This window comes from Vicugna pacos, chromosome 9 (genome assembly GCF_048564905.1).
Source record: "Vicugna pacos chromosome 9, VicPac4, whole genome shotgun sequence".
Lineage (NCBI taxonomy): Eukaryota > Metazoa > Chordata > Mammalia > Artiodactyla > Camelidae > Vicugna > Vicugna pacos.
The window spans coordinates 74,149,132-74,271,777 of NC_132995.1; the positions used below are offsets into that span (position 1 = coordinate 74,149,132).

Genomic DNA, 122,646 nt, shown 5'->3' on the forward strand with positions numbered 1-122,646 from the left:
ATTTCTTCCCCTCAGAGTGCATACTTCTATGTCATGGAGGAAAAGTAAAACAAACAACAGCAAACAAAACAAAATTAAACTAAGATGTGCTCCTGTCAGGTCTGCAACTAAAAGGAAAGCTGAGCCTGGAATATGTTGAAGCACCCCCCCACCCCACCCCGCGCCCCCGCCCATGTAGGAATGTGCTGATGTGCCTGCCTCAAATCCCAGATGAGCCCCCTTTACTGGGAGGAGGATTCAGCCAGATTCCAGCTACCACCAGCAAACAGGCAGTGCTGGTGTGAACGAAGTCAATGAAGATTTGAGGATCGTTAACTTCTAGGGGTGACACAGATTCCTGGTTGATCTGGACAAAAGCAGCATTTCAGCTCAGTCTGTTGGTTGCGTGTTTTTAGATTATTTGTGATTTCAGTCCTAGGTCTGTGGGCAGTTACAGCACATCGCTGATTTGACTGGGTCCTGAAGTGGGGCCTAAATGGTGACCTTGGGCCTACACATACCACATTCTTACAGGTGCATAGAAATGAAAAGACAATTCCTCTCATCAGTTATTGTTCCCCATAGAAAGTGGTTTAGTGACTTTTTAAATTGTCTGTCATGCTAGACTCTACACTTATGGATCAAGTTATATTTCATAAAACGTGTCCACATTCAAATTTCATACATTACGCTAATGTATGTAAGGTAAGAGATTATTAGCCTCATTTTATAGACGCAGAAATGGAAGCCCAAAGAAGTGAGGAGTTTCGCCCACAGAAACAGAACCAGTAAGTGACAGAACTGGACTCAAACCTCCACCTTCTCAGTCAAAATCAGGACCCCTTAAAATGGAAAGCCAACTGTTTTGCCTTTTTAAAATATCCCTTCCAGCATTTTTGCTAATCTTTCTCATTCTATTGGTATCATCTAAAGATAATGATTAATGGGAGTTTGGAGAGAGTGTTAGAAGAAGGTCAGAAGGCATGTTGGGTAACACCTCCATTTAAAGGACCAGCAGAGGAAGGGAAGCCAGTAAAGGGGTTGGTGGGGCGCTCTGGGAAGGGCGGAGGGCCGGAGGCCCCGGCTGCCTCCTCAGGCAAGGGCGGAGACAGGGAACCTCACGCTAGGGATAACAACCGACAAGGACCGCAGGCTTGGCGTCCAGGGAGGGACGGATGACCTCAGGGAGCGCAATCTCCCGGAACCAGAGTCTTGGGCTCCGTCAGCGCAAATACTCACCCCAACCCAGCAAAGCCCTGGCTGCCGGCTGCCTGCCCACGTCACTCCCGTGACCCTGAGCAGCGGCTCTTGCAGCGGCGTGGCTCTCCTGAATCACTTTCGTGTCTTAGGAGCTCACTCTTAAACAGTGCCTACTGCATGCTGAGCACTTTTTAAAGTACTAGGGCTGAGAGCCGTAAACAAAATGTGCCAACTCTCTGCACGCAGAAACGTCCCTTCTAATGGGGAGAAATACCTTAAACAAAACGAAGGGCGCTGACAGGTGGTAAGAAGTGCTAGGAAGAGAAGTCAAGCACGAGGTGATTGTGGGGAGGAAGTGGGATCATACCTTGAGTTAGACAGTCAGGGACGTTCTCTCTGATACAATGCTGTTTCGGAAAAGGCCCGAATGAAATGACTAAGCAACTAGGGGAAAGAGGTCTCAGGCAGAGAGTGCAAAGGCCCTGGGGCAAGGAACCGGGGAGGATGAGGCTAGGAGGTGAGAGCAGGGAGGGATGGAGGAGGGGGAATGTGCGTGCATTATGTAAGGCCCCGAGAATCATGCTAAGCTCTGTGTTACCCCGTTTTTTGTCCAGAGAAACTGAAAAATGAAGTTGACATGTACTGAGATGGGAAAGTCTGTGGGAGTTTTGAGGGCAGAGATCAGGTTTTGACATATTAGGTTTCACACGCTCATTAGCTACACATCCAGGAGGATTTGCTGACAAGGTGGTTGGAGTCTTCAGGAGGGAGGCCCAGGCTACCAGCGGATAGATGGTATGTAAAGCCACAGACCAAATGGGGTGCAGATGGAGCAAGGCTGAGGTCTGAGCCCCGGGCACTCTCCCATCTACAATTCAGGAAGCCATGGCATCCAATGAAGATCAAGACGGAGCAGCCAGGGAGGTTGGGCACCTGGAGAGAACGACGCCTCAGAAACGAATGGAGCAAGCGTTCAAAGGAGGGTGGGATCAGATTTGTACGATGCTAATAGATCGAGCAAAATGAGGGCTCAGAACTGGCCGCTGGATTTGGCAACATGGATTTCGTTGGTTATCTTGACATTGGAGTGAGACAAAAGTGGGGTGATGGGGAGAAAAGCCTGGCTGGAGTATGTTCAAGGGAAAATGAGGGAAGAGGAGGTGGAGATAGCAGCATGATAAATTTTTCAAGGAATTTTGTCATAATGAGCACCAGGGAAATGAGGCAGTAGCTGGAAGGGGACATGGGGTGAGAGGAAAGTGTTTGTTTGTTAAAGATGGGAGATATTCCAGCACATTCGCATATTTATCCAAATAAGCCAGTAGAGAGAGGGAAACTGATGATACAGGAGAGGAGACTAAGGCAAGAGCAAGGTGCTGCATGGAGGGAGCAGAAGAGAAGCAGGGCCCAGGGGAGCGCTGGCCTTGGAGAGGAACATGGACAATTTCAGGAGCCTTGCAGCAGGAGGGAAGTGGAATAGAAGGATGCAGACGCAGGCGCTGGATGGACTTACTGGTTCCTCTGTGGAAGATCTCTTACTATGCTTTTATTTTCTAGGTGAAATGAGAAGCAAGCCCAGCAGCTGAAATCGAGGCTTGAGGAGAGAGAACAATCAGTGGATACCAGTCTTTGGAGAATGGGGGAGTGAGCTGGCTGAGGACACCGGTGAGGCTTGCCAAGGCCGCAGAAGGTGTGAGGTCACTTAAGATGATGTGATTGTTGGGTCATTAAGTCTAAACCACCAAACGCCAGGTCTCCCTCTGCCCCCACCCCTCAAATGTGATCTCCTTTGAGACATACAGCATCTATTGTTTTATTTGATCTTCAAATATTCTTGTCACATTTAACCAAGTCCCAGGGGCACAGGTGAAGTCAGGGCACATTCTCTCCAGGGTCAGGCTCAGAGGTGGGTGGGGGGGAGAGAGAGGGGGAAGGGAAGGTTGATTCCACTGAGTCCTTTATCCCCAACCCCTAGAAACAGAGGGAGTCAATATTCTTTTAAGGTAGCAAGCTCCCTTCAGGAGGGAGGAAAGAAGCAGCCGGAGAACATGGCTTTGATTTGAGAACGAAAATAATGAGCTTTGATGTACTGAACCCAGAGTTAGACAGGCCTACCCAGCGAGGCCCGAGCTCCAGCAGACCATCACAGACCTCCCCAAGGGGCCCTGTGTGAAACTTACAGCATGGAGGAGAAAGGGAAGAGAACCAGTGACTCCTGGAAGCAGCTTGCAGCCAAGAAGGGAGGGAAAAGGACAGTGTCCCACGGGGTGCAGGTCTGATTTCTCCTCTTTCTACCCTGCAGTCTCCAGCACATACATCATGCTGTCTGGCGGGGACAGAGTGCGGGAGGGCGAGCGGGAGAGAAGGAGGCCAGGAGTGTGGCACTAATTCGTGTCCCCTACTCGGAAGAAGACAGCAGGTGTGGGGAAGCAGGGTTCCCTTCCTAACAGTCATGAACTGAAAGAAAGGTCTTGGACCAGAGAAGTCATGCATTCCCATGCCTGGACCGTGACGCTCCCTTCCACGCTGAAGCAAGCACCGGCTGGGTGAGAGGGAGTGAGAAACTTGAGGGTATAAACAAGGAGGTGATTACCACGTTGGCCTGTGTAACCCGAGCTAGCCACCAAGAGAAGTGCACAGTGAAAAGGAGGCAGAACTAACCAGCTGGAGGCCCGAGTGAGGTCAAAGAACGGCTGGCTGTGAGGGAATGTGTTGGAAAGCTTGCAGCCTTTAGCATAACCGGAAAATCACTACTATGAGCTTCTTGAGTCTTTTTGCTGGAATTGAGCGTACCCAGTTACTTCACGTCCTCACGTAAGCATGTTTCACATGTATTTATAAACGGCCTGATGGCTTTGTGCTGCGCGTGCTGCAGCTTGTTCCTTTGGAAGGGCGGCGCCTGGAGGCCTCGGTAAGACTCCATCCAGCGGGAGCAGGAGGGAGCCCGTCTCCCCAGCCACAGACGAACCCCCTCAACGGGCCCAGGGAGCCAGGGTCTCATTCCTCTTTTGGTGTTTCCGTCCCCCTGCTGACTCACCTTGAGCTCCCTGGCTACTACAATTCCCATGTCTTTTTTGTTCAAGTTCTGCTGCCAGGCGGGGGCTCGCCACCCGGCACCCGGCAGTTGGATATCTCTGGCCTCATGTGGTATATTTATCTATATTAAATAGCACAAGTTGGAGGAATGATTTATTTGTGGGTTATTCCAACTCTTAACTAAAATCCTTACTTAATGACATTTTTCATCCATTTCTTGATGGTTTACTATTAGTCTCAGGAGTTTGGGTGGTGAAGGGAAGTGTATAACTTATGTATATCTATTTATTCAGCAACCACAACTGTTTATGGAGAACTTCTGCGAGGTCAGCTCTGGGATACAGCAGGAGACAAAGCCTTCGTGGAGTGTGCCGTGTCAGATCAGAAGGTCCTTTCCTTTGGGTTTGTATTCTTCATAAGGGAGAGACCTCAGCTTACCTAGAGACCTGAACTTGTCTACTGGAGTTTCTTCTTCTCCCCTCTAGTTGTAACAGAGGAATTGTTCCTTATCCCTTCAAAAGCCAGGCTGTTTCTACTTTGGGCGTCATCGCCTCTCACCTACTTTCTCTCTCCTGCACCACCCATCTCTCTCTTTCTCCATTAGGTGAGTTCCTTCAGCACGTTCATCTCACCTTCAAAAACCCTTTCCTTGACATGTATTCCCCTCTCCAGCTACTGCTTTGTGTTCCTTTACAACAAAACATCTTGAAAAAAAGAAATTCCTCTACGTGTGGTGCCTCTGAAGCTGGAAGCAGCGTGGATGTGTTTGGAACGGCTGCGAGTGCCATGGCAGGGAGCTGATAAGGGAGGACGAGCACTTTCCAGAGCAGTCAGCACTGAGATCAAAGCCCTCTGCAAATATTTTGATGGGAGGTGGCTGTATCATAGCAGAGCAGGCAGTGACGCCCCTCAGAGCACCTGTGCTGAATCCTGGTTCTACCATTCCATAGCCGATGTGACCTTGATCAAGTTAGGTACCTTCTCTGAGCCTTAGTTTCCTCATCTATCAAATGGAAGGAGAGATATTGCTCTCCTAACATTGTTGTGACAATGAAATAGAACACATGAAAGCGTGAGACAAATGTTAGGAATCATTATCATACAGTAACATTTCTCCACTGCATTTAAAAAGAAGGCAGTTCATCCCAGCCTGGGCCTGGGTTCTTCCCAAACCAGAGCTGAGCCATACGCTTGCATGCATGACGCCCCTATTGTCCACTTGGGAATGCTGTCCTGGAGCAGGACTGGGAAGAGGAGGAGTGAGACAGGGAAAGAGAAGGGAAGGCTGGTACAAGTATGTGTTGGTCAGGGCTAGGTCTGTCCAGGCTGCGGGTGACTGGTCCTCGATCTCACACAACTTTCCAAGGAGCCTTATGAAATGCATCTCTGAACAGTCCCTTCAGGGGAACTAAAAGGGGGAGCACGTATCCAAAGACTTCCATCTCCGTTGATCAGGGGTGACCCACTGGGCATTGACCAGCCCCCATCTCTTCAGGGCTGCCTACATGTGAGTGCCAGGTGGACCCCAGGGGAGGAAGTGAATGTAGAAGTTGCAAGACGAGCAAAGGCCATGTCAGGCTGTACCTTTGAAACATACTCAAAATGGGTTCCTGCAGCAGTGGCTGGAGTAAGAGGTGGGATCAGGAGGATCTGAAATGGAGCGGAAGATACAGCCCCATCTGACAGAAGTGAGAGCAAAGATGACGATGACATAAATTGGCTTTAGTATTTACAGCAAGTATTTTAATACCATCTCTTTGTAGAACAAGAGGGTAGACTTTAGACATTAGTTTTCCATTCTATTTTTAGAGGAACAATGTGTTTCTGTAGAATTAAGAAAGTCAATCCCCAAATGCCCACCTGGCTTTTTATACCAAATTATAACCAGAGACAGCATGATCTAAATGGAAGCGACCCAGACCAAGACCTTGGATAAACTGCTTAATTTCACCAGTGAAGCAGGGAAAGGGATTATGGGGTAAACTGCTACCACCACCACCACCACTACTGTTACTACCACTACTGCCTGCTGCTACCACGACCATATTTTCTCCCTGTATTCTAGTGGGCTTTTTGTAGAGGAGGATGGGGGAGAAGGGAAATTTCTCTCTTATGGGACAGTAAATTGCTTCTAATTTTTTACTACTACAATGCTACAATGAACATCTGCATACATATGTGAATATTTTTAAGGAGAGAATCTTGGAAATAACTGCATAGGAACATTTTGACAGGTATTACCAAATAAACAACTTTAAAGGCTAGCAGTGTACACAATGATATATGATAATAATAGTCGACAATATAGGCAAACATCCTCTGACATAAATCTTAGCAATATTCTCCTAGGGCAGTCTACCCAGGCAATAGAAATAAAAGCAAAAATAAACAAACAGGACCTAATTAAACTTACAAGCTTGTGCACAGCAAAAGAAACCATAAGCAAAACAAAACAACCACCTACGAAATGGGAGAAAATATTTGCAAATAATGTTACTGACAAAGGTTTAACTTTCAGAATATATAAACAGCTCATATAACTTAATAACAACAACAACAACAACAAAAAACCGATCTAAAAATGTGCCAAAGACACAAACAAGCAATTCTCCAATGAAGGCATACAAATCGCCAATAGGTACATGAAAAAATGCTCAATATCGTTAATTATCAGAGAAATACAAATCAAGACTACAATGAGGTATCAGCTCACACCAGTCAGAGTGGCCATCATTAAAAAGTCCACAAATAATAAATGCTGAAGAGGGTATGGAAAAAAGGGAGCCCTCCTACACTGCTGGTGGGAATGTCATTTGGTGCAGCCATTATGGAAAACAGTATGGAGATTCCTCAAAAAACTAAAAATAGACTTACCACATGATCCAGCAGTCCCACTCCTGGGCATATATCCAGAGGAAAATCTAATTTGAAAAGATACATGCACCCCAACATTCATAGCAGCACTACATACAATAGCCAAGACATGGAAACAACCTAAATATCCACCGACAGATGACTGGATAAAGAAGACGTGCTATCTTTATACAATGGAATACTACTCAGCCATAAAAAAGAATAAAATAATGCCATTTACAGCAATATGGGTGGTCCTGGAGATCATCATTCTAAGTAATCCAGAAAAAGAAAGAAAAATGCTATATATCACTCATATGTGGAATCTAAAAAAAAAAGAAAGAAAAAGAGGACACTAATGAACTCATCTACAAAACAGAAACATACTTGCAAACATATTCAACAATCTTATGGTTACTGGGTAATAAGGAGTGGGAAGGGATAAATTTGGAATTTTGAGATTTGCAAATGTTAACCACTACATATAAAAATAGATAAAAAAACAAATTTCTTCTATATAGCACAGAGAACTATATATAATATCTTGTGGTAACCTTTAATGAAAAAGAATATGAAAATTAATATATGTGTGTATATATATATATATATATATATATGCATGACTGGGACATTATTCTGTACACCAGAAGTTGACACATTGTAACTGACTATACTTCAATAGTAAAAAAATATATATAGTCAATGATAGTCTATACTCAATTTGTCAATTGTTTGGTCTATTTCTTGATTTTAAGTCTTACTTTGTAAGGACTTTTCCATTATGAAAATCATAAACACTCTCCCATATTTCTGTTTAGTAATTTTATAATTTTGTTTTGTATTTAACACACAGATTTAAAAATCTATCCATTTTTTTTAATTGGTGAGAAGTGGAGATGGAACTTTATTTTTTTCCCACATGGATAGCCAATTTTTCCAACACCATTTGTTAAATAGTCTAACCTTTTCCAGGGTTTGGAAATGCTGCCTTTATCTTATCTTATATTCTTATCTGCAGTCACTGGTCTGTGCCATCGATGTATTACCTATTCCAGCAACAATTCCACATGATTTAATGATAGTAGCTTTATGGTTTATTTGATAACTGGGAGGGCAATATTGTTCTTTTTGTTTTTCTCCTTTTCTTAGTTATTATTGAGTACTTTTAGGACAACTTTTATAATTACTTTATGTTCCATTATAAAATCCCTTTAGGTTATTGGTCATGATTTACTTGTATTTTCTGTATGAAATCTTATTCAAAGTCATCCATTTACAGTAAAGCATGGAGGAGATAATCAGATGTTTGAGGAGAGTGAAGGTTTGAAATAATTGTTATGGAAAGTAGATGACCTGGCTTATTCAATTCTCCTGCAGTTGAGGAGGTAGCCAAGAATTTATAATAGCATCTATCTGCAGTTTGGGTGAGTTTTTCATCCATGCTCAGCTGCTTACAAGCAGGCATGAAGAATGATTTGACTCCCACAAACTTTTGGTCAACTAATCTTTGACAAAGGAGGTAAGAATATACAATGGAATAAAGACAGTCTCTTCAGCAAATGGTGTTGGGAAAACTGGACAGCAGCATGTAAAGCAATGAAGCTAGGACACTCCCTTACACCATACACAAAAATAAAGTCAAAATGGATCAAAGACTTAAATATAAGACAAGATACAATAAACCTCCTAGAAGAAAATATAGGCAAAACATAATCTGAATACATCTCAAAAATGTTCTCCTAGACCATTCTACCCAAGCAATAGAAATAAGAGCAAGAGTAAACAAATGGGACCTAATGAAACTTACAAGCTTCTGCACAGCAAAGGAAACCATAAGTAAAACAAAAAGACAACCGATGGAATGGGAGAAAATTTTTGCAAGTGAAACCTACAAAGGCTTGATCTCCAGAATATATAAGCAGCTCATATGACTCAATAAGGAAAAAACAAACAACCCAATCTAAAAATGGGCAGAAGACCTAAACAAGCAATTCTCCAAGGAAGAAATACAAATGATCAATAGGCACATGAAAAAATGCTCAATATCACTAATTATCAGAGAAATGCAAATCAAAACTACAATGAGGTATCACCTCACACCAGTCAGAATGGCCATCATTCAAAAATCCACAAATGACAAATGCTGGAGAGGCTGTGGAGAAAAGGGAACCCTCCTTCACTGCTGGTGGGAATGCAGTTTGGTGTAGCCACTGTGGAAAACAGTATGGAGAGTCCTCAAAAGACTAGGAATAGACTTACCATATGACCCAGGAATCCCACTCTTGGGCATATATCCAGAAGGAACCCTACTTCAAAATGACACCTGCACCCCAATGTTCATAGCAGCACTATTTGCAATAGCCAAGACATGGAAACAGCCTAAATGTCCATCAACAGATGACTGTATAAAAAAGAAATGGTATATTTATACAATGTTCATAGCAGCACTATTTGCAATAGCCAAGACATGGAAACAGCCTAAATGTCCATCAACAGATGACTGTATAAAAAAGAAATGGTATATTTATACAATGGAATACTATTCAGCCATGAAAACTGACAACATAATGCCATTTGCAGCAACATGGATGCTCCTGGAGAATGTCATTTTAAGTGAAGTAAGCTAGGAAGAGAAAGAAAAATACCATATGAGATCACTCATATGTGGAATCTAAAACAAAAAAACAAAAAGCAAAACATAAATACAAAACAGAAATAGACTCATAGACATAGAATACAAACTTGTGGTTGCCAAGGGGGTGGGGGGTGGGGAGGGATAGACTGAGATTTCAAAATGTAGAATAGATAAACAAGATTATACTGTATAGCACAGGGAAATATATACAAGATCTTACGGTAGCTCACAGAGAAAAAAAATGTGACAATTAATATATATATGTTCATGTATAACTGAAAAACTGTGCTCTACACTGGAATTTGACACAACATTGTAAAATGATTATAAATCAACACAAAATGTTTAAAAAAAAGAAAAAAAAGAATGATTTGACTGGGTTCACGCTGCGTTTGGGTGAGGGTAAGACAAGCATAATGGAGAGGGGGCAAAAGAAATATATTTTTGTCTCTGTCTTCCTTTCAGTAAAGATAGAATAAGCAGAATTGTGTTTTCTATTCACCAAATAGGAATACATGTGAATAAATGAAGAGAGGTGCAACTTTTTTGTTTTGTTGTTGTTTTAAACATCTTAATAAAATAAAAATGTTAACTTGACAAGAAACCTAAATTACAACTGATCTTTGTATTGCAAAAATAATTTATCATATATATATAGTCATGCTATCCACGAGATGCTTTCCTTGTAACAGGAGAGCACTTTTGGTGTGAACTCTTATTTTTCAAGTGTGTGTGTATTTCCCTAACGTTTTCTTTGGTACTAAGCATTCTCAAATGTGTCCCCAGGGGGATCTGGAAATGTTGGTACATATCCATTTGGCAGTTTATGGATTTGTTAGAGTGTGGGAAAATTCTGAGGTTATTTTCAGGTTATGATATCTGAATACTTCTTGGCAGGTCCAAAGAATTGTTTATTTTTAAAACTGTAAAGATACCTTAGTCTTGGTCCTCATTGGGAGGAGAAATTGCTGCTATCTTTGAAAAAATATCATTGAAAAGAAAATCTTGAATTAGAAAATTGAAGACCTAAAATCCAGATGAAATATAAAAATTTACTAGTATTTCAAATTGTTTGTTGGTTTATGATATTTTCTTTTACTTAGACAAGCAAAGACAAGCACTACAAAATAAGGCAGTCATAAGGGGAATGATCATGGATATGATGGATTCCCCGTGGATGTGATGGCTATCACCAAGGAGATCAGAAACCCACCTTTTTATATTGTCCCTCTCTGTGAACCTAGGCTTCATTCTTTGTCCCGCCCCAGGGAAAAAACTCAGAGTCTCTCCTTTGGGGCTTCCCAGACTATAGGAATGTTCCCCATTCCCATCACAGCTCTTTCAGCCTGACTGCCTTGTAAGTAGGGAAAGACTCAAAGAAGCGGTAGCAACCCCAGTGATACCCAGGTTCCAACTACTGCAAAAAGAGGACATGATACCCTGGAAGTTGCTCAGGAAATAATATCACCCAGAGGCGCTGGCTGCTGTTTTCATAGTTCCCATCAGCCTTCAGAATATTCTCCAGTCTTCAGTCATGGCAAGCTGGACTCATGCAATTCTAAGTTGTTGTTCCAGTCTAGACTCTCACTGAACCAAAATGTGGTCAGAAGGGGTGACTGCATTTTTCAAGAGTTGCCAGAAACCTCACATTCAACTGCTCCATTCATGTATCCTATGTATGGTCAATAATTTATTCCGTGAACTTTGAGGGAAGACAGTGAAAATAAACGTGAACCATCAGTGTATTCTTGGCAATTAGAAAATTCACATTTCAGATTCTGACTCCTCTTGACTCTGTCTATCGCCATCCAATTATAAACCCATTGAATTTTGCCTAAAAAACGTATCTCTTACACCCATCCCCCCCTATTGGCACTGCCAAGCTCTTGGTTCAAGTCTTCATCGCTTCTCATCTGGTCTGCTGTAAAAGCCAGCCTCTCTCATCGTCTGGAAATGTACATCTCCTCATAGTGCTTCTCTCTTTAACAATTTTCTGTGGCTTGTATGCCCAAATGGTTGATCTGAATTCCTTCAAGTTCTGGTCCATGCCTGTGTGTTTCCTGCCTCGTCTTCTGCCCTTCCCTCAATGATGTTCTGTGCTTCTACCACATAGAACTGCCGGTGCTTCCCCGTGCTGTTCCCCTTGCCCAGGGGTGAAATTCAAAATATTTAAAGAACAGGAACCCGTCAGTCAGAATGAACCACACGAACACGCAGAACTACTCTTTACGGCATCTGCTGAGTATCAGCCCTGGATACTCTTCCTAGCACCTTGACCATGATTCTCTTCCTGGGGAACTTCTGCAGATCTTTTACATGATCCACAGAAGACTAGCCACTAAACAGCAGCTGGAGGTAACGGCGAGCATCACTTAGAAAGGTTTACGAGCATGAAGACGGCATGATTGACGGGTCTAGTACCTGTGCAGAGACTGAAGTACCTGCACAGCAGGCACTATTTGCAGAACCTGAAATGACCCTTTATATTTTTTGAGATGTGCTCAAAAACCACTGCCTCGTCTCTGGATGCTTTGTAAATTGTTTTCCCTGCTTCTGTTTTTCAGAATTTAATCAGCAAGAGACATCTACCTCTCCCACAGGCCCAGCAGCAGATTACTTTTTGAAATAGGCTAGATCTTTTTATTTCCATGCTGACTAGGAAACATTATGTCCTGAACTGACCTAGAAGTACAAGGAAAAGTAACAGAATCTTCTCCAACAAGAAAGAAAATAATACATGTTTTTCTTCAATCCAAATAATGGCTGTGTGAACTAGGCATCATTAATCATATTTCCTACATCAGCATTGTTAAGAAATGATCATCAGGTCACTGCTCGATGCAAAACTCTACCCTAGCGTTGAGAGGAATTTAAAGAAGTGACCGGCATGAGCTACAGTCTGCTGTGGAGATAAGACGGTGAACAACCGAGGTCGTGATTTTCACCGAAGCAGTGCGTTATGTGTCGCCCTCGGATAACAAACACGGTGGCAGCTAAGGGGAAGGAGTGGCTTGCTCTCTTTTTCAGCCAGGTGAGGCTTTCTGGAAGAGCTGGGCCTTGAGCTGGGCATTGAATTGTGGGTATCGTTTCAATACTGTCCCAGCAGGAGAACCGGTACCTGCTACGGAAATAGATAACAGAGGGCAGGGTCAGGCAGGGCCTTGACCTTGAGATGAGGCTGGAGAAGTAAATGGGGTCGGACTGTGAGGAGGCCTGTGCCAGGAGGAGGCACTTGGGCTTTAGAGGAGGGGGAGACCTCTTCGAGTTTCATTAAACTGAAGCTTGACATAAAGCAGCGTTTAACAATGTTAATCGGATGAGTGTAGCTAGCAAGCAGCATGCCAGGATGTGGAGCAATGGCAAACAGCACGGGTTCTGGGGTCAAGTATTGGGTTGGAGTCTGGTTCTGACGCTTTCTAACTAGGTAGACTGGGACCAGTTACTTACCCTCCAAGTCTCCATTTAATCAGCAATAAAAATAGAGGTTATACCTCATTCTAAGGGTTATTATGAGAATAATAATATTTCACATTTATGTCTGTTGTCTCATTTAATTCTTACATCGCTGTATATTTTTTTGTGGTAAAATATGCATAATATAAAATTTACCATTTTCACCATTTTTAAGTGTATAGTTCAGCACCACTAAGTAAATTCACATTCCTGTGCACCCATCATCGCCATCCATCTCCAGAACTTCTTCCAAGCTCTCCAAAGGGAAACTCCGTACCCATTAAAAAATAACTCCCAGCTCCCAGCTTCCAGGCTCCAGTAACCACCCTTCTACTCTTCATCTCTGTGAGTTTGACTACTCTAGGTGCTTCACACAAGTGGAACCACACAGTGTTTGTCCTTTCGTGTCTGGCTTATTTTACTTAGCCCAGCGTCTTCAAGGTTCATCCATGTTGTGGCATGTGCCAGAGCTTCCTTCCCTTTTAAGGCTGAATACTGTTGCCCTGAGTGCCTTACATTGCTGTTTTATCACAAGAAAATAGGACTTAGCGAGGTTAACTTGTCTAAAGTAACACAGCTAGAAAAATAAAGAGGTAGGATTTGGACTGAAGCAGTCTGATTCTGCATCACATCCTCATTTTCCCTGTATATCCTCCCTTGTGCAGGTAGAAGACATGATCCAATAAATGCCTGGTTTTTGCTTTCAGGCCAATTAGAACTGAATTTCTGTAGCTTGCAAGAGAAAGAAACCTGACTAATACACTGAATCCAGTGGCCCTCCTGGGAATGGAAAGCAAGAAGCCAACAAGAAGCATTGTGAAGGTGTGTGGTGTAAGGAGAGGAGTCCTTCTGAGGTTTGGATACCTGGTGACCAAGGATATTTATGACTGAGTCGGTGGAAGAAGTTGCTATTTTGAGTATGAAAGAGAAACTTCCTGGTACTCCCAGGAGTCCTGCGTGCTAGCTAGCTTCCAAACGCAGCTTCCACATCATGTGTGATTGCTAACCACTTCATCGCCTTCCGAAATCCCTAACTCGTGTACGGTGTTCAAGGTCTGCTTGGGGTAGGGCTTTGGGGCTCTGACTTTAATCCTCCATCCCCACTTAGTCATCTAGGGTCAGTCTCCTTCCAGGTATAGTCCATTCACTGATCTGCTCATTCATTCATGTAGCACTCGCTTGCTGAGTGCTTACTGCATGTCAGGTGCCGAGCTGGGTGCTGAGGACATAGCGACGAGATAATAAACACGGTCCCCTCTCTTTAAAGAGGAGTGAAATCTAGTGGAGAAAACAGGCACAGAATGGACTTATCACACAAATAAATATAAGTAGAAATTATGTTAAGCACATAAGACATTGGTTGGGAAGATCTAATTTAGATGGAGGAGAGTGAGGGCACTAAAAGAAAATAACATTTAAGCTAAGTCCAGGCCAGGGTGAGAGGTCAACACTGAACTGGAAAGGAGAGGTGGGAAGCAGAAGGGTTAGCCTCGCTTACCCAGAAGAAACAAGTGATTCCCCGACCAGGAATGTGAGGCAGAAAGGCTTGAAACTGATTTCTTTGAAAGCTGCACAGGGACTGGCAAATCAATCAGCCACAGCAGGGACCCCGCTGCCTGTTGCTCTGTCACCTCTCAGTGACTCTGCTCATTCATTCGTTCTTTTACTTCCTCTTTTAAGAACTACTTATGGAGCACTCACAGGTCGGGGCCACTGTGCTACATGATGAGAGTTCTGGAGAAGGAAGACAGTCCCCAGTCTAGTTTGCAGCAAGAGGGCAGAAGCACAGGTGGGCCCTTCCTCAGACGATTCCAAGAGACACCCACGTCTTCCCCTTAGGGAACCATCAGACACAGGCTTGTGTGCCTGTTTGCTAAGCCCCCTCTCTCTAGGCACTCGCCCCCAGCAGACTTGTGCACTTTTATTGTTCCTCGGAGATTTCAATCTGGCCCTTGCAGCAGACGCAAAGCTCATTTACCCTCATAAAGCGAAGAAAGAGATCACGTGGGGAAACATGGCAGAATGACACCAAGCAGCGGGGCTGCCCGGCCCCTCAGATAAACATAAGGAAAGGTCATCCAAACACAGGAAGGCAGCTGTCCCCTTGCCTTTTCCTTTACCCCCTCCCCTTCCTCCCCTTGGCTCCCTTATCCCCAGAGGGTGGACCCAGCCTTTCCCAAAGTTTATTCTGAGAGCTCCAGGCTCCCACAGTGGAACGTGCTGTGGACATGGGAATACGACAGCCCAGCCAACAGGGAAAACCAAAAATATAAACGGAGAGGTTTAATAGATTCCTTTCGCTCTCTCCCTCAAAGTTGTAGCAGAAATGTTTGCTATTAGTGCTTTTACTGTTCTTCTTGATATGTCAGCCCTTCCAGGGAAGAGGCCTTCTCATGTTCGTTGTGTTTGTCAGCAAACACTTTGCACAGAAAAATGTTAAGGTCTTTCTTAGGATCTCAGTCCGCTGACTTGCTCCATTAAACAAATACAATAAAGCGTTCGGAAGCAAAGTCCTGAAAGCTTTGCATCTCAAACCCTGGCGATGAATTTAACAAGAGTAGGAATAACCCTAAAACTGCAGGAGAAAAATTATAAGGCTATATTCTCTTTAAACTCACTATTGGAATTTCATAAATAACTAGGACCCTTGAGCCTGTAAATAGGAAGTTGTTTTATCTTTTACTGGCATATTCTGATCAGAACAGTGGTGAGAATATTAGCTTTGGTTTTCATTCTTCACTTGGGAGAAAGAAGGTTAATACTGCAGGATTGTGTACCTCAATGATTATAAATCAGCATTTGTGATGAAATGTTCAGTACTAATTTCAAAACAAACACAGTGTTTGAAAGCAAAGCATAATGGTGACCTTTCTCATTAGCTGTTGCTCGAACAAAGATATGTTCCAGCAATATCCGATGCTTCCTTCCTGCCGGGGCCTCCGCCCTGTGCAATTTAGAACACTTGTGTTACATCCAAACCAGGGCTGAGGATGTGGTGGAGCTGAGTTTCAGCAGCATTGCGTGTATGGCTTATTATTATTTCCTAAAATTTTTAATGCTTTGTTCTCATAAATTTATTGTCATGAGTTGAATTTGCAAGATTAAATATGTGAAACCGCATAAATGAACACACTGTATACTTATTTACCCTTCTACTTCTTCATCTCTCTATTTTTTTGTGGCAAATAGTTCTTGACTATAAGGACAGACAATTATCTCATTTCTCTTTGATAAATGTTTTCATGAATACATAGCAGGCAAAAACCAAACAAAAACGAAAGTAAGTTTAAAGGACTATGCTTAACTTGTTTTGTGTAATATGCTATAAACACAAATCTAAGAGAATGTGAGAAAGAAACAGAGATTGAGGGGCTGCTTTCATACAAGTAATGCTTATGTCCATGATAACTGATGCTCCTAAACCAGGTAGTAAAAGTTGAAGCTCATCAAAATCAAGGTGACTTTTCCATGGAACAACAAGTAATGAAGAATTTGTCTTCTGGCCAAAGACCTGATGCTCAGTCTTTATAGAAATGACTGTGAACACTTAGTCCAATTACAAATGATAGAAGTTGTTTATATTTTCTACAATGGACATAATTTGATAATAGAAAAAAACTGAATACATATCATTTTAAAAGTAATTTTACTTCTTTATACTTACACAGTATAAATATTTCCAAAGTATATATACATAAGTCAGAGAGAGCTACACACTGATAAATCCCATGAAAGACCAGGGAGGTGGGTGACTCTGGTTAGCCTAAATCAGTCAGGGACTATTCCTGGATCTCAGAGTGGGATCCGTCATCCTTTAACATTTTTGCTAAGAATGGGGAGATCCTATTTCCCTCACAGAAAATCTGGGCACTGCTAGGAAAGGGGAAGGGCAACGGACAGTGAAGAGTCAACCAATGACCATCCAGTTCAGTGGTTCACAGGAGCTGTCATGAAGATGAAATAGTACTGTGGCTATAAGACAGTTTGCTAATACTCAATGCATGTAAGTGCTCAAGGGATGGGTTGAGACCTAAACAAGGTTAGTCTCAGTCCTTCCAGAAAATTTGGTCTACAGGTGTTGGAAGACTCTCTCTTCCTAAAGGAACATGAAATGTCAGTACGTGAGCTTAGAGCTGCCAGTAGCCGTCTTTCCATTTGGAGCCGTGTGGAGAAAGTCTGTCTGTTGCAAGAGAGAAAAAGGAATAGAAATCTGCAAGAAACCTAACGGGAGCGTGTCATCTGTTTCCTACTGACTGACACACTCTTCCTCTCTAATGAATTCTCTCATCAATGTATTAACACGTTCCAGTGTCCTAGCCTTACAAATCCTTAATCTTTACCTATTACCTACTTTTTCCATCCTACACTCTTGATCACACCCCAGATCTTGTCATCAACTGGAATTGTTCTATCTCTGAAATCTTAAACTTCATTATTTGAGCACCATCTCCTAACCTTATCAATGCATACTTAAAAATTGTACCAAAAGCACTAATCCCCTTCAAGCTCCTAAATCCCTCTGTATGTCAGTTTCCTCACCTGTGAAATGGGGATGATGTTAGTACTTGCCTCATAGTTTGTTGTGAGAATTAATTCATATAAAGTATGTAGAACTTTGTGCCTGACCCCAAAGTAAGCACTAAATAAATGTCAGGTCTAATGAATACTTAAAGAAAAAAAAAGAGCACCAAGCCCCTTGATTCCTCTACCCCACTTCCAATTTCTCAGTCTCATCTCATCCTCATTTCCTTCTCCAGGCAGTGTAGGAGACAAAGGTACATCCTTTTGGCCTCTCTTTTGCTTAATACTCTCAATTCCATTTCTCCTCATTCTTCTGCATATCCATCTGAAAAAATCCCAGTCCTGGGTCAATTCAACTAATCACTTTCTCCACCCTAAGCCTAACACTGGTGGAGAGGAACATGCATTGTACATTGGAGTCACCACTCTTTTAAGATCACCAGCTTCACCTCTGACCCTTCTACGTGTCCCTAGCCAACCACTTCTCTTTTTCACCTCAACAATACAATTTCAAACATTCTTAACCTGAAAGGAGGGGTCTATGCTTGCCATTTTACCTTTCTCACCCCTTTTCTCTCCTTAATTCACTCCAATAGCTTTTATTCTCTTACTGTCCACCGAAGTTGCTTTTCCCTTGGTCAGCAATGAATTCTAATTTCTCAATACAATTGAATTTTCAGTCTTTGCCTTATTTAGTCTCTTGAAGAAACCTGACACTGTTGTTGAATTCTTTCATGAAATTCTCTCCTGTCTTGTCTTCTGGGACAACATTGATGGTCTCTAAGTCTAGAGGTCAAATTTTGCTCGTAAGTTTTCACCGAATTGCTGAGACTTTTGACTGTATGTCTGATCAGCACCCAGAACTCAATATGTTATAAATCAAATGATTAATATTTCTCTCCCTGTTACAGACTGCTCAAGCTCTCCCTCTTTATTAAATGACATTGCTTTCCATTTCCTCAGTCACTGGAACCCAACTTTCTGCAATCATCTTTGACTCCTAATGCACCAAGTCTTCCTCATTCATTTGATCACCAAACCCTTGTTGATTCTATTTCTTTCTCAATAGTTCAGAAATCCTTTTGTCCTTGCTATTCTTTCTGACTTCTTTATTTCTTGTTTAGGGCGTTACAACAACCTCCTAACCAATCTCTATAATTTTAATCTTTCATATTCCATACCACCAAAAATTGGTCATTCTAGAACAAAAGTCTAATTATATTGCTTCCCTTCTCAGAACACTTCATTGGCTCTCCATTGTCTTGAGGGTAAATCCAGACACACTGTCATGATATAATAATCTAATAGTACAAATTAAATGCATCTGACTAAGTCAAGGAAAAAAGAGGCTGGTTCATTGAAACGGTATTGGAGAAGCCTGCGGAATTGGAGGAACTGAGCAACCAAGTGCCAGGAAGATTCTGAACCGGGGTTGCTCTGAGGTGGTCTGCAGCAGAAGTTTGAAAACCTTCACCAGCACTGCTACTCATAACTGTGCTGACTGTGCACTGTTTGTGGTGGCCCTTCTCTTTATGGAATTGTCATTAATGTGACTCAGCCTAAAGATTTCCAGGCTCTATTTCCCTTGCATTTAGTTTCAGAATTCCCAGGAATGATATCCTGATTGACCTAGCATGGATAAACCAGTTAATCTCCAGATTCTTGGAAGGAGCACTTGGCACACGTGTGGCCACTGGGGACTCCCGCCTGTGTCTAGGCATTCTCAGAGATCTGAGAATCACTGTGAGCTGAGTGTATCTAATGGTTGTCTGCTATACTCTGTACTTCTTCCTTTTCAATTTTCTTTCTCCATTATTCCTCAAATTGTACCTTATTTTTCAGCCGTAGTGTGTGTTAACGGTCTGAATGTTTGTGTCCTCTAAAAGTTCGTATGTTGAAGCTCCAGCCCCCAGTGTAGCTGTTAGAAAATAAATCACTGTTGTGTAAGTCACCTGGTCTATGCTGTTTTGTTTCGACGGCCTGAACTAAGACAGCGGGCTACCTGTTGTCTCCCGAAACAGATCATGCTCTTTCAGACTATCTTGTCGTTGTGACCTGCCTGGATTTTTCACCTGCTGTTCATTGGGGTAGGAATTAATTTCTCCTTTCTCCACCAGTACATCCCTTTTCCTTCCTCGTCCTGCAAATACTCATCTGTTAGGAATCAACTTAAGGACCACTTCCTCCAGAAAGTCTTCCCTGATTCTTCCAGGCTGATTTCATATTCCTCCTCTGTGTACCCACAGCTCCCTGAGCTTAACTTTACCACAGATCTTATTGTAATTCCCTGTTATTGAGTTTGTCTTTCCCACTAGCTTGTGAGATCTTTGAGACCAGGAGCTGTATTTCTTAAACTTGTCTATGCAGAGGCAAACATAGCACCCAACTCACTGTTGATACTCAGCATATATTTGCAGAAGGAATGAATGAAACTTGTGGCTTTTTAGTTCCACACTCAGTCTGCATTCAACAACATGCTCTCTCCAATCCTCTATTCATTGCCTTTGACACAGTTGGTTGCGAATGTGTGACTCTCACTCATGAACTTATGAATAGCTAGGAGACAATTATTTTTACCTTTTATTTTTGTATCACCTATGACATCTCACTTTCTACACATTAGATAGACAATACATTGTTAAAAAAAAAGTATGATTGACTGAAAAAAGCTAATACACTCTACACTATATTAAATGATGTTCGGCATCAAAAGGGTGTTTGTATTCCTAATGATTCTGATGTAGATCAGATCACATTTGAAGTATTGTGCTCAGTTCTGAGCAATAAATATGCATTCCTTCCTTCAACAAATATTTATGGAGTGCTGAAATTGTGCCAAGTAACTTTCTCCTATGCCCAGGGCTTGAAAATTAAATAGACTTAGGTTTGAATCCTAGTTTTGCCACTTGCTATGTGCATTGGTCAAGATAGGCTAGGTTTTGCTGCAGAAACAAACAATCCCAAAATATTAGTGGCTTGTTTCTCATTCTTGATATATTTCCATCATGGACTGAATGTGACTCCATTCCACCTAGTCTTCACTCCAGGACCCAGGATGCCTCCATCTGCAGCATTGCTGCTTTCATGGTAGAGAAAGAGAACATGATGGCCCATGAAAGCTTCTGTAAGAAATGACACACATCATTTCTGCTCCCATTTCATTGGCTGGAGCAAGTCATATGACCACATGTGGATTCACACAGAGATGGGCAAAAAAGGGTGAAAAATGCCCTTATTTGTGTGTATGGTCCCACATACCGTATTATGTGTCCTAACCTGTTCAAGTCCCTGTTTTGTCATTTGTAAAATAATCATCATCATCAACTCTTCCTCGACGACTGAGGTAAGGATGCAAAATAATGTATGTAAAGTGTTTGAACCTTGAAGTCTGTCAGGAAATGGTGGCTATTTCAGTTTAAAAGTTTCAAAATCCTGATACTCAGCTTAAGATATTTCATAAGTAAAGCTCTCCAAGCACTTCAGAATAAAGTAAATTAGTTCACTCTTCCTTTGAACTTTTTCTCTGAAGACCCCATTGAAACTGTCTGAACTATGTTTACAGCACTGGCTTGATGTTTTTTTCTATCAAGGTAATTTTTGCCGGAATCAAGATGATCTGTGAAGAAATAGGTTGGAGAATATTTCTATGCCTTATTTTTCATTTTTTCATGTTTAAGCTCTGTTTTCTAAACACGATTTAAAGCAACTGGGGTAAGACCAAGACTCATAACTTTTTGCATCTCTAGAAAATCCCACTCAGAAGATCTCTTGGTGCTGAAAAGGACATTTGGAAGTAGAATTGGGATTTTATGTTTTCATTTCAAAGCATCAGCTGATTTTTTTCTAAGTTTATAGTTACATTTTGGAGATAATTCTTTTCTAAAGCATTTTATTGATTTGTCAAATTTATACATTGTTTTCTACCAAATAATGTCAGAGCAAAGAGAATGGTTGTCTGATTTGGTTGAATTACACATATCCTGTTAAGATTGCTTCTGTATACACCCATTAAAAGTTAAGTGGGATAGTAATTTACCACTTTTCCATTACTCTTTCTATAGTGACTAAAACAAATTCTCTATATGTAGGGAGCAGAAAATTCTTTCCATGAAGTAACTGATTCTAGTTCTGTTAAATACTTGGTAACCACATGAATTATCAAATGTGATTTTTTAAAAATTGTGCAGATATGGCATTTGAAAGTGAGACTTGGAAACATATTATATGTCTTCTACTTCAACCTCTTAAGAGATCTCATTGGAAGTGAGAGACAGGAGTGATGTTCAGAAGTTTCATGGGTGGTACCTCTGCAGACTTCTCTAAACCACTCAGCTCTGTGACCCAGGTATGCCTGGCCACCAGGCTATCCCTCAGCAAGGTCATCTTGTGCAGAATATCCTTCATGACCATGCAGTGCTTTCAGAACAGAAGCAGCAGTACACAGGCTGCCATTCAAACCAATGGCCACCTGTTTGGGACAAAACCAGAGCCCATCATGTTTGTAATCTCATTAAAGTATGTTCAATAGTAACAAGAATCTTACAGAGTTGATTCCCATTGGAGTTTAACATAATGCTTTTATGTATTTTTTTTCCCTTAAGCTTAAAAAAATGTTGCTGAGCACAGTGTCTTTGCTGAACTTTTTAACTTGGTATTTGTAGCGCTCTAAATACTAGGGCCTACACTGTCAGGGGAGAGAAAAGTGAAGGAAAGACCATTTCGTCTTCAAAAGGGGAATGGATACATCCTCCCTTACTCATAGAAGGAGAAATACTGATTTCAACTGAACTTGAGTAGTTTTGACTCAGTCAGATGTTCCGTCATAATTGTTGCCTGGGGACAAACCGCACAGAGAGGAAAATACTTTCATACCTCACGCGTGGCCCCTTCTTGGGTCCTTTTTCTTTAGCATGAAGCTGCTCGTCACTCCCTAGGCTGCAAGGATTCCCCTCGCAACGTCCAGTAAATAAATAAAGGGCCATGGCCATTCACACAGCAGGGAAGAGCACTGGGGACCCTGAAGAGGGTTCAAATCCTGTTCCACCATCTTTCTTTTTCTCTTCTGTTTCATTCTTACCAAGCATTAGCAAAAATGGACCATCACCCAAACCAATGGTTCCCAAATCTGTTGGATTACAGAACCACCAATGGAACATTTTTTAAAAGACAGGGTTCTGGGCTCCAGCCCAAATCTTCCAAATCAGACTTTTTGGGTGGTAGGGCCTAGGAATCTGTGCTTTTAAAGAGTTCCTTGGTAATTGTGATTATCTGCCAACTTCAGGAAGAATTAAGAGGCTTGCCAAGCTGTGGGTTACTTTGGTCTCTGCCTTTGGTCAAAGACCTGTACCTGGGACCTGGATCATTTTGGCAACAGAGAGACCTGGTCAGAACCTTAGCCCTCCTAACTGCCTTTCTGTACTGCCCCCTCCCACACAAATGCCATGCTGTCACAGACGCTGAGGAGTGCAAACCTGTGGACCAGAGAGCAGTCCATGCAGGGGCCTCAGTCACTGTGTGTCCATTACCACGGCAGTCCTAAGCATGACACCCCCAGGGGGAAAAAATCCCCCAGCAGTGCTGCCAAAGCTGCACTCACAGCTCAGAATTGATTTTCACCAACCTTTGCTGCTCCCCATCCTACTGTTTACACTGTGTAGCGTTTGTAGGTAGCTGGTCACTAGTTGATTTTATCCAGAACCCCCTTTTCCTTGAGTGCTTGTAAGCAGCACATGCTGGAGGAACTCATTTAAAAAGAGAAGTCTTCATGCACATAATTCAAATTCTACAGTTCTCAGTGATAACACTATTAAGTGTGATTGCAACTCTCTAAATTCTTTCAGCTTATTTCCTGCCACCAGAGTGACGAATGCTGATACAGTCCTGAATTTCCGTGATGTGCTGCCATGAAGTCCTGTGGCTTGGCTCACTGATGGTATTGATCTCAGGGTTAGCTTTGAGTGCTGGGCTGTTTCTGGGAAGAGCAGCCTCTAGCGCACCTCCTGCCTTGTTTTTGCCTGGAGAGTTGTGATGGCACGGGGCCCCGATTCTTTCCCTATCATGCTGTTGTGACTGGCAAACATAAGGATTTAGTGTAATGTTTGAAAATTATAAATCCTTGTTTTAGAAAGTGACTTTAAATGTGTATACACATACATCGATGTGAATATTTTGTAAATGCATGTGTGGATGCATGTGTGCTACCTGGTGCATGTGTATACCAATATACTAGAAGACTCAAATTTTCCACTGTTTTTGTATTGCAAACAGCAATATTATGGGCAACTCTATATCTAATCATCAGAACAGGGCACAGTTGTCACCTGCGGAGATATAATTAACCCTTGAAGGGAGTTGAAATGTTTCTATGTCACTGGAAGTCATTATTCAAAGTTGGGAAGTGATGCCTAGAAATTCAGGATTGATGGAGGATGGAACGTAAGAGAATGGAAGAAAGAGGATCAGCCTTCTCTGCTTCCCCTGTCATCACACCACCTTGTAGGTAACCTGACAAATCCACCTCATCCTCTCAGTTAGGGACGAGGAATGGGTAATGCAACAGCTGCAGACTGGACTGCAGTCTGCAGGAAAGAATCAGGATAAGCTCTAGGCATTCCTCCTCTCCTTCCCCAAACAACTCTCCTTCCTGATGGTCGTGCCGTGCCTCCCACCGCAAGTTGTCTTCTTTTATTCTTTATTTCCCTGTTCTTTATTTTCCTAACTCCAGAGCGGAGCATTTCTTGTTTCTATTGGGATAAAATATAAACAACACAATAGTTATCATTTTAACCATTCGTAAGAACACAGATTCAGTGGCATTCAATTTCCGTACTTGACGGTGAATTGCATGAGTCTACCACGCTCGCCGTGGCCAGCCTACGTGGCCTGTGGGAGAGGTTAACAAGGGTGTACAAGCAAGAACCCTGGAAGCCTCCAGCCTCTCCATCTTCCTCTACACGTTCCTTAACGGCTTGCTCTATCTTTGAAAGATAGAAAGGTAAATTAGTGATTCTGGTAAGATCTGAAAGGTGCTCTCATAGAGGTTATGTGCTAAATGAACTGGTATAGAGTGGAAGGAGAGAGTCATGCCACCCTTCGTGGTCAGAAAAACCTCTTAGACAGATGACATTTAACCCTGATCTTTGAAGAATATTGTAGAAGCTTATCAGTCAGAGAAGAGGGGCAGGGCCCTCCGGGCAGAGGGTACAGCCAGACAAAACGGGGCACGAAACTGCATGGCAAGCAAACACTTCTTCACACTGCCAGCAGCTGCCCACGAATCTATGAAGAAATACTAAGACTGCGGGAGATTAACCAGCTGGAGGGCCCTCACAGCTGCTCTTTGAGAACCACCGCGTTAAAGGACAAAAGGAAACCACGAGAAATAGCAAACCTGGCCAAAACAATCAAAGACGCTCAAAAGCAGGACACTACAGTCTGACATTCATACGAAGACAGCTGGGTTAATCACAAGTTGCTAGTCACCCTGACTTGCTACAAATGTACATTGTAATTAGTCTACTTTGATTCCTTATAAGTGTAAATTGATCAATAGCACTGCCATCTTACTCTCCTGCACATCGGAAGTTAGCATTTTCCCTAATGCTCACAATTGTGCATTTGTTCAACAAGGCTGACTGCAGTCCTCATCACTCCACCTCCCCTGGGGCCTGTGACGGGTTGAAGCAGTCACGGGCGTGACACCAGGCCGGCAGCCCGAGCCACGGAGCTGCTAAGCATTTGCTCTTGTTTGTTGATCCAAAACCCATCTTTCCAGGTTGGCATGTCCACTTAGTAATTAAAGTGAGGCTTTTATATGGCTTAAACTATTTTAATGTGACTGTGCTTGAGGTCCCTCAGCAAAGGGTTTGGTTTAATAAATTTAATAACTAATTAAGACACCCTCAATTTCAACCTCCATTAGGTTAATTTTTTAATGAGTTTCAGAATGTTTCTCAGAACATTTCTTCCCCAGACGCAGTGAGAAACACACACACGTTTGCATACGCACCAGGCGTGGATTTTAGCCTTTGATGTACCAGGTTCTAGTGCGTAAACTTTGGAAAAATCACTGAACCTCCTTGGGCTGCTCTTTCCTTATCTATAAAGGGAAAGGTTTGCACAACGTATTCTAAGTTCCTTCCAGTTCTTTCCTTTTATTAAGGCAACAGCTGAATGGCTGCTCTTAGTACTTCAGCTTTAGGGAGGAAGAGGGTTGTAAACTGTACAAAATATACTCTCTGTACATTTTGTGTGTGTGTGCGTGGACATGCACAGACACACACACACACACAAACACACACACACATGCTGAAGTGAATATCAAGCCACCTGATGGCTTTGTGCGAGCAGGAGAATTAGGATTGGGTATGATGTCACTGTGCAGAAAGATTCCTTGAAAGATTTTATTAAATAACCGACGTACAGATGAAACTTGGAGACAATCTGTAGTTACCAAAATGTGTTTATTTTCCCCAAACTACTTAACCCTTCTGCTCCTGAGGGCTCGAATTGCTTTAGCTCCAGGAGCTACATCTGGGAAGACTCGCCGAGATGGAGCAGAATAGCTCTGATCAGCTTGCCTCCCCCCAGGAGGGAATCTTAGGGAAGAGTAAACCACCAGCCTGTCCTCTTCCCTTCCTTGTTCCTGTCACCAAGTCAGGCAGATCGTACATGGGGGAAGAAGAGAATTTCAGAGAAAGTGGAAGAGGAGAGTTCAAATATTAGCCATCTCATTGCTACAATGAAATCGTTCCTCTTCCCAAGTTGGGGAGTGTAATTCCTTATTTTTGCCTCTTCCATACTACGGCAAACTCACACATGCACGCGCACACACACACACACACAAGTTAGAATCAAGTGCTGAATTTGATCCACCTAGTGCCTACAAAAATAATTGTTACTAAAAAAAAAACACTATCTTACAATTTGTTTAAAATCATAGTCAAAATGAAGATTTCCTTTCACTTTGAGCAATAATTTAGAGGAACATGATATGAGGAAAAACAAGGTCTGAACTGTTTCATTCAGTACAGCCAAATGTTGATTATCCAAATCCATGACAAATCTGCCTTTCAATTTCATTGTGACATGACTCCCTCTCACTGCATATTTAACTCATCTTTAAGAATGAGAAGTTGGCCTGCTCTCCAATTTCTTCAGAGCTGGATCTTCCCAGAATGGCAACATTATTTTATTTAAAGTCCATTGAATTCCCAGAATTCTAGAAACATCCATATTCAAATGTTAGAATAAAAACACATTCCAAAGCAAGAGGAAAAACTGCACTGTGCTCCAAAGCATGGAAAATTAAGAGTTGAATGTTTGAGAAAGTTCCTGCTGTGTCAAAACCAGTTCAAAGCTTGTCCATTTTCATTTTTAGTATCAAAAAGGCCTCAGCAACAATTTGGAGGCCACAGCTATTGTAGTTAAGCTCCTTGGCTGATTAATGCTAAGACTCTTAAGACATAGTTATTCACTAAAGTTAGCTGGCCCCTTACAATGCTTAGAAGCTGGGTGACAAACACCACAAAAAAGGAACTGAGAAACATACAGGATGAGTATTTTTTCTAACATATCAGCAATAGGAACTACAATGACAATGGAGAACTGGGACTCATGAGTTTCTAATACCTATACTTTATTTATTTATTTTTAAATTAAAAAAAATTTTAGGGGGTAGATAATTAGGTTTATTTTATTTATTTGGTTCATTTTAACAGGGGTACTAGGGACTGAACCTAGGACTTCATGCATGCTAAGCATGCACTCTGCCACTGAGCCACACCCTCCCCGTCCTACTACCTATGTTCTATGTTTACAAATCTCCAAGGTCAACTCTATATATGAACAATTAGAGCCTAGTGTGATCATTTGGTGCCCTTGTAAGATTGTCGCTAACGGATCATCTTGCTCACGTGTCTACAGTGCAGCAAAGACCTCCTTCCCTACACGCTCTGCAGGGACACATGCAGTTTCTTACTGCCCGGGACGGCTCCCAGAAGTTTTTTCAGGTTGGAAATCCTCCTGCTTTGCTTGTGGCTCTGCTTCTACTCAAAGGTTCTAACTTAAAATAGAAGCAGAGAATCCCAGGTCTTTGGAGTACCAGAGAACCCCAAACTTCACAATTGGACTAACTCTTAAAGCGGAATCAGGAAAATGGAAAGTTGCTGCCACCCCAACATTTCTCTTCTCTCTCACTGCCTTCTGACACTCCCTTTGCTCTGTGTTCCTTCTCCTCTACCCTTTTCCTTTCCTTGCTTATAACTTTTGCCAGCTGGCACCCCATGACACTACAGGATATTAGTTTAAACCAATTCGAGTGCTAAGGAAAGTGCCAACCCCTGCCTGTCCAGAACCTGGAGGCAGGCAGAATCTTGCTAGCGCTCTGCCAGGCTTGATCCACACACAGCTGCTGCACTTGTGCTGCGTGAAGCATGCCTGAGGTGAGCATGCAGGCATGATCCACCCACCATTCACATTTTCGTTCTGTTACTTAACAAGGAGAAACTCCTGACCATTCTTCTGCATATTAGGGCAACTAAGTTGACTCCCACACTACAGCCTGTCACACAAATCCTTGTCCCTGGATGGCAGTGATGGGAAGGTAGAAATGATGGTAAACATTCCCCAAACCAGTTAGATTTTTCCTTCTTGGCAGGATGTTTGTAAATGTAGTCATGGCAATAAACACAGAAGAGCTGGCGGGAAAGGTTAATAGCAAATTTAGAAATCCTCCTGACCGGCAGTTTCCAAACATAGTTCACGCACATTAGAATCACTTGTGGCGTTTATTGAAAGGCTGGATTCTCAGACACTTAGCCAAGACCTTTAAATCACGGTCTCTGGGATAGGGCCCTAGGACTTTATTTCAAGTATCTCATAGACAGTCAGGTTTCACAAGCGCTGGCAGGCCAACCCGCAATTACCCATTTGCCCTTCATGCTATTCTTTGCGGGAGTTGACAACTGAGAGTGAGCACGAAGGCTTCTTCGAGGGTCCGGGTTCAAGGCAGCATTAAAGAAACGAAGATGCTTAAAAATAAACTAGTGATTTCTTTTACCTTCAGGTGACAATGTCAAGCCCCGGTGCTTGAGACATTCACACTCTAAAGAGCCTGAGGTTATAGAAGCTGAAGCCATGCTCCAGCTGTTTGATTCAAACAACTTTTGCTCCTGGAGAATGGAGCCGAGTGGTGGGAGCAGAGTTGGCCCTGGATCATTGTGCCCTTCTGCCGGAAGCCTCGATTCCCCAGGCCAGGTGAGTGGCCTTTCCTCTATGTTCCCTTGGGACCCCAATCGCCACCCCTATCATATGGCACTTGTCCAGTGTAGTACAATACTTGTCTATTTACTTGTCATTTTTTCCCACTGTAAATTTCATCTCAGGTATCTGTATGTCACTGTATCACCTAGCGGCGAGCACTCAGCTAGTATTTACTAAGTGAATGAGTTTGTATTTTCAATTCAACTTGGTTAGAATTCCCTCTGCAGGACTCCAGGTACATTTATTTTGAAAAGCAGCTAAAGTGCCTCACTATTTAAAACATTGTTTCACCTGAGAACAGGAAACAACATTCACAGAGACGAGCCCCCTCACCCCAGTCAAATCCAGATGGCCTGTTCTTTAAATAAAATCTTAAAAAAAAAAAAAAACAACACAGGTACACCCATTCATTTGCATTATCATTTATAGCGGTTTTCATGATGCAACAGAAGAGCTCAATGTTTGCAACAGAAAGACAGACGGCAGGGCCCACAAAGCCCACAAAATTGATGATCAGGCCCTTTACAAGAGGGCTGGCCAGCTCCTGGCTTGGAGTGGTGCAGATCCAACGTGTGACGCTGGACACGTTGCTTAGTCTCTCTTAATCTTGGTTTTTCTCATCTGGATACTGGGGGTGATAACAGCATTCTATCTTATAGGATTCTTGTTTGGAATGAATGGGACAATTCTTGTAAATGTGCACCTAGCAGGTGTTTAGTCAATATTAGCTGCCAAGTTCACAACTCCTAAAAACTTGCCTATATTCTTTCTTGCCCTTTTCCTGCTATTCCTCATCTGCTTTAAGCAGTTTTTAATAAAAATAAAGCCAGAGCATTCTCTAGCTTTAATGGAGGCATTGCCATTTGGAAGAACTTTGGATTCAACCACTTTCTTTTTGGGATAAACTACTCAGCTTCTGAGGAAAAAACTCTAAAAAATTATTTAATTCTATCAAAAAACATCCAAGGCAAGATCTTTCGGTGTTTCATAAACATGATTTGATCTGAGAGCTTTGTTTTGCATAACTTTGAGTCATAATAGACAGAAATGGGGCTTGGCTTTACCCACATTTATCCCCTGATCGGAGATCTGTCCGACATAGTATTCCATTGCCTCTGAAACCAAACAGCCACAGCACTTCTATTAACTATCTTGAAAAAAATGTGGAGGCAGGGGTGTAGTACTAAATATATCAAAGGATTTTTTTGTTTGCAATAAGTAAGTTCTGAGTGATAAATAAGGGACCAAGCCAAGAATCTCCAAAAGTACCTTTTATTTAACTTGTAACCCGCATTGCTGGAAAGCTTGCTGACCACTCTTATTAAAATAAATTGCTTACGTCCTTTAATTAGACAGATGTCCTGCAGAGTGGATTGTAGCACATGCAAAGGAGGACAACTCTCTGACTCATCTAACGTCTTGTTTATTAGATTTTCTTTCTGATCGTGAAGCTTGAATGGACTCTCAGTTTTTCCTTTAGCAGTCAAGACTTTCCCAGTCTCTGCATTGACCAAGACCCTGCCCCCTCCCACCCCCCACCCCGGAACTGGCACCAGAGGCCGCTCCCGCCTTGACTCCTTCTCGTCAGTGCTCACCCGCCACCTGAGGGGTTTCCTGCCTGGGCACTGTGTCTAACTGCCCATAGCAACAGGAATTTTATAGTTTTTGTTAATGTACAAATCTATGCTCTGAAAGTTGGACTCCAGTGTGGATTTGTATTTGGGATACTTACACATTGGATTGAAATTTATCTAAATTTAATAAATTTATTTTGGAATTTTACCCTGAACTCCAAGGGATAAGCTCACTGCTTTGTGTCAGTCCTGGTCAGGACCTAGAAGCAGCAGTCACTGAGAAGGAATCAGAGATGCCTGAGATCCACTGGGGCAAAGCCCAGGCAGGGATCAGGGTAAAGAGAGTGGGAGTGGGCAGGGGGCGCCTTCAGACTGTGACGCAGGTCTAAGGTGTGTGAAAAGAGCAGAGGAAGAAGAATTGGGGGAAGCAACCTCAGACTGCAACACAACTCCGAGGAGGTCTCATCCGGGCCCTTGGAGGTCCAGAACTAAGACTGGTCATCAGAGAGTTCCCGTGATTAGTGGAAATGGCCCAGCTCCTGTATCCCATCATCTCAGTCATTGGCTGGGGAGACTGTGGCCTCAGAGTGAACACCAGAGTGCATCCAGAGGTGCAGTGGCTGGAGGCTGCACTGCATTCCTTGCATCTGGTTCTCTGGAAGGAAGATCTGAGCAACCCACTTCCATGGTCACCATAGTCCACCCCTTGTGCCTCACAGGTCCACTTCCCCACATAAGGTCAAGGAGCAACTCCTCTATGGTTCCCATAGTCCTCTCTTCCTGAGGAAAAGCTTGGAAGAGGAGGCTAGTGGGACAAATTATAGTCCTATCTCTGCAGTTAGTCTTCAAGTCAAAACTGGCACTCATCCTCTCCCACCTCCATTATCCATCCTAAATCTCCCTCACCCTCAGCCTTCACTTTGGCAGGTGTTGGTGACTCTCCTGGCGGTTGACTCCAAACCCCATCCTTGAGGGGTGTTTATGTTCTTCCTGCACCAGGGCTGCTGTATTCGACTGTTTATAGTTGTAACTGGGTAACAGATTCCCAAGATTAGCAAGAAGTGCCCAAGTGGATAATCTGAGTTCTGCATGTGCCTATCCCTGCCCCCATTGTGTAAAAGCAGCCCCATTCCTCTTAATGATCAGGGTCAGTTATTCCTGGTTTTACTTTTCGCCTGCTGGTTTCTGGAGACAAGGGTTCCAAAGTGTCCAGGTGGGAGGTACAGCTTATAATTTCATGGGACTCCTTGCTCTGTCCCCTGGCAAAAGGGCATTTCCTTTGAGGAGCAATACTTCTAACCCTGCCGAGCCCAGAGTTACCAGGATGAGTCACTGGGAATGATGGTAAGTGAGACCACTCCTGCTTCTACTCTTCTTATTCTTTGTAGAGGGGATACGGTTTCATGAAGAGGTCTCTAAGAGCTGCTGTGTCCTGAACAAGGGCACCCCATCCTGCAGGGTACCTTCAGTCGGCCATTCCAATGTTCTAATGGGCAGTTGCTACCGGCCACTGCCCAGGAATCCATCATGGAAAGCAGCGTCTAAGATGGCACCTGATGGTCTCCACCTGCAGCGCGCATACCCTTGTGTAATTCCCTCCCCCGACTGTGGGCAGGACCTAGTGACCTACTTTTAACAAACAGAACACAGCAAAAGTAACGGGATGTCATTTCTAAGATTAGTTTCAAAAAGACTGACTTCCATCTTGCTTGCCTTCTCTTATTCTCTTGCTTTCTTACCCTCAGAGGAGCCAGCTGCCATGTGGTGAGTCACCCTCTAGAGAGGCCCAGATGGCAAGGAACTGAGCCAATCTTCAGGCCAACAGGTGACCAGGACCTGAGGCCCTCTGTCCAGCATCCTGTGAGAAACAGAGTCCTGTGAACAACTGCATGAGTGAGCATGGTTGCAGGTCCGCCGTCCGTCAAGCCTGGAGGTAACTCCGGCTTGGCTGAATCCTGGTTGTAGCCTTGTGAGAGACCCTAAGCCAGAGGATCCAGCCAAGCCACACCTGATTTCTAGCCCACAGAAAATGTGAGACATATCTTGTTTTAAGCTGCTAGGTTTTATGGTGATTTGTAACGCAGCAATAGATAACACATATACATTCGTACTGTGGACCACACCCCCTTGTTCACAAAGTAGATATTCAGGCATGCTGCTTGCCGCTCAGCCTCGTTTCTTTCTTCATGCTCTTTCAAGTCCATCCCTGAGGGTGGCTGCAACATAGCTGCTGTCCATTTTTGGCTTGCTCTCATATGTAAAGCCAACCCATCCATAACTCAATCGCAAGCTTTTTGCTTCTGTTTAAACTAGTCATACAGGGACCTCCCACTTAGGGCATAGGTAGGTGCAAGTGGAGAGGGAGATGCTGGTATCACTGTGGTGGGTGACATGGGAATCTGGACTGTCTGGTCAGGAAGTTTACTTTACCCTCTGGTACTGCTTCGCCTCAATCCAGGATGTACCAGCTTTTTCTTTTAATGGACTAGTGCTGGATCTGTCTGACTTTATGAGTTGGTGGGCCCAAAGTAACCCAACTCCTGAGTAGCTCTGAATACTTGGTGTCCCACAGTCAAGCATCCTGTCTCCCAGGGATCAGTAACACATCAAGAACTAGTTCTCAAAAGGTGCATAATGTTCAGCTGCAGATGGCATGACCACCTCCGGAACCCAGGGCCTGCCTTGTGATTCTCCCCCTGGGACTTCCATAAACTCCATTCCCCCACCACTGACTGCTTGACCAGCACAGGTCTGCTGGAACTCATGGCCCAGAACCCCAGCTGCGTGCATTAGACCTGCCACAGAGCCCTTTTCTGCTCTGGGTTCCACTCAAAGATAGTAGTCTTCCAGGACACCAGTGTATGGCTTGGCACAATATTCCTAGGAGTCGAATATGTTGCTTCTAGAACCCAAAAGGCTTATCGGGCACAGGGCTTCCTTCTTTGTAGTAGAGAACGTAAGATGCAGTCATGTGTCTCTTACTTTGGAGGCATCTTCCAGCACGCTCTTGACCACTGGACCCTGAAAATGTTACTGTTGTGGCAGGTCCCTGAATCTTCATAGGGTTTATCTCCTACTCTTTGGGGTGCATTTATCTTTCCAAGGTCTCCAGCATGCTAACCACTTCTTAGTGGTTTTTTTTTTTTGCCTAATCAAAATGATGTTATTAAGGCAATTATGTTCTGAGGGAAGTCCAGCTCTCTTTTTCAGACTATATTATAATAAGTAGGGTAGTTAACAAATCTTGGAGCAGAACTGTAACGTTGTTCATCCCCTTGACTTTCTCCAACTCCAGTTTCCATGTTTGTGGATCTCAATTGTACACTTGAGGACAAGAGAAGTGACCCCCATCTGCAACCGTGGGCCCAGTGGAACCACTGTGAACTGGGCTTCAGCTAGGACTCTAATTACAAACATCTACCTATTATTTATTCGTTTGTTTATTTTATGTCTCTACTATGTCTCTTGTTTATTCCAAAAAGAATATAAGCTCCTTAAGAGCCATGACTTTACAGGCTTTAGTCTCTGCTGTATCTCCAACACCTTCAACAGTGCCTGGCACACAGTAGGTGCTCAATAATTGAGTAACTCTGTTGCATTATGATTTTAATTTGCATTGCTTTAATTATGAGTAAGATTTATTTCTTTTTTTGGTCTTTTTTTATTATTGAGTTATAGTCAGTTTACAGTGCTGTATAAGATTGTATTTCTTATTCTGTAAACTGCCTTTTCCTCATGATCATATTATCATTAAAAATGTAATAATATTAGTAATAGTAATAATAGTAATAGATTTTGCTCCCTCTGTTCCTGGCCACAAGCAACTGCCATGTCAGAGCAGACAGAGGGGCTGATACAATCTCAAAAATCTGATCTCAAAAATCTGATTGTCTAAAGGTGAATTGGCAATGGTCTGGACCACTTAGAGACTGTGAACATGTCCTAATCTCTTGTGTTCCTTTGGCAACCTGTTGTCAGCTGTAAAGAGGCACTTACAATGTATTATTATTGCCTTTTTACTTGTCTGTTACTTCTCCTACATTATATTTCTTAAAGGAAGGAACTTTGTTCTTTCATCATTTATAACCAGGAGCTAGCCCAGTTCCTGACAAGCAGTGGGAGCTGAGAAGTGAACTAAATAAATGCTCATGAATAAATGAATCAAGTCAGCCTGACAGGGCAAAGCAGCAAGAAACAAATGTATTTTAGATAAAAACAGGTTCCTTCTGAGATTCACTCTAAAATGATGCTCCACATTCAAGCACCAACCTGGTTCAGCAGTCTAACGGATCTGGGCCAAAATGAGATTCAACTCCTTAAGTTTTGAAAAGGAACTTTTTCTGGACTTTCACCCCAGGGCATTCATTGCTCTGTGGGATATGTGAAGAAATATCTGTGTCTTTAGAAATAAACATTGCATCAAAATTGAAAAATGAAAAAAACAATTATACTCTGTTGACAGACTTAAAAGTTACTGCAGAAGTTGTCTTCTACATATGTATATACATGTGCATTTTTACGTGAATTATACATTTATATGTGTGTGCATATAGTCAAATATATGTACACATGCATACAGATATGAATAGTCATTGCCAAAGTTTAGTTTGGTTTAGCAGAAAAATATAAAAAGACAAATAGAAGTTAATGGCTCAGAGATTTGTCTTTACTTCTATTATGGAAGATAATCATTTGGTAGTTTAAGTAGATCCACTTTAATTAAATATGCCAGTATATTATTTAACAAACATTCGACTGGTATTAATTGACCACGTACTATACCCCAGGCACTAGTCTAGGCACTTGGGATATACTATTGAAAGAGAAAGATCGAGCCTCTCCACACATGGACAGATCCCATGTGGAAACATACAATAAACATAATGAAATTATACGGTATGTTAAATGGTGATAAGTGCTATGGAAAAGAAAACTGAGCAAGATAAGGTGGTTCAGGGGTGCCAGTGCGTGTGCTGGAGGGGCTAGCAGGAGTGGGGGAGGGTAAAAGCTTGCAGGATTAAATGGGGTGATCAGAGTAAGCCCCATTAGTAAGGTGAGATCTGACCAAAAACTTACAGGGGAAGAAGTTAGTAAAGTGGATATCGTTGAAAACAACGTATCAAATGTTTCCTACAGGTCTTGCCATTTAGTACAAATATTTTAATTTAAATAAGAGTTTCAATGGTTATATTCAAAATGAATATCTGAATTGACAGACATAACTATTAAACAGAACTATAATTCGTCAGACAAAGCCTACAATATTTGAAGCTTATGTGGTGTAAAAATAATTAAGAGAGCTACAGAAAGAGGGACAAGGTATCAGAACAAATATTAGCACTGCCAATATGCCCCCAAAATGCAATTGTTTCATCTAGTATCTTGACTATTCAGGCTCTTATTATATGGTGAAGATTGAGGTAGTTCAAAGGAATGCAATAATAGGAAATCATTATTTGAGGGGCATTTGTTATTGGCCACATACACCCATGGTTAAGTCCTTTTCATAGATTATTTTTATTTCAAATAATACTCATTTTGTAAATGAGAAAATCAAACTTTGGAGAGGATATGTAATTTACTCACACAGCTAGCAAGTGGCCAGGCCAGGGTGTGAACCCTGCTTTGCTTGACACCAGAACCCAGAACCTCTCTCCTTACGCTGTACTACCCTCGTCTGCATTCTGCCACGTTCATGTCTGTGATGGGAGGTAAAATGTCGGAGAGTTAAATCTCCACAAGAACAGGGAAGAAATGTACGTAGAATCTGATAACCGCATTCTTCTTTCACTTGGCCCCAGAATTTAAGAAAGGGTTGCTCAAGGGCTTTGCAGACATAACCCACATTCCAGCATGTGACGCCGCAGCCTTTGGGAACCAAGGCTGTAGAACTTTATCTTGAGTGAGATCACAGCAACAAGCACTTCTGGGGTTTGGGATTATTAAGACACCTGTTCGGGATCTAAGAGTCCCAAGATGCCCCGATTCTATACGTTAGCAGTCCATATTATTTTGAGGCTACATTGCAGAAAGCCAGAAAGAAAATGCTAAACAGGCAACTGGCCTATTTCTAAGCTATGGAAGTAATTTCAACTCAAGAGACAGTGTTGTGTTAGCCAAAGATGAACAAAGCTCTGAGGGAGGCATGATGGCATAATGAAAAGATTCCTGGACTGAAGACAGAAGACTTGAATTCTTGTCCTGGCTCTGCCATTAACTCATCTTGGGCAAGTCACGTCACCTCGGTGAGCCTTGGTTTCCTCATGCATACGATGCCCACTACTGTAAAGCTTAAAGAATGCCAGTGGGTGTACTTACTCCAAGAGCTGATGATTGGTTGTCACAAATAATTTATTTGTATGCGTGTCTCTGGAACCAGAAAGTTTGATTTTAAGAGCTTAGTGAGAACGGGAAACTCTAGGGCGGGAGTGGCGATGACTACTAAGAGATAAGCTACGATGAGTTTAGTTAGAATTGGCTAACAGCTACTCCACTGACCCTGAAGAGTCCTGTTTAGAACCAGAGTCATTTTACGGGAGTGAGTTGGTTCTCCCTGCCTCTCTCTGTGTTCTACATCCTGAACCCCATGATGCAGATGAAAAGAAGCAAAGGCCACAGCACTGATGTGGGGAAGAGACAAGGGAGGTAAGGAGATAGTGTTAGGTCTCAGGTGGGCACAGTCACCACAATACTCAGGAAAAGTTAGCCCCTCTCTAGATCACAAAGGGAGAGAGACTCAGAATGCTGTTCAAAGATCTAATCACTCCCCAGCATGGTCTGAAGGTGAGAGAATACGGGCTTCGCTGAGAGCAGTTTCTGGAGTAGCACGGGCCTCCGGGGTTCCCAGCCCTTGAGCAGGCGGGAGGGAGCCCAGGAATAAGCATCGTGCAGAAGGAGGGGAATGACAGTGGCCAGGGTCCATTTAGTGCCTGGCATTTGAGCCTGGCTGACTTGCTGCCCTGGAAGTGTCAGTTAATTTGCCTGACACCCCCACTTCCCTGCGAGCTCACCTTGGAAGGGCCAGCCCCTTCTTCCATTCTATTTCCGTGAGCTCTGAGTAGGTTTCGGTTTCTTTTAATCAAAAGCAGCTTGACCGGAAAGAATACCACCATGTGCCTTGCCTGCAGGCTCATAAAACAGGCCAGAAACAAGAACCGCGATTCTCCCAGTCTCCCCTCATCCACATTCCTGGTTCTGAGCCAAGTCTGTAACAGCTGTTACAGTGAATGGAGAGGACCAGACTCTCTTCCTGAATCTGGACTTTGGCTTCACAAACCGAGACCAAGAAACCAAGTCACCCTCTTGGTTTTGGTGTCCCCCCCTTACCTCTGATGAAATAGCCCTGGCCCTGCTGTACTCACTAAGGCAACCAGCCACCCCCACCCCTGAAGCAGGAGGATGCAGAGGGAAAAGTCACTGGGACGTGGGGAGCAGGCAGCAACAGCAAGGGGAAGAGATCCCAGCTGTGTGGTGAGAGCTCCCCAGGGACTGATGACGCGGACTTAGTGAGAACATCCCATGGGGGATGGCTGGGGCATTCCAGGCAACAACTGATGGCTTGTTTATCTTAGAGTTTCTTCAGATCTGAGTGGCTGCCCCAGTTTTCCACATTCCTTCCCAAGGCATGTCCCTGGAAAGGGAAGGTCTGAGTCTGAGCTGCTTAGGTTTGAGTTTTAGGCTTGAACTTCTCAAGAGAAAACTGCACTTGGAGGGGTTAAAATATCCTATCCACACAGCTTCTGGAGCAGGTCCAGAGCCAGGAAGGAGGCAGGGCCCTCAGGAATGCTAGGTCATCTCTGCCAGGGCAGCTTATGGATGCAGCTCACAGGGAAGCCAGACCCAGCCAGGAATGCCAAGACAGGAGGGGAGAGCCAAGCAGAAAACAAGGATGTCGTGCAGTGGGCCGGGGGCCAGGGGGAAGGTCAGCCAAGGTGCTGATGCCGGAGATGGACCTTAAGCAAATGGGGGGCAGGAAGGGCCAAATGGAAGTTGAGCAAGGAGTGGGATACATCTGAGGAGTGAAATAGGGTTTACTAAGATGAAACTGGCACCCTGCCACGCCCTTCAGTGCACATTTACTACACTCCCTCAACATCCTGAAGCAAGGCCTTGAAGTGCCAGTTCCTCACTGAACTTGCAGTGCAAGGCCAGGGCCTGCTGGAAACAGAGAAGAAGCCCTGAGCCAAAGTGAGAGGAACTTGCCAGGGTCAGGGGCAAAGCTAGGGCAGAGGTGGCAACTCAGAGGAAAGGATGGCATCAAGAGACCAAGAAAGTACAGAAAATACTGCCCCATTTCATCGATGCCAAGTCAAAGGGACAACCAACACAGGAGAGCAGTTTAAGGGAGTGGCCTCAGTGGCCTTCAGCAGAGACCGGGAGGGTTGTTAGGATGGAGGATTGTGGGGGGCAAAGCTAAATCTTCTAGGGAAGTCTATCCAATAGAATGTGGAGGAGACCAAGAGTGGCCCAGCCCCAGGAAACTGGGCAGGCAAGGGTAATTCAGGGGAGGCAGTCACCAGCTTCACAGTGGGGTGCAGGGTGGACGCCCCTGAGTGAGCTCAAAAGCCCAAGTGAAGCAAGTGGAGGGGGCTACAGAGGGACACTCGGGGCATTCAGGGAGAATCACTACCCAGGGACACCGGGTCCTGTGTTTCAGCTGGTGAACCAAAGACTACTCCACACCTCCACTGACTAGTGCTGCAAGGGCCACTGATGTTCTTCCCAAATGGAGCCTTCTCAGTCTTGGGATGGAAGGGGGAGCTTTGGATGTCTGGGTACCAATTACGAATGGTGGAGACGAGATAAGGATTAGTACAGAACCTGACAAAGGAAGACTCAGAGAGGAGCCAGCAAGAACTCTTGAGGCCCAGCGGGACTGATGCTAACACATGGAGAGAGAAATCAAGGGCTGCTGTGGTGGGGTGGCAATTCTGATATGTTGCTGCCAAGATTATGAATAGGTTTACTCTTTTTGGAGACCAGTTTGGCAACATGTAGAAGGACCCATAGAAACGTGCCTACCCTTTGACCAAAAACTCCACTTCTAGGGATCTAAGCGAAGGACTGACGTGGACTCAGCTTTCTGTACAAGGAGACTCACCATCGTGTCATTCATACCCAAGGAAAGTTGGAAGCAATACAAACATTCAAAGGCAGAGAACTGACCTGGTGAAAGTAAGGAACTTCTGGAAAGTGAACTCTTCTGTGGCCAGTGGCTGATACTAAATCATGCTTTTGAAGGACCCTAAAAGACATGGGAAAGTGCTTATATTATAAAATGCTAGGTGGAGAAAAGCAAAAACAAGTAAACAGAAGTAGAAAGTAGCATATATAGAATAGTTTCAATTTTGTGAAAATATTTAAATATATCAACACAAGAAAAAAAAGACTGAAAGGAGTTCTAAGGCATTAATAACCACCATCTTAGATAGTGATATTATAGATTATTTTAAAATCCTCACCAATTTTCTAAAATAACTTGTATTATTATAAATGGAAAACATAAACATATTATGTAATACCCAAAGGGAATTAAGGAATGGGTTGAAATTCACTGCATTGAGGAGTTCTGCCTCCCTATGTGACAAACTTCATAACTGTACCTCAAAATCACGTGTGTCCCCAGGGTCTGCAAACCCTCTGACATCTTTAGAGCACTGCTGTTTCTGATTGCAGACAGACCAGACACACAACACCACAAATCATTTACTTCTAAATTACTGAAATTTCGATGTCTATTGAGATGTAGTTATACTTGAGTCACGTGCATAACACAGGAAAACCAAATGAGGCTCAATCTTTTTGAAACAAACACGTGTTTATTATTTTATCATTAAGTGGGATCCGTTGTATCATAACCCATTGCCTTGATTTATAAAGCATGGCGGAGCTTTTGCAGCAAGAGAACTGGGAAAGGGAAGCAGCAGAGCTGGGGGAAGAAGGACTAGCCAGGCTAGAGTCATAGGCAGGCCAAGCGTCAGCATCGCACAGGGACCGGACACGCAGCATCACGGGCTGGCATCCAAGAATTCTAATCTGATGGAATTCGGCAGTGGCAGTTGGTGGTTTCTTGGCCTGGTTTTTTAACGTTTCAGAAATAGAAGCCCATTTACCCAGTTAATGGTGGGGGTGGGGGGGATGAGGCTTTGTTGTAGGGGGCGTAGGGTATAAGAAAGTCAGGGAGCGCACTTAACGGCTGTCCTCCGTCACGTGAGAACTACAAGTCGCCTTGAATACAGCGCAGCCTGGGTCACCCTGGGGGCCCCTGGGCACCACTCAGCCTGACTCTGACGCTCTGCAGTTTTTACAGTGACGCGGCTGCTCTAGGTCTTTGTTTCTAGTGTTCCTACCACTCACTGCCAACTGCTTGCTTTCTTCTTTTTGTCTTGGCTTCTGCTCACTGATGACATCTGCTGCCTCATTGTTTCTGCTTTCTGTGAATGTTTTTTTCTTTATGTGTCTTTTCAACTTCTGTCCCTACTATCAACAGCAGGGGCTCTCCCAAGGCCTCCTATTTAAACTCTCCGACATAGAAGTTCTCACTGGCTTTGTTGCTTGTCTTTTTCCTCGTTGGGTAGAGCTCACTTGCCAGATTGCTTCACGGAACACTGACAGGCCTACATTGGGCTGCCCTGGATGAGACATCCAAATTTAGTTGGATCAGCTGAGGTCAGGAGGTAGGCGTTGTGACTAGTTTCCTTCAGAAGGGGCAGTGGGCATTTCAGGAACTGAGAATATGAGAGGTTCCTCCCCAAAGCAGAGTCCATCCGATTTGAGGCAGACCCTGGCCAGAGGTTAGAGTGAGTTAGGGATTTTCCCTTAGAAAAATAAAAGCTGGTGATATTGTCAATATCATAGTCCCAGGAGGGAAACTGAGTCAGACACCAGTCAGATAAGCAGAGTGCAAATGGCAGCGAATGGGAAAAGACTACCACATAATGCACACTCCAATGCCTATGACTCACCCCAGCCGTATCGGATTTCAAGCTTAGGACGGTATGACTAATGGCAGTAGACTGGTAGAGGGATTCCCTATCGCAACCAGTCTTGGTCAGGATTAGCTCAGAATTGAGCCATATTGAATCAACATACTGGAGGCCTCTGATCCTCTGTAGAAATTCCACAGATGCTTTTGCATCATATACAGAGGGAACTTTTCCTCTCTGAAGAGTTTGTCTTTAACTAACAGTGGGTCAGGAAATACTTCTTGAACTTTTGACTTGTGAACTCTGAATTTAAATATTCAACACAGATTCCTTCTTTGCATCTTGAAAAGCATTACGGCATTCAATTTTTTCCTTTATGTATATTAGTTTCTTGTGGCTGCTGTAACAAATGACCACAAACTTAGATGGTTTAAAACAATAGAAATATATTCTCTCACAGTTCTGGAGGCCACAAGTCCAAAACCAAGGCACTGGCGGGCCCATGCTCCCTCTGAATGCCCTAGACAATAATCCTGCTTTGCCTCTGCCAGCTTCAGATGAGAGCCTGGAGTCCTTGGTGTTCCCTGGCTTACAGCTGCATTGCTCTGATTTCTACTTATCTTTATCTGACCACCATCCCTCCATGCAGGTCTCTGTGTCTCTTTCTCTTGTTATAAGGATTCCAGTCATCAAGTTAGGGTCCACCTTAATCCAGTATGACCTCATTTTGACTAACCACATCTGAAAAGACCTTATTTACAAATAAGGTCACATTCTGAAGTTTCAGGTAGATTTGAATTGGGGTAGGGGGGGCATTATTCAACCCAGTACAACATGTTAAACATTTCCCAATCTTTGGTCAAATTAATAATGGAAAGAAAATCCTATGCTTTTCTTAGTCTCCATTAGATGAGGTCTATTTGTTCCTTGTACCTCTAAAATGGATATGGGATACAGAGATGACTGGCGTTATGAAACCTTAAATCTTTGACCAACTGCCTAGCACCACCATAGATTCTCAAGGGATCTGAATAGAAGGGAGACCTGGGAAATTAACTCCGCTATGAAGAGGGACTTTGGCTCTAAACTCCCCTGGGGCCTCCCATTTCTAGAGATTTGGGCTGACCCACTGGACCTCTGGGCTAAAGCTCTGAATAAAAGCAAGAGAATGTCTTCCTGTAGACCGAGAGTCAAGACTATAATTTTCCATCATAACAAGAGATCAAAAAGAATTTACTCAAATGAAAAATGTCTGAAGGGAAAGAGAAAAGCTCATCTCTGTACCTTGGGAAGCAGCAGACACAGAGGATAACGATGTGGGCTTTGGAGTTAAGCTTGTCATGAGTTCAGATCCTGGTTTCATCACTTACTAGCTAGGTGACCTTGTTCATACTAATTAGTCTCCTTAAGTCTCAGTTTCCTCATTAGAACAATGAAGATAGTAATATCTTCCTCACAGAGCTACTGTGAAGAGTAAATGGGGTAATCCACGTAATGCGTGTGGTGCATGGGAAGTGCCAGCTATAATCATTACTAAGGCCAGTACAACTGGCTTAAGCTGCTCAAATATATCTCCTGACCTTGCACTGATTTCTACTGAAACTTCCTAGAGCAAGAAGGCCCTTCCATATGGGAGGCATCCTAAGATCCTCCGTCACCATCTACGTGAGAGACACGTTCTCCATAAAGGCAAAACGAAGAGCACTCTCAGATCAGCCAGAGGTTTTAACCTAGAACTTGCAAAACGCCAGTTCCCATGCCAGATCCTGCTCCTCATGAGTTTTCTCTGGTCTGAACGAAATTCTTTTAAATTTGGAATTTCTTGGCCACATTAAAAAAAAATCTATAAAGATTTTTTGAAACCCAAATTTCTGGCTTGAAAAGTCAAAAGACCAGGCAATACTAAACCTAAATTTTCCTATGACTAGAGTGCCCATATAGTGTATTGTACACATTGGCACACTTTTGAGAGTAAGGGGAGGCTTTGTAAATAACTGTGCCTGAACAACAAGCGTTAACTGAATCTGCCTGAGGCAAATCAGGATATGTGGTTGGTCACCTTACCCACGAACTCAGTGATCTGGAGCTAAATAAGAGTGAATGCCTTCCGTAGGGGGTCTGGCTCTCTCAGTTTGCCCCTACTTCTAGGGTTTTGAGTTTTCAACCTCTTATTTTAACACCTTTGCATATCACACATAATAATTGGTCCTCCAAAACCAGAATCTAACATCTCTGACCTGGGCTTCTATCATCTTCCTTCTCTGAGAAGGAAAGAGTGTGGGGTGAGTTATCAATCAGTGCATACGCTGGACTTCATTCAGATGCTATCATGGATTCTGCTAGAATTTCCAAAAGCATAGTAATACCTATGTAATGTCATTAACACCTTATCATCATCTGATGTCTTATTAATTAGTCCTTCTCTGCATCTGTAGAGCATTCATCTTTGGGCTGTGTCACACATTGTCACAATAATCATTTAGAGACATTGCAAGATTCTTGAAATGCCTTCTGAATCATGCAAGGATTGGATTGAGAGGAATATAAACCAATTCTTTGAAAATTTTTAATTTTCAAGGGGTTTCCTTCCAATGAATAAATTGTATTCCAAAAGTTTGCTTGTAAGTCTAGCATAAAGAATCAGAAGGCATATTCCTATAGAAATAATGTTGTTGCCTCCCCATGTCACACACATATACACACCCAAAATAAAATGCAGTATATGTATTATGAAATAAATACACTATAGAATATCTAAAGGTTAGTACTAGATCCTAATCTATCCCTGGGTATTAGTAGTTGAAACACTGTGTTTGTGTAAGAAAAAGCATCTTCTAAGTATTCTTTTTTTAAAATACTCATTCTTTAGGAATTCTGAACCAAGGTCAATGGCGGGAGAAGTAACTTCCTGAGGGGGTTTTAGGGACAGACTCCTCTTCTGCCCATTTGCAAAATGTTTATTCACGTAGTATTTTTAGGATAGGTACAAATGTGTATAAGAAATATCAAAACTCTTTATTACCTAGAATATTTGATGAGTACAGAAAATGTCATTTGTTGATCAAAGTGGATTATTTGAAAATTACAAAGTGGAATAGGACTATTTAGATCTGATGAGTGTATTGGAAGAATTACTGCTTGAGGATGGGTGACCTTGCTTTGAGTTCAGTCTCTACTATTAGCTTGTTATGCAACTTTGGATAAATAGCTTACTCTAACTAAAATACAACTTTCTTATCAGAAATCTGAATAAGAATGATGATAATAATTCATATTTCACAGACATTTTGAAGGTAAACTGAGATAATGTAGCTTTACACTATGAAATGCTATCGAACCAAAAATAATAGTGAAGTAAATTAATGCTTATCAAGCTCTTATTATGAGCCAAGCACTGTGATAAAATTACTATTATTAACTAGCAACCAATAATACCTGCTGTGGCAGAAACAGTGTCCTTAAAAGTGACAGTCTTAATTCTTCCTCTACTGGAACAAATGAAGAGACCAGGACATCCCTTCCACTCTGAGCAGAAACCAGTCAGCCTCCTCCCACTGAAAATGCTCACACAACACCAGGCCTGTAAACATCCTGCTTCTGATTTTAATAATAATGTTACAATGGATATGATGCTGCATCCTGGCCTACACCCCAGAGTAGGAGTGATATTGACTGACTCATTACAATTCGTGAGTATTATGAAGAAGGAATGGCCCACTTAAAGAGTTAGATAAAGGCAACTTTCAGCCAGACATGGGCTTGCTATTTCTATAGGGTAGAGGAAGGAAATGGTCTTGGGTCCAACTAGAATCCATTAATGGTATTCTTATTTGATTTCTAGAACTTAAATGGTGTTGTCTTATGTGTTAGTTTGTTATGGCCCCCATGACAACAACAACAACAACAAAAAAAACACAGACTGGGTGGCGTAAACAGAAATGTATCTTTTCACAATTCTGGAAACTGAAAGTCGGACATCATGGTTGGTTTCTTCTGAGGCTTCCCTTGGCTTGTAGGTGGCTATCTTTTCTGTGTCTTTGCATGGTCTAGACCTGGTCTCCCTATGTCATCCCATGGTCTGTGTCCTAATCTTCTCTTATAAAAATACCAGTCATATTGGCTTAGGACCTACACTAATAGCCTCATTTTAACTTAAATACCTCTTTAAAGGCCCTATCTCCAAATACAGTCACATTCTGAGGTATTGGGGTTTAGGACTTCAACATACAAATTTTGAGGGGACAAAATTCAGCCCATAATACTTTGCCTGATAAATCAGTGATCTACTTTGTTCTCTAGAAATTTTCCCAGCAGTCTTGTCTCCTTTATCTCTTCCTTCTCCCCATTGTCCTGCCCCAGCCCTACTACCAAAACCACCTACCACCTACAAAACTATGAAAAGCCCCTTCAGTTTTCACCGCACTTTAAACACCGATTCACAAGTACAACATTGCCATTGGCATTGGCGGCTCCATTCCACTGACTTGTTGGTGTCAAGCAAAGCTTGTGTAAATTAAAATATCAGTTTTTTGTGAAACATGTTCAAAGGGTCCTTCTAGACCCACTGTTCCTTGACCCCCATCCTATGCTTCTAATTTTTCAGTGCCTAAGTAAGTCCGAGGTTTATATCAAGACCTCTTATCTACTGGTCTACTCATTTCCTTAGATTCCAGTTTCTTGGTAAGCTTGTTCTATCTTTCAATATCTTTTCCAGAATGAAACTCTTGTTCTTTTTCTCTTGGTTCTTAGTTACTACTCAAAAGGAAGACTTTAGAAGTTGGTTTGATATTGTTCATTCTGACTAAGAGGACTGTCTTCATCTATTCCCAGGAGAGCTCTAGAGCAGGTGCCACCTCCCAGCCCAGCTCAGGCTAACTCCTAAGCAAGGCAACTGACTGCCTTCATGCCGTGCTTGCCATTCCATCTGTTCTCCACCCTGCGCATACTAAGCTGATGGTTTCAGTGATGTTACATAACAAGTATTTCATCAGTTTTTTGGCCAGTGGGATGTATGTTATGCTTGTGACTTCATATAGTCTAGTACCATGCAGCGCTCAGGAAAATTTAATTACCCTGATGGATGTCCTAAACTGAATATGCCATCAAGCACAGTAAGGATGTCTGTCCATCAAGGATAATCAGCCACTAGTTTTCTAGGTCTTTAACACAAAAGCTTACAGACATTTCAAAATGCAAATATTATAGGGTTATTAAATCATATAAATACTATTTTTTTCCTGTATTGTATTTCTTTTGATTTAAGTCCTACACTGTCAGCTATTGAGATAGTTTCAAAATAAAATCATTTAAATCCAGGTATCTAAATGACTGGGTAATAATAGTTCTTCTGATGATATGGGATATAATGTCCTCTTGAATAAATTTAAAAAGAGCCTTTGCTGAAACAGGTTTGTATAACTAAGTATTTTTCAACTTTTATAAGCAGTCCCTTCCCAATCCTCTGGCAAGTGTAGCACAGGCAGCCACCCCTATATAAATATGCAGTTAGAAAGATAAACACTCATTAAAGTCCCTAGTGGTTGCATTGTTTCTCAAGGTTCAGCAATATTTGTTCAGTGTGTAGATAAAGAAAGAGATTAGCAATGTTTCCACTGGGCTCTACTCTTGCCTAAAACCAGGCAGCCTTCTCCCTAGCAGAAAGGCCCTAATCTGTGCATGTGTTCCAGAATGCCTCAGGACACTTTCTACTTCAAGAGCAAACCAAGCTCCTCATCGGTTCCATGCGAAGCCAACCAATTTTTAAGGACCATTATTTTTTAGTAACTTAATAAGTTAGACCCCCAAAATAGTAGGAGTAAATTTGTAGAACAGATTTCATATTTAGACATGTTAGTATCACTTAAACATTTACACATTAAACTAAGACTGATTCAGGTAGCGGCTCTGATCTAATTTCATAGATTTATGGACATTTTAAAACTTTAATTTATCAGTTAGTGTAGAAAGAGCCCCATCTTGGTTCCAGTCTCATTAGGCCAATGTGTGATCTCTGGGAAAGCTGAGCTGGGCTTTTTTCTTTTTTTTAATAAAATAAAGGAGAATGGAGTAGAGGAGTTCTAACATCCCTCTGACTCTGAAAATTATGAGATTCTTTTGGGAGAAAGAGATCTCATCTTCCCCTCGCATAGAGGTCTGTGTGAGGGTCAGATGACGTGTACTCCCAAGCCCAGTGTCATCCAGTGAATAGAACATGCAGGTGAGGGCTAGCTGTGTTTGTTTTCTTATCTAGTCAGCGTTTGGTGGAATAGATGAAAGAAAAACAATAGCAGAAAATGTTTACCCTTCCACTTTAAAGAAGGAAGGAAATAATTTAAGATTCTAGAGTTATTTATGGTTATTTCAGACAAAGTCTAGGTAAAGTAATTAAACTTGGCACGTGTTAGTACGTTGGTCACAAGCAGCTAATGTAAAATCTTTGTCAAAGCAATATGGTTCTCTTATCTGATTAAAACTTTCAAAATGTTAAACTAATCTTTTTCAAAGATAAATCTAGTGTTTGGGCTGTACTGTTATTTTCTTTAAATTATTTTATTTACTGATTAATTCCAAGTACCTCCCCAGGGGCTGGAAATACAATGGTGAACAAAACAGGGAGAGTCCCTACCATCATGGCGCTTAAGACTTCCATACTGGCCAGAGGAAGTGAGAAACACACTGGTAAACTAATAACTTCACCAAGTCAGCAGAAGGATAAGTGCTATGGCATTCACAGCAGGGTAAAGAGGGTAGGAAGTAAAAAAAGTGGGGGATGCTGTTTTCTGTAGAGTGGTCAGGGGACATGTCAATGATATGGAACATTTGAAGGAAGCTTGTAAGGGAGCAAAGAGCAAGTCACATAGATCCAGGGGCAGGGAGTCCATTGCAGGCAGAGGGGTCAACAGAGGCAAGGGGGCCCTTGTGGGTATCAGAGGAACAGCAAAATGGCCAGAGAGGCAGCAGAAGAATAAGGGGAGTGATTCCCACCATCTTTTTCTAAGAGAAGTATGATCGATTATCTTCATCTTAACATCAATTTTCATTAAATCCAATAGAAACTCTTTATTGAACTTCTTTTGTTCTGAGCCTCAGTTTCTAACTTGTAAAATGGGGATGACAATAGTACCTCATAGGGTTGTTGTGAGGACTAAATGTTACTAAATACAAAGAATAATTAAGACAGTGCCTAGCACAGAGAATACCATGGAGGGCCTCTTAACCTTACCATCAGCATTATCATCTCTTTATTCACAACAGTATCAATAATTTAATTTTTCAGGCTAATGGCATAATTCAGCACCAAACATCAATTATCCAGAGAGCTTCCTTACACATTAGAACATGGGTTAGGGTCGTGGTACAGGGTGACTCAAGCATAGAGGTTTATGTCATTAAATGTCTTAGAGCTTAACATAACATAAACAAATTGGGGCTGGAAGCTTAATACCTTAATCTAGACATAAAATGAGTATGATATCATATCCATAGGCTCACTTGAGTTTTTATTTTTTTATGTCAGTCTTACTCAGTTCCCTCTCCTCATGACGACACAGAATTCTCAAATGTTTGCCATGTCGTACGCATTCATTTCCAGCGTGTGGTCTGAATTGATTCCTTGTTTCTCAGTTACAACCATCATGGAATCAAGATTAATAACCTGCTTGGTGAGTTTTGTCCACACTGGAATCTGGAGCGTTTGTACTCCCTACGGCTGTCGGGCTCTCTGCGGTTCTTTCTAAGTGCTCCGGCAGTCAGGGTCAAAGACAGCCTCAGTGACCGGGAGCTTGCCGGCCTTTGGGCCACCCTGCCTGCTTCCATTATCTTTTCCCCTCTCCCAGGCATTTAGCCAGGGTTGAAGAAGAGTCTGAAAGTGGATTTAAAGTTCACTAATATAACCCCTGTTCTGAGAACAATGTCTGGCACAATGGAGGTACTCAATAAATACTTGTGGAATGAATAAAGATGGAACAGGTCTGGTGGACGATGCTGGGCTCTCCTAAACAGGCTGGCACTGAAGCACGGCGGAGTGGAGGAGCACCTGTCCCCTGCACTCTCCTCCAGGCTGGGCTCCCACCCCCATCACTCACAGGGAACATCTGCCTGCATGATCAGCCCCTTCACATCCGGGCACAGGGTATCTGGAACCAGCTTTGCTTTAGGCATGTGGCTTTTTTCTGGCCATCGCTGTTGGTTTCACTAGTTTCAACATGTTGAACAGAGCTTATGGTAACAAAAGAAAAATTCATCCTGGAAGGATTTTCACTCCTGGGCCCACTGGTCAGTCCCTCAACATCCCTCCAGAAAATACTTAGTAGGGGCACTTTCTGTTAGGGACACAGACTCAGGTAAGACAACACTGTAGACGTTCATAATCTAATTAGTATAAATAAACACTAGTATTAGTATAAAACAAAAGACTGCAAGACAATCACAGGTGGCACAAGAATAAGATTCTGTGTACCGTACAGTGATAAATAGGGCAACTAATTTTCAGTGAGAAGAACAGGAAGGCTGCAGAGCAGAGGTTGTATTCTAGTATAGAAAGAATGGAGAACATTTCAAAAGGCAGAGAACATTTCAAGAGGCAAACAGCTATGTATTATTAATAAATATTGTAATTATAAGATAGCAATACTATACCATCTGTCATGTATGTTTCATTGCTGATCCAGCATCCAATTATGCCTCTGAATTTTGTTTGTTTGCCTCTGATGCTTCATCCTCCAAAACCATGACCCTGAGCCACTTTAACCAAGAAACATTTATAGGTAAAAAACAGTTGGCGTATCAGGGTAAGTGGTAGGATTTGGTGGCGGTATTGTCCTCTATTTCTTCTTTTCTTTACCAAACACATGAGCAACCTATCCCAGAAAACAGGTTGTTGATGTTCATTCACTCTTTCTCAGTTAATAACTGCATTTATTTTATTGCAAAAATGAATTACCATTTTTCTCTGAGAACGCTTTCAAATATATTTCTCCCAATTGATAAAGAAGAATGGAGACTATGGTGGACTATATATTTTGAAAAAGATTTAAGGGGAGGAGGAGGAGGTTGAAAAACCTTTCAAATTTCCTTCCCATAATTTTACTTATTTATTCAGCTAATGTTCACGAAGTGCCTGCTATGTCTCAGTGTAGATGACAGGAAGGGTATTCTTAGCAGAGTTAAGTGTTACTACAATATATTCTCTATTCAATAGAAACGTTGTACTTTTAAACAATTGTGGTGTGCGATCTAACCCCTAGATAAATGCTTTAATTTTGGTTGTTCATTTTTCCTACAGTGTCGATGAGTTCCATTAAATAAAGGATCATTTAATGGTAAGAACTGAGGAGCATGGTTGGGGGGACGTGCATTCTACAAATATTTACTGAGCAACTCCCATGAGCCAGGTACAGTACGTAATAGTTGATGATTTGAGTACTTCAGTTTTCCGAGAAAGACAGTCAGAGACAGAAAAGTCAGAGACAGTGTGGCAGGTTTAAAGTTAAGCGCAAAACGTATTTTTGTTCCTAAAGGGATAAGGAGGGTGTGGGAAGAGGGCGGACTAAACAAGTTGAAGACCAGATTCCTGCCTGGAAGGAATTCGAAGTGTCCACCTGAGAAATGTCCACTTAAACAACAAGGACCTGCTCCCTGCTGGAGGGTGCCAAAGGTGACTTAGGACAGTCCCTCCGCCTGGCCTGCCGCAAGCCGCGCGGGGCGGCCAGCACGGCTGCGACGCCCGGGACAGTCTGCGGGCTGAGGCACAGCTGACAGCCCGCGCCCGGCGCCCAGCCCGCGGCCGCCCGCGCAGGGCCCCGCCCCCCGGGCGCGCGGGCCAATGGGCTGGGCTGCAGGGGGCGGGCCGCGGCCGGGCGGGAGGCGCGAGGCCGGGGGCGGAGCGGCGGCGGCGGCGGCGGCCGGCGCGGTCGTGGCTGCAGCTGCAGGGGCGGCGGCGGAGGCTCGGCCGGGCGTCCGCGGGCCGTGGGGGATGGGGGCGGCGAGCTCCAGCCCTCGGCGGCGGCGGCGGCGGCCGTGAGTGTCGGGCGGGCGTCCGCGTCCAGGACGCGGGATGGAGCGCCGCGGTGAGTGTGGGGCGGCGGCGGCGGGGGCTGGGGTCACCCGCGGCGGCCACCCGCGCGTTGCCGTCCAGGGTCCGTGCGGCCCTGGCAGAGGCCGGGAGCGGGGGCGGCCACCGGCGGGCCGGGCCGGTGTTCCCGGGACCCCTGGTCCTCCGGGAAGTGTCCGACCGGGCGCGGCGGGAGCGGAGGAGCCGCGAGGGCAGAAGCGGGAGCTGCACGGAACCTGGGGACCCCAGTTAGGCGACGCCGCCCCGGCCTCAGGGAGAGGCTCGAGGGGCGGACTTTCCTCCTTTTCCAGGTCCCGCCGAGCGCCCTGCAGCCCTGTCTTCCTTTTCTAACCACACGCCCTCTTCATCCGCCTCTAAACGGAATTCAGGGATTCCTTTACTCCCCCCTTCCTTCCTCTCCACCCCCACTCTCAACTGGTTTCCTTCACAGGGTCTTCAAGTTCGTCTTCCTTACTTGGGATCTTTTTGTAAGTTTTTTGGTGGCTTTTTCTGAAATTTCAGTCTGACAAATGCAGAGATAAAATAACAGACAGCTCTTGTTCCCTTCTACCTTTTCTAATCATACTTCGCCTCACCTAGGCCCGACTGTTTATTTGGTGGGGGGGGGCGGGACATGAAAAGTAGAAAACACTTCCCCTCTCTTTCTACCCGAGTGCCCCGCTCTGGAGCGCCTGTCTCCTCATATCCCTCTCCCCTTCTCCCCTCTTCTGTCTCTCACCTCTGCAGCCGTCCCTTCACCTCCCACCCCAGCACCTCCACACTCCATCCACCTTGCCCCAGCTCGGTCCTAGGGCAAGTCCTGTGATTTACAGAATAGGAATTGACAGGTGGGGTTGCAGCTACTACAGGAGAGGAGAGCGTCTCCCTGTGAGTTTGCTTCCCTGGCTGTCCCAGGACCCCACGACGGAAGCCTCGGCTCCGGAACGGCCTTCCTCTGGCCAGAACACAGTAGCCAGGGACTCTCTGTCTTTGAGCCCCTCTGACGTTTCTACAGTCTATTTCTCTTTTTCATCACCACCCCTCTTTAAAGACAAGGGTGAGGTTTGTTTACCGCCCCCCCACCATTGGTTTTTTTTGTTTGTTTGTTTTGGTTTTGATCTTTGACATTTGACATCCTCTATCACCTTCTAAAGGTGGATCTCTGAGGGGCTGTTAGGAGGTGAAAGGTCCAAGACCGCGGTGGAGCTGAAATAGGCAAAGAACTTTTTGTTCCACATGTACCTTTTCTTTTTCTCTTCTTTTATGGGAATTGGCTTCTCTCCCTTGTTCAGGTTGAGGGATGGGGTTTCCTGTTCAAGAAAAAGAATTCATAATTAAATATGAAAATATCTAGAATGAGTAAAGAAATCACAACAAATTATGAGCCTTGGAGATTTAATCCCCTCCTTCAGAGATTTCTCTAGGCAGTTTGCCAGAAATGCGTACTTAGAAATGCTTCCTGATTGTAGGAACTGTGCAAGTCAGGAACCCGGACCCTTAAGCTTCATTAGCTTTATGGTACAAATAGCTTTAGTCTCCTGATTCTGAGAAAAGTTTTAAGACTGAATTTGAAGGGAAGTATGATAGGCCTGGGTGGAAAATGTTGCAGTCTCCAAATTGGCAGGAAATAAAACTCTGCCTGAGATGAAGAAAGCACTGTTCAGCGAATCTGTGGTGGCTGGTCATTCCTGCTCTGCTCACCTCCTTAAAATAGAACATCCACCTGAATTATCAGTGCCTTCACTTTCCAGCTGTAAAAGCCCTTGACCTAGGAATGTGGGCTTCTACAACCACTGCTGTTGTTCCCAGCAGTTATTGCTGTGTTGAACAAAGCTCATGCCCAGAAGGTACCCTGGAAATACTGTCATTGTTGTGCCATTAGTGATCACTCAGCATTCACTCAGAAATGTCGTGTGAGCCCACTCTATGTTAGACAAGGCCCTGTGGAGCCTCTCAATCTGTTGGGTAGAAGTAGACAATTCCGAATAAATAGAGCCTAAGGCATAGTATCTTGGGTTACGTGAGAGAAGTCTGTTGCATGTCCTATGGGAAAGTAAAGGGATGATGTATTTCCAGTGGAGGAAATGAAAAGGCTTCTTGGAAGTAGTGATGTTTTATATGAGATTGAAGTTAAGTAAGAGAATAATTGTAATCCGCGCAGAAAGCAGAAGGGGCCTCGTGAGCAGAACTGCTGGTTGTCTCTCGTGCATACCAGGAAGTCACCAACCAGCTTCCATGATGCTCCTCTGAGGGCTGTTGTGTCTATTTTAAATTTCCCCCCTCACCTCTAGTATAATGAGCCACAACACAGACACATTCACATGTTAAAAAAGGGGGGGGGTAGTTAAAAGGAAGGTTTCCTAACATGTTTTGATATGATGAAGATTTTTGCAGAGGGTTTGCACTTTTTTCTTTATTATTACTCTGATGAACAAAAGAGCCATTTGATGATACTGCCTCCTTAGTATAAAAATTGTTCCTTTTTCTTAAAAAACATTCCAGTATTTGTCACTGAGAAAGTTTTCAAATACAGTATTGTTCATTTTTAAGGAAGAAGATGGAAAATATTTCGAAAAGTATTAAGGGATGGAGGAAGTTGATGTTGAAGGATTAATTCAAACAGAGCCTCGCATAATTTTACTTATTTATCTAATATTCATTAAGCACTAAAATGATGACAGATTTTTGTACACTGTGAGTTTTGACAAATGTATACACCTATGTAGTCACCATAATCAAGATATAGAACATTTCTGTTACTCCAAAAAGTTCTCTCATGCTCATTTGGAGCTCCCCCCGACCTCCCACACCACAACCTCTGCCATTTTTACTAAAGATTAGGTTCATCTTTTCTAGAATTTCATGTAAAAGAAATCATACAGCGTATATTCTTTTGTGCCAGATTCCTTTCATTTAGCACGATGTTTTTGAGATTCGCGCATGGTTTTTGCTGTGTCCTGAATATTTATTGTTAAGTAGTATTCCATTGTAAGGCTATATCACAATTTGTTTATTCAATTATTTGTTGATGGACATTTGGGTTGTTTCCTGTTTTTGACTATCATGAAAAAAGTTGCTATGTACATTTGTGTTCAAGTTCCTGGATTAATGTATTTTTCATTTCTTTTGAGTATATAAAAGAGTAGAATTGCTGAGTTGTGTGGTAAATGTATGTTCAGTTGTATCAGAAACTGCCAGGCTGTTTTCCAGAGTGTAGCAGCAATGTGTGAGTTTTAGTTGCTCTACATCCTTCCTACCTCAAATTTGGTATTTCAGTCTAACTAAAATGAAGAATTCTAGTAGGTAGATAGTGGTATTTCATTGTGGCTTAAATTTGCATTTTCCTGACACTAATGATGTTGAGCCCTATTTCATGTGCTTATTGCCCAGTTGTGATCTGTTTTGAAGTGTGTGTTCAAATCTTTTACATATTAATTTATTGTGTTGTTTGTTTTATTACTGAGTTTTAAGAGTTATTGATGTAATTTGAATACAAGTCCTTTTTCAGATATTTTCTCCCAATTTGTGGGCTTGTATTTCATTTCTTAACAGTTGTCTTTCAAAGAGCAGAATTATTAAATTTTGATGAAGTCTAGTTTACCGATTTTTTAAAATGGTTCTTGCTTTTTAGGTCTGAGAAATTGTTCCCTAGATTTTCTCCCAAGATTTCTTTCAGAGCAGGCGTCCTCAAACATACTCTTAAAGGACCAGATCATAAATATTTTAGGCTTACAGGCTAAAGTACCTCAACGACTCAACTCTGCTGTTGTAGAGCAAAAACAGGTATTGACAATACATAAACAGTCGGGCATGGCTGTGTTCTCCCAGAACTTTTATTCAGAAAAACAGGCAGCCGCCTCTTCTGATTCCAGAATTTAAAAGACTGGTAGTTTTAGGTCTGTAATACATGTTGAGTTAATTTTAGGATATGCTGTAAAGTAAGGATCTAGGATCATTTTTTTTCTTATATGGATATCAAGATATTTCAGCACCATTTATTGAAAAGACTGTCTTTCCTCCTATTGAATTACTCTGGCACCTCTAGAAAATCAACAGATTATATATGTGGGTCTATTTCTAGACTCTGTACTGTTGGTCTGTGTCTCTCTTTATACCAATGTCACACTATCTTGACTACTGCAGCTCTATAGTAAATCTTAAAATCAGGCAGTGTGAGTCTTACAACTTTGTTCTTTTTCAAAAAATTTTGGCTGTTCAGATCTTTTACATATTTACATACTCTTTAGACTCAGCCTGTCAATTTCTACAAAAAAGCCAGGAGGGATTTTGTTTGGGATTGCTTGAAACTATAGATCACTTTGAGGGAAATTTAAGTCTTAACAGTATTGAGTCTTCCAATTCATGAACTTGATATACTTATAAATTTATTCAGTTCTTTAATTTCTTGCACTAGTGTTTTATAATTTTAAATTTAGGCTTTTGCACACGTTCTGTTAAATTTAGTCCTAAAAATATCTTGGGTTTTTTTTTTGATGTTATGATAATTGGTACTAGTTTCTAAAATGTCATTTTCCAATTGTTTGTTCCTAGTATATAGAAATTAAATTGATTATAGTACAGTGATCTTACATTCTGTGGCTTTGCTATATTTATTTATTAGTTGTAACAGCTTATAGGTTTCTTAGGATTTTTGAGGTACAGAAACATGTCAACTTGGAATAAAGTGTTTTACTTATTTTTCTCAGTCTGAATGTGTTTTATTTCTTTCTCTTGTTCTATTATACTGGCGAAGACCTTCAATAACAATATTGATCCTGATCTTAAGGGGAAAATACTGTCTTTCATCATTGACTTTGATGTTAGCTATAGCTTTTTTTGTAGATGACTTTTATCAAGTTGAAGATACTCTTTTCTACTCCTACTTTGCTGACTGCTTTAATCATGAAAGGTTGCAGAATTTTGTCAGATACTTTTTCTCCATCTATTGAGATGATCACATGATTTTTCTCTATTGAATATTAAGCTAAGCTTGATTCTTGGGACAAACCTTTCTTGGTCCTAATGTATTATTGTTTTTATACATTGTTCAATTTGACTTGCTAATACTGTGTTAAGAAATTTGAACTGTAATTTTCTTGTAATATCTTTGTCTGGTTTTGGTATCAGGGTAATGTCAACCTCATAAAATTAGTTGGGAAGTTTTCCTTCCTCCTATTTTCTGAAAGTTTTTGTAGGACTGTTTCATCTGATTCAATAGATTTCATTAGTGAGGCCATCTGATCTGAATCTGCAGTTTTTTTTGTGAGACATTTTGAATTATGAATCCAATTTCTTTACTACATAAAAGGCTATTCAGATTTTCTATTTCTTGTATTAGGTTTGGTTATTTTTGTCTTTCAAAAAAGGTTCCATTTCATAATGCGTTGTTGAATTTTTTGGCAAAGTTGTTTGTAACATTTCCTTGTTTCCCTTTTAATGATCTGTAGGGTCTGTACTGTTGTCCCTTCTTTCATTCATGATACTAGTAATTTGTGTTTTCTCACTTTATTTTGATCAGTTCAATGAGATATTTATTAATTTAATTGATCTTTTCAAAGAACTGACTTTTAGTTACATTGATTTTTCTTTGTTACCTGTTTTCTATATCATTGATTTTTTCACTTACCATTATTTCTTTCCATTTACTTATTTTGTGTTTCATTTGCTCTTCACTTTCTAGCTTCTTAAAGTGGAAGCTTAAATAATTGATTTTGGACCTTCTGTTCTTTTTAATAAAGCATCTAAACCTGTATAATTCTCTAACGACTTCTTTTACTATGTAACTTACACATTTTGAGATACTGTGTTTTCGTTTTTAATCAGTTCAAAATATTTTCAAATTTGCCTTGTGAAAATTTGACCAGTGAATTATTTAAAAATATATTTTCTTATTTCCAAATAGTTGGGGATTTCCCAATTATCCTACTGTTATTCCATATTTAATTTTTTGGGGTCAGAGAACATACACTGTATGACTTCAGTTCTCTTAAATTTATTGGAACTTGTTGTATGATCCTATATATGGGCTATCTTAGTGAATATTTTATGTGTATTTGAAAACAGTGTATATTCTGTTGTTGGGTAGTATTTTCTATAAATGTCTATCAGGTCAAGTTAGTTGATAGTATTGTTCAAATTTGCTATATCCTTCAGATTTTCTGTTATTTGTTCTATAACTAAATGAGAGAGGAGTTTTGAAATCTTAACTATCATTGAGATTTGTCTATTTTCCCTTATATTTCTGTCAGGTTTTACCTCATATGTTTTGGAGCTCTATTTTTAGGTGCATACACTTTTAAGATCATATCTTTATGATGGATTAACTCTGATCATTATAAAATGTTACTTTTTATCCTTGGTAAAACTCCTTGTCTGATATAATAGAGCTATTTCTGCTTTTCTATGATTAGTATTTGCATGGTATATCTTTTACTGTTGTTTTGCTTTCAATCTCTCTGTGTCTTTGTATTTCAAGTCTGTTACTTACAGACAGTATGTAGCTGAGTCTTTTTTATCTGATTTGACAATCTCTGCCTTTTTATAGGGGTGTTTAGAGTATTTATATTTAGTGTAATTACTGATGTGATTGGGTTTAAGTCTATCATCTTGCTGTTTGTCTTTAATTTGTTTTATCTGTTCCTTATTTTTTTCTTCTTGTTCTGCTTTCTTTTGGATTCATTAATTTTTTGAAATTCCATTTATGTCCACTATTGGCTAATTAACTCTACCTCTGAAGATTTTAATACACATTTTAACTTGATATAGCTTCAAATATTATGCTATTTCACATATAATGTAAGAAGCTTACTTGCATTTCCCTCCTCCCTTACTTTTTGCTGTTATTATACATTGTACTTCTGTATACGTTGTAAATGCCACTGTATACATTGTAAATGCCACACACACTGCTATTTCATTTTAAATATCAGGTTTTTTTTTTAAAGAAATGTACAAATTGAGGCTGATTTTGTGGCTTCGTTGGGGTGAGTCTAGAACACTACTTTATGAGAGCTGGGTCAGGTATACTACTAACACATGCCCTTCTGGGATCTCTCGTTGAGTATTCAACAGGTCTCTACTCTGGCTGATGAAAACTCAAAGGTCTCCCAACCCTGTGGGAGCCCTGGGAATTGTTCAGCCACAACCTGTGGAAATTCTTTGCCCATCCTTGTGGAGTTGCCCCCTGTTCACACTCTGCTTTGTATTCAGCAGGAAAATTAAGAAATTGCCTGTGCAAATTTCTGGAGCTCTTCCTTTGCCTACATTCTTCCTCTCTGGTACTCTGTCCTGCAGATTCCAGCTGCCCCAGTCTCCCTGAATTATGATCTCTTTCTCCTCAACTTAACAGGACTACCACTTTCTGTTTGGCTTCCCCCTTCCTGTGCCAAGGTCTAGAATGTGCCTCTAGGTAGAAAGTTGGGGTGATTGTAGGGATCACCTCATATGTTGGTTATTCCATCTCTCCATGATCAGGGTCCTATGCTGTTTCTAGTCTAATGTCTGAAAACAATATAGTGGAAGTCTGGTCTCATTTATTCCTGCACTTGATCTATTTAAAATATTAAATCCTTTTTAATCTAGAGATTTTCTTTCCATCGTTTTCTATGCAATTTATTTAAGAAACTGTTGTGTGCTGTATAAAATGACCTAGAGTCTAGATTTTGCTGGGTGCATCCTGTGATGTAATTTAACATGTTCCCCTGTCTTCTGTATTGCTTATAAAGTGGTCATTGGACCTAGAGCAGGGTTTCTCATCCTTGACAGTATGGACCGTTGGGGGCTGGGTAATTCTCAGTTAGGGGTGGAGGGGAGAGGGTTGGGGTGCTCTCCTGTGCAAGTGGGATGTTTAGCAGCATCCCTAGCCACTACCCACTAGGTGTCAGTACAACACCCTCCCAAGTTGTGACAACCAAAGATGTCTCCAGACATTGTAAAATGTTTTTAGAATCATTATGAAAAGTAGGGTATCTAAACTACAGAATCAACTTGAGGAATATGAAGATACTCACCTAGCAAAAATAATAATACTAACTATGTTAACACTGAAGAGAACACAGGAAAAAGATTTTAATAATTTGTAAGTTGAAGCTTTACAGAAAGACTGAAGAGCAACATTACAGAGGGTGTGAATTTCTGTTTTAGAAGGGAAAAATAGACAATAATAATGTAAAATGGTACAAACACAAATAGTTTCTCTTCACTTATGTTAATTCCGTAAATATTTTTCGGCAACTTTTTGAACATTTTAAGATGTTGGACTTCTACAATACATATACAGATGCTTTTACTTTTTCTTTTTTTTTTTGTTTTTAACCCTTTACTGTTTAATTAAAAGTCAAGAATTTTGGGCTTACAGAAAGATATTGTTGCAATAGTGTACTTTTTACACTTGAAACTTACTTATGTGATATAAATTTTCTTTAAACATGGTGCCAGTTAGGGGATTAATGAAATAACCCTTTTAATTTGAAAGTGAACTACTATTTTTGCTGATGTTTCAAACTTTCATATTCCTACTTAATAAGGAAAAACAGTGGAGAAAATGACAGACAATATATTTGATAAAAAGATTTAAAAGGAGGATTAGGATTGAAAGACTCCTCAAAATTTCCCTCAGATAGCCTGCCTTATAACCATCTAATACTCATTGAAGACCCACTGTGTGTCGGTTCTATAAACAATAATTGGCTCTTTTGAGATGGTTTATGGATAAACCTGATGGGAAGGGTCTTGAGATTAACCTAAAGTAAAGCCAAGGGGCAGACTTTCTTCCCTTGAGCTCCCTGAGGGTTGCTCTGGCTTTACCTTCCATGGCCTTTAGAATCCTTTCCTCTCTCCCCCATTGATGTCCTTCAGTTTAGTCATCAGTGGTTTCCATGGTGAGTGTCCACTGTGCATTTCTCCTCCAGTAGGGTTTGAAGGAACATGTGGCTGTTAGGTGAACCTAGCATTTCTAGTGCTTCTGATCTGGGCACAGTTAATGTTTAAAGTTTAATAGGTAAGTTTTAAAAACTTAAGTCTGCAAAATAAGAGTGGAGGCCAGGAAGTCAAGGAGCGTGGGTTCTCGTATTTATCTTTTGTAGGGGCCTCACTGGTTTCACTTACCCAGAATTATTTGTGTGTGAGAGGTGTCGCTCTTCCCTTTCTCTGTCAGTGGGTGGTCTCCCTATTTCTTTCTCTTTATCATCTCTCTTATCTTCCCTTTTCTGACTCCATCTTATTTTTTCTTTCTCTGCCTCCTCTTGTCTCTGCATCTTTCTTGATCTTCTTTCCCTCTCTGTCTTTCTCTCCTCTACACAGTTGTTTCTCACCCTCTCACATCTCATGGATTTTTCCTCTCCCTCCCTCCCTGGCACTCCTTTTTGTCTCTGTCACCTCACCACTTCTACCACAGATACCCTTTCTCCCCATGAGGACCTTGTTCAAGACATTGTCAGTTCAACTTTAATAAGGAACTCAATCCTCTTTATTAAGAAAACGGTGATAATGGAATAAGGTAGTACAAAATAATTAATATATTTGAAAATAGAATACAAGGGGGTATTTGAGGTTGAGTGACTTTCTTACATTTCTTTCCCAAAACCTTGCGTATGATTTAATAATTGTGCTAATTCAGTCCCCTTTTGTTTAGGGACCCCTGACCTCCCATTAGTTTGTTTCACTTCAGGGCATCATTAGTTTTTACGGTGAGAGTCTGTGGTGCATTGCTCTTTTTAAGTGTGGTTAGAAGGAAATTTCAGTTGAGGTTTCCAGAGTATCTTTAGCATGTCCTTGGTACGGCTGTGTTTGGGGTTTGAAGGGGTAAATTTGTGTAAGCTGAGTCTGAAAAATCCAGTATGGAGCGAAAGTAACTAAAAAGCTGAACATTTTTATATTTATCTTTTCCAGGCAGCACCTGAAGGGCCAAATTCGCTTCATTTCTCTAACATGGTTTTCACTGGAAGGGGTCAAAGATGTGAGAGATTTTCCTCTTCCCTTTCCAACGAGTATTTTCTCCCTCTCCTGTCACTTGGCTCTATCATAGTCACTTCCTTTTTCTGTCTCTCCTTTCTCTTTTGTCTCAGTATTTTGTCTTTCTGCCTTCACCTGTTGCTGCTTTCCTTGGCTTTGCCCCCCCCCCCGTGCCTGCAGCCCCCGTTTCTTCCTGCCCCTCGTCCTCACGTGGCCTGTGTTTCCCCTGCTTTCGCCCGTAGGCAGTGCGCCCTGCCTGCACCACCACCCCAGCACCCTCCTCCTGTGCCCTGTTCCTCCACCAGTTCTTTCTGACTGTCCCAGCACTGAGGAACGGACGTGGCTTGTTCTCGTGAGGAGTATGATATGGGAGCTTATGTACTTTCGGCCCCTGCTGGTTTTCCTTAATTATTCCGTCTTTTCCATTACCCTTTTCTCATTCCGAGCGACTCTGAGAGAGCAGCTGAAGTAGCACGGGTCTAAGTGGAAACTGCTACCCCGTGCAGGGGGCGGGGGAGTGCGCTGGCTCTGAGGTAGTTCGTTCTGGAAAGGAGCCAGGCCTGTGCTCCGCTTCACCTGAGTGGGGGCCTGTTTTTGTTTCTGTTTCCTTAAAGGAGTTGGAGAGGAACAAGGTGGTCCAAAGAAGTACCTCATGAGAAACGTAGGTTGCTCATCCGGTAAACTCCTGTTTGCCAGGTCTGGTCAGCAGGTGACTTAGGACGGTCCCTCCGCCTGGCCTGCCGCAAGCCGCGCGGGGCGGCCAGCACGGCCGCGACGCCCCGGACAGTCTGCGGGCTGAGGCACAGCTGACAGCCCGCGCCCGGCGCCCAGCCCGCGGCCGCCCCCACCTGCCGCCCGCGCAGGGCCCCGCCCCCCGGGCGCGCGGGCCAATGGGCTGGGCCGCAGGGGGCGGCCGCGGCCAGGCGGGAGGCGCGGGCCGGGGGCGGGGGCGGGGCGGCGGCGGCGGCCGGCGCGGTCGTGGCTGCAGCTGCAGGGGCGGCGGCGGAGGCTCGGCCGGGCGTCCGCGGGCCGTGGGGGATGGGGGCGGCGAGCTCCAGCCCTCGGCGGCGGCGGCGGCGGCGGCCGTGAGTGTCTGGCGGGCGTCCGCGTCCAGGACGCGGGATGGAGCGCCGCGGTGAGTGTGGGGCGGCGGCGGCGGGGGCTGGGGTCACCCGCGGCGGCCACCCGCGCGTTGCCGTCCAGGGTCCGCGCGGCCCTGGCGGCGGCCGGGAGCGGGGGCGGCCACAGGCTGCGCTAGCGGCGGGCCGGGCCGGTGTTCCCGGGACCCCTGGTCCTCCGGGAAGGGTCCGACCGGGAGCGGAGGAGCCGGGAGGGCGCGAGCAGTGGCCCTGGGCAGATGATGACGATAATAAAAGCGAACACTTAGCATATTCCAGGTCCGACGTACTGTTTTCTAAGAGTGCTCCTATTTTAACCTCACGACAGTTCCACGGTTATCTAACTTTTCACGCGGGAAAACAGGTTAAAACTGCGGGAACTCACAGACTAGTAATTGGCAGAGTGCGGTTTAAACTCAGGCAGCTTTGTCCCAAAATCAGTGCTCCCTGCCGCGGAGTCTGGTCTTGCTTCCGACCCGGTCCCCACCTGCCCCGACAGCAGCCCTCCCTTCAGCTGGGTCTCGTTCCTGAGATGTCTTAGGATATCCGCGGTACATCGTTCTCGTCTCTGTCTTTTGGGCTGAGGGAGGGGTATTTCGATCTAAGGCATCCTCAGTCTAATTTATTTTTCCCAATTCCGTTGTGGCCTTGCTTTTACTTTTTTTTTTTTAACTTTTCCCCCTTTTTTCTTTTTTATGGGTGATCTCAAGACTGAGCTAGAGTCCTGGTAGCTGACGATCCTCGAATCTCCATGTTCAACTTTTTGACTCTCTTTCTCAGGAAATTGGCGTCATATCTTTTCGGAGGGCAGGAGTATTAGTTGCTAAAGGCTGGAGTTGAGCGCCCTTCGCTTTCTCCAGCTGCTTCTGTGACGCTGTCTCTTGTTCATCGCGATCCATGCCTGCTGCCCCTTTGGGTTGCTCTATTTTCCCACTCTGTTTAAATCCAGGGATAGGGAACGTGCTCTTTGGCATTGGATAGTTTTTGGCTGGTCAAAGGAGAGCCCAGGAATGCGAGATATTCTGGAGGCGTGGGAGTTTGGGCAGCTTCATCTTTTTTAAACGTGCTGAGTTCTAACTGCACAGGAATGAAGTCTATGTGCTTTGCACGCACATAGAAATTAGTTATTTGCATATTGTTAACAAAACTTTTAACACACCCCTATTGTGTTTTTTTCTTGGGGAGTGCTTTTAAAAAATATAATCAAAGACTTCCAGAATGATTTTTTTTCTGATTTTTAATAAATATCTCTAAGTAGATTCTTGCCAATCAGAAATTGTCCTGAAATTTCAGATTCCTGAAATATATGGAGATTTTTCTGGGTAGAAATAGTAAGATGGGAACTATTGATATTTGGGGTTGTTTTAACTCTTCAGCTAGACAGCCTAGTGCCTAAAATGAAAATACTTATGTAATAATACATTTAGGGCGGAGGTACATGGAGCAGGGGACATTAGATTAACACAGGCTACTGAAGTCTTGGAAAAGCCACATTGCAAGGTACCGGGAAGTTAGCGTTCTCACTTCTAATAGATATATTATTTAGAATTTAGAACGTACAGAGAAAATACTTTTGCACAGTAATTTTCTTTTTGCTACAAAGTTCTTTGCAAAATGGATAAAATGGGTTTTTTTTTTAAGCTGATGATTTGGAGTTGGAAGAGATGCAAGAGAATTAGGAGAGTTTCACAAATACTTTGCTCAACAATCTGTTTGCACAGTTCAAACTTCACTTGGAAGCGATTTAGTAGGCTTCCACAAAGTCAAGTTTCTGAAATTGTTTCCAGTCCTATATATATATCTTGTTCACAATTTATATACTGTAGTGAGGCCACATTTTGTCTGTTACTTAAGTGTGTTAAAAAGCATCCTCCCACAGTAAAGCGCTGCTGGTGATAGTGGCGAACAGTTACTGAGGCTTCATGATGAACCAAACATTGTGCTAAGTGCCTTCCGTATTATTATATCATGTACTTAAATTGCCAGTTGAAATCTGTTAGTAACTACATTTTATGTTAGCACCAATAGAGGGTGTTCATTTGGGGACATGGGAAAGTAATGTGGATGGTCTAAGAACATATATGTCCTCCAAACTTTCTCATCATAGTCCAGATTTTATGAAAGCTTGAATTAACTTATGTTACTAACATTTTTTTCAACTTTTGTATTTCCTTTTTTCAGTGTGCAATATGAAAAGTAGTAAAGTGTCAATAACAAAAGCAGTGCCTTGCTCACTGCAATGCTGACTAGAGGTGGAGTATAACCCTTTTTAGTTCCTCTCTTCCCCACCATTTTTGTTTGTTTACAGATGTTCTTAATGTTGACTAAAAATATTCAAGCATTTTTAAAACACTTTTTACAACTTTGGGTTACTAATTTGACAGTTAAAGTGAATTATTTTTGCTGAGATAGGTGAATTGTTTTATTTGAGACTTGCGATATATGCTTTAGTTTTTAGAGCCATCTTTTTACCAGTGATGGTGACCAATTTTTTAATTTCTTAAACTAAAAGCCATCAAAATTGATCAGAGTGACTTTATTAAGTAAGCTGCAAAATTGATGAATTAAACTAATAGTCTTCTCAATTAGTGATTTGTAAAAGAGTTGCCCAAACAAGGCACTTGAGTGTTTTGTTTTTGTTGGAGGGGAGACTTAGGTATAATAATAGTGCCCTTAAAATTGTCCTGAATTCATTTTAGAAGTTATCTACATATTTAAGGATTAATGTTAGATAAGTTTGAAACCAGATAAAATGTAGAAACTACGTTTTTAGAAATAATTTGAGATCAACAGTATTGAATAAAGGAACTTTAAAAGCTGTTAGAGAGGTGTTGGGGTACCTATTTTGATAACCAGAAGTAGAGAAACAATATTAGAAATCCAGCTGTGAGTTCACTTTTGTATACCCCTGCCTTTACTGAACGTCATGTGCTTATTTTCTTAAAATACTATTTTAGAGATAGATTTTTAAAAAACATTTATATTTTCCATTCAAAACACTCCCAACAATCCAGAGTTAACCATTTTTATTTCTATAAAAATTAATTGAAACTCTACAAATTTAAAAGCTCGTTACTCACTCTGCAAATTCTTTACTCATGCTGCAGACAGTTTTAAGTTGCTCATCCCTCATATGCCAAGCACTGTGCTATAAGCAGAGAACACATGGTTAGCAGACAGACAGGGTCATGATTTCCTTGAGGTGATAGTCTAGATAGGGAGACATGAATCATCTATTTGAACTTCAGAAAGTGCAATGATGAAAAGTATAAGATGCTATAAAGCATCTAACAGGAGATTATTTTCTTGTTTGGTGGTGGTGGTGGTGGATATGGGGGTGAGGGAGGTCCAGGAAGATTTCTTTGAGGAAATAATCTTTGAGCTGAGATCAGAATGAGTAAACAAAGAAGGAATAGTCCAGGCAAATGGAACTGCAGATAGACAGGACCCCAAGTCCAGTAGTTGATGTTTTCCGAGTTTTAGGGACAGGACTCATTAAAAGTATGAGACCAATTTGGTGGATTGCAACCAGCATTTTACAAAACGAAATGGGAGAAGATAGAAAACATCTGCGTGTATCACCTGGCTCCTTAGCCAGAATCTGTTCTGTTTGTGCATTACCACACACACACTGCACACAAACGTTGACATACCTAATGTGTATACTGGCTCATGATGTAAAATTATTTCCTACTGTGGGTCGCAGTAAACAAGTAATTGTTGGAAGAACGAGAAAGAGGTGTGTGTGGCAGGAGTGTTGAGTAGGAATTGTGATTCCAGATGACATGGCAGAGATAAGTAGGAGCCGATCTCATGTTGACCCTTGTAGTTTAGAGTAGCTTTTCACTTGTCCTTTGGAAGACTTTTGAGCAGAGAAATGACATGAGGAGAGTCATGTTTTGAAAATGTACTCACTCACTACATTTGGAGTGGGACATGAATGGATATAGAGAGATCTTTAGGAAATTAGTAACAATAGCTCAGACAAGAAATGATGGTAATTCACATAGTGTGTAGTAGAGATAGAATTGGATAGATTAAAGAGCTGTAGATTAGGGAAAAAATCTAGAGTTGGGCGAGGTATAGGAAAGAATAGCTTATGTGTGACCCAGAAATAAATATTACAAAAACTATCTATTATAAATTTCACAGAAGTCCTTAGTAATTCTACCATTTTGAAATTATCTAAATATTCAAGACAAAACATTTGAAAACTGTTTTAATGATAATGCTTGAGCTAATTTAATGCCTCTGGTCATTTCCTTTTTGATTTCAAGAGATATAGACAAAATTAGGACTTTTAATTCTGGAAAGGTAAAATGAAAGGATGAAGCAGAAACAAACTAAGATTTTGTTGAGTTCCAACTATCTGCCAGGTTTAGGTGTTTTAATATATGAAGTCTTCTAATTTTATGTTCCCTTTTAATCTTCACACAGCCTGTAAGCAATTGTACAGGTCACACATTTAGAAAGTATTCAGCCAGGATTCAAATGTCTATCTTTCTTATAACAAAAGATTGTGTTTTTATTACACCATTCTGAAATTACCAAAAATATTGCTCCAGTAATCATACATTTATTTGTTCAACCAATCCAGGTGTTTCAGATTAGTGGACATCCTTAGAACTTGTTTTTAACAAAGAAATATTCTTGATGAAAGTTGATAACCCAGAATATGTGTGTGTATGAGTATGCATTATTGTTAAGAACAAACTGTAATTGGAACTTCTTTAATGTGTTGGGCACTTCTATACCATTGTCTCTTTTAATGCTTACAAAAGCTCATGATGTAGGTGTTGTCAGGATGTTATTCCCGTCTTACAAATGAGCATACCAAAGTGAATAGATGATTAACAGCTTGTCAGGTCACACGTAGTAAGCGATGGAGGGGGATTTTGAAAACAGGCCTTTCTTTTTTCAAAGCTCATATTTCATATGTATTTTTGAAGGTGATGCCATGGAGGGAGATTATGTCCTTCCACTAAGTGACATTTCAGAATAACTTACAGTTTAAAAAATTTTATACCCTAGGAGTTAAGAAGTTTATTAGGAGCATGAATTTTGATAACAAAGCAGATCAGGGTTCAAGTACCAGTTCATCATGTATCAGCTGAAAACTTAGGCACATCTTTTACCCTCCAAACCTCAGGTTCGTAACTTGTGAAATGAAGAGAATAGTAGCTTGCATATCATAGGGTTGTCAAGATTACTGGCACTTAATAAATGGAAGTTGCTATGTAAGTAGTACAGGATTTTTTTTAATAGAATGCTGAGGTGGGTTTTGGGCTGTTTGTAAAAACCTAGTAAATATCCCCTGGTTAATACAGCATTTGTGTTTCTCTCTTCTTTCTTTCTTGCCCCCTTAAGGATTTCAGTTTTTTTGACTGTTCCATGAAAGGATGATTGCTCACAAACAGAAAAAGACAAAGAAAAAACGTGTTTTGACATCAGGCCAGCTCTCTGCTGATGTGGCAGCTTCTGAAATGGGGCTCAAGTCCATAAATTCCAACTCCATTTTGGATCCTGATTACATCAAGGAGCTGGTGAATGACATCAGGAAGTTCTCCCATATGTTACTGTATTTGAAGGAAGCTATTCTTTCAGGTTTGTCAACTGTTTTCCCTTAGCATCCTTACTGGGTACTTTGTAAAATTTTAAATGCCATCCTAGCTACAGACAAGTGTGCACACAGTGGTGGGAACAGGGTAGTCTGCTTTAGTTATTTTACAGATTTTTGTCTTTGTCTTTGTTTTTGTTTTTGTTTTGCCAAATGTTTAATTTTTACAGAGTAAATTTTTTTTAATCAGATACAGTGCAATACATAATAGAAACTTTGTTAAGTGTGAGAACAAGAATGCAAAAAGTGAAGATCAGTCTTTGGTTTTTAGAAGTTGGACACATTTGACATAGGCAAATTTTAGAAATTTGGGATTTTAACCTCCTTGTTAATGTTAACACAGTGCATTGATTGGTCTTTAATAAGAAGAATAGGGTTTTAAATTTATATTGTTGATACTTCTGCCTGGATTCAATTTTCTATATTGTTCCTAAAACTTAATCTAAAATCACTGATTTGAGTGAATTTTTGTTCTCAAAAATCAAAATTATGTTCTGATGTTCTTTTCTTCAGTTAAGGGGTAAACACAGAATTTGTCCTCTGTCTGGTTAGAAGTGGATTAACGAGGCATGAGACTTGATTCTCCTGAAGTAAAGAGCTATATACATCTGTACTCCCTGACTTGATGTTAATACCCAAGTCTTTCAACTTTCTGTGCCTCTTTTATATCTAAATTTGATGGCAATGATAATTAATAACCATATACTCCCATTCTTTCATAGTAAGTAGCAGTTCAATCCATAGTTATAATGGTGTGTCTGGGTGCAGGAAATGAGGACTCCTAATGTTACTTAGATGAGACCTTCTGGGGCTTCATAGACGTTTATAAGATTTCAGTAAAGACTTTCTATGTGTGTAAATTAAATATTCACTTTCTGATATGTTCTGAAGAACAGAAACTAAAAGCATGTCTTGTATTTGTCCTAAACGCTCTTTTTAAGAGTTTATTTCTAACCTGACAATAATTTTCAAGTTGAAATGCCCTAGATAACTGGACTTGAATTGTAGCCTCAAAATTTTAGTATTTGAATTTTCCTTGAAATGACAGTCACATAAGTCATTCTTCTGAGACTATGTATATATTTTTAGAAAAGGATTTACCTACATTCCTGTTCATTTTAATAGCTTGATTTTGAAGTCTAATTATGAATAAGTAAATGGTAATAAAGTTATCTTGTTCTAAATACTGGTAACAAGTTTATTACTAAAATAACATCTGCCATTTATTTAAAGAAGCATACCTTTGTAATAAAGATTCGTCCTTAACTGGGTTAGTTGTTTTAAATTTGTTTTTTGACTTACATACAGTAAAATTTATTCTTTTTGATGTAACTGGGTTAATTTTGAATTTGAAATTTAAAATGATGTATCAGTTGACAAGTCATTTACTTCAACTTAGGGTAAAATCTGATTTTATTTAATGTATCAATTTAAATAAGTTTTTATTAATATAAATAAGGTTTAGTTAAGATGTTTATTTGTTTTTGTTTCCCACAGGAGATTTATATCATTTGGAAGGCTCATTTTGCATTTTTATCCCTTGTTTCACAGATTTAAAATGATGGTAATTTAAAACAAGTTGGACCCACTCCTTATCTCTACAGTTTTTTAATAATGAGTTTGTTTGTGAGTAGACAGTTCGTAGGTTAGGAAGGAAGAGAACTGAAAGCTGATCCTAAGTGAGAAAAGAGAAAATTGGTAATAAGATAGCAAAAGGAGACTACCCTTTGAGATAAAAGGATGTGTGTGGAAATGTATGTTTTACAAAAATGTAATATTAAAAATCTGTAAGAATGTTACACATTTAATAAGAAAACCAGTACTTCAAAATTTAAGTACTTGATTGTATTGCTAATAATAAAAAAGCACACCATTTATGGCTGATAAATTGATTTAAAAATGTAAAAACCATCTTTCGGATAACCAACTCTCATGAATAAGCAGTGGCCAGAGGATTTTCATTCATTTATCTTTGGATCGATTTTAATACTTGGTTCTTCAGTCAGGGTTAAAAGGACTTATGTATGCCATCTCAGAATAAGTCTTGGGTTTAACAAGAATTTGTTTTCTCTGTCTTTGGAACCTTGTTACCAAAATTTGGAAGTACACTCTTTAGTTTATTTGAATTGATAGAGCTTTTTTTGTTTGTTTTCCTAAAGGGAGTATATATGAACATATAAATTAACCTCATTATCAATGGTAAGAAATGCTGTATAATAATATGCTTGTTTATGTTTTTAGCTTGTTAAGAGTCTCATACTACACCTTATTTACTTAATAATTATTACAAAAATCACATGAGATATAATATTCAGAAAAATATGTAAAAAGTTTAAATTCTGTAACTATTTAAGGTGGTATTATTATATATGTTCCTGGACATAGACACAGGCCATGCTTTTGTCTTCTGGTATTGAGAAATATCCCGGGACTTCCGTTCTTTAGTACCACCATAGTTGTAAATGTGGCCAGATAGCAAAGAGCTGTTGCACTGTTTTTCTCTTGGAGTAAGGGACCTTTGTCAGTATTGTGTCCGTGGCCTTGCCAGTATTTTATCTTTTGCGTCCTTAAGAAAAAGGATGCCAATTTTTTGGTATTGTTTAAAAAGTTAGCTTTTAAGAATATAGACTGTGGGTATGCAGATCATCTTCAGTGTAATCTGAATACCATTTTCTTTATGTACTTTGCCTGTTGTGAGGCAATGAAGTACAAAATCTCTTGACTGTTGCTTCAAGTGGTCAATTGTGTTGTTGAGGCAAGGCTTAGATTAATAGCTTTGTGATAGGTTCATAGCCACATTTCCCTTTCCCTGAACTAGTGATAGAGATGACGTATAATTGTATATGGTGCTTTACATTTTACAGAGTACTTTTATATACAGGCAGTATTAATCACACAGTCCCCACAAAGGCAAGTTCTTTTAGCTCCATTTCACAGATGAGTTGTATGTGTAATTTAGATTATGTGATTTCATCAACCTCTTATTGTTGATGAATCGTGGTTTCCTTTGGAACCCAGGAGTCATGAATGCAGAATGGTGGGTTATTTTCAGCTGCTTCACATGGCAGTCACTCTAAAAACACTGCTCAGTTTTCATTATTTCATTAACCAGTTCTGTTTTCCGTGGAGATTATCTAGATCTGCACTGTCAATATGGTAGCCTCTAGACATGTGGCTATTTAAATTTAATTGAAATTTGAAATTCACTTTCTCAGTTGCAGTAGCCTCATTTCAGGGGTTTATTAGCCACCTCTGGTTAGTGGCTGCCATTTTGGATGGTGAAGATATAAAAATTCCCATCATTACAGAAATATCTGTAGAACAGTGGTGGTATAGACATTTGACTTTCATCAGTCTCAAGAATAATGAGATGAATTCTTAAGCTATAAATGTTTTTGATTTCTGTAGCATGAAAAGAAAACCTAGAAAATGTCATTGGAACAAATTTAAGACAGTTTTCCCTAGAAGTAGAAACTTTTGGAATCTATTTGGAATCCCCTTCTTTAAGTTGCCTTTGGAATGTGTAGGTTTCATGCAGTTCTTTGATTTGAACTAGCAGATCACTTTCTAGACATTTTACACAGTTTGGTGAAATTGGTAGTAGGGGGTTGCAGAGATTGCTCAGGAAAGAGAATCACACAGTATAGGTTCTAGGCCTACTTTTGCTGTTGACTAATTTTGGAATATGATTTGTCATTTTATAATTTGTTAAGAATGAGGTGCCTACACCAGAGACTACTGATTTTGTAATTCTGTGATTCCAAAATTGATTAGAGTTGGAAATTCTTCATTGTCCACAATAGTGACAGTTCAGAGCTGAAGAAGACAGCTAAGTATTTGTTTTCAAACTTCATAATGAATTTTAGAGGACATCCACCTCCTACCACTCTACAGGATTTTTTGTGAGTTTTATGATAACTGTCTTAAGTATGATGTTTATGGAAATTTCCCAAGTGAGAATGTGAAGCTCGTATTACAGTAGTTATTGAGAACTGATTAGCGAAAATTAGTGCCTGCCAAGGAACTCTGTGCCCTTAACAGAGTAAAGATATGTATGCGCTTCGTCTCTACTGTTTTTATTTACAAATAAAAATGGAGAGCTTAATGTGGGAGATCAGAGGACTGTGAAGACACTTACTTGTTTGACAGGATAAATGATAAGATTTTGTTGATTCTCTGTCCACTGCTTATTTCCAGGGGGAGGTTACCCTGTAGTCTTATATAAGTAGCAGATGTGGAATTCAAAGTTTTAGATCTCTATCCAGTGTCATTAAGGTGCATTATGAATAATTACAGGGGCAAATTTTGCATCTTATGTTAAAATGCTGAAGGCACGTGATTATGCATATGTCCTCTGTGTTTAAATATAATACTGCAGACTGTGTGCAGTCTAAGTACCAGTTCAGGTTTATTGTTGCTCCCGCCCAAGAAATAATGTGTTCTGAACACCAAAGAACACGTTTATAAATGTTCTTCTAGTTTATACAATAATCTTATACTCTGTCTTTGTGACATACCTTCCCATTCCCAGGTGGAACACCATTCAAGGAAGTTCAAACACTGGGAATTTGAAAAGTGCAGGGTTTTTATTGCAAATTGCTTAATTTGTCTGATACTCAATGCTTGGAAGTGTCCATTGCAGTTATAATATATATTTGAAGAAAAATAGACAATTAGTCTAATACTTCTTGTAGCTTTTTGATTATATAATACTATTTTCAAAATAGATTTTAATAAAAGTTTACTGTTGGGACAGTGGTGCAGTGGTGCCTTGTTTTTCTTTTTTGTTTTTTAAATAGGCTAGAAAGGAAGATAATACTTTATCATCAGTTTCAGATAAAATAGTTCTCTAATTTTCAAAAAATGATTTCCAGTTTAAGAGTGTATCACTTTTATTTTATAAGAATGTAACTAATCTCATAAATGATAGCTTTTGATGAATTCTGGGTCCTAAATTTGACAGAACTATAGTCAGAGTGGTATGTTAACTTTCCTAAAGCGAATTTTATTGAACAGAAGGAATGAAGTAAAAATTTTAATGCCATTAAATATTAGATTCTGTTGTAAGAGGAAAGTTCTGCATAAATTTTCAAAGTCTTAATTGAAATCCTGTGTTGTGGATTTATCCAGTTTTTTTCCAGAGTGAATATACAAGAGGATGTGTACATTTATTTCAGGCAAATTCCAATGAGAATTAATTTTATCATTGATGAATATTACTTAATTTTCAGCCTCTATAGTGTGCCAAGAAATTTTGTGAAATACTAGAACATCAAGTTGCTAGTCTCCAATATGTCCTCCTGCTGTGTTCTTTTAGCAGTAAACCTCTCTAGAAGTGATTTCTAATGGTTATCATTTAGGAAAAGCTAATGTGAATGTTCATGGGTTATGGCTTAGTGCCTAGGAGGTAAAAATGAATCTTTGAGGAATGAACTATAAAATTCAGGTAGCTCTTTTATTACACATGTGCCAGCTCTTAGGCGATTTCCTCTTCTGCACTTATCTAGAATGGTTTATGTAATGTAACATCATTTATGATAGTAACTGGCATGTTCAGTTGGAAGTTAAGGCCCCTTAAATGACACACAGGGTACCTGTCACTTAACTATAACTTCTTTAACCATGTGATACATCATGGTGACTAAGAGCATATATTCTAGAGCCAGAGCCCCAAGGTGGAATCCTTCACATTCTGCCACTGTTTGTGTGTAACCACAGACAAGTTACTTAATATTCGCTCCCTCAGTTTCTTTCTACAACTGCCAAAAGGAGGTAATAGTACCTACATCATTTGGTTGTTGTGAAAATTAAATGAGTTCATATATGTAAAGTGCTTAGAATTAAGTGTTTAAAATGTCAGCTATTATTATTTCTACAACACCTAAGTGGCTGGATAAAGAAAGCTGCTGTTCAGACTTCACTTTTATCCTGCAAATTCAGAAGTCATTACAGAAAAAAAGTGAGTTTCCAATGATAAGTTCTGAAACTTTTTTCTCTCCTTCTTGTTTTCATTGCTTTCCCAGAAGGGTTAAGCTGAATTAACTAGACTGATTTTAAAAATTATTGTCACTTTTTTTTTAAATCAAGGAAAACACCATGTTTTTTTTTTCATTTATTTACATAAGCATTTCCATGAAGTGTTTGCAGTGTAAACACTGTGGTATTGTGTTAACGCATGAGAACCAAAAAGTGGAACTGACTGATCTGTTCTTACTTGATAAGCTGAATGAAGCAGAAAGTAAATGGCACCAATGAATGAAACAGTAAATTAAAATGCATATTACAGGGATGGTAAATAAACAAGCCAACATTAGGATACAGGAGTTTTCTATATAACTAGTGTTAAGACTGGTTAAACATAGTATTTGTATATATATTACCTTTGTGGTATAAATTAAATTTCATTACATTTACATTATGGCCACTATAGAATTTTTAAATTATCTTATAGTTATATGACTAATAATTTAACTTGATAGGTATAGAAATATTTTTATAAAATATATTCTTAATTATTTTATTTCTAAGTAATTTACTAATTTAGATTTTATATGTAAATTGAAATTTAACTTTTAAAATTAAAAATTTTTTAATTGAAGTGTAGTCAGTTACAGTGTGTCAGTTTCTGATGTGCAGCACAGTGTCCCAATCATACATATATATGTACATACATTTGTTTTCATGTCCTTTTTCACTAAAGGTTATTAAAAGATATTGAATACTTTAGTGTCTCTTTTTCATTAGCCAGAATATTGTAGGACCATACTGTAAGTGTATTTGTTACTCCCAAAGAGTTTTTGTTAATGTGGGCTGTATCTCTTACTGTTCCCTGTGTTAGAAATTAATACTAAGAGCAGTGAAAGCCATATAAAAAACACATACAATAATTTTGAAATATATTTATTTCCACATAGTTAGTTTTCTGGACTCCAAGAAGACCAGAATTTATTACCTTGGTTTATTTAAGCATTTAAACCATTAGTGTTTTGTAGTTCTTGCTTAATATTCAGCACTAATTTTGAATATTGGTGGTGGTTGTTGACACACAAGAATCAAGCTCTTTTGTCTTGAGATCTCAAAGGTATTTTTACTTGGCATTCCCTGAGTGTACTGTCTGTAGCTTTTACTGCGAAACTTCAGAGTAGGGAATAGAAATGACTGGCTTTCCTTCCTCTTTTTTAAGACTAACATAGGTTAAGCTTCAGAAAGAGGACAGCACAAGTCTTCATGACACTAGGGAGGCATTCAGCCCTGATTTTGATAAGTGGGCAGAAGTATTACCATAAACTAGCTTTAGTTAGTTATATATATTATATATAAAATACATACAATAAAGAATAGACTTTGCACCGCAAAACTGGGGATGGATACAATTATGTTATTTCTTATAGCTATTCAGATTGTATTATTGTCCCAGAAGTTTCTTTTATTTCAAAGCTACTAGGTTCCATTTCAGCCGTAACCTATGTTATTAACCTGTTTCTGCATCTGTATAAACTAATGAAAACAGCTGCAAACATTTACAGAGGGATTATTATGTTCCAGCTACTCTTCTAAGTGCCTTTTGTTTTTTAACTCATTTAGTCCAACAACCCCATGACGTAGCTACCAGTGTCTTCTTTTTTATCGGTGAGGAAACTGAGGCACAGAGAGGTTAAGTAACTTGCCCAAGGTTTATCAGCCATGGAGGTGGAATTCAGATTCAAGCAGTTTGGTTCCAGAGACTGTGCTTTTAAGCAGCCCCTAAGCTACATGTCTCAGCTAAGTAAACCTACCAGACTAACCTGCACGGCTACAAAACAGACAGAGTAGGTAATAATCACTTAATGAAGATGATTCTTGAAATTACATGCTTACATTTCCCCTAGGAATTTTAAAAAGTTATAAATGAATTTTTAATTATAAAAGTAATATGTGTTTATGAGAAAAATTCCAACAGTACGTAAGTTTTTTAAAATCTTTTGCTCATTTCTATTTCATTTTTTAAATAGACTATTTTTAGAACAGTTTTAGATTTGCAGAAAAACTGAGAAGATGGTACAGAGTACCCAGACACCCGTATGCCTAGTTCCCATTATTAACATCTTACGTTAGTCTGTTCCATCTGTTAAGAGTTAATGAACCGATATTTGGTAATAATGATACCTTATTATTAATTGAAGCCCATAGTTTATGCAGATTTCCATAAATTGTTCCTGATGCCCTTTTTTCCTTCGAGGATCTTACCATACTACATTTAATCATCATGTCTCCTTAGGCTCTCCTTAGTCATGGCAGCTTCTCCAACTTTCCTCATTTTTGATGACCCTTTTAAGGAGAGCAAGTTGGGTATTTTGTAGGATGTGCCTTGATTAGAATTTGATGTTTTTCTCATGATTAGACTGGGGTTGTGGGACATGGAGAGGGAGATAACAGATATAAAGTGCCGTTTTCATTATGTCATGTCAAGAATACTTACTGTGAACATGAGTTATTACTGCTGATGGTGACCTTGATCACCTGCCTTGAGCGGTTGTCAGGTCTGTCTAGTGTAAATTTAGTCCTCTTGTCCCCCTTTCCATATTGTACTCTTTGGAAGAAAGGCACTATGCACATGCTTCATTCGCCTTGAGGACAAAATAATCGGTATAAATCGTTTGGAATTCTTTTATACAAGAGAGTTGTGCTTTCCTTTCATTTATTAATTTATTCAGTCATTTATTTGTATCAGCATGGATTCATGAATGTTTGCTTTATACTTTGGGTTATAATCCAGTACTACTTTACTTGCTGCTCACATTTTTCCTGCTTTGGCTTTGGGAGCTCTTGCAGTTGGTTCCTGTGCACTGTTGGCATACCCTCTTCAGTATGAAGGCTTGTTTTTTCAGCTCTTACTTTCTGGCATTACAGGATGCTCATAACTCACCTCGTGTATTTTTTGACCCAGTCCTAGAACCAGCCATTTCTCTGAGGAGCCCTGGTTCCTCTTACTGGAGAATGGTATTAGAAGCCAAGATCAGGGTGCTAATATGCTTGTTGCTACTGGGGCATCATTTCTTTTAGGCCCCCTCAGCTGACAGAGCAAAGAAATACATGTGTGTGTGCTAACCTGTGTGTACACACACGTCTATGAATATTTCTGTATGTAGTCCCCCTGTGTGTTAAGCTAAACATGAATTCTTACTGAAGTTTCCAAATCTAATCTGTCACTCCACGGATCATTATGGCCTCCTCTCCCTGCTTGTTTGTAAATTTCCATTCCAGCAGTGTGAGTCCTGGCTCGCAGTTGTTCACTTCCAGCATACACGTAGGGCAGTTACCAGCATTGTTAACCTAACCCCTCACTGGAAACACTTCATCAACTAGAGTACAGGGCGTGTGTGCATTTCCTTTGCCGTTGTCTTGTGGACACCACTCATCTCCAAAGCTGCTTAAGTCAGCACCAAATCTCCTGTGTTTCTTTTTCTGTTATTAAAATCTGTTGGATGAATGAGTTGGGTTTTTTCCTGAAGGCACGCTGTCCTCTTTGCTTTCATCTCTATCTGAAGTATCCTTCTTTGCCTCTTCCTGGAATACTCTTTGCCTTAATATACCCAGCTTCCTACTCTGCCTGCTCCTCTAATACTACACATTTCTCTCTTTTGGTAATGCCAGTAATAAGTGGAATATTTGATAGATGATGGTAGAATTTTTTGTTTTTATTTTTTATCCTGTAGACAGTTTTTCTTTCCAGTGATTATCTGTTAACATTTCTGAAAAAAGTTAATCACATAATTATAAAATGACACTTTAAAAATGTTTTTTCCTCATTTTTTAAGCTATTTCAAGAGGGAGAGAGGATAACATTAAGAGCCAAGCTTCTAGAATTACTCAGATTTTAAGTTCAAATTTTGATTTGGTGAATATAGGTGTGTCTCAGTTTTCTCATCTGTACAATGGAGATTTTTTAAATTATCTGCCTAATAGGATTGATGTGAAAGTTAAATGAGATAATATGCTTTATGTGCTTTTAACAGTGTCTAGCACATAGGAAGCACTTAACAAATGTGCTGTTGGTAAACACGAGTGCTATGTAAGGTTATAGAAAAGAACATTACATAAGAGTATTATATTTAAGGTACTTGTCTTTTCATGCTTTTGAGGATTACTTCAGGGTTTTAAAGGTTTGGGTGACTGTCCGGTTTGCCTGGGATGGTGATCTAGGAGCGTGCCTGTTGTGCTGGCATGATTATGGGTAGGACATGCCTTTATTCTTGCTAGATATTTTACTTTGGAAGAAAAAGTATAAGGTCACCTTATTTCCAGGCATTGCAAAATGTCTGTGTCCCTCTGGTGAGGGCTGGTGTAAATGGTGGAGTAGGCTAGGGGTAGGCAGATGGGGACTACTGGGAAAGCGTACACACTGAAGTGAGCGGTGCTGCTCTGTTTCAGCTATTTGTGGCCAAGGAGGCCTGGTATAACCAGATTTTGATTTTTCAAGAGTAGGCAGAAATCTGGAGCTTTTGCAGTGGTCCCCAGTTTATTATCATTGGCATTTAATTTAATTTTTCTAAAAAGTACAAAATTTCATTGAACCGTATAAAGATCTATGCATTTTATTGCATGTAAATTATGTCACAGTTTTTAAAAATAGGCAGATCAGATGGTGGTCCATATATATATATATATATATGCTTGTGAGTCGCTAATTTCCAATATCTGATACTATCTTAATGCAAAGACTCAGTTCTAACACAGAAACTTAACATGTTAACTGCTGTTTAATACCAGTTAATATAGCAGACATTGTAGGGCTTTAACTCTGTTACCATATATATTTAAAAGTATGTGATAGTAAAAACTGTAAGATAGGAAAAACTTACATTATAAAGTTGCCTCCAGGGAAATCTGGAGAGCACATTTAGACTGGGAAAGCTGAAAAAGGTCGTGCTAAATTGACCATGACTGTGAGTGCCTTTGAAATCCTTAATGAATTAAAATGATTATGGATATTTTGAAGACTAAATAAATTACATATAATTGCCGTGGTGAAAATGTATGTGAATACATAGTAGGCAGAAATTATGGAGCCACTAGTTCTGCTTGAAATGCGCTTCAAAATGCTCTTCCCTAGTTTAGGTTCCTGACACTTGTTTGGGAAACAAATTTAAAAATTTTTTTTCCTTCAGACTGTTTTAAAGAAGTCATTCATATACGTCTGGACGAACTTCTTCGTGTTTTAAAGTCTGTAATGAGTAAACATCAGAACCTCAATTCTGTTGATCTTCAAAATGCTGCAGAAATGCTTACTGCAAAACTAAAAGGTAAGAAGAATAATACTAATAGTGGGTTGACGCAGGCAAAAGGGATCCAAGTGATATTTTGTGGTTTGTAATGACTGTAGCGCCATCTCTCTTGGCATCTGTATGATGTGTACCAGTGGGAGTTGTGTATACTTTGATATTTAAATATCCCACTAAGTCACACCTAAAACCCTTGTTTAAAAAATCAAAACTTTATTTGGCAGGAAATGTTCTAAAAATACTAACTGAAATAAACTAAACAACTGACGTTTGAGATTTTTTGAGTTTTTTAAAGAATGTATGCTCTTTTGAAGTAGGTTTTTAATGTACAAAAAGTCTTTGTTTTCTGAGGACAATTGATGCTGAAAAATGGCCATTTATAGTGACTCCACTTAAAGGAGGGAACCAAATGGAGAAAAAGAAGACTAAATTGGAAATTTATTTTAAAATGTGGAAAAATGAAGATAAAATTGTAAAATAAGTCTATCGTGTATGTGTATGTTTTGTGTATATATGTGTACATGTACGTGTGTGTATACAGTACATGTGCTAAAAGAAATAAGAATTAGGACATTATCCCTTGATGAAATGATTTGCCACCAAAAGTTGTTTGAATCCGTTATTCTAGGCTGCAATATATAAAGATTGAGGATGGAGGCAGGGAGTTCAGTTAGGAGATTGTAAGAAATAATAGATGAGGGCTGACAGTCTGATTTAAGACAGAAGCTGGGTTGTGGCAGAGGTGGAACCAGAAGAGGGCATGGATGTTGATTTGGGGAAACATAGGACAAGTTGAATGTTAGGGGTTAAGTTGAAGTTTGGAGTTGAACATGCGGACTTGATATGTAGGTGGTGGTAGGAGAGGATGACACCAACTCAGAGTGCAGAGTAAATAGAAGACTGAGTATGAGATCCAGGGACAGAGAGAAGATAGAGGAACCCGAGAAACATCTAGGAAGTAGGGAGATGATCTGGAGAAAGATGTTACGGAATTTTAGAAGTGTCAGTTTCTAAGAAGTGATTGTCAGTGCTAAGTGTCAGTCTGATAGATAGTATGAATTCAAATAATTTAACTGTAAAAAGTGTCACCATAGGTTGAGTAAGGAAACGAAAGGCTTCTCTGGGGGGAGGGATTGCCTATGGAGAGTCTGAGAGGTCAGGTGGGCAGTATCCAGGCTAGAGCGAGACCGGGGCTATTATACAGGCGCTTGTATGAGAAGTCTGAATGTGAGAAACAGGACTTGATGGATGGACACACTCATACGCAGAGAGGGCCAAGGCCAAGTGTCAAGGGGTGAGGCGTGCAGAGAAAGTAAAACCTTGTCTTTAAATGTGATCCATATACTTAAGAACTGCCTTCCCTACCTTTTGGCGTAGGTTTATCCTGTTTGCATGGTTCTCTTTTTTCTGTATTTCAAGCACTGAAGCAAATGCAGATGTCTTTAAAGTGGAAGAAATGGATAGCTTCTGTTATGACTTTTAAAAATGTTTAGTAACCAGATTTGTTTTCTAATAGATTGTTTATAAGTGCCCTGTATCTTAACTTAGATAGGGAAATTTGTGTCTATAGATAGTAAAATTTCCGTGCTTGGAAATAGTGACCACAGTTCATTCAGTTGTTGTCAGTAGCTATTGTGTGCAGGCAGGATGTCCTGGGGAAGGAGTATGTCTGTGTATAGTGATGTCCGCATTCCAGAAACAGACTTGAAGAAAGTGGCCTCTCAGCTGCCTGAAAGACCCTTTTTTCTTTGAGGTAAAGCAGTCTTTTGAATATTATTTCCCGCTAGGAGTGTCTTTGCCCGTGGGATTATTGTTAGAATTTTACTCTTGTGTTTGATGAAATTTAAAAGATTATTTTGTTGCTGGGGCCCTTACTCTGTTTCAGGACTCCATGACACAGAAGAACTTTAAAAATTGTGTCTTCTTTGGTGTAAGTTTAAGTTTTTTAACTAACTGCCCCCATCTTATTGTTAAGGCTATCTAAAAATATCATTTATACCCCAAATGAAAAATACTCAGTAACCTGAAAAATTGATGTCAAATCAGAGCTCATTTAATTGTTTTATTTAATGGTAATTTAGTTTTCAAGCCCTGGAAAAGGCAAGGGGAAGGTAAAAACCATTTTTGGTTGTCTATTCTATGGCAATTAAATATTTTACATATGCTGTCTGCTTTAATGTTTTCAAAAAAACTTAATAAAGTTACATTTTTAGTCCTGTATTAAAGGGAAAAGCTTAAAAACTATCGTATATTAGTATCAGAAATGCGGAGGTCATTTTGTCTTAACCTCCTAATTACATTTTTCAAACAATGGTAACCTGACTGACTTTGGAGATCTTAGCTGTCAGATGCATTTTGCAAGTATACCAAACCATTTCAAAGAGTAACATATACAGAATAACTTTAGAATCAGAGAGGTATAATCTTGTTTGTGCTTCTGCAGGTTTGAAGGCATGAAATCTCTCCACTTCCTATGCGTAGTAATTATAAGCACAGTGGTGTGAAATTGGAATCTTTGACTCTTATTTTTCAAGTGTGGAAATTACTTTTTAATAACTTTAAAAGAAAAATTCTTAGCTTTTCCCCATTCATTCTAATAGTGATTTTTGTATTTCCTGTGTATCCTCTTGTTTCCAAGCAGGAAGTTCAGTCTGACAAAATATTTGCAGTGTGTTAAGAGAGATACAGCTTATTTGTGAAGTAGATGAAGACATCTTCAGTACTCAGTAATTTATTATGTACTTAATATTTGTGTTTTCATCAGTTACAAGTATTTTGGTAAATCTTATTTGTAATATAATTTAAAAGGACCATTTTTTGGTTTTTCGTCATCTGTGTTTTGCCTTATATTTAAAAATTGACAAACAAGAAAAATAATCTTTAATTATGCATCCCAAACTGTAGAAGCCTCATGTTTTCTTTCTGCTTTGAAACTTACTTTTTTAATAGGCAGTTCATTCACATGGTTCGTAGTACAAATGATACAAAAGAATATTCAACAGTGAAGTGTCTTTCTACCTCAGACTGTAGGCATCCCTTCCTTTCCTTAAATAAGCAACAACTATTACTGATTTTTTCTGTAACTTTCCAGAGACATACTACACATATGGACGCAAACACGATATGTTGTCTTTTTTTAAGAAAGGGTAGCATTCTGCTCCTTGCTCATTGTTCTGAGTTACCTGTATATAAAGGGTCTCCTTATTCTTTTGTTGTTACTTGTTTTGTTTTGTTTTTTTAAAGCTGCATGGTAATCCATTCTATTGATGTACTATAATTTATTTAACCAGTTCACTACTAATGGGTGTTTGGATTGTTTCCAATTTTTTTCTGTTACAAACAGTGCTTCAGTGAATAGTTGTGTGAATTCCTAGATGGGCAGTTACTGGAACAGAGTGCACGTGCATCTGTATTTTTTATATTACTGAATGCCCTCTGTAGGGGTTCTGTCCTTCTGATAGCTGTGCTGAAGAGGCTGATTTCCTGCCCGTTTGCCAACAGAGCTGGTTACCAGACTTTGTTATCCAATCTGATAGTAAAAACTGGTGTCTTGGTGTAGATTTGATTTGCATTTCCCTCATTTTGAGCACAGTTGAGTATCTTTTCATATGTTACAGAGCCATTTGCGCATCCTTTTATGTGACTTGACTGTTTATTCGTTGTTTTCTTGATGGTTGGTCTTTGTTTTAGTTTTGATTTGTAGAAACTCTGTATAAGGTGCTTTACATTTGTTTTCTCAGTCCTTCCTTTCAGTAATATGCCATGTTACACGTGGAGAAATTGAAGTTAGGCGGTGTGTCCAGAGTGACACACGAAGTGGTAGGGATCAGATCTAGACTTAGGTTTGAAACTCTGGGGCCTTACTTCCTCTCATTGCTGTAACATACTACTTCTAAGCAGAGCACTTCAGGATGGAAGGGAGTGGATGATGTTTGCAGCAATAACAGCTGCCATTGCTGAGGGTGTGCTTGCTTATGGCAGCCACTGTTAAGCTCTTTACATGGGCTACCTGTTAGTCTTCACAGCAGATTTTCGAGATCAGTACTATTATTACATCAGCTCCCATTTTGCAGATAAGAAAACTGCGACGCAGAGACTTGTCCAAAGTTGCATACATATTAAGTGGGAGAGTTGTTGAGAGTTGCAGAATGGTCAAGCAGGATGAAAGCTTAGAAGGAAAAAGGCATCTAAGTTTGACTAATGCAGTTGGAGGTTGTTGTTGACAATGTTGTTCAGTGGCATGGAGTGAAAATAACATTTACTGAGCATTTTCTATGTAATAGGCTCTGTTCTGAGGTCATTTGGTCTTCACAGTGGTTCTCAAAATACATATTATTATCCCCATTTTATAAATGAGGAAACTGAGGAGCAGAGCAGTTAAGTTACTTAACCTAGTTAGAGACAGAGGTAGGACTTAACCTAGGTAGGCTGGCTTGGAACCCATCCTTTTAACCACTCTTACTCTATATGTGGCTTCTTTATACAGAGTTAAATAGTTGCAACAGATCATATGGCCTGAAAAGTCTGAAATATTTGCTGTCTAGCAGTTACAGAAAAAGTTTTTCAACCCCTGCTAACCATTAATCTGGCTGAAAAGCCAAATCCTGGTGAATTCAGTCATTATCTATTTGTAGAGATTTGGCAGTAAAGAAATGCTGACTTACATTGCATGGTACCTTTAAGAAAAAATATGGTAAAATTAATTTTTTCTCTCATAGGGAAAATGTGAGTATGCTGTTAGCAGCATAAGGCAAAACGGTCAGCTGGTAGGAGACAGTGAAACCATGAGGGAGGAGTGCTGTTTGTGGAGGGTGTGGAGAACGAATACAGGAGAGAATGGGGAGATTTATGATTGGAAGGGAGCCAGAGACTTTTTTTTGAAACACTGGAAGGAGCAACAAAGGGAAAGGATATTAGAAGTATGGAGCTGTTTTGCAGTGGAGGCAAGGGCGGTAATAGGAATTTTCATTAGATGGTTGTAGCCTCATTCAAGTAGGAATGAAGGTAAGAAACAAAGACGGTTCAAATAATTGTCTTTTCACTACTCACAGTTATTTAATCTCCCAGTCATGTTTAGTGCTTTTAGAAAGTATATTTATAGGAAAGAAAGAATAATTACAGAATTTTACAAAGTGTTATGAAGTGTTTTTTTTTCTTTAAAGTCTAATAGGTTAAAGCTAGTAAATATGAGAAACTTTGTATTTTTTGTTAATATTACATTATAAATTACATTTAGAGTCCACTTCCCAATGTGATTTTAAAAACAGCATTATTAAAGTATAATTGACTTACAATAAACTGCCCATATTTAAATTAAGGGTACAGCGTAATCACTTGTGACATGCGTACTCTTGTGAAACTGACAGTCCTGGGGATTCCTGCTCCTTCCTCATCCTCCCCTCCCCGCACCCTTCTGCCCCCTCCCTCGCCAGTTTTGATATATTGTGTTTTCATTTTCATTGTGTTCAGAATACTTTCTAATTCCTCTTTTTTCTTTGACCTGTGGGTTATTTAGAAGTGTGTTAGTTTCCTTATATTTGAGGATTTTTCCAGAGATGTTTCTAATCTAATTCCATCCAGTCACAGAACATATTTTGCTCGACTTGACTCCTTTTAAACCCATTGAAACTAGTTTTATGGCCCACAGTATGGTTGGTCCGTCTTGGTAAATACTCAGTGTGTACTTGAAAAGAACATGTGTTTTACTGTCCATTGGGTAGAGCGTTCTTTAAATGTCCATCTTCTCACGGTTACTGATGGCATTGTTGAAGGCTTTCACATCCTTCACTTATTTTTCGGTTACATGTTCTGTCAACTATTCAGAGAGGGTTTTTTGAAATCTCTGACTATATAACTGAGTTTGTTTATTTCGCATTGCAATTCTGTTAGTTTTTGCTTCATGCATTTTGAAATTATTTATTAGATGCATAAATGCATAAAATTGTTCTGTCCTCTTTATAAACTACTCCATCATTATAAAATGGTTGTCTTTTAGCTCTGGTAGTTCCTTTACTCAGAAATCTTTGTGTATTCTAGTCACTAAGGTAGAGCAATTGTAGAGCTTAGCACAGTTGTTTCTTGTCTGTTAGGATTCTTATTCTTTGTTGCCTGATAGCCAGTGTCATGAAAACTATTGTTTCATATATTTTGTATAGATTTCTTTTAGTTGTTTGAGCAGTATAAGCCTGTTTTTCCATCTTGGCCAGAGGAGAAATCCAAAAATAGTTTTTAAATTATTTGTGGTGGTACTTAAGTTTTCCTTCTTGTTTGTATCAGGGATATTTAGAAGAATCTGATGAAAGGTGTGGACCTTAGCTCCTCGTATCTACAAAGGCTTATACATGTAAAATCATGGTTTTAATTTCATGAGGTTTCCAGGCTTGATGATTAATTTATCTGTGTTGATCCTTGCTTTCCAGGAAGCATTTTCAGTCCTAGTTACACATTAGAATCACCTGGGAGAGCTTTGGAACAAATATCTATGCTTCACCAGATCTGTGAAATCTGAATCTTTGATGGTGGGACCCAGACTTTCTTTTTAAAGCTCCCTAAGTAATTCTAATATGCAGCCAAGCTTAAGAACAACTCAATTTTAAAACAAAGGATAGCTTCCTCTTCACTTGGTTTTCCTGCTTCGAGTTACTGGTAAAGATCCTAGGAAGGGTGGAACATAGGGAATCAGTTGCTCCTTAAACTCAACCTGAGTAGAATGGATTACTTGAAAAAGTTTACTTATTCATCCCTCAGATTTTGTCCTGGTAAATTGTATCTGGGCTTTTAACAAAGGTGCATTCAGGTGAAGTTGTGATAGGAAACCTTTTTCAGTTATGTTTTATAATTTTCTTTAAAAAATGTAAAATGTAGGAATATCCCTAGGAAAACAAAAAACAGCTGTATGTCAATTAACATGGACCTCAGAGCCAAAAGCCTATGAGAAATAAGGTTTAAAATAGGAATTTAATAATCTTAAAGCATTGGGTGTTTTCTGTTTTGTGATAGGTTTTATGCTGTGTCAGATGTATATGTGACTTCAAGTATCAGTAATTTGTAGTGAAAAATGTACTTCACATTGACTTAACTGAGCCACAGTGCATTTAGCTGTTTTTTAAAATGCCATAAAGCAATAAGCAAGAGAAATTAGCACAGAACACTCTTAATGAGAAAGGTCTGGTGTAACATGGACTCTGTAACTCCAAGATTGATTTCACATTGAGTCACTTTTCAAATATGTCAAATTATGTAAGCATGGTGTAGTCCGTTTGGAACTCCAGCTACTTTTATGAAAGATGATTCTTTGGTATGATTTCCTTAATGAAGAATTTGAACATCATATTTATTTTGTGTATTAGGCTTTTCAGTTTCTGAATCTTCTAATGCTTCTAGAGTTAATGGTGATTTTTTTAAGGGATCAAATGACTTTGTATAAATCTATTCTAAGGTATTTTCTCCCTCATTTATTGTAACCAACCTTTCCCTGTAGCTGTGAACTTCACAGAAGTAAATGAAGAAAACAAAAATGATCTCTTCAGAGAAGTGTTTTCTTCCATTGAAACCTTGGCCTTTACCTTTGGAAATATGTAAGTAGAGGACTGTCATTTAAAGACATTTGGGCCTACGTGTCTCACTGAGAATATGTCTCAATAATTCAGTAGGTACATGAAAAGTGAAGTGTTCCCAAACATGACGTATCATCACAGCTTTGGAAAAGCTATGCTCTGTGTTGCCTCATTGCTGTATTCAGAGGTGTTTATAGCTGTTTAGAAGCAGCATCCATTTGTGAGTGACTGTGTGGTTTATGTGAGTAGATTCCTAGGAGTTTACTTCTAAGGTTCTTACTTTAAAAAATTTAATCTAGATGACATGTTGAATGTGAAGCCTGTGACAGAGCAGTGTAGTGACTTATTCTTTTTTTTTTTTTAATTTCTATTTCTTTTTTGTTTTTTTCACTTCCCTGGATAGCTTGACAAACTTTCTCATGGGAGATGTAGGCAGTGATTCATTATTGCGACTGCCTGTTTCTCAGGAGAGTAAGGTAAGCCAAGTTTGTATGAAAGCTAAGACTTTAATGTTTTTAACTTAATATTTAATTAATATACTAATCTTAATTTCAGCATTACTCTTTGATACTGTTTCAGTTTAGTGGGGGAGAAATCAGTTTATTTTAAATATGATAATTTATGGTCAGTTTCTGGACCAAAAATTTAATTGTACTTTTGAAGTGGAACCATCATTTAAAAAGAATATATCTGATAATTTTATAAATTTGTTTCTTTTTTAAGTCTTTTTTGCAGAGAGGGTAGGTAATTAGGTTATTTACTTACTTGTTTATTTAATAGAGGTACTAGGAATTGAACCCAGGACCTTGTACATGCTAAGCACACACCATGACTGAACTATACCCTCCCCCATAATGTCTTATGTAATGAATATATGACTTATGGTCCAAAATTTTAGTAAGTAATTCTTACCATTTTTCCTTCAAGAAGAGGGTGTTAATCTTTTCTCACATCCCATAGTTTGTTTGTTACCATGAAATACTTATTAACAGGACTGTAGGTCTAAATTCTCCCTAACAGCATCCTTACATGTATGTCAGAGGATTGGGGTTCTGATTCCCAGTTGGAAGAAAAATTGCTATGAAATAATAGGACATGAGGAATGTGTGTAGAATATTGCTTTAAAGATTTATAGCAGTAGTAGTATTTTCATTTGACTAAAATTTTTCCATCAAATGCAAGGTATTTAAACAAACTGCATTAGGGACATATGTTGATCATTTCCTGTTAAGGATTTCCAAAAAGGATTGGAATTCAAATCCACAAAGATTTCAACAAATATTTGGAAATGTGCCAAATACTTGTTATATCACAATAACATAAAAACTACAGGTCTTTCTTAAATAATATAAAATATAAATGACTACTGAAGACATTTGTTGCATGTACTACAGTATTGAGAAAGAAAGTGTGACTACTTCTGAAGTCATCTATTTGATGACTCAAAGAGGATAGTGCAGAAACCATATCAGAATGATGAAGAATTTTAAGATCTTTAAATACTTTGCTATTTATGATTTTTCTGCTAATTTAGAAGGTATAATAAAACATTATCTGTGTGATAGGGGTCTAAACAATTTAAATTTTAGATGTGAATCATATTTCCTATTCCTGTGCTTCTGTTGTGCACACACATACTAATTCTTAATAGGGTAATACTTTTTCTTTTTTTTTCCTTTTTGCAGCTTTTAATTTGCCATGGATATTAAAATTCAAAAGTCCATGATGTTATAATACTACAATAAAATTACTTTGTTTGGTAAAGAGTTTTGAAAAATATCTTTTGAAATAGTAGTTGCCATTTACTTAATAGTGCTTAATATATAACCATGCACTGTGCTAAACCTACATCATCTCAATCCTTAAAATAGCCTTTTGAAGTAGCGTTGTTATCCCAGTTTTACAGAAGGGCAAACCACATTTAAGTGAGTCTGAATATGTAGCCCAGTGTCATACAGCTACTAACCGATAGAGCTTGACTTCAAACACAGGTTTCATTGATCCCTTTTGTAGTGAATCCCTGCCTACTCCGTATTGCCCAGCTAAATACAAGCTCCCACAACCTTGGTAGGTGACCTTTTTCTGCACTTTCCAGTAAGGTAGCCGCTTGTCACATGTAGCTCATTAAATTAAAAATTTACTTCTCATTTACATTGGTCACTTTTCAAATGCTCATATGGCTACTTGGAGCTAGTAGCTACCTTACTGGACAGTGTAGATATAGAACATTTCGGTCATCATAGAAAGTTCTGCACTAAGATGTCCAGTGGACTTTCAGAGAAATGCTTACCATGTAATAAAATGGTAATGGATGGCTGGAAGAGACAGGTCTTTGTCTTCTATTTAGATTGCTTCTATAACTTGCTGACTAATATTTTTGAGATCTGCACAATTTAAAGTTTTGAATGGTTTCATCAGCGTTAACTAATGCTGTTCATAAACAATGAAGTTATTCATTCTTGGACCTTGAGAAATGCTGTTGTAAAAAGCTATCTAGTTCTTATTAAACGTTCCAGCATTTAAACAGGCTTCTCAGGCCCTTGAGTTCTAAATACTTGAAATTCTTTAGTAGGAATTGTGTTAGAGTAACAAATTAGTGTGAAAAATTTCTGAAGCAGAGATTGTTATCTTCTGCTCTAATCTTAAATTTGTTTTCTTCCATGTTTTAAGTCTTTTGAAAATGTTTCTGTGGAATCAGTGGACTCATCTAATGAAAAAGGTAATGCTTGAGGTACTTAATACTTCAGTCAAACTTTTTGCAGTTACTTTTGATCAGTGTTTTGAATTAATCTCTCCTTGCTTAGTAATCTAAAGTATTCATTTTTAACATAAAACAAATGATATGTAAAGTTTTACATATAACACTTAAGGGAAAAAACTTGCTAGAGTAGATAGTGTGATGATAAAGACTGATCAGGAATTATATAGGATTTGTAACTTGATGAATAATAGAAATACACATTAAGATTTAAAAATATAATTTGAAACCATTTTCTTTAAACTGTGACCCTTTAATTCTGAATTTATCATTTATATTTTTAACCAGTTTTCATTAAAGAACAGTTTAGTATTTGAATGCTTCTTTGTTTAGAGCTCATATTTAATATATACTTACCTTGACATTTTTATTTTCAGGAAGTTTTTCTCCTATAGACTTAGACAGCATGCTGTTAAAGAACACTGACTCTGTAGAACTGGCGTTGTCATATGCCAAAACATGGTCAAAATATACCAAAAACATAGTTTCATGGGTTGAAAAGAAGCTGAACTTGGGTGAGTTGCCCTTTAGGACATCTGATTAACTTGGGAATGTAAGAACTAAATTATTTGTGATTCATTTTTTGCAGACTATAAATAATAATGATTGTAAATTAGTAGCTCTTTCATTGTAGTGAATAAAATTATTGTTCATTTTCTCTTTTCAAAATAGGAAAGACTCTACTTACAATAAATATACTTATTGAATATTACTGTGGACCAACCACTAGATCTAGGGACACACAGTCATGTAGTTCACTGTCTTTACCTTTAAAGAAGTCATACTCTAGTGGGTAAAAATAAGTGCAATCAAATAATATGGTTAAAGGAGATAAAAGTAACAGTAGATTTCTGATCAGAAGGCAGTGGAAACATATAAGGAACATCTTAATAGCTAGTATTTTCCCAGTTTTTTATGGTTGACAAAAATGCTTGCAAATCCTTTATCTCATTTAATCCTTACCAAAACCCTGGGAAGTAGGCAAGACAAGCTCATGATCCCCATTTTATAGCAGAGGCAAATAAGACAGGGGATTTGCCTAAGATCATGTAGCAGTAACCAGAAGAATATAGAATTTACCCAAAGTGTATGCTCTTTCTCCTACATTATTTGCTTTTAATAGGGAATGTCGATCAGAATCACCTGAATATCCTTAGAAAAGGATAATACACAGGCCTAGGTCCCTTGCCTCAGGGAGGTGAGGTCTAAGCAAGTGTATCTTTTTTTTAATTGAAGTATAGTTGATTTACAGTGTTGTGTTAGTTTCTGGTGTACAGCATAGTGATTCAGTTATACATATATATATTCTTTTTCATTGTACATTATTACAAGACATTGAATATAGTTCCCTGTGCTATACAGTAGGACTTTGTTGTTTATCTCTTTTATATACAGTTGTTTGTATCTGCTAATCCCAAACTCCTAATTTATTCTTCCCCTCATTCCCTGTTGGTAACCATAAATTTGTTTTTTCTGTTAATGTGTCTGTTTCTGTTTTATAAATAAGTTCCTTTGTATTAGATTTCACATGTAAGTGATATCATGATATTTGTCTTTTTCTATCTCACTGACTTCACTTAATATGATAATCTCTAGGTCCATCCCATGTTGCTGCAAATGGCATTATTTCATTCTTCTTTATGGCTGAGTAGTATACCATTGTGTGTGTCTGTATGTGTATATACATACATATATATATATACATACCACATTTTATTTATCCAGTCATCTGTTGATGGATATTTAGGTTGCTTCCATGTCTTGGCTATTGTAAATAGTGCTGCTGTGAACATAGGGGTGCATGTGTCTTCGAATTAGAGTTTTCTCCAGATGTATGCCCAGGAGTGGAGTTGCTAGATCATATGGTAACTCTATTTTTAGTTTTTTAAGGACTCTCCATACTGTTCTCTACAGTGGCTGCACCAAACTACATTCCTACCAACAGTGTAGGATGATTCCCTTTTTATCCAGCATTTATCATTTGTGTACTTTTTAACGATGGCCATTCTGACTGATGTGAGTGATAGCTTACTGTAGTTTTGATTTAAACGAGTGTTTTGAAACTTTCCCAGTGGATTTTGATGAGTACTTCAGGTTAAGAATCGTAGCTTCATACCAAGATGCAGACTGGTATTTGTGATCACTTTTTAATTGGGGAATTACAAATAATTTTAGAGTGTGAAGGTGAAAAAGAAGTTGAATTTACCATCTGATGCCTTACTTGACCTTTTCAGAATTGGAGTCCACTAGAAATATTGTCAAGCTGGCAGAGGCAACTAGAACTAACATTGGACTACAGGTAGGTGGTCAGTGAACTACGAGGGCTCTGTGCCAAGAGATTACTCAGATGAGCTCCTGATAATGCCTTGCAAAATCAAAAAAGTTTGTAGTAAATAAAGGAAAGAACTTAAATGCTAGCCTTTTTATTGACAAAATAAAATCTTTTTAAACTTACATTGATACCTATTATGAAGAAACTAGGAAATTTACAGTTTTATATGAATGTCGTTTATCTTAGTAGCTAGTAATTTTGCTAACTAGTTTTAAAATGACTTGTAGTTAATATTCTTCAGTATTTTTCTCATGTGGTTATATTTATGAATAGTTATTTTTCTGGAAAAAAAAGTCTAAACTTAAAATTTTCTCTTTTTGAAGACGGGTAGTGAGGGTGCATCTAGAACTCTAGTGCCATTTCTGTTGGAAAATTGACTTTTCAATTTTAAATTCTAGGAGTTTATGCCACTGCAGTCTTTATTTACCAATGCTCTTCTTAATGATATTGAGAGCAGTCACCTTTTACAACAAACAATTGCAGCTCTCCAAGCCAACAAATTTGTGCAGGTAAAAATTTATATATACAATATACTTTTTTTTTTTCAAACAGTATGTCTTTAGAAAACAGCTTTTTTTCTCTCTTTATTTTTTAAAAAATACCCTTGGCAGCCTCTACTTGGGAGAAAAAATGAAATGGAGAAACAAAGGAAAGAAATAAAAGAACTTTGGAAACAGGAGCAAAATAAAATGGTTAGTATTGTAATAGAATTTCATCTCTTTGTGAACATCTGAAGTCATCTGCAGTCTGTAAGTATCTACCCTGGGAAGAGGCGTACCTTACTCTGTCTCTATAGTTTTTCTAAAATGCAATCTTAATTATCTTGCTGAGTATGCTACAGAAACTTGTACAGTAGGATTCTTTTCTCATTCTATATTTAATACTTTTTTTCTGTGTAGCTTGAAACAGAAACTGCTCTTAAAAAGGCAAAATTGTTGTGCATCCAACGTCAAGATGAATATGAAAAAGCAAAATCTTCCATGTTTCGTGCAGAAGAGGAGCATCTGTGCTCAACTGGTGGATTGGTGAAAAATCTCAACAAACAGCTAGAAAAAAAGCGAAGGCTGGAAGAGGAAGCTCTTCAGAAAGTAATCATCTTGTATTTTATTTGCGAGTTGAATTAGCAGTAATCAGCTAAAGCTTTGGTTCTCAAATTTTAACATGCATTAGAACCACTGGAAGAGTTGTGGAAACAGACTGCTGGGCCCCGTCTCCACAGTTCTGATTCAGTAGATCTAGGGTTGGTACCAGACAACCTGCATTTCTAACAAGTGCTCAGGTGCTGCTGTGGACCCACACTTTGAGAACCACCATGCTAAGAGATTTTTGCTTGTCTTTTGAATTTTGGGGTTTGTTTGTGAAAGAAGTATCTTAAAGAAGGCAGTAGTTTAACATTTTTTACTTGATTGTTCAGAAATTTCACCATGTAGGCAACAGTGTATATATGTTCTCAGTCCCAGTACCTGATAGCAAGACTAGGCTGAAGCTTTTATTATTTATGAAATTTAATGTGATGAATTCCATAAGAAGACGATACAGAAAAAGGTAAATATAAATAGAAAAGGCTGTTAAATAGAAGGGACATTTATTTATAGGCAAACAATATACTAAGTGTAAATCATACTTGACTATCCATGAAACTGACCAAAACGGACTATTTATCTTTAGAAATATTCTATTTAATAGGATATTTCAGAACTTTCATGCATAAAGCCTTTTCAGTTGTTTAAATTGAGCTTTACTAGAAAACAATATTTTTTTAAATGTAGATTCAGTGAACCAGTGTTATTTTTTCCTCTGGTATTCCTGAAGGTAGAAGAAGCAAATGAACTCTACAAAGTTTGTATGACAAATGTTGAAGAAAGACGAAATGATCTGGAAAATACCAAAAGAGAAATTTTAACACAACTCCGGAAACTTGTTTTCCAGTGTGATCTTACCCTTAAAGCTGTAAGTAATTTCTTGAGTATTTTGAAGAGGGAAAAAAAAGAGTCTGTGTATCTGCAGAAGGGAGAGGAATGTTTGATGAGTCATGATTCTTACGAGATTTAATTTTTGAGATTAACAGAATGTTTAGACTTTAAAAGTTGACTTTCAGTTTTTAATGGTGGTATATGTGGTTTGAGTTTCATTTTTCATCTGGTTCTCCACCCCATGGATTGATGATTTATTCTATTAAAATTGAAGTCTAAGAGTTTGAAATTGCCTCTACACCACTGTCTTTCTTGCCTTGGTTGGCACAATGGATTTGACCCCCGAAACTTCTATCAGCAGCATGAGATCTAGTCTTCAGAATTTGAGTAAACTAAATATTGAAATTGAACCCAATGATTTATTTGAAGACTGTTTCATTTGCCTCTTTAAAATGGCTTTTATAAAAAATTTATGTGCAGACTACAGTCAGCCCTTTGTATCCACAGGTTCTGCATCAGTGGATTCAACCAACCATGGATCGAGAGTATTTAGGGGGGAAAAATGTCCAGAAAGTTCCAAAGAGCAAAACTTAAATTTGCTCTTCACTGGCAACTATTTACATAGCATTTACATTGTATTTACAAAGCATTTACATTGTATTTACAACTATTTACATAGCATTTATATTGCATTAGGTATTATAAGTAATCTAGAGATGATTTAAAGTGTACAGGAGGTTGTGCATAGTTTATATACAAATACCGTGCCACTTTGTACAAGGGACTTGAGCATTTGCTGATTTTGGTATCCATGTTGGGTTGGGGGTCCTGGAACCAGTTCCCATCAGATACCAAGGTTCGACTGTACCTGTTTTGGGTGTACATTTCACGAGTTTTAACACATGTATTAATTTGTAGAACCACTACTGTCACAGTCAGGATTCAGAACAATTCTGTCACTCCAAGAACATTTCCTCATGCTTCCCCTTTGCAGTGCAGCTCTCCACCTGCCCCTCACCCCTGACAAGTCCTCATTTGTTCTCCATTTCTATGCTTTGGCCTTTTCCACGGTGTCATAAATGGAATCATAGTATTGTCTCTTGGAGACTGGCTTCTTTCACTCAGCGTACTGCTTTTGAAGAGTCACTGATGTTACGCATGTTTCAGTAGTTCACTTCTTTTTATTGCTGAGTGGTGTCCTGCTGTATGAGTCTGTACCACACTGGTATTCGTTCACCAGTTGACATTTGCATTGTTTCCAGTTTGAGGCGATTCTGAATAGAGCTACTATGAATGTCTAATAACAGGTTTTTGTGTGAACGCAGGTTTTCACATTTCTAGGGCAAATACACCTAGGAGTGAGGTTACTGGGTGCTATGGTGAGTTTCTGTTTACCTTTATAGGAAATTGCAAAACTTTCCCAGAGTGAGCATAACATTGTTCATTCTGACCAGCAACGTATGAGAGTTCCAGTTGTTCTGTGTCCTTAGCAACGCTTGTCAGTTGTTGTTTTTATGTTTTAGCTGTTCTTAGAGGTGTGTATTGGTAGTGGTTTTAGTTTGTGTTTTTAGAGTGACTTATGATGTTGAGCATCTTTTCAAGGGCTTATTTGCCATCTGTATCTTGCCTGTTCTTTTTGATTGTTTTCTTACTGTTGAGCTTGCATGTATTGTCTCCCAGTCTGAAGCTTCTCTTTATTCTTTCAGTAGTGTCTTTCATGGAGCAAAACATTTTAATTTTGATGGAGTCTAATTTATCAATTTCTTCTTTTGTGGGTCATGCTATTGGTGTTATATCTAAGAATGCTTCATGTCACCCAAGATCTCAAAGCCTCCTATGTTTTCTGGTAACCGTTTTACAGTCTGACACTGAGAAGTGATCCATTTTGAGTTAATTTTTGTTAAGGTGTGAAGTGTATGTTAGGTTCATTTTTCGCACTTGGATGTTGAATTAAAATTATACCCACGAGACTTCAATTTATAGAAGTAACTGAATGCTGACATGGAGAGGCCAGTGTCATTGAAAAATATATTACTAACTAGAGAGTGGGACACACCGTGTCACGCAGGGCCACAGAAGTACCAGGTGTGGTGGAGCAAAAGTGGGAGTGAGGAGAGAGCTGAGTACCAAGCCTTTACTGGGGTTTCTGAGGGAAGGGCAAGGTGGGACAGGATAAGCAATACAGGATTGGCTAGTTTGAATAATTCCAGTGGGCTTGGGAAAGAGGGATGGCCTCCGGTTGCTTGGTACCGGGCCTTCGGATGATTTAGGACAGGGGAAAATACTGGCTTGGTGTGTGAGAGTTAGAGGTGGTTGAGTTGCATATGAAAGACATGTGGGCTCCCCAGTTAAGAATTGGCTAGCTTTGGGAGGAACAGTCGATCTCACCAATCAGCAAGCTTTTTAAGATGTCAAATCATCATAAAATGCAGAAAAGAAAAAACGTGATTAATACCGGTGTCCGCTTCTTCCAATACCATTAGTTGAAAACATTGTGCCATCGCCATTGAATTGCCTTTGCATCTTTGTGAGAAATCAGTCGACCATATTTTTGTAGTTATATTTCTAGATCCTGTTTTGTCCCGCGGGTATATATGTGTCTGTCCGTTTGTCACATTCCTGCTAGCTTGATCGCTGTTGCCGTCTATCAAGTCTTAAAGTCAGATAGTGTGAGTCTTCCAACGTTATTCTTCAGAATTGTTTGGAATATTTAAGATCCTTTGACTGTCCATAAATATGTTAGGATCAGCTTGTCTGTCTACAGAAAATCCTGCTAACATTTTTGTTGTAATTATGTTACATCTTAATTAGATTAGGGAGAAATGACTATCTATGTGGCATCCTTACTATGTATAGAGTTGTCCAATCCGTGAACACAGTGTGTCTTTCTATTTATTTAGGTATGTGAGATTTTTTTTGTGTCATCTTTTTTTTGTGGTATGATTCCAAACTACCACCACAATCAAAATAGCTAGCATTTCCATCAGTCCTCAAGAGGTGAAAATTTCGAACTCCCAATTTATCGCTTTATATCCCCAATAGATGTGTGTGTCTATGCATACAGACACACATTTTATTTAATCTCACATTCAGTTGTTCATTGACTAATGTGTTGAGAAACACAGCTGATTTTTGTGTGTTGATCTTGTATCTTGCAACCTTGATATACTCACTAGTTCTAGGAGCTCTTTTTGTAGAATCATTGGGGTTTTCTACATAAAAAATCACATTGTCTACAAATAGGGACAGTTTTCTTTCTTTCCAAACTATATTCCTTTTTTTCTTTTTTCTTATTTATCGGGTGGGACTTCCAGTTCATTGTTGAGTAGGAGTGATGAGAAAAGGTATCTTTGCTTTGTTCTTGATCTTAGGCTGAAAGCATTTGTCTTTCACCATTAGCTGTAGGTTTGTTTTTTGTGGGGCTTTTTCTTAATACCTTTCATTGTGTTAAGAAAGTTCCCCATTTTCTAGTTTGCTGAGAGTTTTATCATGAAGTTGTTGGATTTTATCAAATGGGTGTTTTTTTTTACATCATTTGATTGATGTGATAATGTAGTTTTTCTTCAGTCTCTGAATATTATGATATTTGGTGTTTGAGTGTTGATTCGGCCTTGCATTCTTGGGGTAAGCCACTCATGGTTGTGATGCACTGTTCCTTTTATATATTGCTGGATTCAGCTTGCTAACATTTTGTTGACTATTTTTTTTTCTTCTCTTTTAATGAAAGATATGTGTATCCGTTTTTGTTTTGTTTTTTTCTTATACTGCCTTTGTCTGGTTTTGGTATCAGGGTAATTCTGGCCTCATAAAATTAGTTGGAGGTTGTTCCTATTCTGTTTTCTAGTAGAGATTGTGTGGAGTTGGTGTTACTTCTTTCGATGTTAAGCAGCATTCCCTGTGGAAGTGTCTGGGCTTGGGGTTTTCATTTTTGAAAGATCTTTCACTGTGTGTTCAGTTTCTTTTGACATCGGCCCATTTGAGCTAGTTATTTCTTTTTCAAAAGGTGAATTTCAGTGGCTTGTGGAATTGGTCCCTTCCTTTCATCGGAGTTGTTGAATTTATGTGCATAGAGTTGTTTATAGTGTCCTTCTGTCCTGCCGGTGTCCCAGGGGCTGTAGTGACAGCCTCTCTTCCATGCCCGATACTGGTGATTCGTGCCTCCTCTCTCTCTCCCTCCCTCTCTCTGGTTAGTCTAGCTAGAGGCTTATACATTTTACTGATTTTTTCCTAGAAACAGCTTTAGATTTCATTGATTTTTCTCTGTTTTTCTTTTTAAAATTTTACTTATTTCTGCTTTTTATTTTTTCTTTCTGCTTGCTTTGGGTTTAAAAAATAATCAGTAGTCTCTCAGTTGCTTAAACATTAATGATTGTTATGTATTCTTGGTAAATTGATCCTTTTATCTTTATCCTGCTAATTTTCCTTGCTTTTTAGTCTACATTATTTAATATTGGTAAAACTATTTCAGTTTTCTTTTGATTATTTTTAGCATAGTATATCCTCTTCTGTTCTTTTGCTTTTAATCATTATATGTATTTTAAATGAATTTCTTACATAGCATATTGTTCAGTGTTGATTTTTTTTCTATTGAAGGAATAACTTTTTTTAATTGAAGTACAGTCACAGTGTATCAATTTGTGGTGTACAGCACAATGTCCCAGTTATGCATATACATACATATATTCATTTTCATATTTCATTCATTAATTGAATAGTTGATTAATTAATTGAATATAGTTCCCTGTGCTCTACAGAAGAAACTTTTTAAAATCTATTTTCAGTGTTGATTTTTTTAAAAATCTATTTTGATAATCTGTATCTTTTAAGTGAGATGTTTAGATCGTTTAATGTGCACATATGTTCAGATTTAGGCCAACTATTTTTTTGTTTTCTGTACTGTATGTTTCCCTTCATCTGTTTTCCTTTTGCTGCCTTATTTTGGGTAAATTGATAAATTTTTTAGAGTTATATTTTAATGATTTATTTAATTTATCTTTAAGATTTAATTTAAAACTGTTTATTTCTATTTAGAATAACGTTTCATCTAAAATGATTACATTTATCTATTATCTACATTTTAATTCATCTATTGAATTTTTTTTTACTTTATCTGTTTGTATAGTACATTTCCTTTAAATGGTTGCACTATATGTATATAGAGAGAGACTTTTCAGTCCACTTAGAATTCATATTTTACCAAGTTCAAGTGGAGTGTAGAAACTATATCACCATGTAAGTCCCTTTACTCACTTTGATATATGTGCATTACATTTATATGCATTGAAAAGCTCACCAGACAGTCTTATAATTTTTGTTTTCAACAGTCTCATATTTTTAAGAAGTTAAGAAGAGAAAAGTAGTCTTTAAATTTTCCCAGGTATTTACCATTGCATTATTGTTCTTTCACTCTGAGATTCCATCTCTTCTCTGGTTTCATTTTTTTGTCTAAAGCACTTCCTTTACCATTTCGTTTACAGTCTTTTATGTAGTAGGTCTGCTGGTGGTGCATTCTCTTTGTTGTCTTTCATCTGAATGTCTTTATTTCATCTTCATTCCTGAAAGGTATTTGCACTGGATATAGAATTCATTTCTTTTCTTTTGACACTTCAAAGTGTTACTCAGCTGCCTTCTGGCCTCCATAGTTCCTGATGAGGAATCCATAGCCGTTTGAATCGTTGTCCCCTGTGTGGAGTGTGTTGTTTTCTTTGGCTGCTTACAAAATTTCTTCTTTGTCTTTGGGTTTCAGCAGTTTGATTATGGTGCTTTTGGGTTTGGATTTTGTTGAATTTCTCCTGTTTTGGGTCCCCTGAACTTCTTGAATCTGCAACTTTGACTCTTGCAGTATTTGGGAAGTTTTAACTGTTGTTTCTTCAAATATTTTTTTGCAGCACTTTATCCTCTTCCCCTAAGACTCCAAAGACTCAAATATTATCTTTCGTTGCTGTTCCACAGGAGCGTCGGACGTTTTCCACCCCAGTCTTTTTCCTCTTGATTGTTTATGTTGTTCTGCTCTGTCTTCAAGTCCACTGGCTCTTTCCTTTGTTACCTGCATTTCTGTGTACAGTCAATCCAGTAAATTTTTTATTTTGAATATGATATTTTTCAGTAGAAAAATTTTCTCATTTCTTTTTTTATATTTTCCACTTCTCTGCTGAGACTTCGGGCTTTCCATATTTCGAGACTTTTTGCCCTCGTGTCTTGAAACCATTATAATAGCTGCTTTAAAGCCTTTATCTAATAATTCAGATAGCTGAGTCATCTCAGTGTTGGTATGTTTCTTGTCTTTTCTCTTGTGAGTTGTTGAGATTTTCCTGGCTCTTCATATGACAAGTAATTTTGGATGATACCCTAGACATTTTCAATATTACCTTATATGACTCTTGGTCTTCTTTGAAACCTATATTGAATGTTGGGTTTTTTTTTAATTTTAGGGTTTTTCATTCTAGGATATATTATTGCATTTATCATTGCAGAGAAGGCAGAATCATTTGAGATACAGGGATGCTAGACACTCAGGTTCACTCACTATCTTAAGGAAGGTGCACTAGTCAGACTCATGTCCCAGCAAATTGTAAGTTATATCATGAGCATCAAGAATTACTCCTGAATATTCAAAATTGTCTTGAATTATAAAGCACTGAAGGGTATGGAATATAGATCATAATTACATTGCTAAGTGAGAGGAAGGAGAAATGACCAAGTCAGTCACTGAAGACCTAATCAGATCAGTGGCCTTTGAAGAGTGAAAAAAATTAACACAGGAGTTTTTCCTTTTGTTTTAAAGCACGTTCAAGAAAAATATATCTTTTAAAAAATATAGGATAGAAAATTATATTGAACAAAAATTAATTTTTAAGTTATTGCTGTCTATGTGGGAAAAACTTTTCCCATTGATCTGAAATTATGGAATACTCTGTTTCAACAGCTGTCAGAGAAATTTGTGCTAATCTCTGTGCCCATGGAGCAACTAAAAATTGTATGTAGGTTATTGAAAGCTGGGCATAGAGTTGGAAGTCCTGTGAGCTTGAGTAAGCAGTACCAGAAAACATGCAGAATTTCCATATGATCTTGGCTGATGACACTTTCTACTCTTACTCATTTAGTCATTTCCCCTTTAAGACCTGCACTTCATATTGGGGACCTTGAAGGACCGAGTCCTTCCCCCAAGCAGATTGGGGGGCAGAAAGATCTTAGAGGCATGATGATTTTTGAGGTACCTGTGAGCCACCCCAGTAAGGGCACCCAGTGCCTCGTCACTAGCACTCTTCTGCAAACACATACCTGGTGACATTCCATAACCTGATGATCTTATGTTTATAGCAGTTTTCAGTACCAGAAATTATCTTATTTACTTAATGTGTCCTGTCTCTCTAACACCACCCTCAGGGAAATGCAAACTCTTATGAGGACTGAGATCTCATCTGTTTATTTGCCATAGAATACCCAGAGCCCAGGGTTTTGTGAACATGAGAGAAGCTAACACGCGCAGCTCTCAGAATGGATCTGGCGCGTTGTAAGCACCCCCGGCTGCTGTGCCCCTGCTGTTACTGTGAGCAGCAGCAGTGACAATGTATTTAGGCATTTGTGGAAACTCAGTGAAATAATGTATTTTGAATAGATTCAAGATAGTACCTAATCATAAAAATTGAGTGCTATAGGATACATTATAAATATAAAGCATTTCTATTTTTACAGGATTGCAAAAGTGAAAGTCAAAATAATAGTGCTCTGATTGGAATTTTTTCCCCCAATTTTTCAGTTTAGACAATTGTGGTCAAACCATCAGAGTACAGAGCTGGGAATCCTCAAAAACCCATCCATCTCCTGAAATTGTGAACCATTAGGGACATGAGGTTGTATTTTTTAACATTTCAGATTAAAGCCAGTTTTGCCAGAAATGATTGCTCCTAGGTTTTGGATTAAAATTACTTTTTTCCCCCCCTGATTTAGACCTTGTACAAAGTCAGGCAACATAGTGTGCTCACAATGATACACATTGTTGAATGCTTCACTCTGTGGCCTGTTTTGGTGCTGTCACTTGGAATAAATATACACAGCATTCTGTCTAGCATGAGTTACCTTGCCTTTTGTTTTTGTATGTGACCATAGGTGACAGTCAACCTCTTCCAGATGCAACAACTGCAGGCTGCCTCGCTCGCAAACAATTTGCAGTCTCTCTGTGATACTGCCAAACTCTATGACCCAGGCCAAGAGTACAGTGAGTTTGTCAAGGCCACAAATTCAACTGAAGAAGAAAAAGTTGATGGGTAAGAATTAACACATAGATGAGATTATTTCAAGAGTGTCCTATCTGGTGTAAGGTGGTGTCTTTATTGCTCAGTGTCCTATCTGGTGTAAGGTGATGTCTTTTCTAACCCTGGCAGAATTGATGTTAAAACTTCCTGAATTTTAAAAATATTGTTTAAGATATAACTCACTTAAAAAAAAAGATATAACTCACTTAAGAGTAAAGCTTTCAATTTTGACACAGAGCTTAGTTCTTTGAGATTTAAAAATCCTTTCAGAGTGGCAAATCATGGTCATACCAATTTTTGAATGTCCGCAGATTTAACAGCCTACATTTTCCACACAAGTTATACTAGAAAAGTGTAACCATGACATGAATAATTGACTACACTTCTGCTACTATTTTCCATTTTTCAGCCGAAATAAATACAAATAAGTATTAATTTTTATTCACATCTCTTTCATAAAGTTCAACTGTATAATATGGTTTTTTCTTAATATTTAGTAAATTACTCTGTTCATTAAATTAACAGATTTTTCTGAAAATAAAGTGAAGTAGGCTGATTATTAGTCATTCTTCTGAATGATGACTTTTATTTGGGTTTTTCTTAGGAATATACATAAACAGTTAACAAACAGCTCCCACGCTTCCGGATACGGGCCTTCTGACTCTTTAGAGGACGTCGTGCGCCTGCCTTACAGTTCCAACAAGATTGAAGAGGACAGATGCTCGAACAGTGCGGACGTAACAGGTAGTTTCTCACAGCACAGAGAGCACTAATTTATGAAAGGTGAAGTTATTTAAATGTAATTATTAAATGAGTCGCAGCTTTGTAATGTAAAATCAGGCCCTGAATGGCAGCGTTAGGAGGCTTTATCCACAGTTGTGAGCACTGTGCCTGTCTGAAAGCCAGCTGTTTGACTTTAAATATTCTTTTCTTCAAGGTCCTTCTTTTATCAGATCATGGACATTCGGGATGTTTAGTGACTCCGAGAGCACTGGCGGGAGCAGTGAATCTAGGTCTCTGGATTCCGAATCTATAAGTCCAGGTACATATGTAGTTACGTCTAGAGTGAAAATGCAATGAAAGATTAAAATACTCCTTTTGGGCATGTTTTTAACTACTTTATATTTTTTCTTTTTTTATACTGAAGTATAGTTGACTTACAATATTGTGTTAGTTTCAGGTATATAGCACAGTGATTCGGTTATACATATATTTATGTATATCTATATTCTTTTTTCAGTTCTTTTTCATTATTGAATTTCAAGATACTGAATATAGTTTCCTGTGCTATACAGTAAATCTTTGTTGTTTATAACTACCCTGTTTTTAGAATGAACTGTCTCATAGGAGTATGTACGTATATGTACAGTTTAAATAAAAATGAGAGAACAAACCCTCATATATTTACCACCTGGTCTGAGAAGTAAAACATTAGCAGTGTATGAGACGCCTTCCTGATAACCCTGCCCTGTCACCCGCCAGAGCAGGCCGTCATCCTGAGTTTTGTTCATCATTCCCTAGCGATTTTAAATGTTTCAGTACTCGTGTCTAGTTGACCTTTGCCCTCTTCAGAATATTATTCAGATGGAATCATACTATTCTTTGTGACTTCTTTCATGCAGTTTTTTTTGAGATCCACATTGATGTGAGAAGCCGTCTTTATTTTATACGACACTCTGTAGACTGTTCTGTAAACGTAACTGTCCTTACCTGTCTTTGGGCTGTTCTGCAGTTAAGTGCCCTAGTGAGCAGTACAGATGGCACCAGTTCTTGTGCTGGTACTAACTTACTCATTTTTTATAAATGTACTTTAAGGAACTTTGGTAAAGATAGTCTCGTGCTCCTTCGGGAGGCAGAATGGATGTTTTGAACACTCTCTTAGTGGCTTCAAACAGAATAACTTGCCAGAGGTAACACAGCTGGCAGGAGGGGAAGGCATCTCTTGAACCCTTGAGGCTATTTACTTTCGATGTCCTTTCTCCTTCACTCTCCTTCCAAAGACTGCTCCAGTCCTGCTTTTCCTGGCTGTGTTTCTTTCTCCTGGGATCTTGGTACTGGGGGAGATATGTTATAGGATTTAGCCTACCTTGAAGTCCAAGGCCTTAGCTCTGAATTATTTGGAAACCTGTAACACTTCAGTGTGATAAAGACAAAAACTTTGAAACTGGTCACATAACAAATGGGTGAAGACCCAGGGAGGCATAACCTGGAAAACGGAAACTTGAGGACACGGCAACCTGTCCTCAGACACTGGAAATACAAGGGGAATAGAGTTAGAGTCCTTCAGGAGAAATGTGACCAAGGGCTGGAATTTATAGGCGACAGGTTTCTACTCAGTAATATGAAGAAGTCATTCTAAAATGAACACGTGGCCTCATGACTTCTTAGTCATCAAGGACACATTCAAAACAAAAACTAGATGACCACTGTTAAAAAAAAAAAGACAACATGGAAGAGTAGGCAGCGTGCCTGATCAGGCACCTCACAAAAGAAAAAGGTGTGTTGGCCTAAAACACATTTTAAAAAATCAATTTCATCTAGTAAACGAAGAAGTGCAAGTTAAAGCCATAGTGAGAAATCTTTTTTGCTTACAAATTAGGAAAAATTTTTTCCTTAGTTATAATTTCCAGAGTTGGCAGAGTGGTGGGGAAATATGGCTCTTCCATCATCTTTTGGCAAACACTGAAAGAAGTTTAAAAAGCCTTAAAAATGGATATATTCTTTAAAAATGGTTATACCAGCGTGCCAGAGATTTAGCTACAAAGATGTTTAAGTGCAACTGAAAATCATAAACAACCTGAATGCTAAGCAAATGGGGCTGAATTAACTATGGTAAAGTAAGTGAACTAATCAGACAGCTATTACAAATGACACTGCAGACAATGTCTGTGGAAAGGAAAGGATTGTCATGATATATTGATATGTAAAAAGACAAGTTACAGATTAAAAAAAAAAACTAGACCACTTTTTAAGAATAGGTGGAAAGCTGGGAGTCTTTGGGGAGAGAGGCTGTGGTTTCAATAGTTTGCAAAGCCCTTTCTAACTCGGCACCTAAGACTGTTAAAGGCCTTGAGTTAGGTGAAGTCCCCAACTGAGACACAGCCCTGTTAGCGATACCAGCAGGGAGCAAAGACACCTCCTCACCTGGTCGGGCTGCTGCTGAACGTGCTCTGAGACACGCGGCAGAGCCCTTGGCTGACGGCATGTGTCCTGTGCCCCCAGCTCCCTGCCAGGGATCGTTGCCCCTGGTGCCCAGTCTCCTGTCTTACCGGCCACATAAAGGTGACAGCACTGTCACACTGCTGTATTCATAGATCTTTGTATATTTTAGAGAGCTTTAGGTTACATTGTGTATGTTGCTTTATCACTTAACTTAACGAGTATTTGATGACAGCTTTACCACTGTGCCAGCCGCTCTGGCAGACGTTAGCCGTCAGACTTGGATAGGTAGTACTCCCTGTCCTTGTGGAGTTTATAATCCCGGCAGTTACTGTCGGAAATTGACAGCAAGTTCTCATTTGAACATGTGATCCTCAATTCTAAGTTTATTTGGAAAAGGCAGATTTGGTTCAGTTCTCTTTTGTTCCCAGGAGTAAGTATCAGATTTCCCTGTATCCACAGTCTGTGAATGGAAGCAAATATTTACATTGTAGCTAATAAGATACTGTGACTTGTGTTATTCAAAAAACGTGTCATTACCCATTTCTTAAATTCTGCAATGAATTCTCTTTTAGGAGACTTTCACCGAAAACTTCCACGAACTCCATCCAGTGGAACCATGTCTTCTGCAGACGATCTGGATGAAAGGGAGCCACCATCCCCTTCAGAAGCCGGTATTGCAGTCCCCTGGGTCAAGTGTCCACTGAACCAGTTGTGTCAATAGCATTGCGTGATATTAGGGGAAAGTAGCATGATATAAAGAATTACTTTACTGTGTGTTAAACAAAAGGCATCTTAGTGACTTAAATATATCTCAACAAACTATGTACAAGTATCATGTACAAATTATGTACAAGTATGGGTTGATAAAGCATTAATCAAATGTTATAAGTAAAAATATAAGAATAAACAGCAAAATTACTAGAGCCAAAATATATTGGCACTTTGCTAAAATAGGCTAGGTACTTCGATCTTTTATAAACCTAATACAGTGACTTAACTGTTCAGAGTGTTGCAATACATGAGAAATTGTATACATAAAAATTTCTACATGAGAAAAGTCTCTTCAGAAGAAATCGTGTAAGTTAGGCAGGAAAAGTAAGTAACTCTACTTCTTGAGAACAGAGAAAGTTGTGGTTGTTGAAGGAGGTAAAGGACGTCAGTTATGTTAATGACTTAATTTGAGACTCCGGATACCGCGTACCTCCAGATGTTTTGGCATCATTTTCTAAAATAGTATGGAACATCTGACCTCTGGTAGGATATTGGTAGATAACTAGCTAGTATTATCTGTAATTTGAATTAATGAATCAAGAATAGCTTTGTCTTTAATGCAAGTAGTGTTGACATACTAACCTCACGGCTAGTTTTCTTCGAGGCTTTTATAGGGTCACTTTCTAAGAACGTAATGCCACCTGTGTAATAAAGGGCATGCTAATAACTGTGCATTTGCTGATTCTGGAAACACGCCGTGCTGTTTTAGAAGGATCTTATTGCTTTGATGGTGATTTTTACTCAGAGCTGAAATGTCTGATAAACATGTGCCTTGTAAGAGATCTATAAATTGGATGCTTATTTTGATGTTACAGACTCAAAATAATGGCTTTTTGTAATCTTTCTGAAGATTTTTAAAAATGTAGTACCATATGGTGTAATTTTTCTGTCATCTTACAATTCTTATATACTAATCTACTTCTGTTTAAAGGACCTAACTCCCTTGGAACATTTAAGAAAACGTTGATGTCAAAGGCAGCACTCACTCACAAGTTTCGCAAACTGAGGTCCCCTACAAAGTGCAGGGACTGTGAAAGCATCGTGGTGTTCCAGGGTGTTGAATGTGAAGAGGTAAGATCTTTCTGGAATTATGTGAGCCCTTCTATGCTCTTCTTGCTTTATGCTTTTTCGTTATTAATTTTACTGATTAGAGTCTTTTGCAAATGTATTTTTAATAAATTGAGCCACGGTGTACCTTCTATGGTTTTATACTTCATTTTGCTATTTAATGTATTTCATACACTGCAAATAATACCTATTAAACTCATTTTTGTTATGTTACCACTCTACCTATAGTTTGTCCAGTTATGAATAGTTTTAAGGTGAATTAACCATTGTAAACTATGATTTTCTTGTAGTGTCTCCTTGTTTGTCACCGAAAGTGTTTGGAAAACTTAGTCATCATTTGTGGTCATCAGAAACTTTTGGGAAAAGTACACTTATTTGGAGCAGAATTCACACAAGTTGCAAAAAGGGAACCAGATGGCATCCCTTTTATACTTAAAATATGTGCCTCAGAGATTGAAAATAGAGCCTTGTGTCTACAGGTACATTGTAACTCTTAAAATTGAAAATTTTAAAACATAAATGTCTATGTAATTTGTTCTGATGATAAGGAGACTTTAAAGGAGAACAGTTCTCTGAATTTTTACTAATAAATCTGAATTCAGTCAGATCTATTTGGAAAATACTACTTTTTGATCCTAGTTTTCTTCCAAAATATTGATATAAATTGAAGTAGACATTAAATATATTTAGATATCTGCATTTGTTTTAAAGCAGAATTTTGCAAAATTTTTCCTTTTCTTCTGAAGGGAATTTATCGTGTATGTGGGAACAAAATAAAAACTGAAAAACTATGTCAAGCCTTGGAAAATGGAATGCACTTGGTAGACATTTCAGAATTTAGTTCGCATGACATCTGTGACGTCTTGAAATTATACCTTCGACAGGTAAAGTTATACCCTCAAAACGTACCATTAAGTAGAAAAAATCAAAAACATGATTTTCAGCTGGCTGATGTTTGCTACACATATTTTTTTCATTGACATAGACCATATCAATATCTTTCCAATTATTAACGTGCAGATTAAAGAGTATATAAAATACACGTACAGTTTAAAGACCTCTAATAATAAAAACACTCATTCTCCGGCACCTAGCATAAGGAAATAAAATATTACTAAACCTTATAAAAGCCCCCCCCCATTGTAGCCCAGTGGTCTTTCCTAGGCACGTTAATACCTCCCTCTCTCCCTCTCTGTTCTTGATAGTTTTAATACCTGTTGTGTATTCCTAAATAATGTATCATTAAGTTTTAGAAAAGTGAGTGGAAAGTATCAATCTGGCTGTCTAAGAAAAGGACATTATTCACTCTGTTACAAGAAGGGTTCAGCAAGTAGAAGCGTCTGGGTCATAGTTTGGCTTTAACTTCGCTGACACTTTACACGGCTGTTGTGGCGAGCGAGCGGTCCAGGCGTGAATGCTCTCGGGGAACACGAAGCCCTCCGTGGCTGCTGGGGGTTCGGCAGGGCTGTGAGTGGGCACGGGCTGCTCTGTATTTTCTTCTGTGCTCGCTCTTGCACCTGCATGTTAACGGGAGTAGGTTCAAAGAAAGCGCTTCCGTGGGGTGAAGGAAGTGGCTGCAGTGGCGGAGGCAGCTGCGTGTGGAAGGGCTGCGGGAGCAGCCATGTGATCATGAGCCAGATCCCAGAGACCTGGGCCTCCCCCGCTGCATCCTGCCCTCGGGGAAGAGGGAGAGCCAGTCACCGAGAGCGGGGTGGTGGTGGTCCTCAGCACGTCCGTCTCGGGGGTTCTACGTCTCCATCTGGTGAAGAGCCGCCATCCTGGGATCTCTCTCCTCCACCCTCGTCTCTTTTATGAGGGGACACCTGTCTTCTGTGTCATGGCTTCCTGTTTTTCCTATTCCCCTGTTTGGTCATGCCCATCCTCGAGCCAGGTGGAACAGAGTAAATATTTGAGGCTGCGTTTATCTGTAAATGTCTTTATTCTGCTTTCTTGAATGGGGATGGAAGAGTGGGTGGTGTGGAGGGTTACAGTATTCTAGGATGGAAATCGTGTTTCCTCAAAAGTTGTTCTCTTTGAAACCTGAAATCCTTCTCGTTCCTGCTGCTTTGTGTCTGGCTGCTTGTTTTCTCTCTGAAAACTTGTAGCATCTTTTTTCTCTCTCTGTGACCCTAAAATGTCAGTGTATGATTTTCATCTGCTGTTTCAGGCACTCCGCAAGCTCTGTCAGCGGCTTGTCCTTTAGTTCTTGACACTTTCCTTTTCTTGCTCATTTCTTCCTCTCTGTTTTCTCTGTATTTTGTTTCTGGAATTCATATTTGGATACTTTACAACTTGTACTGGTTCTCTGGTTTCCTTCCCTTTTCTATATTATTCATTTCTTTTTTGTTTGTTTGTTTTTGTTTATTTTTAATGCTTTCTAAGAGGTCTCCTCTGCTTTATCTTCCAATCCTGTATACTGTAAATCAGTTTTTAATTTCCAAGAATTCTGATTTTCGGTTCCCTTTGCATCCTTTTTTCTTTTTTATTGAATGCAGTATTTTTTCCACCTGAGATATTCATAGCTTTTTTTAAAAGGATTTTTTTCTCTGCTTAGCCTCTAGCCTTGTCCAATAGAAATATAATGTGAGCCCTAAATATAATATTAAATTTTCTAGTAGCTACACAAAAAGAAATAGGTTGAAGTTAATTTTAATATTTTATTTAACATACTGAAAATATTATCTGAATATCTAATCAATATTTTGAATGATTAATGAAGTATCTTACTTTATTTTTGGTACTGAGTCTTTGAAATCTGGTGTGTATTTTTCACCTAGAGCACATGTCAGTTTGGAACAGCCACATTTCCACTGCTCAGTAGCCACATATGGCTAGTGGCCACCATATTGACAGCTTAGTTGTAGACCTTCAAATTGGTTTTTTCCTACTTATTTTGATTTCTGTCTTCCATAGTTATCTGCTTAAAATGGAAGACTTGAGAATGGGAATCTCTCTGGCTGCTCTGAGTACATGAGGCTTTGAAGATTTTGAGCTTTACTTAGTGTGATCTAGGAGGGCTGTTTGGGAAACACCTGATCATGTCTGGATCTCTAGGTCTCTGCTCTTGGGCTGGTCTGATAACCCCAGAGAAGGGTCTTTCCGGGGCTACAGGTACATTTCCAGAAATCTGGGAGCCAAATTAGGTAAGAAGTCTCCAGAATTGGCATTCAGCAGGCATGCAGTCGCTAAATCTCTGCTTATTTTAAGAGTTGCCCACCTGTTCCTTGTGTTTGGCATTGCCCATCCAGGGACCCTCTGTTTTACACTGTCCAGAGAAGACATCCTCAGGAGCATGGAGTGGAGACAAGGATCTAGAAATCTAATGCTTCTGAGATAGCTCACCCTCCCCCGGATCAGAGGATCTAGTCTGACAGTCTCTGAGTCTCCTTAGGATCCAGTAAATCATGTGGGGCCTCTGTTTGGAATTTCAGCTTCCTCAGGAGTGCTAAGTCAGCACGTGTTCATCTTTTCTTAAGCTTGTGAAATGTTGCTTTTCTTCTTCATTCTGATTCTCTCAGTCCTATGGGCTTAACTGTATTTCAGTAGTTTTGGGGTGGGGGTGGGGAGAAATTAGGTGCAAATTTTGGATCTGCCATGTTAGCCCAGGAAACTGTTGATATCTCTTAAATCACATTTTGCAGGATTTTCAACTGAGAAATGGAGACAGTATCTTTAAATGACTTTTAATCTCACCGTGAATCACCCTTTATTTCTTCTGCCAGTCAGGGAGAGGAAATGGGGTCCAACACTGTCAGCTCTCATCCTATCCTAGGCATGCTGTGGGCCCAAGGCTTTAGCGTGGGAAGCCATGCTCCCTTCTTGCAGTATTAGAGAGTAGCCTTTGTTTTACTCATTACCATGTGGGAAGTCTGCAAGAGGCTAAGTGACCTCCTTCAGATCCCAAGGTGGTAGAGGTAGAAACTGATCTCAAGGCTTCCCCTTTCTGGGACCAGCAGGGGAAACTGGAGAAGTGGGTGCCTACTTCACCATGAATAGTATGGGGCATCAGCTAGCCAGAAATGTGTTGTATTTTCCGTCGGTGAGCAGTAGAAAGGCTGAAATCAGTTATGCCAGGAGACAGAGCAAGGTGGTATGCCCATCGATAGTTTGAGAGGGGAACTTTCTCTTTTAACCTACTTGGGACAATTCAAGTTGTATTTAAAACTTAGATAACGAAGTACTGACAGTTTCTTTCTTGTGAGACATGTCTCCTTATGCTAATCTCCAGTCTAGCCCAAGCAAAACACAAGGACCCTAAAGCGTTTTGTTCTCTGTCTCTCCTGTAGGAACAGAAAACAAGCTTTTTCTGCCTAATTTGACTTATATTGTACATTATCCTGGGTTTGTTTCAATAAAACAGTTGACGATCATGCTAACTTTTGGACAGTCATGAATGTAGTTGGTATAGAATACATATTAGAGTTTTAAAATCACATCATACAGCCTTAAGTTTAGAGTTTTACTGATTACCAGTTAACTCATTTTTAACATAGATATAATATATGATGATACCACATCTAGCGAACATACGTACATTTCTTTTTTTCTTGTTCTTGGGTAGTTTTTTTCCTTCAGTTGTATGTTAAGGTATAATTGACACACAGCACTGTACAAGTTTAAGGTGTGCAGCATAATGACTTGACTTACATACACCATGAAGTGGTAATCACGTCTGTTTCAGTGAACATCCATCATCTCATATAGATACAAAATTAAAGAAATAGGGAAAAATAGTTTCCATTGTGATGAGATATGTGTACATTTCTCAGTGTGGATTGACCATACGTCCTGTTAACCTGAAAGGACTTGCAGAACCACTCAGTAGCTATTCAGTAGATTATTTAAACAGGGGGAAAATTGGACAGAATGATACTCCTATTGTCATTTTATTTCTTTAGCTCCCGGAACCATTTATTTTATTCCGATTGTATAAGGAATTTATAGACCTTGCTGTAGAGATCCTACGTGTAAATGAAGAACAAGAGACAAGAAAGGACAACCTCGAGGACAAAAAATGCCCAAGTACATGTATAGAAATAAACCGAATTCTTCTAAAAAGCAAGGACCTTCTAAGACAATTGCCAGCATCAAATTTTAATAGCCTTCATTACCTCATAGTCCATCTTAAGCGGTAAGAACTTTGAATAAGGCAAGCATCCGTTAATAGGTGGATAATTGATCAGTTTTTTGGTTTTGCTTTTTTGGTTTTTTTAAATTGTAAAATACACAGAACATAAATTTAACCATTTTAATGATTTTTAAGTGTACAGTTCAGTGGTATTAAGTAGCTTCATGTTGCTGTGGTATTGTTTTTACTTTGAACATTCCATTGCTCTAGAATGTGTTAGGGAAAGGGGGGCATTAAATACAGGTTCATGCAACCAGCATCTTTCCCTCAGATGCCTCCTATGTGCCAGGTTCTGGCTGGGAAAATGAGGACGAACATGTGAGGTTTCTCTCGTCTTCTGTGCCTGTCAGCTCGAGGGGAGGCCTGCGCACGTGTGCGGTGCAGCGGCCCTAGTCTTCTGATGGAGCTGCGCTCAACATGCAGAGGAGGATGGGGGGGTTCTCACGTGGCTCAGAGAAAGTAGCCTTGAACCAGACTTGAAGAGTTCAGTCATGGCTTGGTGACAGAGACTGTACAAAAGAGTATTCCAGGCAGAGGCTAACAGACACAGAGACATAAGAGATCGTTTTGCATTTGGGGAAGTGTAAGTAGCGGTTAGGCTAGGACTGGGCAAGCGGCAGCCCAGAGTGAGCTGGGCGGAGTCCTGGCAAAACCATGCGTACCTGGCAGGTGACTTGCCTGTCTCTTTCTGTGCTCACTGAAGGGTTTTGAGCCAGGAATTTAACACGCTCAGGTTTGCCTGCTAGGTCTTTCTGGCAGCAATATGGAGAACAGATTGAAGGAGGAGGCTTTGTTTCAACTCCGATCTCCTTGAATAGTCAGAAATAAAAGGTGATGAGAGCTTGAAGTAGGGCCAGAGCAATGGGAGTGGCAACAGAGTAGAGAGACCTTCAGGATCAGTGAGGCTTGAGGACTAGATAGAAAGTTTCCAGCGTGAGGACCTGGGAGGATGTACTGTGTATATAATAAGATGGGTGCAGCTTTTAGGATATTTTTTATTTCTGTTGATAAAACTGTAGTGATTCCTTCACTTACTTGAATTTAATCGTAATACTGTGAAACCCAATTTGGTGGGTGGTCAGTATTTAATCAATAAATATATCCTTTTCCTAGACAGTTCTCCTCCACCCTTCCCCACCTGTAGTAACCTACTGTCACGGAAGTCTAACACAGCTTTATGTGTTTGGCTTCGCAGAGTCGTCGATCATGCAGAAGAAAACAAAATGAACTCCAGAAACTTGGGGGTGATATTTGGACCAAGTCTCGTGAGGCCGAGACCCACAGCTGCTCCCATCAGCATCTCGTCTCTGGCTGAGTACTCCAATCAAGCGCGGCTGGTCGAGTTCCTCATCACCTACTCACAGAAGATCTTCGACGGCTCCCTGCGGCCGCAGGACGTAGCTGCGGGTGGTGCAGGTGGCGCTGCACCTCAGGTTGAGCAAGGCCCTCTTCTGAAGCCTCTGTTGTCACCAGAAGAAAAAGATCTGGAGCATTCTATGAAGTCACTCTTCTTTTCTTCAAAGGAAGTGAGTTTTGACTTTTATGGAGTTGTGTTGGAACTTTGTAATGTTTGTTACTAACAAGTTAAAAATACTTGAACTGTTTATTTTGAGATGTGTTTGTGTTCTACAAGCTTAAAAATTTGCTTCCATCAACAGGATAACAATACTGCAGACAGTGAAAGCAGAATTTTTGAATCTGCTACATCATTTGAGGAATCAGAACGAAGGCAAAATGCGTTAGAAAAATGTGATGCATGTCTCATTGGTGAGTGGCCATGTGAAAATGCATGTTTGTTGACTTAAAACTGTCCCAGTAAACCATGGTTAAAAGCCAAGGTGAGTGGAGTGGAGAGAAGTCAGGGAAGGACGCGTCGTTAGTAGATGGGTCTTTGCCAGCCATTTAGGAAGCTGCCTTCTAGTGTGCCTTGCATTTGAGCAAGTGTTACTCTTTATATTGGTCCTTACAGAAAGACATCTTGGAGTTCATAGGTGTTTCTGTGCTCGTTCTGAAATTTTCTTTGTTTCCATTTTTGCCGTCAGAGTCACGGCCGAAGTGTGTTGAGCAGTGTGATGATTCGTTAGGATCTCCTGTTACTACAGATCATTGTGTTGATCTAACTGTTCACAAGGTATCAACGAGACTTCTAAAATTCAAAAAATGTAGACTCCCAAACTTCAAAAATTTTTTTTCAAGTGCGTTTTCCTGTCACCTGCCTTTCACACATTAAGCACACATATCTGTCTGTCTTTTTTATTTCCTTGCCTGTAGTCACTTCATTCACTGTATGATGATTTTGGTTGTAGTGACTGGGAGCTGTCCATTTGTGGAAAGGCTTCCTTCCACTTGTTACTGTAATTCTGTACATCACTAGAGCCAACTTCCGATTTTTAAGTGCAGCCATATATGTGAAATTTGATGTATAATGAGATATCAGTGATCGCAGCCTGACAGGCTCTTAACAGTAAGGGAGCTAATAACGTTCACTGGGTACCTGCCTGCTCTGCGCTAAGCACTGTGCTTACTGTTTGATGCCATTTATCTGATTTGATCTTTGTAACAGCTCTGTGCTATGAAGTGGGTGGTGTTAGCCCCATTCGACCCATAGACTAGAAGCCTGAGAGAGTTTAATAATGTCAGAGGTCATGCCCCTAGTAAATTGTTCAGTTTGAACCTATATTTGTCATATTTCACTGTTCCGTGACCTAGGGCTCCCAATTAGGAATCATAATAGAAATGTGTCATTTTTCGAGTACTTAGTAAATAGTAGATAATTCTAAGCACTTTCATGATTAGGTCATCTAGGCCACACATCATCATAGATGGAATTATGTTTCCTTTCTGACAGTTGGAGACACTGAGGGACAGTGAGATTGTCTCACCCAGGGCAAAAGGGGGAGAACTGAGCTAAACCCGGCCACTGGGCTTCCGAGTCTGCACTCCTAGCCATCGCGCTACAAATTTTTCCCCAAGAACTCAAGAATGCACTTTGGTTGGTGCCTACAGCCCCACGGCAATGTGTCAGGCCCCTTAGAGTGCTCCATCCATGCAGGGAAGGACCTGGGAAAGCAAACAAGAGGGCGTTGCCCTGGACGCCAGGGAAGAGAGGTCCACAGTCTGAGGGAGGAGGAAGGTCAGATGAGATGATGACTCTCAAGTGACTCTGGTGGGCTCCTGCCTGCAGACCGCTGCCCGAGACATGTGGGAGGAGGACCTGGCGACAGGGAGGAGGCCTGCGTGCTGTGCTTGGGGCCCGCTGAGACTCAAAGGCAGGGTGGTGCCACAGCTCAGAGTTGTTGTTTTTTTAGCAGTAAAAGGAGTGTGAGCAGAGAGCCGTAATTTTCCAGAAATGGGAATTTTTTGGGGGGAGATACAGCAAAAAGAGACAGGGTTTGAAGGAGCCCAGGGTTCTAGTTGGAGAAGACAGTTAATGGGGAGAATGGCATTTTTTACTTAATACAGAACTGTCTGATCGTAATAGGATGGGATGACACTTAATAGTTGATCAGATAAGCGCATCACAAGGCATTTACTCTGGTTTGCTCTTGCTGTGGGTTGAGTGTAACTGAAAAGCATAGTAAATTGGCAGAAGCCTTGGGATTTAGGGCACAGTTGCATGTGGTTGGTGTGTGACTTGGTGTCACTTTTCTGGGGGTGCCACGCAAATATCTGCCTGTTGAAATGGCAGCCCTTTCGCCCAGCAAACCCCTGTTCACGCGCAGCACATAAAAAGAAGCCACTTCAGCAAGTGTGTTTTTTTTTTCACTAACTTGCAGTGAGTTTTGTAGCTATTTATTATATTGATTTAAATAGGAATTCTAACATTTTTATTCAAAGTGTGACTTTAATATTTTATGACTATTTAACTCCTCTGCATAGAAAACGGAGAATAACTTGGAAAAAATATACGGAGACCCCTGTTCTGAGAGGTTGTTTATGTATAACTCAGACTCTTGTTAACCACGTGCCGCCATAAAGTTTGATTTTTAAATAAATCTTTTCCTTTTTCAGACAACAAAGTGCGTTTGCTTGTGGACCAAGAGCTTGAATCAGCATCACAGAAGGTGGACGACGTTTGTAAAACCTCCAGGCTGCTTCCTCTGAAATCCCACAGGGAGACAAACGGTGTTGAGAGGCACACTCCACGGACCAAGGTCAGACCTGTAAGTTTGCCTGTCGACAGACTGCTGCTGCTTGCAAGCCCTGCTAACGAGAGGAGTGGCAGAAATACGGGAAATACAAATTCAGACAAGTTTTGCAAGAATCCTTCCTTTGAAGGAGTTAATAGAAAAGACCCCCCAACTACTGTTTGCTCCAAATCTGATGGCTTGGATCAGCAGACTCTACAAAAAGCTCGGGAGAAACAGTACGAACAGAATGACCTGACTGCGAAGACCGCACTGATGGCGCCCGGTGCATTCCAGGAAAGAGGAGGGACGGCCAGCAGCAGCAGGCTGCGGGGGGACCACCCCGTCAGCAGCGCCCAGCCCAGCAAGCCATACGCAGAACCCTTCAGGCCGGCACGGCAGGTGGCCGAGAGACGGTCCTCGGACTCAGGCCCTCCTGCTCCCGTCAGAGCACCCAGGACTCTGCAGCCCCAGCACTGGACGACGTTTTATAAACCACATGCTCCCACCGGTGGCGGGAGAGGGGACGAGGAGAAGTCTGTGACACCCTCCGCAGCCACGCCCCCGGGCACAGCTCCCGCCCCGCAGGAGCACGTGCTGAAACCAGAGCCAGACTCGGAGAGGCCGCCGGCGGGCCCCGCGCAGCCGCCGGGCGAGCCCAGGGACGCGGCCGAGGCGCGCGACGTGCCCGGCGCGCACCCCGCCTGCCCGAGACCGCGGCTGAAACGGATGCAGCAGTTCGAAGACCTGGAAGATGAAATCCCGCAGTTTGTGTAGGGTTGTCAGAATTCTGTGTTTCTTTTTCCGTTGCTTTGTGATACTGTTGTGTTTGTTTTCTGGAAGAAATTTTTGACAGGGCCCCTTTCGTACAGGATTGCCAAATCATGGATTTTGCCTCTTGTCCCGGTAGCATGTGATCCCGTGTTGGTTGTGTTGAACGGTGGAAAGCTTTGATAGGGTCCCGTCTCTGCCTCGCTGGAATTGTATGTACTTTTGAAGTTGTGAATAAATAGACAGACTCGTGTTTTTTAAAGTTCAGTTCATTTTCCCCGTAAAATGGTCCATTTAAGTGCATCCCTAATGCAGCTCTCAACTAATAGGTGCAATTGAGGGAAATCAGCTTTATTTTTTTGAAGTGAAACTATGTGCTTATTTATAAAAGGAGTGTTTCTGAGTGCAAGTGCCTGAAAGATCTCTGTTTGGTATGATTGTTTTTTTCACACAGTTTGTAGTGTATCTTTGACCATTTGTGCTTTTAGGGTATGTATGTAAACTTCCATTTTTCAATTTGCAATTCACTTAACTTTTTAATATTCACATAGTGGCCAAAAGGCTTACAAATCTGCATTAATTACATTTTAATTAATTGCCAGATTTTACATGTGGTAGTCAGTTGGATTGTACAGGGAAAATGCACTTAACCATGTTTCTAAATTGTGTAGTTCAGTCATATCTTATTTGGCTTTAGATATTATACATTTAATAGTTTTTCACCTCTTGGCTTTGTTCTGCATAAGCTTTTGTTGTTCAACAGTTGTGAACCCTTTGGTGTTTAATATAATAGTCCAAAAATGTTTTAAAATTCAGTACATTTCCTCTTAATATTGCTTGGGTTTTTTTAAAAAAAACTTTTCCTTTTGTATGAAATGTTTTATGTATGAATAATTTTATGTACTTTTTCTACCTGAATTTATAACCATTGACAATGTATGTTTCATCTGAATCATGCAAAGATTTATTTAAGTTGATTCTAAGTATAATTCAATAAGCCTCATTGTTTGGAATTTGCGAGGAGGTGTAGATGATTGGATATATTTCATATACAAAATTCCCAATGTTTAGAACTAATGCAGTTCTGTTCTTTTCTTGGTTTTGTCATTTTGCCTAAAGTAGGATATAAAAGGGACAAGAAATAGCCTTTTTGTATGTGTGAATTATATTTGTAACAAATGCTTTTATATGACCATGTTATACTTGATAAAAATATATATATTATATATATTAACCTGTTAAATTATTGCAAGTTCTTGTGGGTTCTCTGAAATTGTTGCCTCTTAGGGTGTGAGACTTGAAGGTTTATTAACCATTGGCTTAGTGATCAACGCTTGGGGCTCATATGTCCCTTGACTACAACATGGATTTTATGGGAAGCTGTTAAATAGTTTTATGTGACATTAAGGACTAGGGAGAAAGAATAATCCTGCCCTTTTGGGCTGGAGCCTTGTTTTTAGTCCTCATTGTAAAAAAACATAAAAAAAAAAAAAGAATTGGTATAAAAACCTGAAAAGAAATTAAGAGCCAACATTTATTGAGCCCTTTCTGCATGCCATGAACTCTGCTAAGTTCCATATACATTATTTCATTTCAGGTTTACAGCAGGGAAGGTAAGTACCTTATTCCTGTGTAACAGGTAAGGAAACTGATCCTCAGTTAAATGATGTGTTCTCAGTTGCACAGGTGTGACAGCTGGAGTCAAGTCTCAAATCCAGGACTGTCAGATTCTGATGTAACAGTGCTCTTAATGGCTGTGTAATTACTAAGTAATATCCAGTAGGGTTTAACAGAAAATGTGCCTTTTTAAAAATTTAATGCTGTTAAATATGTGTAACATAAAATTTATCATTTGACCAGGGTTGAAGTGTACAGTTCAGTGGCATTAAGTACATTCACATTGTCCTGCAACCATGACCTCTGTCTATGTCCAGAACTTTCTCATCTTTCTATGGAACCTCGAAAATGTACTTTTAAACTCTCTTAGTTTTCTTTTAATGTTTGAGACAATCTAAAGAATATTTCATAATCAAATGGCCTCTCTGTTTCCCCTCAGTGAGCGCTCCACTTCGGGGTCCTTTCTGCTGTCAGTCTGTGGGTGCTTTCCGGTTTCCTGGGACATAAAGCAAGTAACTCTTGAGAAGGTGTTGCTGTTTGTAGAGCACCCACAGGGTGTGCTGTGCCAGGTAATATGGTGGCAGTCACTGATCAGGAAGGCGTTCTATGTCACGTTGAAAGAACGTGAGCCAAGGGAAGGGATTAATAGTGGGATCCGGTTAGAGCTGCTGGTCCACCAGAAAACTTCAAGCTCCCAAGCAGTCATTTGTGAAGTGTCGGCCGTAACTTCCCCACAGGGGCTTGTTTTATGTGCTGAGAACTTAGAATTGATGAGTATTTAAAATTATTTTGGGTGCACCTTAGGCAAGATACATGTGTTTCTGACAAGTTACAGTCACTGTAATTCTCTGGGTTTTTTCTTTCCTAGAGGCAGGAAATTGTTTCTGTGTTGATACGATTTTATATGTAGACAATTGAGTAACATCTAGATTTTAGCAAAGTTGCTCCATTCACCACCAGTGTGCAGAAGTCACTTGTATGGGTGTGTATCAGCAGCTAACAGAAAATGAACAGTTTTAAAAAGATCCTTAAACAAGAGCATAAAAAATTTGAAGCACCTAAGAATGAATTAGCAAATTAGACACAAAATCTTCATGGAGAAAATTTTAGACTATATCAAGAGGCATTCAAGGAGATTTTAAATAAATGGAGCACTGTGTTGTACCTGGACTGGAAGCCGCAATATTGTAAAGATGTTCATGTGCTTTATATTTATTTATAAATTCAGTGTGATCCCATCCAACATAATTTTTGAGCCACTTGAAAGTTGCAGACATGATGCCTCATTAACCCTACTTTAGTGATACTTCCTTAATACTCCTACATAACCGTGGTATGACCATCAAAGTCAGATTTAACATTGACATGTAATACCTAATCCACAGACCGTATTCAGAGTCTACTGATTGCCCCAACCATGTTCCTCTCTGCTGCAGCAGCCCAGTAGAGGGTTCCATCTTCTTCAGTGAGAAACAGTTTCAGTCATTTCTTCCATGACTTTGACACTTTTGAACAGTACTTTGTAGAATATCCCTCAGTTTGGGTTCATCTAACATTTCCTCATTAGATTCAGGGTATACATTTTTGTTTCTGGAAATATGAGAGAAATGATGTCATGTTTTCACTGTGTCATACCAGAGAATGCACTGTGCTGGACTGTCCCCTTCCTGATAATATTAACTTTGACCTCTCGGTTAGGATAGCATCTATCAGGTTTCTCTGTTGTAAAGTTAATAAAAAGAACTTTGTGAGGAGTCTTCAAGACTCTGTAAATGTCCTGTTTCTCATCAAATTGTCAGTCAGTTTGAGTCCACTGACGCTTCTTGCCTGAATCCGTTACTAGTTTTGGTTGCCCAATGGTGAGTTCTTCCTTTCTGATGCTTTGATTGACACTCTACTTGTCCCTACTTGTTCCTTCTCCCTTTATTTGTTTATTCATTTCTATTAATACGGACTGGTGGATTCCTGCTTTATTCAGTAAGTTACAATATATTACTGTCATTTACTTTGATACTGAACATTTCCCAGACTTGGTCTATGGGAGTCTCTTCAAGCTTGCGTCTATGTCCTTTTGACTTTTTTGAGTTCTTGATTTTTCTGATTTGTCGGCACATCAAGATGTCCCATGCTTGTCTTGTACTTTCCCCTGACCCAGCCATGTGTCCAAGGAGCCCTGGTTCCTGTCAATGGGAAGCAGTTTATGGAAACCAAGAGCTGAGAAGTACTCACTGCTCCTGATAAGTCATTGGTTCTAAGCCCTACTGGTGGACAGATTAAAGAAATACTTGTGAGTATACACATACATCTGTATGCATCTCTGTGGGTACATTTAAATTGATACCCTTGAGCTCACCTTGATACCTTCATTTCTAATTCAGTGCTTCAGAATTTGGTCTTTCCCTTTTCATGTTTATAACTCCTCTCTCTCATAGTGAGAAGCCTGGCTCCTATAATCCTAAATACATCATTTGCCTACTCTTTATGTTTCCAACCTCCTGACAATGCCAACTGCTGCATTGACCCACCAGCCTCAGATATGTCAAAGGAGTCCTCAGCCATTGCTGCATTGGTCACGACCACACTGCTCCCTAACATACCACTCAGAATCCTAGGAGGACCAGGCCAGCTGAATCCTTGACCCCAGTGATGTCAGCCCTGACCACGCCATTTTAATCCTAGATCCTGGCTATCTGGCTGAATTGACCCCAGCGTAAAGGGAGGTATGGAACAAATTCATGATCTTTTGATAAAGAGCAACTCTTATTTAAATATTTGATTATTGAATTTACTAGGAAAAATTTAAGTGAGCAATTATACTTATTTATCAGGAATACCTAAACACTCTATATTTATGAAATATATAGAAAGTTTTGAACTATGACTTTGCTGTCTCTTTTTTGTCTCAGTTCTAATAGTTTCAAGTAAATGTAAGACATTAATACTTCCTGTAATAACTAAACCATATTGCATATCACGCTGTTCTTCAGTGCCTTATAGTCAACCAACATAATTACTCTGTGTACATTAAATTAGCACACTTTTCAGAGGATAGAGAAAAAGAGACTAATTGTCAATGTTTCTGAGTTACAAGTTTTATTTGGATTCTTTGTCAGCTTTCAAATAAACAACAAATAAATAATAGCCATACATCACATGGAAACCTGTCAAAGGGTTTCTGGATGTGGTCCTGCCCCTTCACTGTAGGATACTATGTCTTCCTTATATAGTGTTGAAAGAATTGGAAAGAAGAGATGGTGTAGCAATGTGAATAGACCAGTGAGTTTTTCATTATCTAGGGAGTGCCAGTTAAGCAAATATGGCCCTGAAATTTAAAAATCAGGACATAGACTAAGTGTGGTAAGATCTTAGTTACAATCGTAGGCACAGAGCCTGATGGATGATAGTTGCTGTCTGCTAAATGAATTATCTTTATCTCATTTCATTTTACATCAGAAATCTGCCTTTTGAGATCTATGTCCAATGAAATCCAAACTTTTTTATATCTAGTTATTTTCTTCAATGTTGTGAGAGTTAATCTAGTCAATTGCCAGTCAAATCAGAACGCACTGTGATTCAGCACAGGAGAAAGCAGTGAACCTATGAATCCTCCATCTACAAGTATAGATACATACGTAATAATTCAGATTCAGTGAGAGTTTTAAATGATTTTTTTTGTTTTAATTGGCTCATAAATGCAGAAGTGTATAAAAATATATGTAGCATACAAAGAATAATTATAAAATGAACTCCCA

The 122,646-nt window shown here is 39.8% G+C and overlaps 1 protein-coding gene and 1 long non-coding RNA gene across 4 annotated transcripts; one reads left to right on the forward strand and one right to left on the reverse strand.

Moving 5' to 3' along the window:
• Positions 1-39,678: 39,678 nt before the first annotated feature.
• LOC116281793 (uncharacterized) lies at positions 39,679-62,253 on the reverse strand. The gene is made up of 3 exons (XR_004191243.2): positions 62,090-62,253; positions 52,732-52,799; positions 39,679-39,757 (listed from the first exon to the last, which is right to left on the reverse strand). It is a non-coding gene; the product is annotated as an uncharacterized lncRNA (long non-coding RNA).
• ARHGAP29 (Rho GTPase activating protein 29) lies at positions 51,294-117,533 on the forward strand. 3 transcript variants are annotated; one of them, XM_072968174.1, is made up of 23 exons: positions 51,294-51,505; positions 67,926-68,162; positions 79,323-79,457; positions 86,917-87,013; positions 87,396-87,468; positions 89,663-89,711; positions 90,128-90,265; positions 91,985-92,049; positions 92,481-92,591; positions 92,694-92,774; positions 92,982-93,170; positions 93,895-94,032; positions 102,105-102,262; positions 102,855-102,994; positions 103,188-103,292; positions 105,985-106,083; positions 107,115-107,254; positions 107,542-107,730; positions 107,998-108,135; positions 112,150-112,382; positions 113,575-113,905; positions 114,038-114,146; positions 116,391-117,533. In XM_072968174.1, exons 2-23 carry the CDS (start codon positions 67,958-67,960, stop codon positions 117,281-117,283), a joined length of 3,816 nt encoding a protein of 1,271 aa, XP_072824275.1. In that variant the 5' UTR covers positions 51,294-51,505; positions 67,926-67,957; the 3' UTR covers positions 117,284-117,533. The 3 variants fall into 3 exon arrangements, with proteins under 3 accessions (XP_072824275.1, XP_072824276.1, XP_072824274.1); XM_072968175.1 differs by lacking the exon at positions 51,294-51,505 and adding an exon at positions 60,403-60,487; XM_072968173.1 differs by lacking the exon at positions 51,294-51,505 and adding an exon at positions 62,256-62,575.
• The last annotated feature ends 5,113 nt before the right edge of the window (positions 117,534-122,646 follow it).

Bases quoted from the DNA above. Each gene is read 5' to 3' on its own strand.
- ARHGAP29 (XM_072968174.1), top strand. From the start codon at position 67,958: ATGATTGCTCACAAACAGAAAAAGACAAAGAAAAAACGTGTTTTGACA. The intron at 92,592-92,693 runs GTAAAAATTTAT...TACCCTTGGCAG, and splicing joins AAGCCAACAAATTTGTGCAG to CCTCTACTTGGGAGAAAAAA. The intron at 106,084-107,114 runs GTATTGCAGTCC...TTCTGTTTAAAG, and splicing joins ACCATCCCCTTCAGAAGCCG to GACCTAACTCCCTTGGAACA.